Source organism: Convolutriloba macropyga, chromosome 4, assembly GCF_964194025.1.
Source record: "Convolutriloba macropyga chromosome 4, txConMacr16.3, whole genome shotgun sequence".
In the NCBI taxonomy this organism is placed as follows: Eukaryota; Metazoa; Xenacoelomorpha; order Acoela; family Convolutidae; genus Convolutriloba; species Convolutriloba macropyga.
In genome coordinates, this window is record NC_134471.1 from 41,397,863 (window position 1) to 41,519,537 (window position 121,675).

The window sequence follows — 121,675 nt, forward strand, 5'->3', positions numbered from 1 at the left end:
CAAAAGCTTTTGAGAGATCTAAAGAAGCTACCCTAATGTTTTCTGCTGCTTCTTTCCAAATAACTTTGTAAAATTACTGTAAAATATGGCATCAATAGTTGAACGTTTTTTTGTTTCCGAAATCTTATTGATAGTTACTGAGCAGACTATTTTATTCAATTTGTCGTTCATTTGGTTCCTCAAACAAACTCATTTTTTTGATAAACAAAGTGTTTTTGATTTAGGACGACAGCTCTTACACTCCTCAGGATCACCATTTTAAAAACTGTAATGGCACGAACTTTTCTCAGTTCTTTAAAAAAAATAATATAGTGCCGTTATTTAAAAAATACTGAATAAGTGCTGCAGGAACTTAACAGGAATTCTTTATAGCCCAGGATGTTGAGGAGGGACCAAATAGTTATTTCTGCCCAACAATTTAATTGCATCATGACATGCCTTGGCACTAATGAAGCGGAAACAAAAATTTTTCTGAGTAAAATATATGGTTATTTCCTAGTACCAGTATAATTTCCTTGAAGAGAAAACCGATAGTTGAGTACGTTTTTTTGTTCAAAATGAAGTCATTAAAAATAGTTATTAGGCACAGTGTCATATTACAAATAAGGAGGTAACAAATTAATTTTTCAGCTATCTGATTTACGATAATATTTGAAGATCTATGCTTTTTCTAAGATATTGAAAGTTTTTCTGCGTTTACGCAGGAAACACCCATTTTCATACAAAAATAGAAATTCGGAACAAACCAGAAAAGGGTTTCAATAATAGAAACGTTTCTGAACTTTTAAATCGGCCAAAAATTTAAAGCGAACTTAAATCTCAATATACGAACCAAGCACTGTTTTGGGACCTTCGCTCTCCGACGCGTAACTTGTCCTCGCAACTGGCAAGACCACAAGAAGCAATGATACGACGCAGCATTTGATCCACATAGCAACTTTTTTAGCTGGAATACGTTAGAATAATCAGAGCTCACAGAATTAATAAATCAATATTACATCAAGATCAGTGATAACTGGAGTAAATATTCGTTTAGTCTTTTGCTGTAGCGCACAGCAGTGTCGCAACTTGAACCGCCATCAAAATTGATTGTGCATTTTGCTGTGATTGATAAGTGCTCAGAGCTATCAGCAGTTCAATCACAGAGAGAAGAAAGATCAGTTATTCGGGAGAAGAGAGGAATTTAGGGCATCAGGTGCGTGATTGGTAATTAACACTTGATTGCTCACTCCTCACCGCAAGTGATTAAGACCCAGATAGTAACCCACTTTAAGGCAGAATCCACATTTGGGCAGCACCTTTTGACTCCCTTTTAATCACACCCAATCTTCCTGGTTTGAAAAGACGCGCAATCAGTAAAAAAGAACAAAAAATAAACAGCCTTATGCTAACACACAAATCAAGACACAAACAATATTTCCCGTTGATGACGAGCACTTTAGCATATTGTCAGGATAACCCTCACACACAATTTATTCACGTTGCTTTACCACAAAAAGACCAATTGGTGATCTAAGAGGAAAGGTTTGGTCATACTAATTTCATGATTGACACAGACGTGAACACTTAATGCATCCTCTCCTACAAATTCTTCATCGTTGTGAAGCAGTTGATTGACTCACTGATTCCCAAATTTCACAGTGCTTCCCAGATTTCACAGTCATCAAGCAAATGGGAACATCAGGAAATTATTGCGAAAAATTCGAAGAGACTAAACAATACTGTAAATTGTTCTCTAAAACAGCGTTGTCTGACCAATACAATTAGCAGGATTATAAGCATACCATATACATTTATCCACATATTTGCATATTCATGTTACTACAATGATCAACTGCTCTCTACGTTGAGATATAGAATGTTTTTCTCTCGAAAGTTTCAAGTTCCATAACTTCAAGTTTTTATATTAATTAGGTTGCTAGTTTCTAGTCGCTAGTCGATATCGAATATCTTCAGCATAGCCATCTGATTTTTGTGAAGCATAGTGTGACTGTGGACAACCATAAGGACATGTCAGGAATATGAATTAGTGGAGAGGTTGTTACTCGTAGCTGTTCTTGTGTGTGAACAGATACGGGCTCTCCTCAGTTGGGCAAAATAGCCTCTCTCCCAGGGACCATTTTGTGTCTTTGTGCCCACACTTCTAAACAAACAAAACCACTATAAATTCAATTAGGAGATTCATCTGACGTTACTAGAGGTTTTTATAGATCACTATTAAATTTACAGTAAAAAAGATAAAAAGCAATTTGAATTTTAGTAGGAAACTGTCGCCAATCAAGTGCAACCGCTGTATTACAAAACTCAAAGACAACGAAAAACCTCAAAACGTGAAGTACGTAAAGCCAAAAACTGTCACGCACAGATTTTGCATTAGAGGCGACACTTAATACAACAATTATTGCTTCCAACTTTGTTCGGGGCAATTAATTAGTATCAGGAGCAATAAAGGTAAAATGACCGAAATAAACAACAACAGGTGAAAACGATAAACTCCGCTCGTTGAGTTTGGCTGTTTCGGCTTTGTCATTACAGAAATTGCTATTGACAGCAATAAATAAGCGTCCAAATTTTTATTTCACAAGTTGAAATCAATTTTGATACTTTAGCAAAAGCTATTAAAACGGTTTGTCCCTAAGTATTCATCAAAAACGCTGCTTGGAATTGACCAAAAAATTTTGTGTTGTTCAATTGTTAATTGAGAGAGAGAGAGAGGAATCAGATTGTTAATGCTGATAGTGTTTTTTGGATAGGCTGCATTTAAACAGTGGATTGCCACGCGGCAGTACACCTAGACCTCTGGTATTCTTTCTTTAGATAAATCACACACTGCTTTCTAAATATGATTACATGTTGGAGTGGCGTTGCGTCAACAACGAATTGTTACATTGTAAAGAAAGGGGTGCTTACTCAATTTTGACGTTCAGTGTGTTTTTTTAGAAAACTAATTTCTGACAATTGAACTTTCCCGTGATTTCAGGTCTTTGACCTTTGACATTCAGCGAAGTTTAACTGTGACAATAAGCCAAGACAACAAATATATGATGTTTACGAGTTTGCGAAAGACACATTGGGTAAGAAAGTCTTAACATCGACTAATAATTTACTAAAATGTGACATTCTAACTTAACCTTGACCCTTGTGTTAAATATTATTCACATGATTCACCAAACATAACCGACTATCGTCGGAAGAATTGCGCTCGAACGGCTAGTGGGAGCTCTACTCAATTGCGGCCTGACTCAGGCACCAATTTCGGCGCACTTATCATTTGACTTTTAGTATATTGCCGCCCATTGAGTTCAGCTGCTTGAAATTGTGAACGAGCCAAAAACTTTAGATAACGCAAAACGCAGAAAGTCAAGGGCGTAGAAGACACTCGAAAAATCAAAAAACGGTCAAGAAAAAATTTTGCATCAAAGAACATAGCCGGTAGAATACCGGAAACGACTGGAAGAATTGTGGCATGAAAATGCTAATCCAACCTTACCTATTTCAGAAAAAATGAAAAAAGAAGTTTAAAAAAGCAATACAAAGTGGGGCAGAAATGTAGGTAGATAAGTTGAGGGGGTTAGGTGCGGGGGGGTAGGTGTTTGGGGGTAGGTGTGGGGTGGGGGACGGTCGGGGGGGGGCAAGGTGTGTGAAGGGAGGGGGATTAGTTGGGGGGATAGTTTAGATAGGTTGGAGGGACTTAAATGAGATCTGGTATTCTCTAAATGACTTTTTAACGTTGAATATTACCATCAGTTCTTTAATACTATACATTACAAACTAAGCTACTTTCAAAGTCCAATGTTCGAAAACAGATGTCACAGTTCTAAAACAGAAGTCAATGTTCAAAAACAAAAGTCAAATTTCGAGTCATGACTTCAGCTAAAAAATCATAGCCGGTAGAATGCCGAAAACGACTCGAAGAGTCGAGCATTAAAATTTCTTATCTAGCACTACCTATTTCAGAAAGATGATAAACGAAATAAGAAAGCAATATAGTGTGAAAAAATCAATTTTTAGTGAGAAATGCGGGTAGGTAGGTGGGGGGTAGTTGTATGTGTGTGAGAGGGGGGGGGGGGGTAGGTGCGGGGTCCTAGTTGGGGGAGGGTAGTTTATATAGGTTGGAAGCAATTATGGGGTCAAACATTCTCGAAATGATTCTTTAACCTTAAATATAACCAACAGCTCTTAATTACTATACATTAAAAACTATGCAAATTTTTAAAATCAATTGTTCGAAAACAGCACTCAACGTCCGAAAACAAGTCAATGTTCGAAAACAAAAGTCAAATTTCAAGTCATGACTTCGGCTAAAAAAACCTGCAGAATACACTTCTTCGAGTAGTAAAACCTGTAGAATCTCAATACTCCTCTTCGAGTCGTAAAAACCTGTAGAATCTCAATACTCCTCTTCGAGTCGTACAAAGACGTAAACGTTTAGCAGAATTGCTTCTCTTCGAAAGCAATTAAAAACTAACTTCATTGAAGTAAAAGATGACTCCACGAGGAAATTTCAATTGAAAAGATTGTCAAACGGAAACTAAATTTTAGCGATACAACAACGTACGGAAACTAGTGACATACTCAAAGAGAATATATTTGCTTGCTGGTTCTTTCTATTTATTGATAAGGTGGTCTGTCAAAACCTTGACATCAACAGCTAATAAAAACCAAAGATGATACGAAAACCCTAAATAATAGCAATCAGAAAACACCTCTAAACAGCAGGTTACATCCTCACTAGCAGCAAAATTTACGCTGTCTTCAGGCTCAAAACATGAAACAAAACCACAGCTGATATAAATGGTGAACGAAAAAATATAATGCATTGTTATAACGGTTACAGTCAAGAGAGTGCATATCGCAGCGAAAAAATATTTCATTTTTGAAGACATCGATTGGTTGCGACCACTGTCCATGACTCTACCTCTCATCCACTGATGTAAACCCAGAAACCGCGGGCTAAGCGCACCCATCAGCCCACCAAAGACATTTTCTGTCACCACTATGCTTGACCGCAATTGTAATAATTACCCGATCAGCATATAAATTGCTTGCGGTAACCACAAAAACTAAATTGAAAATTGTTTTTTTAAACCATTTTGATAGCTTACTACGGTAGATTGCTCAAAAAAACTCCCACGAAATGTCATTGCAACAATTGTTATTTTAGCACATTATACCCGTTTAGCACGTGGTAAGATCCAAGGAATCAGTGCCGAGCGCAGAAAGTTTTAAAAAATTCTCGAATTTTTAATGCTGCACGGATTGTAATAACTCTAAGCATTTGGCTAACGTCTAATTAAGCTATACAAAACAATAAAAAAATGCAAAAGCATGTACCGGTTCGTTCACGATTGGTAATAAAACAAATATGTTCAGGAGAGCGAGGGGAATGTGAGCAAAAAATTTCTTCATTGGTTGATGGAATCTTCTGTGTCGCACAGAATCTTGCACGATCCGGCGTTTTAACCAGGTTTAACCACATTTTGTCCAATGAAACGTAAATTACAAATTGATTTCATTCCTACCTGGAACATGTTGTTCCAGAGGCCATTTCCGGCGTAGTTGTGTCCCTTTTGGCTGAAGTGGAAACAGTCTGGCGCGAAGTAGGAGAGGTCTGGGGTGGTGTTGTCGTCTTTGTAGGGAGGAGTCGTGTTCTCCAAGAATGGCTGGATCACTACTGTGAAGTCATCACGCACTTCGTACCTGATAAAAGTCATCAATGAATTACTGTGGATTATCCTACTGCTAGCCGGCTATTGCCATTTTTCCGGCAATTGCGAATTAACGGACAGGGGATTGTGGTTATAACTTAAGTTAATGGTAATGTGTTAGGGGTCATTGCAGGTGCAACTACTGTGAAAATGGACCAGTACTGGATTCGAACCAGCATCTCTTACTTGCAAGCCTAGTGTGCTACCCATTTACACCAACTGGTCTTAAGCTCCCGAACTTGGGCATCTCTTATAACCCGCTCTCACGTTCTTTCTTGTTCCTCAAGGCTTCATTTCTGTAGCCAAGTAGACGTTGAACAAGTAGAGCTTCTTGTCAAGCTATGTCAAGCTTATGTTATGCACAATTTAGATTATGTTGTTCTCTCTCAAACTTCTAACATAATGTTTAAGTTTTGTTAGTACCTGTTGGATTGGACAAGACTCCAGAGATTGGTCCTGTAGAGTCCATTGTAAGACTGGAGAGTGATCTTGCTGTATGAGTCATCCAACAAAGCGCAGTAGCAGAAACACTCGTGCGCTTTTTGACACACGTAGTTCTCTTGACCAAGTGCACTAACTTGATCAATATTGAACAATGTCAGCAAATTCACAAATGTACGAGGCATCGTCTCTAGCAAGTAGTCCAGAACTGCCTGGACATCCGCAGTGAATATTTCTGGATCACTCCTTTCATCAACACAGTACTGGCACAAGTTATTTCCACCAATCAGAATTGTCACCAATTTCCAGTCATTTTCAAAATCATAGTCGGGGTCAGCTTTCAAGTCCTCCACCAGCTGTTTGGCCTGGGCAGTGAGATTGACAGCTTTGGATCCGGCGACTGCTTCGTCCAGGTGAGAGTTGAGGTCTCCTGGATTGGCAATTCCAACTGCCCAGCCTTTGACGTCGGGGTTATAGAACTTGAGGGCGTTTGGAATTGAGAAATGCTCCGAAACCTGAACATGAGTTTTTGCATATTTCAAAAACCAATTGCGCATAACCATGCGAAGCTCTGTGGTAATATAAGAAATTAAATACGACCATCCTAAATCCAAATTTTTACACCTATATTTAAAAAATTAATTTGGGATTTGTAGTAACACCTCTTATCGGACTCCATTAACCATGATCGATGCCAAAACTGTAATCAATTTGACCCCTTTGACACAATTACCAAAACTGAATTTGATTTATTGGAGGGAGAGCTGATAACCTTGACAAGATGAATAGAAGTTTGATCGGAACTGTATATAAATTGGAATACCTTATTATGCTAGCATATCTGACTCCGGTAATTAAAGTGTGCTTCTTTTTTAACCTTATTATTGTGGTTCAATACTTCGTCATATTCTCCACCGACACTGAATGAAAGGCCCCTGTAGTTGTTCTTCACACCATAGATAGTCAAGGCAGCTGCCCCATTCCCAGCAGTCAACGAGTCACCCAATGCAGCCACCAGTTTGATATCTCCAGGTCGCAATTTATGAACAGACGTTGGGGGTTCCGCTGATGGGGGTATGTAGTCACACGTGAAATCATTACTATATTTTACCTTTTGACTATCATCAAGTTTTGGAGGTCTTATGTGAGCAGGGTTCTCTTGCAGAAGAGTTCTAAAAAACGTGTTGTTTGGATCTATGCATTTGAATGCTAAAACTCCATCAAACAAGACGGCAAAAACAAAAGACGCCAAAAATACAATTCGGAAGATCGACATTTCAGAAAGATTGATGACAGGTCAGATCGTCAGTAAGTTGAGAAAAATTATGAGCTGCTTGGTTGGATGATAATTAGTTACAAAATGGCATCGTGTCACAAGACATTTGCGACAAATACAACTTTGTTAAGGTCAAAACTTAAACATTTTAGCACTTGTTTACAAAACATTAGTGAAATAGCATTTAAGGCAGAGCAAATTCTAATATTCACCTGAATTATTCGACTTCTACTAATTCCTCTAGATTATCCAAACAGTTGAACTACTGGCTAAATAGTTGCCCTAATATTTGGCATTACTTATTTCAGAAATTACGAAGTTAATGTCAACATCCAACAATTAAAGAAAGTAGCGAATGTTTCTCAGATTAAGTTCTCAAACAAAAAAGAGTTTTCGAAATCTCATACAAGCTTTGCTGTCAAATTGAGAAATACCTGCGTGTGATGACGTCTAAGGTCTACAAATTGCATCACTCCATATTTAAATGAAATGCGTCTCGGTCAAATTTAAGTTCAATTCGGTCGGCCATGAAACTGTACAAGCAGCTCTGACTGGTAGGTCGTTTTTGGAACAGGTAACACTTAAATGTGGAAGTCTAGGCTCAACTGTTATAGGTCAAAAAATTATATTTGCCCAAAGGAGAACTTTATATTGTTCCGACCACAAAGTGGGGGAGGGACTATATGCTCAACTGGGATTTTTTTGTTCAGTCAATTTTGGCCGATAGATGTATTGATTGCAGAAAGTTGAGAGTGGTATCAATAAAAAGATACACAGGCCCAGAATATTTTAATGGGAGGGTTTTTCGAAATTGGCGTTTTTGAGCAGTTTCAGCAAGTTTGGTCAACATTGACACATTTTTGCTAAATTTTAGGCATTTTTCCCCAAATTATGCAACGAATTCGATTTGTAACGCCGCGTATTTTTCACTATCTTTATTCGTTGCTAAATTGTCTACTGCATGTCTATTTTTATCATATGGATCTAATTTTGAATTAAATAAATTGTCGCTAAAAAGTAAAAATAGAATTTTTTCAATTTTTGTACCAAGAACTATTTCCAAAACGCTCCCAAGGTTATCTTTAAAAAAAGTGAAGATATTTGAGTTTTTAAGTCTCCACTTTTCCGGTAGGAAGTATTTTTCAGGATTCACTCTTGCTTGTATAAGTTCAGCTAAATTTTAAGGGTCCTCTTTCGCGGTACTTTTCTGTTTGGATATTCGAATCATCTGTATAGCGGGTTATTCGCAATTTTTGATAGACAAGATTTATATTCTGGAAACACGCAGTATTTTCATCCTCCATTATTTTACGTAGAAACGAAAAATTAATATTCAATTGGAAACAAAAACAGAAAATGAGAAAGGCAAATTCTGTGAACATTCAAAAACATTCAAAAGCTGAAACTCCAAACCATCCATTCTTTCAGAACGTAAACTCCGGCTAGCTAGATTTTTTCAGAAAAAAATGCTTGCTAAAAGAAGAGAAAAAACCAGTAATTGCTATTAATCGACCAAGCGCAAGCGCGATTGGTATACAAATTAATGGAACTAATTGTAGTTGTTGTTGGTAGTGGCGTTTTGCTGGGCGGAAAAATCATGCTGCTAAAATTTAATCAATTGAGTGGTAGTATTAGGCGTGTAATATTATCTAAAGTAAGGACTAAAAAATCTTCGTCATATATGGATATACTTTCGACTGGTTGATGAGGGTTTCGGGAAATATCGTCAACCAGTCCCAATTTTGCTCCTAGTAAATGCTCGATTTTTAATTGTATTACGAGGTCGAATGAAAGCTTCTGCCATAAAACGCCAAAGTTCAACTGTAGTCAGAATGTCCACCATAAGGTGCTGTTTACGCCTATTGATAATAATTCTTCCTCAGTCCGATTCCTAATGTAGATTAAAGAAATAATTTTCTGATCGGCCTGATATCAATGTTTATCACCACACATGATACCAAGTTCCAGCTGCCTTTGAGATCTATTCTCCCTATTCAATTTGATTTCGGCATTCCTCGAACTTCTCTCTGGTTTTGATTGGGCAGAGGCTCCAATAATTGTTTCTCCATATATGGATTCGAGGGGCAAGCGAACACGTTCTGGTTGAGGACCAGGAAGAGTGTCGAGTACAATGTTCTCCTCTATGAGGATGATCAACTTCGGTTGAATCCACCATTTTTCCACGCTTGATTGGCGGGTCAGATGTCGGTATTTCCGAGAGACAAAAAAAAGCAAGACTCAGTGCAAGACAAAAAGAATCAGCCGCTAATTTTTGCGAACAGATAGCAGTTCAGAAACCCGAACAATTATCAAGACATGAAATTGAACACGCTAGTCATAACAAATGAATAAATAACGATACCTCAAAATTACCTCCATTTATAGTAAGTACAATAGCAGAAATGTGATGACTTCTAGGAATTTGTATCAGGTAATCAAAAGTTTCAACTAATTGATAACGGTTTTAGTAATGCAACATTTACCATAAATTGTTTTTAAAAACAAGGTATTATTTGCGCTTTGTCGTTCTGTGTTTTGTAATACATTCACGTTGACTACAGATTACAACTATATAGTGAATTAAAACGATTCAGTGATAACACCTTAAACAAAATTTGTTTCCACAAACAATTGATTATTGAGTTTAGACTATTTTTTATTGTTTTCTTCTTTGTGAACTGATTACTTTGTCTCAGTAATGACAGATCCCATCGCATTTCTCAACAGGCAAAATTAAATTTATTCAGTGACTGCAATTTATAGCTTATTCAATGAATTCAATTTTCTTTATATCACGAATGAATACTAAAACTAACGGAACGACAGAGATTAAATCAAATCTGAAGCAATTTCACAACATATAACGCATTAGTTTCATTGAGTAAGCAATTTTTTTTTACCAAACGTCGAAAAAGAAAGGTTGAAGAAAATGTTTATCAAATTTTCAAAATAAAAGATAAACTGTGAAATCTCAAATAACAACTTCAATTATTTTCAGCTTCATTGCCTCCAATTATTTCGATGCATCAATCACTAAATTCGACGTTTTAATTCGACGCAGAAGTGAAAAAAATGACGAAGTGTGCACTCTCTTATCCAAATTGAGAATTCAAATTCAAATAGAAGCCAAAGCTATATAATCACAAGCTAAATTATGAGTGAGGTATGTGTGCATTTCCTATAGAAGCTAACAAGAGTTTGTTCTAAGAGTTAGACTGTCAAATCATTTATGTATATCAAATCATAAATAACAAAAAAATAATAAATCAAATTAACCCACATATGCAAAAATTTAAGAAAAAAAAACAAAGAAACACCCTATCAAACTCCCATTTCAAAAAACTTTGTTTTAAAAAAATGAAAAAGCCAACACAAATTCACCAACTTGGAGCTAAAATAAAACACCGAAAATTATTATGTAAGAGACAGCTAGAACCCCTAGTAAAGCAGAATAAAATACAAGTCAAAACAATATTGAATCTCAATTTTTTCCGTATAAAGTCAATATTCCTGAAACAAAGTTCGTGAGAATTTGTTGTCAAAGTCAGAAGATTCAATTAAATTTCCCTAGAAAATCCGATGGTCCCCAAGCGATCAGAAAGATCGATTAGTCCAACTATAAACAATCAAATTTAATCAAAAACCAAATGAGTTCAAAACCAAATATAGAAAAAACTCAAAAATTGCCATTCTCCAAGTCCTTAAGCAATAATTGATGTCAGTTTCATATATTGGCATCAATTACACACTGAGGCAATTAAGCGAAACTTAAAATATTAGTTTTTTTAAGTTGACGCATCAGGCGTTTATCTGGAGGATCATCTGGCAAACACGGAGTGCAAGAGCCTGATCTTGCATTTCGTCGCTTTACTCCTTCCCGGAGATATATTCTGTTTAAAAGTGAAGTCCATTAGCCGAACGAAATCGGACGAATTGCAAAAATTTTGTACGGATGTTTTTAAACTACCTGAGTAGTATAAAAAAATGACTAGAACCTCACCGGGGGGGACGGACATTTTTGGAAGGCTGATTTTCTCGGCCCAACAACACCGGGGGGACGTCTAATTTTTTTTGAAATTGGAATAAAATGTCCCCCCTTATTTTTAAGTTCTAGTCAGTTTTTTTAAGATTTTACGGTGCTATATTATTATTTCATTCGTCTAAAATTTTCTTAGGCTATTTGAAACCAGTTCTAATTCTTTGCAACTTTCCCGCCAAAAACTAAGCAGAGCTAGACAAAGGCGCGTTAATATGTCCCACTTTTATACCGCTTATCTCGCCAGTTCTACGCACTATTGTTCGCCGCTGCTAACTTTTGCAAATTTTAAGCGTGCATATATCCGATTTTAACAAAACCTAACCCGATTTTTAGCCAAAAATGTTCAAAATTTTCGGTTTTTTGTCCCCCCACTAGGTTTTTGGCGGCAAGATCTTAGAAAAATTCGCCGACAGATCAAAAATTCAAGATTATGGGAACCTAATAAAGGGTTTGGGGGACTCAGGGAAACGAGCTTGAAAACATTTTTGGCTTAAAAAAACACATAAAGGGGGTTAAAAAAACATTGTCTAGATCAAAATTGTGTGATACATCGTGCTGCAGAATTAAACGTTATCATTTTCCTTTAAGCAGCTCTGGATCAGTTGATCAATTTGTTAGTATAAAGCCAGACCTTAAATGCTCAGAGAAAGAAACAGTTTATCTTTTGATCGACTCACTCACTTTATCTTCAGTCTCCAGGAAACCAGTCAATAATCGAAAGCGAATTTCTCAATACTTTTCTTTTTCCAAACAGAATAATTTTCATTAAGTAGTGGGGGGAGGTGGAGGTGGAGGTGGGGGAGGAAGTGGAGATGGAGGTGGGGGAGGAAGTGGAGGTGGAGGTGGGGGAGGAGGTGGAGGTGGGGGAGGAGGTGGAGGTGGAGGTGGGGGAGGAGGAGGAGGATGTGGAGGTGGGGGAGGAGGTGGAGGTGGGGGAGGAGGTGGAGGTGGGGGAGGTGGAGGTGGGGGAGGTGAAGGTGGAGGTGGGGGAGGAGGTGGAGGTGGAGTTGGGGGAGGTGGAGGTGGAGGTGGGGGAGGAGGTGGAGGCGGAGGTGGGGGAAGAGGAAAGTAAATTCACAATGTCCTGTAAATAAGAGGGTAGAGGGAAATTTTACCAAACAGTTCTTGAGTTAGGGGATTTCAACAGTTTTCAAACAAATGGTAGTGTAGTTCTAGATAAAATTTCTGAAACAAATTGAGAAATTCGCGAGTTTTCGAGCAGCACAAGCCCCCTTTTACAATTTTCAACGGAAGAAAACGTTTGCCATGGAATATATAAAGGTGAGAACTGATAGTAGAAACTGGAAAAAACACTAGAAAGAGGTATAATCATTTTTTCAAACTCTTTTTAATCCTTGGACATCGTGTAATTTTAATCGACTAATAGATGTTAATCATAGGACAATTCTGACATTTTTTAAGGTTGAATACATTTGGGTTTGTTCTATTGGGCTTCAATGACCTTAAATTTCTTATATCTGTTTGCGGGAGTGGGGGTCAATTAACACAAAAATCTTGTTCAACTAAATGAACGAACCTGTTTTTTCAGTCAGGATCAGACACCTGTCATTAATAGATATCTGCTACCACATTCAAGATGGTTCCGCCAAATGTGAAGACTCCACTAAGACGTGAGTTTCCTGAATTTGCTATTTGTTTAATGAAATTTTGTCAAATGACAGCATTGACAAACGTTTCAACAGAGTTGGTCTCTTAACTTTGAAATGACTCTGGTTATAGATTGAAAAAGTCTATGAAGCAGGAAAACCTGTTTTAATTTTCTTTTGTTTAAGCTATTAAATTGTGTCTCAACCGTGGGTTCATTGACCTCCATATTTGCCACTGTGGAAAGTGCAGGAATCCGAGGATCTTTGATATTCAAGATCGAGTTATTCAAGAGGGTGCAAACGGACAACTTCATATCACTCTACGCAACCATTGAGTGAGAAAAACTTGTTATTGCATGGGTTAAGGGTGGGAACTATATGCTCTATCCGGTTTTTTTTCTGTTTAAATCATTCCTTTATTTATATGAACCGGATAAAGGGTAGCAACTTTGGCTTTTAGAAGAATCTGGCTGGGATACTTGAATATATTGCAAGCTTTTAAAAAACTACCTCTCTCAATGTGTGTCAGTGTGTTTTGTGCTCAACACTTGCTTTTAGAGCGTTTAGCAACAGCGTCAATTACCATAACTCCACTGAGCTATTATATATATAAACAGTATAAATTAGACATCACAAGGCCTAAAGTACACCAGGGACTGAAGGGGGAAGAACCACGTTTGATCAACCTAGGCACTCGGGGTTGTGATGACCGATTTAGTACCCCGGAAACCAACTTGATTCACAAGCACCACCATCACAAAAATTTACGAGTGCCACAGTTTATATAAAAAAAAATTAAAGGTATTAGATAAGCGAGGAGGGAAAAAGGTTTTGTTTAGCTTCACCGGGGGTGAAGTGAACTACCTTTTTCTTTGTTCCATAGCCAAGATGAAGAGAATCAACAAAGTCTACTACATCACTGAGGTACGTATTAGTTTATTCATCTTCGCTACTTGAGTCCATTATCACGGCTCGACGTTTTTTCGCCTTCGAAATTCTAGCTTTTCTCATGTTTTGTCTTTTATTTTTGTTTTGCTTGTAATCTGGTAGAGCCATTTGCTCCACTTGTTGACTCTCTGTGTCTGATTCTACCGCTTGACTTAGTATAAAACAATCACAAGCTGGGTCTGTAGAGGATCCACTGTCCGATAACTCTGACAAATTGTCAAAATCTACCAAATTTTGATTCAATTCGTCCTCGCTATAATTTCGCTGGTGAAAACCTGGGTCGGGAATTGAGTTTAAACTTGTGTTGAGAATACTGCTTGAATGTGGAATGTTTGTTGTTTGTTGTGTTTGCTGCTTGTTTTTGTACTGTTGTTGCTGGTGCTGCCTGCTTTCCAGCACCTGCTGCTGGCTTTCCTGCGGCTGCTGCTCGCTTTCCAGCGCCTGCTGCCCAGCTACCAAAGCCTGCTGCCTGCTGCCCAGCTACGGAAGCCTGCTGCCTGTTTTCCTGCTCGCTTTCGCCCGAGTCATCCGCGCCCCAATCGGGCTCATTCATTATTGACTTGAAGAACATATCCTCTCGTATCGAACGATGACCATAGGGCAGCATGGAAACTTGGTCACTCATAATAAACCGCTTGTCATCGTAGCCTGACAAAGACTTCTTGTTTACAGCAATTGTGTGGAGCCTGTGGTTGCTTGAAGCTATTCGAGTGTTCAGCAAACGCACCACCTCGCCGCCCAAAAGAGTTCGTTTGTACAGCTCGTGGGTCATACTGCGGCGGGCATCTTTTGTCACTCCTTTTGCTGACTGCTTAGCAGGACCTGAAAAAAAACTTGAGTACAGCTTCGGCTTCAGACCACAAAACTCGGCAATTGGCTTCCTTCCCATTTCGTCTTTGAACTTTAACGTGACTCGGGCATTGTCCCTGCTGTACAAGGGGTGTTCTGGTGGAAAGTTTGAGAAATTGAACTGCTCAGCGACCGACTTTTTCCGCTGTAGTTCTGCAAAAAAGTCTCGTGAACGCACCTCATATACGAAAGAATCTGTGTCTGAATAAAGCAAATTGCAGTCAAAGTTTTTCTTCATGACTTTGTAGTGAAACTCGAACATGAACTTCTTTGCCAAGTCCAATATACAGGCACCCACTATGGTTGGCTTGTCCCAAAGTATTTCTGATTGCTGAAGGCATACAGTGACAAGATCTTCACTAATAATTTTTGACGATTGGTACTCGGGCTTGTCTGTCCACTTTAGCGTTTCCTCTTCAGTGCGGGTTAATTTGACTTTCATTCGGTTTCGCTTTCCTTCACAAGTTTTTCCAAAGGTCGAATTAACCATCAATTTAAAAAAATCTTCCTCAAATTTATTCTTTGCTTGCTTTCGCTTTTCCGTATTCAGTTTCACGTATGGGGAGAGCCACTTTTGCTGTTTGAATGAAAGCACTCTATGGAGCTTGGTCACTACCAATCCTAGTTCGACATAGAGTTTGAGAGTTTGGTAGTGCAGTGTGTAATTTTGTTTATCAAACAGCGTCTGAATGAGCTTTCTCACCTGCGGGGGTTTTTTAATTTGCATATCGACCAACAAGCTGCTTTGGTACTCGCTGAGCCAGCATTCATCAATCGCTTCTTTTGTGGGTGCCAAAGGAAAATCAGAATGTAGATCGTGCAGGCTGTCGGGGTAACTTAAATCGACCACAACTATCTATCCAACTTCATCGTCATCAGGCGTATTCAATATTCGGCGCAAAATTTCCTGGGCCTGCTCCTTGGTCCATTCACTTTTGTCAAACATTTCGAATTCATGAAGGGGTAGGGAGAATTTTTCCATGATTCCTCCGTACAGATTATTGGCGTCGATCATTATTATAAACGAAGAAATGTTCTTTGGTTTGTAGTCCGAAAGAAACTTGTTGTTTGCGCGACAAAGCCGCTTGCTGTAAACCGAGCTCACGCCTCCTCTTATGAGACTTTCAACCATGTCAAGGTGTTCTCTCTCTCTGTTAGAAGATGTAGTTTGGGATTGCATATTTTGAGCATTGCATCCCCTGACAAGTTGGAAGCGGTGTAGTACTGACAGCAGTCGAGTCCATATGTGTCATAACAAAATTTTCGAAAACACAGTAATACTGCAGCGAGGAGAAACTCATCTGTTGTCAAATACAAATTGTAGTAATCACCAATGTTCCGGCACTCGAATAAATTGAACACTTCGATGGCTCGCTTGCATTCATCTTCACTCACTGTTACCTCGTACTGCTGCAAACTGTTTGTCCATTTATTGAGAGGGGGAAGCTGAGCCTCTTGTAATTTTTCAAAGCTATCGACGAAGCAATAAGGGAATGAGCCTTTTTGTTTTAACAAATTTACCGACTTCGTTGGCCAAGATAAGAAATGCTGTTCCAATAAGGTGAACTGATCAGCTGGCAGGTTCTGCACCAACTTGTCGAGAGACGCATTCATGAATTTGAATGAGTCCAATAGTCTGATATACTCATACTGACTGGTCCAAACACCTTTCTTGTTTTGTGTTGTTTTCATATGCACTCCAATTTGCAATGAGATGAATTTCTCACTTGTGCTTGGCACCACCGAAATTGTATTTTTCTCATTCAGGTTTTGCAGTGCCAATACTACGTGATGAAGGTCATAGTTTGCCAAGTTGTGATCGAATAGTGGTGTGAAGTTTAAAGTTTTGCGTTTCAAGTTGCACTGCGCATGGGCCCATCCCAGAAATTTTCCTGTGAAGTGACAGTGGTCTAGAACAGTGGGATCTTTTGAAGATGTATTTAGTTCGGTTTTACAAATCCAGCACATCGTAGCCTCATCTTTAGTGATTGTTGGTTCGCCGGAAAAATTTTTGTGTTGTTGTTTCACATCGTATATATCCCTAGCAATCTGCTCCAGTGACTTAACAAATTCAACCATGACATTCGGACCACATTTGAGGTTGAAGTAAAATGGCTTTGTTTCATTCAAAGCAACGAAGAGAAGAGCATAGCTGCATGGTTTATGTTCCTCCAATGCCCTAGTAACTGAGTTTTGTTGTGTGTTGTAATTGTGGACAACTGGTTCAATTATTGACTCCAGATCGAAAAATCCAACTATCGGCGCAAACCATCGGGCTTGAACATTTTTGAATTCAAAGTTTTGCTGTTCCACTTTGGGCATTTTTATTATTGCTTGCGTGTTTTGATGACAAATTTCTTCATGTCTCCCATGTCTATCCAATGAAGTGCTGATATGGAAACAGTTACGACACAAATGATTGTCAATGCGCTGGTTTTTTCCAAGATACTTATGGATAAGCCCCCTGATGTTGGTGATCAGGACAAAGTGATGTATTGAACCATCACTTAGCAAGAGCAGATCCAGGTTGAAACTAAAGTTTCGATTATTTGATATGCGGAAAGGAATCAGTTTCTTATTCGAGTGTCGGAAAACATTAACGCGTACCTGGTTCAGCTCTTCAAATTTTTTCATTTGGTGAAAAGCCATAGGCATCATGAATTCACCAACCAGTTGTTTTGCTCTTGGATTTTCCGAACTGTACATGATTGGATTTGTCTTTTGTTTCCATGGAGCATTGAGCGGTATCAATTGTGGCCCGAATGTCTTTTGAAATTGAGCTGTATAGCAGTAGAGAAATCATTTCTCGTCTTGTCGGTTGCGAATATTCAGCAGGTACTGGCTTTTTGCTAGGTCAGTATGCAAGGCCAAATACGACGATGCTGCGATCGTCTTTGCTCTGGCGAGTCTCAGTTTAATGTTTTCAATTCTATCTACTGTCCAACCGCTACCATGGGATGCAAAGTTGTTCAGTGCGAGCAGCATTTGTTCAACCATTCCAGCGAAACAGGATTTGCTCAAGCCTGTGAAGTCGACCCGCTGCATTTTTGAGTTGATGTATATTTTGATGCAATCTGGCTGACTGCTAACGTTTTCATCATTCGATGGTTTTGTGAGTTGTACCAGTGCGCTAAACTGAAGTTTTTGTGCTTGATTTTGGGTGTTGAGTTGAACAACGTTTTCAATCTCATCGCGTTTGCTACGCATGAAACTTAGCAAGTCTATTTCATGCTCTCCCACAGGTATGTCATATGTTTTCAACACACCGCCGAATGCTTGCTCGGAATGAAGAATTCCCAAGTTTTGATTGTTTTCAGCATCAACATCCCATACTGGCAGTCCATGATTTTTATTCATGTGCTCCATGTACTTAAGGTTGTCTGTGAAAAACTTGTTGCAGTATAGGCAATAGCGTGGGTGGGTTGAGTTGTGTTGTTGTCTCATATGCGTCTCGAGCTCGACAACTTTTTCATTAGCAAATGCGCACTCATCGCACACGAATACGTTTGTTTGTGCATAATGTTTATGCACATCTTTCATGTGCCGACGTAAGCTTCGTTTGTCCGAAAGTGTCTTTTTGCAAACTCTACACTTCTCTGAATTCATTACAGGTGTAAGAACTTGAGACAAATAAGGAACTGGGGTGAAAGTTTTCAAGAGGAAAGAATGAAAGTTTTTTGCTGTTTCTGATTAGTTTTGATAAGACTGTTGAAAATTATTTCAGTAACTTGAGTTGAAAGTTAAGGCAAAAAGCAAATGAGAAAAATTTATAGTTGGAGTGGACACATTTTTACAACACTCTCAACCAATCAGAGTGCGCGTCTTTTTTGTTTACTTTTGGGACTGAAAGCTACTGCTCCACAAATAGTTGTTGGGGGCAGCAGGTCTACCAGACTGTTGTGTCAATATCACAGATGCACTTGTTTACCTGCTTTGCTAGTTTTTGTTGGTTCATCACAGGTGATTCTGAGCTCACAGTTTTACTTATTTACATAGCCTAGTTTTGTTTCACTTTCTCTACTGAATAATAGCAATTGGTGAAATATGTTTATTGACTGTTTGTCATGATATGAAAAATCCAAGCTTTAACTGGTTTATTTCAACCCGGTCTGTTTTTGCTCATTTGTTTACGGCAATGTCTCACATACTTGTCTGTTCAATGTCTGAATTTCGCCGCGTCGCCTAAATCCTTCTCTCAAAAAATCATGCAAAGTCTAGCGCTAAGATTGATTGTTAGAGAAAATTAAATTAAGAACTAGTTTAAAGAAGGAAACACAAAGTTCATACGTTGGAACACAATGAACAGCAACAAATGAAATGTTCAATATGCACAATGAATTTGAGGTGGGTTTGTTTTGTTTAGAGTCGAGATAACTTGATGGCCTTCTTCACGGGGGCATAACATTGGCTAAATGGAGGTGTTTCATCGATGTTGACATCATCAGAAAAATTGATGACAAGCAACGGGAGGCTTTCCGGGGTTTTTGTTTCTTCACTTGGCGACTGATCAAAATTCCAAAAACCAGATATTTGCTCAACTTCTTCTAGCTGCCCCAATTGAGTCTCCCAAATTTCAATGCACTCATGATCGTAGTCTGCAAGAAGTTTTCTTGTTCGCTTCGCCAATTTTTTCACATCCTGCTTTTTTGTTTGAATGGGAGTAATACATCCATAATATCGATGAGCATATGGAGACTCTTCTTGTCTTGGTGATTTTTCTGGCGTTTCTGTAAGATGAAATAAATCGTTTTGTTTTGTGTATTCAAGTATTGGTTCAATGTAATTAACTGGAACAATAAAGCTTTTTTTTGTATGCCATAATTCTGTCTGATCATCAAAGATTTCCTTTACAAGGACAAAATTTTTGAAGTTGTGACACATTTGCACAAGGGTTCGAGTGCCTCGCTCACTTGTTTTTGGAATTTCTAAATATTCAGCAGCCATATTGCAGGTAATGGATATACAATTGAGAGGTTTTTGTTCCGATTTTATGGATTCAAACGGTAACAAATCACACAGTTTTCTTTGTAAGGAAAGTTTTATAAAGACTTAACAGCACCGAGTCTAGAATCAATTCTGAGAACAAGAGAATTGAAATCTTGTTTTTATATGATATGGAACTGAATGGAAAAGCAGGATGAAAGCAAATTCTAGAAGAAGGTTAAGTAAAAAAACACTTGCAGTAATGTAATAAGGTGCCAAAGAACTAAAGAATTTTCACAAAACTTATATTGAACAACAAGAAAGAACAATGGCGGAAAGATTGAAAAATTGTTGCAGACCGATTTGTTTATATGACTTAACCATTTCATCATTATTCCGTCATGTCTATAAATAGAATTGCGTCATATCGAACTAAGTTGAATTGGAGTGCTCTCGGGAAGTATAAATAGACTCGAGGAGGCGAGCTAATTTATCCATTGCTAATGAAAACTTGTCAGTTTTTCGATTTAAAGGTCGGGACTTGTAAAACTGTTTTCTGCTATGGCCTTTATAATGCTTGGCCCGGCGATGTTGCATTAGTGAATGGAAATTTTTAAATTGCCTTGGACAATTGTGACATTGAATGGGCCTTGATTCAGCAGGGTAGATTTTTTCCGATCTTTTGAAATTCATATTTCGTATAAACGTCATAGCTGATAGAGGAGTATAAATTTGTTTACACGCTAGGGTGGGTGGGTTTGTTTGCTCAGCTGTTATATTGTCTAGACATGTTGGCGTGGGTTTTTAAATTGTTTACATTCCAACAAACAGTAATGTATTAGTCATTCATCGTTTCAGATTACTTTGATACAGTTTGCCTCGATATATACAACATTATGGGTAATGTTTTATCTAAGGATGCTGAGTACAGCGACTTTCATTTGGATCTCTCGCTCAATGAAAAACGGCTTGTTAGGGCTGCTGTTAAGACTTATCATACCACTGGCACCTACTTATCCTTGAAATTGTTCAAACGTGATAGTAAACACGTCGATTGGGATTTCAATCAAAAAATTACACTTTCGGCGGCAGAGTTTCGGTTGATATGTCAGAACATTGAAAAACTAGAACAAATGCTTGATCAACCAGTTGGCTTGATCGATTCACTTCTAAAACCAGATTCAACTGATGACTCAAAACGTCCAGCAAAACGAGCCGGCAAAACACCAAATCAGCGCCAAAAGAAAATACCAAAAACGTCTGTAAAAGTCGATGAGGATTCGGAATAATTTCTATTATACCTTTTGCTTCCTGTCATTGTTTATGCTTTCATAGTTTGTTCATTAGCTTTTTCGTTTTTGTTCGTTATGGTTGAGGCAATGTATGAGAACAGTCCCGAATATTTCAAGAAATTTCAAAAACGTTTCAAGTACAATATTTGTGAGACGGAACCAAAACTTGAAAACACAACAATTGAAAATTATGCATATGGTTATCATTCATCTGCAACAGTTATCGAAGGTTGTACATTTGGCTCCAATCATTATCATGTTATGTATGAATTTGGTTCGCAGGATGATATATTCGATTCTCTTTATGTACCTGCGGTGATACCGTGTCTCGTTAACTGTTTCAAATTACTTATTCAGCCTACGCAAAAAGACTTTGTTAAACGTGGTGCAATAATTTCACGACTACATTGTGCCGTTGAGTACCTTTCAAAATCAACTTCTTCTTCAGTTACCAAGAACCAGAAACAACTTCCAGCACCCTTGAGTGAGGCAGCAGCGAAATCTATTAGTACTTTTATGGCCAACAAACGTTCTTCTACAGTCCCTGATGTAAATTTGAAACGATTTTGCCAGCTTATGCAAGGTGAACACTCCTCAACTCTGTATCAGATAATGGATATTCTGCTTAGTGGCCACGGGAAATTTGTGCGAGAAACCTCAAACTCATTCATAACCTTTCAATTTTGTAAAAATTGATATGCAAAAAATGTTGTTGTTTCAAAATCAAATTAACTTTTACTTCATATGTTTTACAAAAGCTAGCAACTCTAATTCATTTACATCAGGTATGAATGGAAATTTCTCACTATAAAAATAATGAACAATATATATGCAAAATAAACCACAAAGCTGGGAGTCTGAGGATTGCAATGGAGACTGAATGTCTCTTCTATGTTCCATGATATCCATCATTATCTCCAAGTCTTTACACTGTTGTAAACGGTTGAAAATATCCTTGTAGGTAGTCAAGGGTAGAGCCAATGGATCTGCAAAGTATATTATTGGGTATGCATATCGTTTAGCTAGCACTACCCAGTGGGTTCCAATAGAGTTGGATCGTGATGCATTAACAATAATAAATGTGTTGGTTTGCAAGTTCAGCGGAAAATTATCAGCGGCATAAACACCTCTGAATTTGAATTTGAGATGTTTACACTTTTTCACTTGATGATGAATTTGGTCTTCGTCCATTAGTATGTGTTCATGGGAAGAGCGTTTTTAGATGCGTTTCTTGCGGAGTCAATATAGATAGTAGATGCTTTTTCTCCAAGAAAAAATATTTCAACGTTATGAGCTAACGCTGCATCGAACTTGAGTTCAACAGACAATGATGAATTTGTTAGATCTGGATGAATAAAGTCATGAGTTGCCTCTTGAGTGCTGGTCAGATCAAATACCATTATATAATGGTTTGCGAACTCACTCAGAGGTATTCCATGGCCATTTTCTACATAAGCTAATGCACTCATTGAATTGTAGTACAATCTCTTGTTGTCAGTTGTTGACATTGGAGTTCCAGCCGTTGCAAAACCGTTTCGATAAATGGTTATCTCTCTTAAACCAAACTTTTGATAATGGAATGGATTAGCGGTGTTGGTACCGATGAATGCCGTACAAACGCATAATGCAACAATGACTCTTCTGATTGGCTCTTTAGTGAAAATATCCTCATGTTTCCACCTTTGTTGGCCTGTTGTAGCCAAGAATGTTTTAGTAATTACTTCATTGTATCGGTAAATTGCCGGAGTTTTCAATAATGTTTTCTCAATTGCACCTACAACATTATCTGACACCGTCATTTTCCTGATAAATAAATTAGCCTCATCTATTTTAACCTTGGAGTGTTTCGCTGCGTCTTCGCTGATAACGGCAAAGTCATCTTGAGATCATCTCATTGAAATGCGTAAGGTAACTCCACTAACCAAATGTTTCTCACACGAAAAGAAATCAACCGCCAACTTTCCATATAACGTTATACGTGCGGATTGTCGCACTGTTCTTTTTCTTATTTCTGATTTTGCTGCTGGAATAGTGCCCGGGTTTTCCTCATACTCGTAACCCTGACATTTTAGCCAGGTTTTTTTTGCGTCTGTACCGTGAGAGAATTCAGTTTCTACGAAACTTTTGTTAGCATAGTGACCATTAGCTGTTGAAATTTTGATACCATTTGCAGAAACAGTACAGTCGGCGAAAAGTGAATGAAGGATATTATTAGCAAAATATGGAAGATCACTGGCATTAGCGTCACCAGTTGTGTAGCGCAAATCCGTTCCATCTGTTTGAAGTATTCGACACTTGATCTCCAGGTAAATTTTTTGCAAGTCAATAAAATTGTTGCGATCACCAACAACTTCAAATTCCAATGATGATCCTGAAGGCGAATAAAGCGGTCCTGTTTTTTGCTCGAATGATTGATCAAATGTTACCAGCAAACGTGGTTTTTCAAATAAGTCTAAAGAACTGTGAGTAGCTTCAGATGGTATTACAATATTAGTTCGCATTTTTCACTCGCGAGAAAAAATCCAGACGACTCCTTTTTGGACGCTGTTTTCGAGAAATGATTCTTCTGGTTGAGATTTTTCGTTTTTGGTTTGAGCGAGGTCTCGTGTATTGTCGTCTTTTTCGTCTAATTATTTTACGACCTGCTGCAATACGTGATTGAAGAGACCCACCTATTTGTTTGCGAGCTGTTTTGGCTACTGTACTTTTCAGTGCTTGTTTTGCTGACTTTCTTTTGGTTGCAACTTCTACTAACTCTGGTGCTCCCTGAACCAATAAATCACGACCAATCTTTTTCGCTGCGGGCCAGAGAAATTTGCGTGCGAATGGCAGAGCAACTCTTCCAATACCTGCAGCAAGCGCTCCAAAACCGCTGCCTCTTTGTCTGTAGTGTCCGGAAAAATTCGGCATTGATTGAGATGCTTGATTGCTGTAGTATGCCTCCATATCAAATAATTTTTTGAAATTTTAAACTGACTATAACTTTTCCGGTTCCAGTAAAAGGAATTAGTTTTCTAGTTTCGTTTCTCAACTCTACCTGGATGTTCTGAATGTTGTTTGATAATATTGGCTTGTAATCCAAATTTCTGTATGACTTGTGGTGTATGGGTGTCACTGTGTTTATGCTACCGTTTCTCAAACGTCTTTCAGACTCAATGATTTTTATTACCGGAGCTCTCACATCACCAACGTTCTGATGTTCAATTATATCAATGTATACAAATATTAGCTGTGATCCACAAGTAATATCAATTGGAAAATCTCCAACATGTCGGTTCAAAGAGTTGCCTGCATTTTCTGACTTGTAACCAATATGAATAAAACCATGATTAGAAATATCTCTTATTCTTTTAAAACCAAGAATACTGGGTACTTCTTCATCTTCGAATGACAAACCTTCGTTAGGTCCAAATTTCAAAACTAACTTTTGCGTTACAGTGTCAAAATCATAGTCAAACTGTTTCAATTGAGCGATTCGAAAAATTTCTTCCAGAAGCTCTTCTGAACTGTTGTATATACCTTTGCGAATTCTTCGAAGTTGTCCGGTGCGGTTATGTGAAGCATCAAGTTCAGCGCCAGAACTGACATACGCAACTATTTCGGCTGAGTTTACATTATTGATGTTTGATGGAAATGATATTGAAGCAAGGGCAACTTGCCAATCTCCATCTAACTGTAATGGTTGGGCAAGTTGATTTCGTAACTTGGCCATAGTATTATTGGTAAAAATTCCCATTGATGCATTCGATATCAAATCAATAGTAAATTCTTTATTAATACTCATGTTTAGTCTTTGACAGGAATGACCCTCACTTGGACTAATTCTGGTTCATAAAATTTACCTTTAATTATAACGTTGTTTGCGTCTATAAGGTTGTATGTTGGTGGACTGAGGGTGGCAACCTTGAATACTGTGAAGACTTCGTCTGTGTAATTTTGTTTATAACCTTTCCTAAAAATTTCGTCTGGCTTTGCAATCCGAACCAGGTCTCCTTCTTCGTATTTCGGCTTGTACTTTTTTGTGCTAATTGCTAGGGATATTAGAAACGGTTCGTGTTTTTTAAAAGTTTTATTAGGTGCAAGTTGGGTAACACGATTAACACGACTGTTTATAGTATTTACAAACTGGGGCAATTCTTTAATATAAGTCCAAGTCCAATTTTCCTCCAGGTATTTGTGAATAATGTTTTTGAGCGATCGAATATTCCTCTCAGCAAATGCCGACTTGGTTTCGTTTTCTGTTGTATATAAATGAATCTCCTTCTTTTCACAAAATTTTTTGAATTCACCTTTAACCTCGGATCCCTTGTCTGTCCAAACCCTTTCTGGTTTTTTCTGTTTGATCATTTTTTTGAACGCTTCAACAGCATCTTTTGCATATGAAGCATTCATTGGTTGCACCCGTAGGTATCGCGATAAAAAATCAACAGCCACCAGTAAATTTTGACTCCATTGTTGTGTTGGGCAATTTTATCCATATACGCCACATCGACAGACCACATTTCGTTTATTCTGTATGCAACAGCTTTTAGTCCCGGGAAAGTTTTTCTGAATTGTTTGTATTTTGTGTATGGGGCTTTCGACTGAAGGTATTGAACCACTTTGGATCTTGGTAAACCACTGGCTTTCTTCAAATTAGCAATGCTACCAAAAGCTGCACTACCTTTTGTGTATAATTTGTTCAATTGTTTAACGTGAGAGGAAGTAATTTGTCCACCAGCTAGACGGTTGGATTTCGTCTTTTGCATCTTCAAAGCTTCCTTCATCGTCGCCAGAAGCTTTTGATTCTTCTGTTCTCGAGACTCCTGATTCTTCGTTTTCTGGTTCATCCTCAAACAACTGTAACTTTTCGTTTAGTCATAAGGCAAGAATTTTTTTTGCGTATGTATTACAAGTTAATTGTGAACTGATATCTAGAAAGGTCAGGACTTTGTAATGTTCAAGTGAAAGCTTAGATGTTGTTTGTTGTAGATCGTAAAGAAAATCTGCGACAAGAATTCCCGTGCTTGACTTATTAACCATTAGTCTTGATGTCTGATCCAGCGATAGAGATTCTGACTCTTCTATTTTTTCCAAAATTATGCTCGCTTTTTCAAACTTTTTTCTATCAGGGTGTTTAATATCTCTCAAAACTCGCTCCCTGATTTCAGTTGAAATTTTTGTATCAATTTTGTCATCTCTAGTCTCATTCAACTCATCTTTGATATTCTCCAAAATATTATCGGTCTGCTGTTGCGTGTCTTGTTGCGTGGTAGAAGGTGCTGGTGGAGACTTGCTTCTTTGCAACAGTGATATTTGTTTTGCTTTCTCTCGGACATTTTTATTGTTGAGAAGTTGAGCAATTTGAGGTTGTTCATTCGCATACATTTGACGAGGAATTAGCACAAACTATTCAGTGTGCATTTTGCTCCAGAAAAGCAATACAAGGTAACGCAATCAGTTTAATTAGACGGATTCCAGAACCTGATCGAAAAATTTTGATTCTCTCACTTTTTTCAACTCGCCTGTCTGCAAGTTTACGTAGTGGTTTCTCGAATTTTTTTAATTCAACTTTATTGATTTCTACAACTCCAGAGAGCAGGTTCATCACACAGTCACTCAAGAACCAAATGAAATCGCCCTGATGCAATATTTCTATTTGAGCTGTGTTCTCATTCCTTTTATTTGCCCATTGCTTGAGCATAAGCAAATGTTTCTTTTTCATTTGTAATTGTTGTAATGACTGCTTCAGGGGACGAAATGTAAAAAATAGAAGGATCCGGTCCAATTAGTTGCGATGAAAAACGTAAACCCTGACTGGTTTTTGGGTCGAGATCAATCATCAAATGTCCAAAGGGCTCCGCAGTTGCTAGTTTGTATGCTTCTTTTATCAGTTGGAGACAATTCAACTGTTTTCCAAGATATTCAATTTGTTGAATGTCACGAAGCGACTTGAATAATATTATGTGTGTTGTATTCAGATCAATGGTTCTGGACCATTTGCTTTGATGGAGCAAATTATGCTTGACGTATATAACATGTAATTTGCGATGACGTCCTGAGGTAGCTATTTTTACAAATTCTTTATCGTTGAAGATTTCTTCACATGAATCGTCATAGATAAGCAGACAATGTGATAGATTTTTTGTTATATCAAAGCCTGAGTATTTTAGAAACTCAATCCCTGGTATAACTCGTTGCATATCTTTGAAAAGTGGTTGGAACTCTTTGTAAAAATAATAAATTTTTTCAAAGCGTGGATAAAAGGTCGAACCTTTTAGCATTCGAAATAAGAGTTCTGTTTTACCACAACCACTTGGTCCTACAATTGACATGAATATCCTGTCATGTGTAAGAATAACTTTGTTCATAGTTTGGGATTAGGTAAAATGTAACCAACTAAACTCGATAAGAGAGCAATCCAAATTGATTTCTCTTCACAGTTTTCTGATAATAGAAAGAGCATAGAGAAGCAAAGAATGATCATTAAGACAATGATACTAACTTGAACAAAAATATTACTTCGGACCTTGGCACTGTTGAATTTGAACGACAACGCCATGGGGGCCTCTCCTTGTTGTTCACATCAAAGACTAAATTACTGATACCGGCGTCAGCCTCGTCTCTTTGATTCATTGGAGAAAAATAATTAATTGAAAAGTGAATTGAAACAAGGATGATACAAAATGTTAAATTTTTGAATTATTTACTGGGCAACTGTTTCATGTGCCAGAACTCAAACAAATTGAAACCTTTAATATGACTTTTTATCTCTAGTTTATAACAGACGGTTGATGAGTCATTTTCCTCGAACGATGGTTGATTGAAGACTTTTTCAACTTCGGGGTGCTCCAAGACATATAACCGCAACTCATTTGGCATCTCATTAAGTGATAGCTCACGTTCTGGTGGTGTTTTTTTCAATCTAAATTGAGGAACTTTTTTGTCCGCCCATTGCTTCCAACGTGGGATTCGCTGCTCTTTGGGGTACTGCATAGGCTTCTAATTTGTTTTGTTCATAGCCATAATTGAACTGATTCCGATGTTCTCGAGCTCTCTGTTTATTTTTTACATACAGTTGGAAGTGATAGAAATTATCTATCACGGGCAGGAAAGCCCTAAAGCTGTCCAGCTCGTCGGGAGAAAGAGTAATGGTTGCAAAATAACGTTTTGCTGGTGTACTATAAAGCGAGTTGTAACGCGGTTGTTGTGCTGTGTTTGGCTTGTTGTTGAGATGAGATAGTTCGCTCGGTTCTGTTGATCACTTGAAAAATTATTTTGTATTGGTGGAGAGGTATCCTGAACTCTGTTGAATATTACAATCGGCTGATCGTCAACTGGAGTCAAGCAAGTGAATATCTTCAAGTTGTCTGACAGATAAGTTGTTAAAGTTGCTGTGTCTTCTCTGTGCATCACTTTGTGTCCACTGTGAAAATATTCTTGCTTTACATTCCGCGCAGTGATTTGATAATTGATCGTTTGTTGAACGAAAGTTTGAATGATGATAACAGGAGGGAACTTGTTCTTCTGATATTATCTCTGAGATTCGGGGACAATTTAGATCCTCCAGATTAAAAACAGTTTTTTGTAAAAGCTTACTGAGGAGCTCACAATTTTCAATGCCTTTGGCAAAAAAATTTTTTCGTGTGAATCGGAAACTGAAACTCAGACAGATTGTTTTCAAATCACAGTAAGGTATATCACCTTCGTCCCAATCAAGACCGTGTAGGTTATTGGTCAGCCAAATAACAGTTTGTCTATCGTGTGCGGGTAAATCAGCGAATTTAAGCGGCGGTTTGAAAAATATTGTATCGTTGTAACTGGAACACAAACTGAGTTCTTTTATAATAAATCCAAGTGACTTGAGTTTGAAACCTTCGAGATCGAGGACAATAATATTTGTGGTTTTGCTGCCAAAATTTTCTAGCATTCCAATTCACGAAACAATTGTGAATGAAAAATTTTCACTGATAGAATGAATAATATTCCTGTCAGGTGTCCAAAAAGACAATTGTTTACTGGTGAGTAACGGAAAGCGTAAACATATCCAGGGCCTTTGTTTCGGCAATCTTTTATAAATCCAGCGGCGTCATGCAATGCAGCATGAAGTCGTAGCACTTTGGTCCGTTTCAATAAAGGATCTAGTCTTGAATTATCAATTCCAATGAAACCACCATAGGGTCTAAATTTAAGTGCTATTTCTCCGTCAACTTCTGGATCTAACAAAGAACAGGCAGCTACGAAATATAATTGTCGATAAGATATGTGTGTATAATTTATGTTACCTCTCAGTGATAAAACTTTCATGAATGAGCTTGATGTCTTTTGTTCCTATTGTGTTCATTATTTACTGTTTACTGAACGTGAGCGTTTAGAGTTTCTGTTTATAAATCTTTCAATTCTGATTGGTTGTCAGTTTGAATAATAAATCAAGCACTCCGATTGGTCAATTTATTTTGGAAAGTTTTGTGACCCTGAACATGTTTGGGCATGATCTGATGACTCTCCAATTAATATATCATTAATGATTTTATACATCTACTAACAGGTTAGTTGTTTTACTGTTGTTTTCACCAATTTATGTATGCATTTATGGACATAGGTGATTATGACCATAATTGTGCACATACTTAGGTAAAAACTTGTTTTTCTTGTACAAATCTGTATGTATGTATGTATATATGTATGTATGTATGTATGTATGTATGAATGTGTGTATGTATACATACATCCATACATACATATATAGATACTCACATACACATACATGCATACATTTACATACACAAATACATTCATACATGCATACAACAATACACACAAACATATACATACATGAATACATACACATATATACATATACACGTTACATATATACATGTATATACATATATACATTTACATAATACATACATAATTGCATACATACATACATATACATATACATATATACATATACACAATACATATATACATGCATATACATATACATAATACATACATATACATACACATATATACATATACACAATACATATATACATGCATATACATATATGTATGTAAATATGTAAAATAGGGGGGACATTTTATTCAGATTTTCAAAATTTTCAAGTGTCCCACCCCGGTGTTGTTGGGCCGAGAAAATCAGGCTTCCAAAAATGTCCGTCCCCCCCCCCCCCCCCGGTGAGGTTCTAGTCATTTTTTTATACTACTTACCTGCCATTTTCTTCAAATTGCTCGTCTTTTCACTTGGAGACAGAGAGTGAAATTGTTTGAAGTATTTGGAACACAACGAGCGCGATTTTGTCTGGTATATTTCTCACTGCATTGCTCATAACACTTTTAAGTTACTAATTGACCTATTAAATGAAATTTTTCAATATACCTAAATATCCCCACATCAAGTTCCACTAGTTTATGAAATTTATCGGCAATATTTAAAATTTCAAAGATATCCATCCAGCTCCATTAAACCATGAAGTTAATTGAGATATTTTAAGTTTCATAAACATCACCAACACGCCCCATTAAGCTATCAAGTTCAACTGAGATTTAATTAGATCACTTTGGACTTGTTAATTTGGATGTTTTCGTTTAATTTGACATTTTTTATTAAAATCAATGCTCTTACTAAGTTCCCTTGCTCTTTACTGATATGCTGTATTATTTTCAGATATATCCCTCCAGCGGCATTCAGCTAGCAATTTTAATTGAGATAAACTTTAGTTCCATAAAATATCATGTGAAATAAGATATAAAATACCAAATGCCAGGTCAACAAAAATTTTAAAGGCTTCCACTGAATTTATTCAAGTTAAACAATGAAAAATTGGGGGTTTTCTAAACTAATAAAATTTCAATCATTTGAAAAATTATGGTTAGTTTTTATTAATTTTATGAATTGCTTTTGTTTACTAAACGCACTTGCTTTAATTAATTGTGTTTCTTAAATTCAGAAAACTTCCCAGCTCACTTAAACTATCAAGCTCCATTCAATTGATACTAAATAAATACTAAAACTGTTAAAATCCTTGTTCGAATTGTCCCTATTTGATCTCAGTTAAAAATTAAAATCAATATCCCAAATCACTTCGTTTATAATTTAGTTTTGAGGAGTTGGCTCCTGTGCTTGTGCGTTTGATTGAGCGTTGCCAGTCAATGAATCGGACGATATGGGATAAAGATAAAATATTTAATAGTCAGAATTTAATGTCAAAGTAAATATATATCAAAGTATTTCTTCGTAATTTGTAGCGAAAATTAATGAATTTATTAGCAGTGGAAAATTTTGGGACAATTTTGATTCCATGCAAAAATTTCCCATTATATATTAACGTTATTATTACACTTTCCTGATAAACGGCATAAAAACACAATAAAGTTTTCGCATATACTTGAATATTTTATAACATTTCCCATCAAAATCATCAAAAAAATCTATTCACGCTTAATGGATTAAGGCATACATTACAGTAGCTAAATGATTCATGCATTAGCGGTTTTAGTTGTTTTCAATGCCGAAATACCAGTGATCAAAAATGCAGATTTGTAGCGCCACTTGGATATTTTTCTACGATTTGTCTTGCTGACTGCGCTTGTTATGAGCGCAATCTTGTACGGGATATTTCTCGCCGAATTACTCATAACACTTTTAAGTTATTAATTGATCCGTTAAATGAGATATCCCCCCCCCCCCCCCCCCCCCCCTCCTCCATTAAGCTGAATTCGAATTGAGACATTTTGAATTTCATAAATATCCCCCAGCTCCAATAAGCTTTGATATTCATTGAGATATTTTAAAATTTTAAACCTGATAGATATTCCTCAGCTTCATTAAGCTATGAATTTTAACTGAAATACTTTTAATTACAAAATCCTCACAGCTCATTTGAGCGATGTTTTGGGTTGAATAGTACATGCTCAAAATTGTGGAAACGGTTTACTTTTATCCCGTGAATTTTCGTGATCAATCCTAATCCCCTTGCACGAACCTTGCAATAACTTATTCCCCACGCTTTCCGTATCTAACTTGCATGTCTGAACGATATATGAATGTGAAAAGTGGGGACACGTTTTGGTCGCTTAAAACCACAAAATGCAAAACTTATTAAAATTAGTCTATTTGCAAAATGGCCGCATGTTGAACCGTACTGAAAAAAATAACGCCCATGTATCTCTTACTGAATGCTGCAATAAATATTTAACCAAGATGTCAATGAGCACCAAAACACGTCCAAGTTTAAAGACATTTCACTCTTCAATAAACTTTTATTCCATATTACGGGTTGAGTTGTTCGAAAATAAAAAGTCCAAGCCTTCAAGAGGCTTCTGGACCCTTCCATTTCAGTCTTTCACAAGTTTTCATAAATCTTTCCCGATTTTCCAGTTAGACCATTTATAAATGTCCGGTCGGAGCATCGACACACAACATTTTAAGTTGTTTCGATTCACCGAAGAAATTATGTTCCATTCTTGTTAATCTATATTCTATGCTGTTTGACTTTTTCCGGTCTGCTGTCTACATTTGCAGATCTTAGTTGAATCCAAATTAACTGAAATATCGTATTTCTTATCATTTAACACAAACGGTCCTGAGGCATCTGTAAATCAGGACCTGCTGGTAAGAGTTATAGATCAATGAATCGACCTTTTTTGATCTGCAAATGTAGACAGCAGACCGGAAAAAATCAAACAGCATACAATATAGATTACCAAGAATGGAATATAATTTCTTCGGTGAATGGAAACAACTTACAATGTTGTGTGTCGATGCTTAAATGAAAATTATATACATACATTCAAAAGCTTTTTCTGAACAAAAAACTTTCTTAATAGATTGAGCAGCTGCTCGAGCAATCTGACTTTCCAAATCAAAACTACAGTGGAAAAATTTTTAAAATTGCCAAATTAAAGATTGCTCTGACAAAAAAATTTTAGTAGTCAAAAACTTGTAATTTTGGATGGAATACATCGTTTATTGTAATTCAACTATAATTACCTACATCCATTTAAAGCGAGAGCCATCTATACTGACCGAAAAACAAATCATCAAAAAAGGATAAAAAGCTGTCGCGGTCTACCAAATAGACTTGTGACAAAAAGATGAGTGCCTTAAAATACAGACTAAAAATCTGGAAAGAATCGATATTTTCAAATTAGGAAAAAAGTTCTTGGGAGTCAAATTGATTGCTTCTTCGTTTTTTTTAGGTTCTTCTCATATGGATCTTTCTAACAGGTCGTTTTTTGACAGTAAACTAAACATAGATTTTTGAAGTGAAAAGATCGTTTGTTGAGAGAGCCACGTAATGTTAAAATATGACCTAGAAAAGCTTGATAAAGTTTGAGAGGAATGGAAGTAAATAAAAAATATATTTCAGCATTTCGATGTGAAAAGTAGAACCAGTAATAAGCTTGAGACGACGAAACAATCAAAAACATAGAATGAGAAATCCTGTAAAGCGATTAACAGAAAATAGGACTTCCAAAAGCGATAACAGAAAAACTGAAAAAGATGGGGAAATATAACCGAATAACGTCGCACGAATTGGTCTCAGTCGACTTACGAGAGGTTGGATTTCGTGAGAAGTTCCCTTTCCTTACGGGCTGCAACAAAAACAGTGGTCACCATTAGTTGTGAGGGAGTATTCAAAACAATAGAAATTGCCCTTTACATCTTTATTTTTTTGCCTACAAAGAGGGGGTATGAAGTCTGAGTGAGGCTTAAAAATGTTGTACAGAAATTTGCACAATATACCAACAGAACTAAAAACATAACCGACAGAGTGCCTGAAAATAGCTGCCATTGGTTCTCATAACCCTAATTTGGATTGAAAAAGCGGAAAGAAATGAAAAATTGATTTTTGTATCGAAAGAATTCAAAACTGCTAAATATTTTGATGTCATTTTGTATCGGACATACTACTTTTTCCTAATGAAAAGATACAGGGGCTAGTATTAAAACAAATGAGCGTTATTGATGGTAACTACAACTAGAGAAGACTAATTAGAAGAAAATACAAATAACGGGCATTTAAGTTTGGCCTTATGGGTCTCTGTCCCATTTCTTTCCTTGATTTCGTTTTTTGACTACTTTTAATTTAGATTGCTTTAATAAGCAGCTGCTGTCTAAACAATTTTGAAAATGAAAAGAATGAAGTTAAACCAGAAAAGTCAAAAAGATTTTACGAACAAACTGTCAGCAACGGTAAAACGAAACAAAATTTTTGCTCGACGAAGTTACCAAAAAACAGACCAATGAGTTCGGCAAATGACTCGAAGAGTAGTCTCTGACAAAACAAACAAGCCCTTCAAAACACTAATGAATACTAAAACCACTTTAAAAATTTACAGAAGAAACTTCAAGATCATTGATGAAATATTTATGGCCAAATACGGACAAAGTTCCATAAAACAAAAAACATTTCTGTAATCAAATTGTTATCCCAAAAATGCTCACGTTACAATAAGGAAGCAATAAAAGGCCAAACACTTCCAAATAAGCAAAAACAAACTCTGATTAGTAACCAAAAAACATAAAACCACTCTCAATACAACCGTTTAAATCCCACAGCGCTTTCAAGCCTTATAATTGAAAAACAAAATGTTAAAATCGTAAAAAAAACTTAAAAAACCGCATATGAACAAAAAATTTTCACTCAAAGAAAAGTTTTAGAGATCAATTTCTCGCTCTCTCGAAAACAGCCTTGTAAATAAAACACACAGGTTAACCTCGGATGATAGGTGAGGCTATTTAATTTTTAAGGGGCGTAGCTCAGAAAAGTTGTATAGCTGGAAGAAAAGCGAACAACGAATGTTCGAACCACGGATTCACAGGATATCAGTCCGCCATCTCCACCAAAAAGCTACAATGGCTGTGATTCTTTGACAATCGATGAGGGCACACTTCATTATACGAAAACAACCAAATCGTGAAACAGTTCTGAACAGAACAAAGGATGTTCTAGAACAAAAGCGCAAAAATCATTAAGTGAAAATTTTGAACAAAGAAGTCAAAAATGGCTTCAAACTTCATTCCAGAGCAGTCGAGAACCACCTTTTTTTTTACTTTACTCCCTAATTTTGTTCAACACTCAAACCACGACAAGTTTTTTTTCATTTCCCGCTTCAAACTTACTCCGCTAGAATTGATTACAAAAAGACACTTCTCCAACACTATATAGGGCCACTATAAAAGCCCCCAGAGATAATGAGAGCGGCTTCTTTTAATAGCTACAAACTTCGTTGGAGTTATAATGCACCCTGTGAACAAACGAAATCTCTCTCTCTCTCTCTCTCGAATACAAATATTTGCTCAAACACATTTTTTTCTCTGTTTGAAAACTTCTGAAAAATTTTATGCAGCAAAATTACTGGCTTTTTCGTGTAATCCTTGTTTTGGCGGCACCAAGAAGACAACTCGAAAACGCCTTAATCCTCGAATCTGTTCACAAACCTCTTTTAAAAGTGGACTTATTTGCTCTCCATCAAAAAAGACAGCTCAAGAGCAGTTCAAATTCTTTTGGACTGTAAAAACCAAGAGTACTAAAAGACAACCGACTAACGTCGGAAAAACTGTTCTCGATACTATCGGAGCTCGAATCTATAACAGCCTGCGTCAGTTGTGTGGGACGTAACAAAAATTCTCTAAGGGGAATTCAAATCACTTTTATGACGCTATTATATAACACTATATACATACACGGTAAGTTGGCTAAATTTAATCAATCATGATTTTGAAATGTTGGAATGTTTTGCTTTTTCAACTTATGGCAACATATGCGCTTTCGAAAAACAAAAGTAATCGATATGCAACAAGACCATCAAGCGAAACTAATTGAATAATATGCTGCATACATCTCTCGTCTCAATAAAAGCGTGTTGAACTATAGTTTTGAGCATACCCGCAAATTGCCGGAAAATAGCCTCTGTTGATCCCCTTTACGCATATTGGGATTGACACAGAAGAAAAAATTAAGAGGTAGAAATTAACAGATTTTTTAAGTGTCAAAGTGTTCTTATTTGGTGTGTAAATTCTGCATATTCCGTCAGATTCGAAAATTGCACTTAATTCAGCTTCTAAACTGAATGCATTTAATCATAATAAAAACGAAAAATCGCTTTAACGAACTTTGATAGCATAATGCATTATGACTTACTGACCTCGCTTTATATGTTTATCCCGTTTCTTTTGATTTCGCTCTTTTGACTTTGACCGTTTTCACAACAAAGCCTAATTCAACAAGTGAAGGAATTTAAAATCCGTTCAATTGAAACAGTGGGTGAATGAAGTCAAGCGTAAAAATAGTGACTTACGTATAACAAAAAATGTGATGAAAAATAAAGCGAATTAAACAAAGGAGAGCGCCTAAATAATAATCGCTGAGAGGCTGATGGCGGCTATTAAACATACACAGCAGATTGCCAGAAAATAGCCACCATTGATTTCCATAATGCCCATTGGGATTGAAAGAACAGTAAAGTGGAAAAAATATTGTTTTACTTATTTCTGTCTCATATTGAGAGGATACAGGGGCTAGTATCAATACCAAAAAGCATTAGAGATGGCGGCTAAGCCTTATAAAAAAACGAAGTTGACGTAGCGCTCAAATAAAATTGGACTTTATGGGTTTAAATGCATTTTGAGCAGAATGAGACAAGAGTGAAACTAGCCTAGTGAAGTCAAAATTTTTTTTTGCAATGTCGACAACCTGTGAACTAAGGTAAAGCGAAACAAATTTTATTCGACGAGGTTAAAAAAACAACAGGACAAACCTTGACCCACAATTCAAAGAATATTCATTGACTACACAAAAGCTAGACCTAGAATGGACAATGATTGGATTGGGAAAATCATTTAGAAAATCCAATGAAAAAGTTGAAAAAACAGTGAATATCAATGCGGGTGTGAATACGCAAAACTACTAGCGAGAAAGTGAATTTTCGTTCAAATACCGTTTTCTCACAACTTTAAAAATAGAATTTCACTAATTTTAATAATTAGCAACTAATTACACAGCAAAGCCACTTGCTTCCTCGGTGCACTTCCTGTTTCGGCTAGACCAAAATCATCACTTGAATTTGACTTCGAAATTCATAAAACGTGTGAGCAGATCCTAAAACATAACCTACTAAACGTCGGAAGAATTGCTACCGAACGACTAGTGGGAGCTCTAATCAATTGCAGCCTGCTTCAGTCGGGGGGGGGGGCTAAGAAGTTCAATAATGGGCTTAAAATAACCACATTAGAGGTTAACATATACCACTATTAAGATTTAAAGTAAAAATGGCACCAGTTTCGGCGCACTTTTCATTTGACTTTTAGTATTAAATTGCCGCCAATTGAGTTCAGCTGCTTGAAATCGTGATTGAGAAAGAATTTTACATCACGCGAAACGCAAAAAGTCAAGGGCGTATAAGTCACTCGAAAAGTCATAACAATCGACTAAGTGAACCGCAGGGGGCACGGGTGGAACGATGTGCACGGAAGGTGACTGGGGGGGGGGGGGGGGGGGGTCGAAGAATCGCCCTTCACACATTAAAATATGTCTCCAAAACAGTTTCAGTTAATCGGATACTTTACATCTCCTCAGCAGAAAGGCTCTAAGAGAACTTAATGCCCTCAGTGCGCTTCATGTTTATCCCGTTTTTGAGGACGAAAAGTCAAATGGGTCCGACAAAAAATCGGTCAAACTAAAAATCGCATAAAAAACCACGGGACTAAAATAATTGCCGCAAACTATGTTTGAGAGCAAATAATAACAGCAGAATTGACAATTGAGTCAAAACAGTCAAGCAAAAATTTTGCATAAAAAAGACGCAACACATTTTCAATAATTGCTTTAAACTTTGTTTGAGGAAATTAAATAGCTACGCTCGTCTTAAAGCTATAAAAATGGTGGTGAAGGGTCTCCAAAAAACAGCCAAATGTATTGCACATACTAAACATACCCGGCAGATTGCCGGAAAATAGCCGCCGTTGATTCCAATAAGCATGATTGGGATTGAAGGAATAGAAGATATTGAAAAACAAAAGATTTTTGTAAAAAAAACATTTTTTAAGTCCGATTTATTTTGATGGCATTTCGTAGTTGAACATAACGTACTTCTGTTTCTAAGAGAGAGGCTACAGGGGCTACTATCAAAAGCAATAAGCATTAGAGATGGTAACTAAGACTTATAGGAACGACGTTCAAATAGCGGGCATCTAAAATTGGGCTTTATGGGTTTATCCCGTTTCTATTTCTGACTTCAATTTTTTATACCGACTCTGTTCATTTTGAATTGCTTTGCTTAGCAACTGATGTTCAAATTCACTTTTAGCAGAATGAGAGAAGAGAGAAACTAGCCTAGAGAAGTCAAAAAGATTTCACGCAAAATGTCGAAAAAAGCGGCAAAATGGTAAAGCGAAAAAAAGTTTGACGAAGTAAAAAAAAATACGAGCGCAATAATAGCCGGCTGAGAAGATGAGGGCGGCTATTAATAACAATCCGAATAAGTGAGATTCATCAGTAAATTGGCCAAAATGTGTCATTTGAAAAGTTTGAATTGAACTTATTGAGGTCTAAATCTCAAATAGGAGCATTCCACTTGAGGATTTCTCAATTGCATGCGATTTCTATATCTAAAGACAATTTGACTGATTTCGTCAGCGAGGTATTGTTTCACCTTCATCTTTAAATTTCCTCCACCTGAACTGCACATCTGAAAAGAGAACAATCCTTGAGCAAATTTCAAATTGAACATTGAATTGAATGGCATTTATAAAGCTATGAAAACAAATACCAAGTCATAGTAATCCACAAACAGCACTTTCAATTTGTTCCTATTTAATAGTAAATTGACAAAGATCAAGGTCTAAAAAAGATGGGTTTGATTTTATGGACAGCTGTAGTAGATTACTAAGACTAAGCACCATATACAAGAATTTACATAAATCTATTCATAACACTACGTGGTAAAATAATAATTTCCAAATTTGACCAACAGCAACATACAATATCTACTGCGCATTTCCCGGACAAACTGCGTATTTTTATTGAGTTCTAAGTAATTGAAGTGGTCCCATAACAGCATTTCTAAGTTGTGTCTTAATCTCTCCATTTTCAACAAATGCCATATATAACAGACGCCTCTTTATAAGTTTATCATTGCAGCCTTCATTTTTTAAAAGACCAGTCACATTTTCGGGGTAAGACTTTAACAGAAAAGGATTGATAACTGAGGATCGAATTTATTTGTACACTTAAGTGTTTCAAAGCAATCGCGACAGTTGAACATAAAAGGGATCTGATGTTGTCTACTTTGGAATCAAACATCTAAGTCGCTTTCATTCACATCACCACACAACAACCTTTGCTCACTTTCATTAGAGGCAATATATTGAATCATACTGCTCTTCGAAGCGTATCTGAAGACTCCGCTCGTTGGATTTCCTCCGTTGGCACCCACGAATTTTTCATCAGCTCCAGAAGCAGCCAACGCAGCTCCAGAAAAGTCTGGTTTACGATACAATTTGAGCAATAAAGATGAACATACTACACAGACGGATGACATGGCCATGGCTCCCGATGCCATCCAAGGTTGCAGCACGATTCCCCAGTGGACCAGAGCACCGGCAGCAATTGGGATTCCGAGCATGTTGTACAACATTGCCAGGACAAAGTTCAGATAAATTCTGTTCACCGTTGTCCGGCTGAGGTCAATTGCAGTGGCAACGTCTGTTAAGTCACTCTTGATCAAAATGACGGAAGCACTTTCTAGAGCAACATCGGTTCCACTTCCAATTGCAATTCCAATGTCAGCTTTTGCGAGAGCAGGGGAATCGTTGATTCCGTCACCGACCATGCCCACATACACTCGACCTTTGTTTCCATCAACGATTCCTGAGCCTTTTTGCAACTGCTCAATTTTCTTCAGCTTATGAGAGGGCAGAACTTCGCTGAAACAGTTTTTACCAATTCCAACGGCCTCAGCAACTGATTCGACTGTCCGTCTGTTATCGCCTAAAAAAATGGGTTAGGTGAGATTTTAACCAATGACAAAAACCCAATGTGCCAAAATGCCCTATACCAAAACACCCAATGCTTAATTATCTTACTTAGGTATAACTATGCTTATTGGTCGTTCTGATAGTTTTAACTAGAAGGTTAAAATGTTGGGCGTCACGGTATTGTCATGTCACCAACAATTTTTCTCACTGTATTAAAATTATTAATGAAAAATGGGAGCTTACCGCATAAATTTAACGCAGTGCCATTTTGATGGATGTATAAATTCTCGCACTCTTCAAATTAATTGACTTTTCGATCTTAAATGAATTTCTACTCACCTGATAAGAGGTACACATCGACTCCCATTCTCTTGAGGGCATGGACTGCACTTCTGGCTTCGGGTTTAATCGGGTCGGATATTGCAATAACAGCCACAATCTGTTCATCTACTGCCACTAACACAGCTGTCTCTTGTCTCACTTCGTACTTCTCAACAATGTGTATCAGTTGGTCACTCACAAACAGCCCATTTTCTCTCATCCATTTCTGGTTGCCCACCAACACACAGTAGTCCCTGTTTGGTCGCAGTCCTGCGAGAAAAAAGCACCCATGATAAAACCAATGTATTCACCAACAAACGGCTGGCCTCGAGACAATTTACCGTACACAATATCAACTTTCCCATCATACCCCCAAGATTAGTGAGCATGAGTGAAACTCTCATATTTCATCCCATTAGTGAAATCAGTGGGGAGAGCGACGGTGGGGGGGGGGGGGGGCAGGACTTACATAATTGCTACAAACTTTGTTTGAGAGTAATTAACTAATTCAGTCAGAGTGTGTTCCACTAATCTGAAAAAGTTTAGGGGACTCTTCAAAGTTTAACTAAAAGAAAAAAGTTGATCAGACAGCATTTGTTATCGAATTGTTTATCTAAAAGAAATCTACTGTTAGCATTTTGATTCAACTAAAATGGAAGGATAGTTTGAAGAACTTTGATAAATATCTTATTTCGAGTTGAGGTTGAGTAAATTTAATTGAAAAAACCATATTCAAACCATTATAACTTTCCATTCATCCGTCATAAATTTTTGGAATGTTTTTTTTTAAATTTTTTTTGCCAACACGAGCTTCGGGAAAATAAAGTATCTATTCTGTTTCACCCCCTCCCAGTGTTTTTTATGACCCCCAGTTACAAATTATATGTTGTTATATAGCACGTTACTTTAAAAGAAAATAGCACGTGCGCCTGGTGGTCATAAAAAATTAATACTTACTAAGCTGGGGGGGGGGGGGGGGGGACAGAATAGATCCAAAATAAAAGTAGTCAGACAATCAGCAAAACCCTCCAGGGATTTCTAATTGTATAATATGCAGAATACCTCTCTTGTCTCAGTAAAAACACATCGAACTATAACTTCAAAAAGATTCTTCTTGATTAAAATTATTTGTTGAAAAACTGGACTGTATGACTAATCAGTTTTCAAACCACCGACGCTGAGAAACTTAACTTTGATACTAGCCTGTTCATTGAAAATAAACAAATGGCTCTAGTCATTGAAAATAAACAAATAGCTCTAGCCATTGAAAATAAACAAACTTTTTGCCAAAAAATTCAACGGCATTTTCTTTGAAGAAAATTATTCCTGATCCTTTTCAGATGATTTGTGGCTATCGACAGGTTCGAGCTATAAATTAAGCACGAGTAACTGGATTTTTGAATGATACCTAACAAAAAAGCTTGAATATTGCAAGAAAATAACTGCTCGACTCAAAATACCAATGAAAATATAAGACAGAAAACAAAAAGAAAGACAGAAAACGAAAAAAACAAAAGATTTTTCATTAAGCATTGATTTTACAAGCATTGCCTTCAAATAACATTCAATTTGATTGAGGCTTCATCACCTGGCCTTAAATCCTCAAAACTAAAAACCTAACATAAATTTACCATTTCTATAAAACTGTATTTACAACGGAGAAACAGTTGAACTGCGATATGGAAATTTGTTTGAAAACCACTTGAAATTTTAAGAACATAGCCACAGATTGCCGTAATAGCTGAAAAATACTTACGTGCCGTATAATAAAAATAGAATATACAAATATAAATTGAAAAAGTTATTGACTCCGCTCAAAAAACTATGTAAAAAGGGTTCACCGATAAATTAAAAAGGCGTGTTAAAAATCCCTCCGCAAAGGCCCATTTATTAGAAACCTTTATTACACTTATGCTGTTACTTTGACCTTAAACTAATTCAAAAGAAGCCCAAGTTTTGAAGTCCAAAAATCATTAATTTCATTGAGGTAAGTCATGTATGATCAAAAAGTAATCACGCAAATGACCTAAAAATTTTTAGGTCATTTGCGTGATTACTTGCCGTCACGCGTGCAAATGCCGTTTGTGAGAGGAATCAGTTATTCAGAAAATTAGACTTTCATCTTTGCTGTGAGAAAAAAATGTAAAACAAAAAAGACCGAGAGACGACGAAACAAAAACATAGCCATTAGAATACCGGAAATGTTTCGTAGAAGCGTGCAATAATGTGTAAATTAACCCTACCTATATCAGAAATATTAAAATGTGAATTAATTGCCTGATAAAACTGGTGAAAAAAGTTTTCCGGTATACAGGTGGTGGTGAAGGTAGGCAGGTACGGAGGTTTGGTGACACCTGTGGTTCGAATAAGACTGTTAAGGGAAGAAAACTTCTCAAAAAGAGATTGCTTTCGACCTCGAACATTGCTTAATTACTATATATTAGAATCTAATTGGAGTCCAACATTCGAAAATAGAGGTCGACGTTCTAAATCAGAAGTCAGTATTCGAAAATGAAGAAGTCAAAGTTTAAATCGAAAACATACTTGCTTCAGATAAAACAGTGTTACTAATACTCCTCTTCACGTCGTTAAAAATAGATATTGGCTAAGCTATTGGCTAATTAAAAAACAACCGACCAACACCGGACTAATTGCTCTCAAAAGAATGGCGCGGCTTGGCTTTCGTTGTAGGTTGCTTAGCCTGTATGCACTGCTTGAAGGGACATGAAAAGGGGTTGGGGGGGGGGGGGGCATTGGGCATGAAATTGGCGTTGAGGGCGGGGTTGGATCTTGTGTTTGTTCTATTGCCCAAGACAAACTAACACAAAACTTTCTTCATGTTAAAACTTCCTAGATATCCTCAAATTTCTATGAAAAAAAAAACAAAACATAGCCGGCAGATTGCCGGCAAATAGCCGCCGTTGACGCGCTTGATGCACAACTGGATTGAAACAGAAAAGATAACTCGACCGATTTTTTTTCTGTTTTTCCTCAGTGTCAACAAATGCTCTAATTTGCCGTGCAGTTTCAGTTGGATTCTAAAACTATACTTAATTCAGCTTCTAAACTGAAAGCTAATAAGCTTAAACATAACCGACTAACGTCGGGGGGATTGCTCTCAAACGACCGGCGAGCAGTTGGCTTCGTCATTAGCTTGCCACGGTTTAGTGAGGCTAGCTTTAGCTTGATACGACTCTGCAACTTTGAGTTTTCAAGCCTTGTTAGTAAATATATCAAAAAACTGATTTTTTTAAAAAAATTTGCAATAATCAAATATTGCAAAACTCAAAAGAAAAGCTTCCAGATTTCGCAGTGAAAATATTCAAAACCATTTTTTGTCCCTGGAGTTATGTCAAGTAAACCATCTGCAAGACTTAAAAACCTTCATTGGCCAGTAGTGATCGTTTAACTCAGAAAATGACAAAAAAAATTCAAAAATTTTGAAAACAATCGCAAATTTAACAAAATCTTGCTAAAAATCAAGATATTAAAATCTTCAAAACCATTACATTGTCTTAAGAGACTATCCAGTATCCTTATTTCAAGCTTTAAATAGTTTCACTGACTCAAAGATCCATAAACTTGGAACAGAATAATTTGCCGAAAATTTAAAAAAAAATAAATTTTATCAAAAAATTGCTAAACCTGAAGTCATAAAAATAATGATAACCATTTCTAGAAACCAACTCTAGAAACTCACTTTATTATCAAACCTAGGAGGAGGTTCCTAGGACCCTGTTGCCGAAAAAAAATGGTGAAAAATTCGATTTTTTTTTAAATTGCTACTAAAATCTTGAAAACACTCTTACATCTAGAAGCTACTCAGTAACCTATAATCAAACTCTAGAGGAGGCTCTTGGGGCTGGAGAAACCTAAAAACTGACAAAAAAATTTCAAAGAACTTGAAAAAAATTGCAAGGTGCATAAAAAGCTGCTAAACTTTGTGCTAAAAAATGTTGAACACTACTCCATGGCCAAAAAGCATTTTCCGGTAACTTATTATCAAACCCAAACAGATTTTCTGATAATGACAAAAAATTTCAAAGATGAAAAAAAATGTTTCGTAAAAAAATGCTAAAATTCGTGGTGTTGAATTCTTGAAAAATATTCCATTAAATTTAGAAATTATACAGCAACCTATTTCCAAACTCCAGAGGAGATTCCTCGGCTCTTGAGGCTGGAAAAACCTAAAAATTGACAAAAATTTTGAAAAAACAACAAGTTTTATCGAAAAATTGCTAAAAATTGCGATATTAAAAGTTGGAAATTATTCCATAGAATATAAAAATTTTCCAGTAACTTATTATCAAACCCTTAAAGAGGTTTCCTGGCCCCTGCGTCTGGAAAGACGGGAAAAATGAAAAATGTCAAAAGAATTGAAAAAATTTGCATGTTTTGTATAAAAATGCTAAAATTCGTGATAATAAAATGTTCAAAACCATTTCACTGCCACTATAAACTATGCAGTAACCTATTATAAAACCCTAGAGGAGGTGCCTTGACTCCTAGGGCTGAAAGAACCCAAAAAATGACAAAAATTATCAAAAAGCTCGAAAAAAATTGTGAAAATTAGTATAAAAATGTTCGTTCCTAGCGATCGGTTGTTCGTCAGTAGCTACGGGGGGAGGGGGGTGTTTAGGCAGTGGGCAACAGTGGAGTGGCGGGGCAACAACGCGGTGGGGGCAATAGTGGGGTCGTCAACAGTGGGGGTGTATTCAACCTCTAAGAACCGACCTTCACACCATAAGTATAAGTCTCCAAAAAAGTTTGAGCTAAAACAGAGCTGAGAGGCTCTAAGAACACTTACTGCCCATTGGTCGCTTCCTGTTCATCGCGTTTTTGAGGATGAAAAGTCCAAACCGTCAGACAAAAAATTGGTCAAGCGAAAAATCCGATTGCCCTAATATAATTGCTACAAACTTTGTTTGAGAGCAATTAATAACAATGACAGCTAGCATACACAAATGAACTTTGACAACGTAAATCTCAATGTACTTAATGACGGAGCTTTATCGGTTTATCCCGTTTCTTTTGATTTTGTGCTTTAAACTCTGACCGTATTCATTATATTGCGTAATTCAATGCATGAACGAATTTAAAATTCATTCAGTTGAAACAGTGAATTAAGTCAGAAGTCAAACGCCAAGATTGTGATCAAAAGGTAACACAAATTAAAAAAAACATAGCAGGACAAGTCCTGACGTACAATTCAAAGAATTTTCATTGACTAAATAAAACATTAGACCTAGAACGTACTATAAATGAGTTGCGAAAACCATTTAAAAAAATCAGAAAAAAAACAGAAAATCAATGTCAAAAAACCGCATGTGAACCAAAAACCACTAGCGAGAAAAAGAAATTTGTTTCAAACAAAAGAACTAGACCTAGAATGAACTATGAATGGATTGGGAAAACCATTGAGAAAACATCCCGATCCAAAAAAATCGAAGTGAAATTGCCGCATGTGAAAAAACCACTAGCGAGAAAGCGATTTTTTGTCCAAACACCGTTTTTTCACTTTACTTGAAAATTAGAGCGAAAAAATTTCACGCCGCAAAACCACTCGCTTTTTCGCTCCATTTCCTGTTTCGGCGTGACCAAAATCTCTACTCCAATTTGACTTCAAAAATCATGAAAATGTCAGATCTTATAAAAAAGACAGCACCCCAATACAATTCAAATTCTTTGAATTGTTAAAAAGGAGAGCGCCTAAATAATAGCCGTTGAAAAGCTGATGGCGGCTATTAAATATTTATAGTCAAAATGTTCAGGCAGATAGAGGGATGGTTGAAGGGGCTCTAGAGAAGACCCCTCTATTCTTCACGCCATATATTAATACCTCCTCAGCAGTTACGGTGATTTGCTTACTTAGAGACTAGTAAGTCACTCAAAGAACTTCTGAGCAACCTTGAAGCGTTTATTACGTTTCGCAAGATAAGAGGTACGCACATCTACTGGTCCGATGAAAAGCGGTAGTCCCAAAAAAATTTAAGACCAACAGGACTAACATAGTTGCTCCAACTTTTTGCTGGAAGTCAGTTAATAAAAACATAACCCACTAACTTCAGGCGAATTGCTTTCAAACGACAGTGGAGCGTTTGGCTTCGGTAGTACCCAGCTGGGGCTCAGAGATGCAAGCATTGGGAGAGAGCTCAACTGATTGGCGGGGGGTGGGGGGATTGGGAGGACGATAAGCGTGGTCCGAACCACCAGTGGAGGCAGGTGGACTGGTGATGAGTGAGAGAAGGTGCCAGAGGGGGCCAAGGGTGAATGAGTGGGGGATGAAGCTCTCGCGAGTAAGAACCGCTCTTCACTCCACAAAATTGCCGCCTCAAAAGTTTTGGCGAACCGCATTCTAAGAGACTGGTTAGGCTTAAGGCTCCTAAGAGAATCTCCGAGCGTTACCTGTTTAGCCGGCTTTTGAGGACGAAAAATCAAATGGGTCGGACGAAACTCGGTCAAGCAAAAAATCGCATAAAAAAGACCACAGGACTAATATAATTGCTACAAACTTCGTTTCAGAGCAATAAAACACACTACAGATTGCCGGATTGGTTATTTAATAATCCCTCTTATTTAATATGAGGGGATACAGGGGCTAGTATCAAAACCGATAGGCAGTAGAGATCGATGGTAAATACAACTTAAAAGAACAAATTTCAAATAGCGGGCATCTAAAATGGGGATTTATGGGTTCATCAATTTTCTAATCCTCCTTTCGTTTTTATGACTCCGTTCATTTAAGATTACTTTGCAGGGCAACAGCTGTTTGAAACTAAAAGCTGTTAGAACTTTAAGCAGCATGAGCGGAGACAAAACTAGCCCAGAGAAGTCAACAGATTTAACGCGAAATGTTGAACAGGCTGTCACTTACGATAAAAATTTTTTATTCCACGTTGTTCAAAATTTAAAACATAGCCGGAAGACTCCGGAACCCACTAGAAGGAAAACTCAATTTATGTCCTAGCTAACCACTAACTAAATTAGTGAAACAATTCACTTCATTATATCATTCAAGTTTAAAAAAACACCAAGGAAACAAATCAGAAGGGAAAAACAAAGTGATAACAGTTTCATTATTTCAACAGTTGCGATTCCAAAAGCACTTTTTATAACAGATTGTTTTATTTACTTAGTTTATCTTCGATAAACGAATGCATATGATTTTAAAAAACGTAGTAAGCTATTCATCACAAAAGACCGAGCAGAATGAAAATTAAAGAGCCGTATATAAAAGTCTGTTAACTTTCTATGACAATCTCACAAACTTCGTGTCAAAAAGTGTAATCAACACACACTAAAAAGTTTGCTCATTGGGCAACACACAACACCCAAGAGCCGTGGAAAACATTTAAGAAATGGCCAAAAAATCTGAAAACAAAAACGGCAGAGAAACGATAGAATTAGGCAAAAATCCTTAAAAATATTCAAACCATTGGTTAAACGTAGCCCACTTACGATTAAAGCAAAATCAAGGTAATATCAATCGAATAAGGTCACTAACACCAGAATAAACACCCAATTCAACCACAAAAATACCAGACAGTAAAAAAACTTGGGAATACAAAAAAAAACGCGTTAAAAAAGCGTCTTAAGCCGCGAAATCACAACAATAGCTCAAACACATCTAGAAGTCTCATATATGACTGATATGGACAAAAATAGACTGATTTCGTATCTTCAATTTGTTCAGCCATCTGACAAACGCTTAGGGTTCACGTGCGGCAGTAACATTTACATCGGGTTTTAAAAATACTATCCAAAAAAACTATTCGTCAAAAAACACACAGCCAGAAAAATTCCGGAGACGATTCGAAGGAGAAATTACGAACATCCTACTATTCACTTTGAAAACTAATCACTTTAGAATAATAGCGAAAATGAACGATGAAAAATTATTTGACCGGAAAAGCCGATAAAGCATCTGATAAAAACTAATTTCTTTATAAGCTAGCTGCGAATCCAAAACAACAATTGGCAAAAAAAGCGACACGTTTAGTTTTCATTCACTAAACGACTTAAAATTGACGAAAAAACCAACAAAACTAGCAGACAAAATGCAAGTAAAGGAAAGGAAATGAAGGACAAATTCAAAAAATATTCTTTGCAAAACTTCAACAAAAATTAGCTACAAATTATGAATAAATTGCCAGTATGCTAATTCCGAACCATTAATTTAAAAAACTGTTATCACTGCCTCTGATCAAGCATTCGCCCACCCAACACTTTGCAGATTTATATAATAGAAAAAGCAATGATAAGAGAACAAAAATAGAAATTTTTATTCATTTCATGGGAAAGTCCACTGTCTAGCTTCCAGTGTCTTCCAGCAACACGTCTAACAAAGGTCAAAATAAAAAATTCAAAGGGCCAAAATAGCAGAAAACACATAGGCCGAAGAAATTAGCAAACTCAAGCAAAAAAAAACAGACAAAAATTGGTAAAATTTGCTTAAATTTAATGCATTATCGTTACCAAAAACAATTCTAAATTATAATCGATTCAATCCAAAGGCAGCCAAAACAACTAGAATAACTGATTTGCAGCCTAGATCTCCCCAAATGCTATAAAATTTTGAAGAACACCAAAAGCATTTAAAACAACGTCAGCTAAAAAATCTTAAATTATCGATTTTTTAATATTAAGAGAGTATTGAAATACTCAGAAAACGACAAGCAAAAACCATAAAACCCATAAAAAAAACCATAAACAGTCAAACAACTATCAAAACCAGCCTAAAATTAACACAATATCATACTGAAACCTCTTAACCAGAAGACTTCTCAAAAAAACTGCTTTTTGAAAAGCGGCACGTGGAAAAGTTTTGGTGGCTTACAAAATATTTCACACCTCAATTTCTCGCTCTATCGGCATCAAAAGTATAATTTAAAACACTTTTTGCCTACCTCCTCAATTTTGTTAAGCACCCAAACCAATGCAAATTTTTTACGCATTTAATTTCCTGCTTCAAAATTTAATAAAAACTGATTAACAAATAGCCGGAAGAGTTGGGAAAGACTTAAAGTAAGAAAATTGAACACCCATAATGACACAATGAAGCTCCTAAATAAATATACTGCTGATTATGAAACAATAACAGGCATATTAACAATGGAAAAATATCTGAAAATATCAAAAAAACTGATAAGGCATCTGATTTTCTTTTACAAATTGCGACTCCAAAACAACTATCGGCTAAAAACCTGGTTGAACAATTAGTTTTCATTCAATAAACGACAACCAATTGAAAAATTAAAAAAAAGTTCCTATGGGGAAAACTAAAGCAGGAAAAATAAATGAGAGACAAAAAATGTCTACAAAATTCTCGGGCAAAATTATCCACAAAATGTATTTCCGATGTAATTTTGATTAAAAAAACGTTTTATCACGGCTCCTGCTCACGCTTCCACCTACCCAACACCCTGGCAAATAGACACTACACAACAAAAAATGAAAAAAAAACGAAAAAACGAGAATAAGAAAACTTATTGTTTCAGTGAAAATTTCCCTGTATAGCCTTCAATGGCATAATTAAATACTGAACAGCAAAAACCACAAAAACAGCACCACGCTCAAAGCAGACGAAATATGCAGACGAACTAAAAAGCAGACCAAAATTGGCAAAAAATTGCTAAAATCACTTATCTTTATCGAAGGCAACTCAAAATTCACAATCAATTATATCGAAAGGCAGCCAAAATAGAAAACCTTTCAAAATTCTTGTATCTCCTGGCAGAACACCTCGGGTCAGAGAAAATGAAGTTTCAAACAAACGATAAATTAGTCATAATTAACCTGAGAAAATTAGGAAGCCAACCACTTTCAAATAATACAAGCCCACATACAAAAGAAGAACAATGTTTCGTGCAAGCTATTAATCTGACCAGAAAATATTGGGCAAGATACAATAAACATAGAAACATCTATTTTTGAAAATAAAATAGAAAACTCAAAGAAATTGCAAACATAGCCGGCAGATTGCCGGAATAGCTGCGAAATACAGACTTGCGTGCCGTAAAATACAGATGGAAAAAGATACAGAAGTGAGCTGATAATAGTTATCGCCGCCGCCTATAAAACTTACAAGTTTATTTCAAAGGAGGTTGTTTTTGGGTGCAAAAAAGTTTCCCTGTCGCGTCTCGAACCGGCGATCTCCGGATTAACAGCCAGTCGCCTTAACCACTCGGCTGTCGGACCATACAATCTGTTTTCTTACAATCAACTTTGTTTTAGGAACAGATTCTGTTTATGAATAACCGCAATTTAGGTCACGCAGAAAGCGTGAAATCAAGCGCGAAAAAGCCATTTAAGCAGTGACGAGACAGAATGTTCTAGAACAAATGTAAAACGAAAATGAAGCGTCAGACGACGAAACAAAAAAAACCAAGAGCACCGCAATATAGCTACGCTCAGCTTACAGCTTCGCAGCTATAAAAAAATTTCTGTTTTCTCAATTTTGTGAAACTTCAAAGAAAAAAAGGGGGTTTTGTACAACTCAAATTGTTATAAAACAGTACCTAACAGCATTAGGCTTTCGGATACGAATAAAACCCAAAAAGCATTACAATGGGCCAAAAAGGCAAAAATACTCAAAAACAGCGAAATAGTTGAACAGCCTATAAATTAGTGCCAAACCTTTATTACCAAAAAGGTTCAAAAAGCAATCAAATCAACGTGAATTTTAATATTATAGTCGAAAACAACATAAACATCTTAAAACCAAAAAAATACTCTTTTCTCCTTACTTCGATTTTGACCATCAAATCTTTTTCAAACTTCATTCATTCCCTGATTTTCCGGGTTTTATCACTCGATCAGCCGTAAAAAAACAGAAAGAATTGAGGAAACTTTTCCAAGAGTTGTCTTTATAATTTTTTTCCGAAAACTATTACCTGTTGAAACTACTCACGAGAAATTAAAGAAAAAGCAATTTATAGAAATTTAGCATTTAGCCCTAGAAAGCAACCGAACTACAAAACGAATAGAAACCAATGATATCCTTATAAAATAGAAGTACACATAAAACCATTTCTTTAAAATTTGGAGACAACTGAAGTGCTCAGGCAACAATAGGAAAGCCATAACAGGTTCACAAACCTGTCTAATTCTGAGGACAACTTGAAAAACTGCAAGAAAATATAACAAAATAGTTACACGTTAACTTATTTATGGTCGAACTTAGCAACAAGATTTCTGAAGTGCTCAGACAATAAAAATAAAGCCATAATAGGTTAACAAACCTGTCTAATTTTGAGGAAAACATGAAAAACTGCAAGAACTTATAACGAAATAGCTACAAGTTACCTTATTGTCAAACTTCGCACCAAAAATACAGTTTTATGCCAGTAAAACTGTAATGAAATGGTTACTAAAAACGTCTTTGGGCAATAGGCGTCTTTCAAATCTCAATGAAAGCGATAAAGTCGATAAGTCGCAAAAATGGCCTAAAAATCAGTAAAATATCTGCAAAACCTCAAGATTAACATTTGTATTAGTTAACAAAAACATTCATACCACTCTCAAAACCAACTTAAAACCATTACTATAGTCGGCTGAAACCGATTAACCGAAAAAATAGTCAAAATTGAAAAAACCACTGCAGGAAAATGCCGCACGTAACCAAAAAATTTCGCTGCCTTAGAGAAATTTTTATCATGCCTCAATTTCTCGCTATCTCGAAAACAACAGTATGAACAAAAAATTAAACCCCGCTTCACTATTAGTTTTGTTCAGCACCCAAATCACTCCAATTTTTTTTCACGATTTTCATTTCCTGCTGCGAAATTCACTCCAATAAAATTGATTTAAAACCTTCACAAAAACTCTTCGAGTCGAAATAAAAAGACGATCTACCACTACTCCTCTTAGAGTTATAAAAATAGGACCGCTACAATAGCTGGCTGAGAAGATGAGGGAGGCTGTTAAAAAACTTGAACATTATCAATTTCGAAGTATTTCACAAATCTCGTCCTTTTGTCTTAAAAACGCATTGAAGTCATTCTAATAGTATGAGCACTTTTTAAAGTACTCTAGCGCTATTGAAATTCTAGTTACTTTACCGCTCAAATTTTATAAGTTGGTTTCAGTGCAAAGGCTAGTCCGACCTTGCATTGGGTATACGCGCCACATATGAGTGTAAAATTACGAATCACACCTTGGAGCCCTTGAGCAGAATCGTGGCCAACACCCTCCGAGTTTGAGATCCCACTGCCATAGTCGGATGACTCGTACAGTTGATTGTCAAAGTTGAGGGCAACGCCGTCAGCAGGCTGGTCTTCTTCCACTTCTTCATCTTCCTTACCATTGGCTGTTCTCACACTCTCGCTCATCTTGTTGGCTATACTCTGCTTCAAGAGAGCGTAAGGGTTGCATACGACTCCTAGGATACCGTAGCCTGGCACCGCCTGGCAAAAGGGAGAGTTGGTTCCTTTTTATCGCAAAATATAACTCACTTCATAAATATAGCGCGCAGGATGCGACCTGCAGTCAGGAATTTACATAGAAGAGCCACAAATTTTTGCACTGCGCAATTGCAATTTTAAAATAAAGTTTTCAAACATATTCGGAGCAGGCACAGTATGTTGTTAAACTTGCGGTTTTTTAAATTAAAAAAAATTGAGACAAGGTCAATAATACCGCCCAACAATAGCAGCCATTAATTCAAACTTGAGGCCACGATTTCCGCTGACTTCTGAATACGAAGAGGAACAATTAAAAGGTTGCAAAGGAACATTGCAACAAATGCAGAAACAAGTCAATAAATTGACCGAAGCAGTTTGAATAACATTGTAGAAAACTAAATTCCAGAATCTTTCAAATTTCTTAAATGAAGCCGCTCAAAATATTGAGAGGTTGTAAAAAAGCACAAACTTTCCTGGACCTTTTCAACAATCCCATTCTTCAATATAGATTAAGGAGACATTTTATAAAACAATCAGAAAAAACTATGGCGAAAATGAGGTTGACATAGATATAAACCAAACAATATAAATGGATTTTGCCAAGATACGAAACAAAGTAAATTTTATTTTCAAGATGTGGCTACTGGATGGAGTCTGAAAATCTCCACAAACAAACTGACTAACGTCGGATAAATTGCTCTCAAACGGGGTAATTTAATTCAGGGACCTCGGTCTAGATAAAAAGTTTTATGGGTGCAGAAGCATTCTGGCTAGGGAGGGATTCGAGCCACTGACCTCTAAGAGTTATCGAGATCAGCATTAACCACTCGACTTTCCCGCCCTTGAGCTCTCGTATCGCTTTTATTGCAGCAACAAAACATTAATGGTCAAGCAAAATCGTTTGCCTAAAAAAGCAACACGTTTACAAAAATTACTTTAAAAATTTCTTTCGAGAAATAACAAGCGCACGATTTAAAGATTACCTAGGACCGTGCAATAAAGACATGGTCGCGAACAGTGATCGCTTACGGGCTCCTAAGGATAATTTAAGATGTCATAGAGTTCTGGTCTCTACTGATCAAGAAATCAACTTCCAAGTCATCAACTGATTTTCTAAGAATTTATTCACCCAGTCACACAAAAGTTTTCAAAACTTTTGGGATCATAAATTTCAAAAGCGGTCATAAAAAAAATCTGAGATAAATTAGGCAGCCATTTTTTAAAATCAATTTTGCTGCATGCGTTGAATAGTGATTCCCCTAGAGTCAGAAACGTCATAAGAGAACATTCTAAACATCTAAAGAGATTCGCAAATTTATTCTTCCTGTTGCCGGAAAATAGCTGCCATAGATTTCCATATGCCCAAATGGGATTAAAATAAGCAATAGATCTGGTAACTAAGACTAATTAGAACTAAGTTAAACACCGGGAGTCGAAAACGGGTCGTCATGAGTTTAATGCAATTCCTTTTTGAGCATTTTCCGATATCGAACCTATTCATTTTAGATTAATTTCGCGACTCATTACTGTTATTGCCCCCACGCCGATTTGCAACCCCCACTTATGAAAGTAATAGCATATTATTTACATTGAATACATTCACATATGCAATTAAACACAAACGGCATTTACAATATAACGATGCAGCCAAGTTCTGAAATTAACGCGTACGAAAGAAATTACAGTTTCTATATAACGTAAGTGGCAACTGAATAGTGCGTGTTATTATCAATTCGATATCTAGCTTGTCCAAAAATAGTTTTTACCAAACTTTGAAATAAAAGAGCAAAAATGCCTTTGATTCACCTCTGATTTTGTGTTAACTATTTGTCTCTCTTGCAATATTTCAAGCTGCTGAACTTTCAATAGCGGTGGTCTGCTACTTAGATTCAGATTTAAAAATGCGTCGGAATTGGCCTCATTTTTACAAATTAAATTACTGTAATTAAAACTAGTATAGCATATTATTTCACTGTATTTCACTAATTAAAACTAGTATGGATAAAAATGGAATTTTTCGGGAGAGCAAACAGATTGGCTATATAAGACTGGGGGAGGAGAGGGACAGAAAAGAGCCAATTTGGCGAGCAACTGTTGTTTAAGCGCACTTTGAGCAGAATGCGGGAATAACGAAACTATCCTGCCTCGAGACGTCAAAGATTTTACGCAAAATGTCAGAAAAGCGCCAGAATTCGGTACAGCGAAACAAAGTACACTCTGAAAAAGTTCAGAAGACATAGGCCCATAATATGGGCCCCCTACGAAGATGGGCGCGGTTATCAATGATTTAAAAAACGTTTGACATAACTTTTCACCATTTATTTCTCATGTACAAAACGATTGTAAGCTGATGTTTTTGTGATAGGCTTTTCTGATTCTGTCGACCTTATTGACAAATTTTGCACAACTACATTGACATTGAATGTAGCCTAATACAAGAGGTCGGTTGTGTCTTGCTTAATAGGGAGAGGAAGAGAAACAAAATTAACTTAGCATCCCCGAAACTTATTATTAGGTTTAATTATAGACAACTACAGTATTTTAATTTGTAAAAATGAGACCAATTCCGACGCATTTTTAATCTGAATTCAAGTAGCAAACCACCGCTAGTGAAAGTTCAACAGCTTGAACTACTGCAAAAGAGACAAATAGCTAACACAAAATAGTCCATCCAAAAACCAAACCGGTCGCATTAAAAACGATTAGATACGTAATTGAACTAAAAGACCAACAACAGGACCGAAATAGCTTCCAAAGAATTAAATTGATTGCAACTGACATTGGCTGCAGTCGCTCAAATTCAGTTTTACTTTGACGACCAAATTTCATTTTGCCTCACCAAGGGATACGGGAGCTCAATAAAAGAGTTAAGAGTACAAAAACATAAACCGACAAATGTCGGAAGAATTGCTCTTGAACGACAGGCGAGGCAATTTAATTCAGCGTCTGTAGTCTAGATCAATTGACCTCCCGATCCATAACCAACCGCACTAACCACTGCGCTATGAATCACTTATTTTTTCTATGCTGCAACCGATTTTATATTAGCAACAAGCTTTACTTCGGAGTGAGAGTAATAGAGATCACTCAAAAATGATTAACGAAAGTGTGATTAACAAAAGTCACTTGAGAAGTCAACGAATGTTCTAGAAAAAAGCGCAAAATCGTCAAGCGAAAAATTTGCATAAAAAAGACACACGTTTACAATAATTGCTATGAACTTCGTTCAAGAGCAATTAATCACATTTTCCAGGACACTATTGCGTGGGTCAACGATTTTGTACTTGTCAAACTTGTCAAGAGATGTGATAGTCTATACACAGGCGAGGGTTCATAATTGCTTATTCATAATCAATTTCAAACTTTTTATCGAATAAAAACCAGTGACCAAGAATATCGTTAATACTAGTTTTCGTATAAAAACTTCATGAGAGCGTAATTCAATGGTAGCACAGTTGATAATAGCCCTTAAATATTTGGTTGGAGTCTTTTTTTGCATGTCCTCTATCTTTTAGACTCTTTAGTAACAACAGCACTCAAATACTACTGTTGGCTTTTATATTCCAAAGTTTACCCTATTCATTATTACCCTTACTCGATCAGTTTGATCGGCATCGCACTCAACGAGTAGTACTTCACCAACTGTCAACAATCGACACCGTGCTTATCAGCTCAAGCAAATTTACTTGAAGCTAGTATAGCTACATAAGTCATGTTCACATAGGAAGTCACCGTCTCCACTGACCTCAAAATATCCAAAACTGTCCGTTCAGTGTACTATATTGCAACACCAGATGAATTCGAATAACAATTTGTTCTTCTGAAGATTTCTATGTGCACCAAATTATCCGCCGATTATATACTAATATAGCCATAGGATGCCGGAAAATAGCCGCCGATGACCCCACTTGAAATAGAAAGAGAAAAATTGACGAAAGTCTAATATTCTCTCAAAGTGTCAAAAAGTTCAAAAAGTGTTCTAATTTTTTCTGCAGTTTCATTAGATTTGATATATACGGTCAATTCAACCTATAAACTTATACACTGAGGTTAGCATTATACTCTGAGATTTGATAACTTCACCCACTAACACTTTACATCAAGTCTTAGTTCCCGGTCTATATTGGTTTATCCCGTTTTATTTGATTGCGCTTGTTGAACTGGAAAGTATTCGATTAAATTCAGTTGAAACAGTGAGTGATGTAAGTAAGAAGTCAAACATGAAATTCGTGACTTGTAAAACGAGAAACATTATCGAAACGTAAAACCAGTTAAAAACCATAGCAGGACAAGTATTGAATTACAACTCAGAGAATTGAATTTAATAAGGATCTGACAATCAACATCTTTCCAAAACATCAAATTATGACAGACAACAAAGCACATGATCCTATATGCGTGAAAAAAGTCTTTACGACTATAAAAAATTTTTGAATTTTATCCATACCAATAAACATACCCGGCAGATTGCCGGAAAATAGCCGCCGTTGATTCCAATAAGCATGATTGGGATTGAAAGAATAGATATTGAAAAAAAAAGATTTTTGTACAAAAACATTTTTAAAGACCGATTTATTTTGATGGCATTTCGTACTTGAACATAACGTACTTCTGTTTCTTAGAGAGAGCCTACAGGGGCTACTATCAATACCAATAAGCATTAGAGATGGTAACTAAGTTTTATAGGAAAAACGTTCAAATAGCGGGCATCTAAAATTGGGCTTTATGGGTTTATTCCGTTTCTACTTCTGACTTCAATTTTTTATACTGACTCTGTTCATTTTGAATTGCTTTGCTGAGCAACTGATGTTCAAAATCACTTTTAGCAGAATGAGAGAAGAGAGAAACCAGCCTAGAGAAGTCAAAAAGATATCACGCAAAATGTTGAAAAAGCGGCAAAATGAGGTAAAGCGAAACATTTTTTTATTCGACGAAGTAAAAAAAAATAGGAGCGCTATAATAGCCGGCTGAGAAGATGAGGGCGGCTATTAATCATTATAGATAGTAATTAAAATTTATGAGAACAAAGTTCAAGTACCGGGCATCTAAAAATGGGCTTTATGGGTTTATCCCATTTCTATTTCTGACTTTGATTTTTTTATACTGACTCTCTTCATTTTGAATCGCTTTGCTGAGCAGCTGCTGTTTAAAAGGACTTTGAGCAGAATGACAAAAGAGTGAAACTAGCCTAGAGAAGTCAAAAAGATTTCACGCAAAATGTCGAAAAAGCGGCAAAATGGTAAAGCGAAAAAAAGTTCGACGAAGTAAAAAAAATAGGAGCGCTATAATAGCCGACTGAGAAGATGAGGGCGGCTATTAAAAAACTGATTGACTAAGAAAATTTGGATCTTTTCCAGCTCAGTGGGTTCATTTTATTTGCAACCCCCTAGACGCCCGTGCCATATTTTTACATAATGCATTACTATGCAATGACACGTGCTCTGTAACTGGGGGTGCATAACTTACTGAGGGGCACAAAAGAAAAAGATCCAAACACTTTTTTGAAGTGCAAACTATTTTGATTTTATTTTGTTGTTAGAAACACTCCTGTCACCCAATATGAGGATACAGGGAGTAGTAATACCAATAAGCATTAGGGATGGTAACTGTAACTTCCAAGAACGAACTTCAAGTGACGGGCATCCGCAATTGGGCTTTATGGGTTTATCCCGTTTCTATTTTGATTTCATTTTATGATCGTATCCGTTCAATTAAGATTGCTTTGCTGATAAACTGCTGTTTAAAAGCACTTTGAGCAGAATGAGCCAAGAATGAAACAAGCCTAAAGAAGTCAAAAAGATTTTACAAAATGCCGAAAAAGCGGCAAAATGAGGTAAATCGAAAAATTTTTCATCAACGAAGTACAGAAATTAGAGCTCAATAATGGCCTGCTGAGAAGACGAAGGCTTCGGCAATAAATGGTGCCGAAGCCAATGAAACGATAGCTAAAAATTGACGCCGATAAATTGACGGGGGTTATTTTGCACTAAAAGGCCAATGAGAAGAGTTTTTTTTTGAGACAAAGTGACAAGACCATAAGAAAAACAAAAAAACGGGCAAGACTCAAAATTCCACTATATTTTTTTGAAACGGAATAGTTGAACGACAAAAGCCACTGCTAAGAATTGAAACCAATAATTAGCTCCATTGAGGCCTCATTGGCAACCGATGATGACTGACAATAACGAAACTAAACTATAAGAAAAAATGAACAATAAAGAGGGCAAAAACTCGACAATTCGGTAAGACTTTTTGAAAATGAATTGCTTCAAAATCTAAAACACTAATTATGAACTCAAATCATTAGTTACTGTCACATTAGCAAACGAATAAACCTGTCAATAGGGCTAAGTAAAGTGACAACAAAAATTACTTCACAACTGGGCAAGACTAAAGAAAATCAGATATTTTTGAAAGCAATTAGTTCTGAGAAAGTAGTTAAAACCTTTAGATATCAATTGAAAGAATTGTTTAGCTACTATTAGGTCTCATAAAAGAGCCAGACATTAATTAGATTAAAAAACAATACAAAGAAAACTTAAAAACGGGCAAGAAAACTGACATTTTAAAGAATAGTGTCTAAATCGGATCTATTCTGTTTTGCCCCCACCCATCCTAGCTGGCTCAAATCATTTATGACCCCCAGGCGCACGTGCTATTTTCTTACATAGTAAGGTGCTATATAACAACATATAATTTGTAACTAGGGGTCATAAAAAGCACTGGGGGGGCTAAACAGAATACATCCTCTAAATCATATAAACCATTAACTTCTCTTTGTCGAATTCAAAAACTAAAACTATACATTAATAGAACACGAATATGAATTTTTGGAACCATAGATAAAAAAGATCAGAAAAAACAGCCTAAATAGAAGTCAAATTGCTAAACGTGATAAAGAAGTATAACCTTTTGAAAGCAAAGGTTAAAAAATTCAGAAAACCAAAAATAGAAGTCAAATTGCCACACAATTGATTAAAAAATGACTTTTCAAAGACCAAAAATTTGTTCAAATACAATTTCTCACTCCACTTTAAAGGTAATTTGAGCTTTTTTGCTCCCTTTACTATTCCAGCGTGATCAGATCTTTAAGACAGCGAACCAATACAATCCAATCTTTTGGATGATAAAAGAAGAACTCTTATATAACACCCGTTGAGAGGCTGACGGCGGCTAAAAACAATAGCGTCCGAGAGACTGACGACGGCTATTAATAATGAAAATCATGGAAAAGGTCATGAATGTAGTTTTGTAATATACGAGATAACAACGTTCTTGATATCAGAATAAACTTATTCATGGAAGGAAAAAATTTTCAGAAACAATTCATAGAGGTTCCTAGCCTTCCATCAATTGTTTCATTCTCTGAATATCTCTTGCCTTTTTTTCACAAAGAAATTACATTTTTGTCAAATTTAAATACCTTAAAGTCCTTGACAGATGCGAGAGCGGTGACCCTGAGCATCTTCTTGCCATAGTCGACTATGCTCTTAGCCAGAATGTGTTCACTGTTTGACTCCACACTGGCTACTAGGGCCATCAGACTGCGTGCTGTGAAGTTGACCTTATTCTCCTTAGAGGAGTGCACTATCTTTACTGATGTCACCTACAAAGTGTTGGGTTATGGACTTTCGCAAGCGGAATAAAAAGCGTTTTTAACTAAGTAAAAGAATTAATTTCTCAAAAAATGAGAGAATAACAAAATAATATTTTACAGTAGAATTTAGAGATTTACAGGAGAGATCTGATTATTAGATCAAGATGGTGATTTGAATTTGGGGATGAAAAAGGAATCAAAAATCAGCTGTATATATACCCATTATCAGTGTGAAAAAGTCAAGATACAAAACTAATCTTAGCACCTTGATTTATAGTGGGGGTCGCAAAGGTTACCCAATATGGTTTGCTTCTGCAAATCAGTCGCAAAGGGAACCATAAATGGAATGCATTTGCACTTTTCTAAGAATTCATTCACACTTCCGGAGATATCACCATCATTTAATACATGCTGGGAAGATTTTACATCACTTAATCTAACTCTAATAATAGTTATCTAGATTCACCAATTTGAACCGAATATTGATTCTCAGCACCATTTCTTGACGATTCATTTATATAATTTCTTTGATCGAAGTCATATTGCTTGTCTTTCTAATCTGGTAAGTCAAACTTTCTTTCTAATTCTCACTAAGTTTAAGACTTGAGCTGATTGCGTAGAGTCTGTTCCCATCAAAACAGATCTGAATGTTTCCACTTTGGAAACGGGTAAGGACTTTGTGAAGATGTCCGCTGCCATTTTGTCTGTAGGAACGTAATGAATTGAAATAGTCCCATCCTCCGTCTTGTCACGAATGAAGTGGAACTTTGTCTCGATGTGCTTGCTCCTCTTGTGCATGACTGGGTTTTGGCAAAGTCTGATACAACTTTGGTTGTCCTCTCCAATTGCTATTGGACGTTTCTGTTGGATGCCAAAATCCTCTAGAAGTTGTTTCAGGTAGAGTGCTTCCTAAACTGCTGCTGCCATGCCCTGATATTCTGCTTCTGATGAAGAAAGAGCAACTGTGGCCTGCTTCTTGACACCCCAGCTGAGTGCTGCGCCACGTCCGTTGAGCTTGAAGTAATAGCTCGTTATTGATTTTCTGTCGTTCACGTCTCCAGACCAGTCTGCATCACTTTCCCCCACTAAATCATAACTAGCCTCTTTTGTGTAAGTAAGTTTTAAACCTTGAAGATATCGCAGAAGTCGTTTTCCGCACATCCAGTGTTGATTGGTAGGTGCATTCATGTGTCTGGACAGAATGTTGACTGTGAACATGATGTCTGGCCTCGTCTGTTTGGCCAGATACAGAAGTGATCCAACCAAGCTTCTGTAGATCCTCTGGTCCACTTCTTCGTCTCTGTTCTGTGCTGTCTGAAGTTTCAAATTCAAATCAGCTGGAGTTCTTGAGGGTTTGCATTGATCCATTTGAAACCGCTCAAGCATTGTTTCTATGTAGCGTTCTTGGTCGACTGTGACTTTGCCCTCTTCTCGTCTGATTCTTAGACCCAGAAACCAGTGCAGTCTCCCTCTGTCTTCCATGTGAAAGCTTGCTTCTAGTGCCTTCTTGACATCAGAGACCACTGTCATACTTCTTGATGCTACTATGATTTCGTCAACCCAGACCAAGATGAAGGTGTGATCCTCTGCCTCTGATCTTGCAAACAAGCAGTGATCGTTCCTGCTTCTGGTGAACCCATGTCTCAGTAGGAAGTTTGCCAGCTCTTTGTACCAGTTGTTAGCAGCCTGTTTCAAACCATAAATTGATTTATTTAGTCGACATACTAACTTCTCCCCATCTGATCCGCGTTTTACAAACTCCTGTGGCTGCTCCAGATACATTTCTTCCTCGATTGGTGAGTGCAGGAAAGCAGTCTTGACATCAAATTGGTGCATCACATGGCCCTGCTTCGCTGATAGCTGAAGTAGAATCCTGAATGTCTCCGGCTTACAGGTAGGCGCAAAAGTCTCAAAGTAGTCCAGTCCTTCCACTTGTTTGAAACCTTTCGCCACATAGCGCGCTTTGTATTTGTCCACTTGACCACTGGGTCCCAATTTCACTTTGTAGACCCATTTGCCCGGTATGACGTCCCTGTCTGTGGGTGGTCTCACTAGGTTCCAAGTCTCGTTGTCTTGGAGTGCCTTGACCTCGTCCTTCATTTCCCGGTGCCACTGGTCCCAATCGTCACCTTGCTTGGCTTCGGAGACTGTTTTGGGTTCCACATAGTCGCCCTCAGTCACAGCAAGATGGGTCCTGACTTCTCCAAAAAATTGCGGAACATTCCTTGCTCGTGTCCCTCGTCTGGGCTCTGCTCTGTCCGCGTGTTCCAGTGCACCTTCATTGAAGCCAACTGTCTCTAACTGTGAGAAGTCTTCTGTGTCACTGTCTTCCAGTGAATCTGAGTCTCTGTGACTCCCTCTTGTTGCAGTAGATTCTTCATCTAGTGCTGTTTCTCCAACATCCGAGGCCTCTTGTCTCAGTGTTGTTTCTTGAGTATTCACGCTCCCTGCGTCATGCCACTCCTCCTTTATTGCAGTAGATGTCTCCTGTCGTTCTCTGTTGCCATCGTCTTGATGACCATCATCTGGGTGCCAGATTCCCAGTTCCGACCCATCATCTAGTAGGTCAGCCGTTTCTTTGTTGTCAGGGATTGAGCCCACTTCAGACTCCTTGATGATCACATCTCGAACTGCCATCACTTTGCGTGTGTTGGGTATGTACACCAGGTATCCGTTTTCTTCTTCAGTGTAACCCACAAACTTTCCTTCCAGTGCCTTGGGTTCAAGTTTGCTGACTTCTCTGTCCCTCTTCCTCATGAAGACTGTGCAACCAAAAATAGATAATTTACTAATTGGAAGCTTAGGTTTTACACCTCTCATCAGCTCTGCTGAGCATTTTTCTTCTCGTCTCACAACCAAGTTTCTGATCCTTGCTGCTTGAAGAATTGCTGCTCCCCACATCATCTTGGGAAGTCCAGAGTCAATGAGCAAACATCTTGCCATCTCCAGCAGTGTCCTGTTGCACCTCTCAGCTAACCCATTCTGTTGTGGCGTCTCTGGTATGGTCTTTTCCTGTAGAATGCCTGCATCTAAGCAGTACGTCTTGAACTGCTCTGAGAGAAACTCTTCGCATTGTCTTGCCTCAGCTTCTTGGGCGTCCCCACACTGAGAACAAATTTCTTCAGGCTGGCCAGTGCTTCACTCTTTGCCTTAAGCAAGTCCACAAACACAAACTTAGTGTACTGGTCTGCAAACACAATGCAGAACCGGAACCCTGACAGTGACTCTACTCTGAAAGGTCCCATCACGTCTGTGAACACCCTCTCCAGCTTCTCTTCTGCTTGGGTCTCTGCCACTCTTGGTACTGGAGTCTTTGTGATCTTGGCCAATGCACACACATTGCATACATCATCGAGTTCCCCCACTGTCTCTGGTGCATTCCTGACCACATCCGCTTGATTCAAATGACCCAATCGTCTGTGCCACTTCCTTGCACTGTCAAGTTTCACGCTGTTGGAACTCATCTTGAATTCTAGAACGCTGCAGGGTAAGTAAAACAAATTATTTTCTTGTGTTAGTTTTACCCGAGTTCCCTTCTGGAGTTTCATGCAGCTGTTTCCTCTCTCGAAAGTGAAGCTATGTCCCCACTCCGTGCATCTTGAGACTGATAGGAGGTTTGAAGAATAGTCCGGCACACACAGAACATTTTTGAGTTCGCATTGGAATTCCCCTTTGTTTGAGGGTATGCTGATCCTCACACAGCCTCTGCCCACCACTCTGGAAGCCTCTCCGTTGGGATTTCTGACCACTGATTGAATGGGCACAAAGTCCAGAAACGCATCGATGTTCGTCACTATGTGATCTGTACAACCACTGTCCACTAGCATGCCTGCTGTCTTCCACTGGGTAAGAGCTGCCCAGCATTCCTCGTCCGGTGTAGCCAATGTTGGTCCCATTGCCACTGACTCATGTTTGCCTCCATCTCTTTGTCTCTTGCATGCCCTGTCTAGGTGACCCTTCTCAACACACTTGCTGCATTGTGCTGTCTCCTTCTTCCTGCAGTCCTTGGCAAAGTGTCCAGGGATCCCACACACAAAGCAGTTTCCTTTCTTGGGTCCCTTCTTGAAGTCACGCTTCACTGCCAGTGCCACTGAACCACTTTGTCCCTTCTGTCTCTGCACCGTGCTCTCATGAAAGTTCTGCAGCCTTTTCCTCAACTCTGTGAAGTTCGTTGCCGGGTTGAAGCTTTCCTGTATAACAAAACTTTCATACCTCATTGGCAGACCATTGAGGACCAAGGCGTTGAAGAGGGTCTCTGAGACTGCTTCCCCTGCTTCTTGTAGCCTTGTGAGCAACTCCTGTCCTCTGATGAAGAAGCTGTCCAAATCCTCAGAATCCTCGAGCTGCAGTCGAGCAAGCTGTGACACTAAAGTCACCACTGTCGGCGTCTCCACTCTGAAATCTCTCTTGCAAAAGCTTCCAAGCCTTTGCTCCATCTCCAATGCCATCATCTCCCACACAGTCATGTCTCATCAGCATGAGGGTTGTTGCATCTAGAGTCAGTGCCAGATGGCACCACACATTGTTCCGTTTCTCCTTGATGTCTGCAACTTCCTTCTCATATGCATCCTTCAGCACCTTGTGGTTCTTCTTCTCATCATTGGTTGCCCCATTGGCCAGTGGCGCAGGCTCATTGGGTTGCTCCTCTGTCCCCAGTAGTGATTTGTAAAGTCCCTTCGTCTGCATCATCGCCACAAATCTTGTGCTCCAGATTGGAAAGTCCTGTGCCTTTCCTGTGTAGGTCAGCAGCTTCACTGTCTGTTGATCCATTGAAGTTTGAGCAGGCAAAACAATTGAGCAGGCAAAACAAGAAAAGATACTAAGCAGAAAAGGATTATGACTGTCAACAACAAATTGGTTTTGTTTTGGAAATCAATTTTATGACTTAGAAAATTGCTGGGTCCATAACCTGTTGGGTTATGGACTTTCGCAAGCGGAATAAAAAGCGTTTATAACTAAGTAAAAGAATTAATTTCTCAAAAATGAGAGAATAACAAAATGATATTTTACAGTAGAATTTAGAGATTTACAGGAGAGATCTGATTATTAGATCAAGATGGTGATTTGAATTTGGGGATGAAAAAGGACTCAAAAATCAGCTGTATATATACCCATTATCAGTGTGAAAAAGTCAAGATACAAAACTAATCTTAGCACCTTGATTTATAGTGGGGGTCGCAAAGGTTACCCAATATGGTTTGCTTCTGCAAATCAGTCGCAAAGGGAACCATAAATGGAATGCATTTGCACTTTTCTAAGAATTCATTCACACTTCCGGAGATATCACCATCATTTAATACATGCTGGGAAGATTTTACATCACTTAATCTAACTCTAATAATAGTTATCTAGATTCACCAATTTGAACCGAATATTGATTCTCAGCACCATTTCTTGACGATTCATTTATATAATTTCTTTGATCGAAGTCATATTGCTTGTCTTTCTAATCTGGTAAGTCAAACTTTCTTTCTAATTCTCACTAAGTTTAAGACTATAGTTTGATCGATATTCTAACACAAAGCAGTTCATGTTACGGATCGGCAGAAGATAAAATTATTAGCGTATATACAAAGTCAATTGAAATGTTTTTTGGTGATTCGATTGACGCTCAATTTCACTATAAAAAACTAGTGTTGTAGACTTTCTGAAGAAAATTTAGGTCAACATTTGTTTCGATAAATTATGAGCGCGAATGCTTGTAATGTCACTCTTTTTCTATCAATGGTTTCACACCATCAAAGTTGCCAGGAAAGATTTTTATTTGCATGTATTGGTCTATATTGAAAACAGAGCAGAAACCTTCCACACAATTTTATGAACGTCCTTGAAAAGCAATACTGCTGTTAACATCTTTCGGAGCTTTTCCGTTTGTAAACCCCCCCCCCCCCCCAGCTTAGTGTGTGCATATTATTTGCAATCCCCCAGACGCACGTGCCATATTTTTACATAGTGATTTACTATGTAATGTCAGGTGCTCCAACTGGGGGGTTCATAACGTACTGGGGCACAAAAGGAAAAGATCCCATTTTTCTCTCATGGTAGTGCTATTGTCATGTAGTACGAACCTTTGGTGTTCCGAGGGTGAGGGTACCAGTCTTGTCGAAACATATTCTTTTCAGATTCTTCATTGTCTCCAGTGGTTCTCCTCCCTTGATCAGGATCCCATTCAGGGCACCCACTCCCGTCCCAACCTATACATACAACACATTCTTCAATTGATTTTCACAACCTCTTTCTCTTGGTGGTGAGTGTTAAGGGGGAGTGTGTAAATTAATATCTCTTAAACAGTTTCGGTGAATCGCATACATAGAGACTAGTGAGCCGCAAAGCTCTAGGAGAACTTAATGCTTTACCTGTTTATCCCCTTTCTGAGGACAAAAAGTCAAATGGTCAGACGAAAAAACGCTCGGACAAAAAATGGTACGAAACCGCATTAAAAACATAGCTGGTAGAATACCGGAATGACTTGCAATATATCCTTTAAACTAGCCTTAACTAAAAGAAAAATATCGGAGAGGGATAACAGAATATATTAGTGCATATTACATCAATCGAAAATATAGAACGTGGTTTACAAAAATGCAGACATAATTTAAGTGTGGTTGGCGGCGAATAGGTAGGTGCGTAGTTCGCCGGAGGCCGGTAGGTGGGAAGGAGGCTACGTAGATGGAAGGGGTGTTGTGTGTGTGTGAGTGAGGGGGGGGGGGTGGTGAGCGGAGTGCGCGGGAGTCAAGCAATGGGGGTAATGTTGGAAGGTCTGGACGAGAAGGGAGGTTCAAATCCGAACCACCGGTTGAAGGAGGGTGGACGGGGGATTGTTGAGAGAGGGTTAGGGTTAGGGTGGGGGGGGGGGGGGGGTTGGTCAAAACTTTAAGAACCTCCTCAAAACAGTTTTGGTGAATCGCATACTTAGAAACTAGTAAGGTTTCAGGCTTTAAGAGAGCTGCTCAGCCACTTAATGCCCTCCGGGCTTTACCTAATTATCCTTCTTTTTGAGGAAGAAATTTAAAAGGGTGAGGTGAAAAATCGGTCCGGCGAGTACCCTAGTTAATTCAACCACTGGGAGAAAAAATCAAGACACGTGCTACGGAAAAAATGTGATTTTCCATTTATCCGTACTTTCAAACCAATATTAAAATTATCAGGCCTTTCAAGAGTCCTGCTTGCAAAATGATAGTCTATGTCAAACCTTCACCGAATTTCAATTGTTTTCATTACTCAAATTTAGTATTTCAAGTGACTAAATCAAGTGGAAAACGTTATCAAACTACTCATATTAGGAGTAACAAATGATGTCACGTACATTAATTCAGCTGCTGATTGATAGCATTCACAAACGATTGCCATTAGATTTCTTAGCACTAGACCAAATAAAGACAAAAAGAAATATTAATTTTAAAAAACACAAGGCTAGTTTTGAACTGAAAGTCCGATCATCAAATTAGAAACAGAACTAGAAAAACTAAAAAAAAAACAGATTGCCAGAAAGAAGCTGCTGTTGATTCCAATGATCCCGATTGGGATTGAAAAGAGAACAGAAATTTGTTTCAAGTCTGAAAATTTAAACGTGCGCTCTATTTCGATTGGACTCAACATTTAGGCACACTCCTGTTTCATAATGAGGTTAAATGTATTAGTATCTCCATCAATAAGAATTAGACCTGGTAACTAAGACTAACTGAAAATAAAAAGATTCACATATCGGGCATCTAAAACTTGGCTTAATGGATTTATCTGTTTCTTCACTATCCACCTTATATTTTGGCCTTCCCAGCAACTTCAGCATTCTTTTAGCCTTTTATATTCATATAAACGACTACAAATACAAGCTTGGAGATTATAATGATAAAAATATGTGATCCCAACTTATTAAAAACATAGCTGGATGACTTCTGAACCCAAGCGCTTAAAACTTGAACCAGAATCCAAGGAACCACTCGCTAAATCGAGTATACCCTTGATTTTCTTACACTATTCAATTTGAAATGAAACACGAGACAACATTTCGATCAAAAAAACACATCAAATTTTATAGCATTATCTTAAAAAAATGTTAACAAGTTGCAAATACACATTTTTTATACGAAAAACCAAGTGATACAGTCTATTTTCGTTCAACAATACACTGGCGAATTGGTACAAAAAAAATGATACATATCGAGCAGACGAGAAAGCAAGAAAGCAACAAGTATTAAAAATAAGCTGACTAACACCGAATAAACTGCTATAGAACGACAGCGGTGCAATTGAGATCGCACAAACATTGAGATGTAAAGCGTTAAAAAGTCAATGAAAAGCAGCCAATTTTCTACAACAAAATTTCAAAAGCCTTCAAACAAGAAAATTTCGCATAAAAATAAACACGTTTACAATAATTGCTTCAAACCATCGAGAGCAAAATTTTTTAAAATTTTTATTAACAGTTTTCTCTACAAATGCTCAAAACTTGATTTCTAAATTTTTTTTCTTGTACTGTTTTTGTTCAACTTCTTGAATGCTCGCCACTTAACATTAAACATTCAACAAATATAAAAACACAAACCTGTGCAAAATTGATTAATTCCTTAGGCCTTTTGAGATTGGCCTATCAAACTTCTAAGCTTCCGCTCTTTAAAATGATATTAAAATATCAAAAAACTAATTGAACGCAAAAGACTATTCTGAATGCAAAAAATAGACAAAAATAGATCAAAATTGATTAAATTTAATAATTTTTTTCAAAACAGCTTAAAAAAAATAGCAAGCTATTCAACAGGCCACCAAAACTTCCAAAAATTTCAATTGAATCCGAAAAACTGCCTGTAGACAGTATAAACTCAAGAAAACAACTACAACAATTGCTAAAATGTCAAAATAGCCAAAATAGCATCTGCGAGTCTAATATGCTTGGAATGGTTAGAACTGTTCCTAAAACACAAATACTAGTCAAAAAAGACGACGCCACAGGGGTTTGAAACACCTCCAAGCTAGCAGTCTGACATCTTAACCACTCAGCTACAATTGCTTCAATTTGCATTCGCTCATGATCGCTTTTAGCAACTAAGTTGATTTCAGAACGAGAGCAACTTAGATAACTCAAGAAGGAAGAACTGATGAGTGAAAAAGTCACTCAAGAGGTCAAAGAATGTTCCACAACAAAAGCATAAAAAACGGTCAGGCAAAAATTTTGAATTAAAAAACAACACATTTATAGTAATTGCTTCAAATTTCTTTCGAGAGCAATTAAAAACTACTTTGAAAATGTCGCACGAAATCAAAAATGTTCGCTAGCCCAGAGTAAATTTTTCACATTTACTTTTCTCGCTATGTTTTAAAAAGCAGCATGAACAATATCGCCATTCTGTTTTGTCTCTGTACTTCGATTTTGTTTAAACGACAAAAGATAATCGAAGTTTTGTCAGCTGTGACAGACTTCTAAATCCTGTTTCACAAATTGACCGATTAACTGCCGCAAGTAATCAAAAATTTCTCCAAAACTTCCGCTCAATTTTTGATGGCTCAGTCTGACAGAAATAACCACACACAAGAATTCCGATCGGCTTCAAAAACATATCATTAGTACTTAGTACAAACCTGGGACAAGAGAATCGACTTGATTCAAAATCAACGAAAAAGTAAAACAAAGAAACGATAAATCAATACCTGTTCTCTTATAAATGCGAAATGAACTGCGAAATGTAATAAAATCTTCTGTCTTCTCATACTGAACTTGTCACAAAAACAAAAACTGGAATCCGCTAGTACCAAAACCATGAACACAGATATGTGAGCAAATCAGTCCCATATGGAATCAGACAGACTAAGATAAAACGGATACAGAAAAGGAAATCAACAAAATAAATTATTATTGCCCCTATTGTCGAAAAAATACCCGAGATTGACCCAATTGATTTCAATTGGGATTGAAAAGGTGCGAAGACAAGAAGACCTCAGAGCAAAGTCTAGTAAAAAAAATAAAACTTGCTCTGTCTGCAGAAATGCTCTCCAACGACCAGTGGGAGCTCCTATCAATATCAGCCTGATTCAGTCGGGGGCGTAGCCTGATGAGCGCAAAGTTCGCTAGGGGGCTTCAAATGACGTTATTAGAGGTTACTATATACCACCATTAAGACTAAATTGAATAAATGGCACCAATTTTGGCGCACTTTTTATTCGACTTTTAGTAATATTATAATTTCCGACAATTAAGCTCAGCTGCATGAAAATGTGAACGAGGAAAAGAAATTTAGATAGGGGTAAAAATCACCCGAAAAGTCAAAACGGCGGAGCAAAAATTTTGCATAAAGCAGCCAACAGACTACTGGAAACAACTCAAAGAGTCGTCAAATGAAAACTTACCTAACCCTACCTATCGAAAAAGAAATGAACATAGCCGGCTGATTGCCGGAAAATAGCCGCGATAGACGCTCGTGGCCTACCACGAATTGAAACAACTAAAGAATAAGATTGACAGATCAACCACCAGCTTTCCAATAGACCACTAGACTTTTTGGGTTAGATTCGGACCGTCATTTTTAGAGACAAATTGCTCTGCAAGGAAAAAGCCCTAATGGAGCTTTTTCAGAACTAATATTCGATATTAAAACTCAAGACTCTATTACTCAGGAATTAGGGCATATAAGTTTGGCACTACTCAGATGTACACTATTGACCTTTAATTAGTAAATGTTCATAAAATTTTAAGTTCCGTAAGTGAGTTCAGAAAACTTTTTTGCGTGAGGTAAGTCACGAAATTGACCTAAAAGCAGAAATGACGTCACGAACACAAATTTTAACTGCAAAGCAGAAGTCACTGAAGTCATTGAAAAAGTCAATTCCCAGAAGTCAGGGTAAGACGAAACAGAAATCTGTTAGACGAAGTTTAAAAAAATCAGGAGCGCAGAAATAGCCGCCTGGAAATGCTGACGCGGCTATTAAGAAAATAAACATAGCCCGAAAATTTCCTGAAAATGACCACCATTAACGTTATCGGGATTAAAATAGAAAAAGATGGAAACTAGCAGAATTTTACCCCCTAAATTTCAAAAAGTGATCTAATTCGGCGAGCAGCTTGTTAGACGCTAAAATTATCGACTGAAAACTATTTTAACTGACAGCTATTGAGCTTAATATTAAAGTCAGCTAGCAATCGTTCTAAGGAACGTTGACAACCTAAAGCACTATGACTTAATGACCGGGCTTTATCGGTTTATCCCGTTTCTTTTGATTTTCCTCTTTTGATATTGATCGTACTCACTAAATTACGTAATTGTAGCCTAGATAAATTTTTATTTATGGATGCAAAAAAGAACACACGAAATTCGGTTTCAAACCCCGACCTCCCGAGTCCGATTCCGTAGCCTCGACAGAGGCATTAGGCACTCGGCTCTTAGTGCCTTGTCCTCGTCTTTCAAACAATCGGTTTTCTTTGAACAACAAACATCATTGCAGGAGTGAGAGCAAATGAAATCACTCAAATATCAAGAAGTTAGTGAAAAATTCACTTGAGAAGTCAAAGATTATTCTAGAAGCGCAAAATCTTTCAAGCAAATAAAAATTGCATACGTTTACAAACGATTAAAATACGACACACATATTTACAAAAACTGTTTCTCATTGGAGAGCAATTAAAAAGCATTATATAGATAGAAACTACCAAATTATAGTCGCGAATGTGTGCGTACGGGCATGCGTGCGTGTGGGGAGGGGTTGGTTGGGGGTTAGATAGTTCTAGAGGGTAGGTGAAGCGGGAAGGGGTAGGTTGCTGGGGGTTGTAGGTAGGGTGTAGGTAAACTGAAGGCTATTAAGCATAACAAAAATGCCAGCTGGCAATCGCTTTAATGAACTTTGACAACCTAATGCATTATGACTTTAAATGTTTATCCCGTTTCTTTTGATTTCGCTCTTTTGACTTTGCGCAAATTCACCACATTACGTATTTCAATACGTGAAGGAATTTAAAATCCATTCAGTTGAAACAGTGAGTGAAATAAGTCAGAAGTCAAACGACTTATGTAAAACGAAAAACGTGATCAAACGGTTAAAGCGATTTTTTAAAAAAGGAGAGCGCCTAAATAATAGACGTTGAGAAGCTGACGGCGGCTAGAAATCATGAACCAACTTGCTTCAGCTAAAAAAAATGTGTTAGACCAATACTCCGCTTACATTCATAAACACAGCCGGCAGATTTTCGGAAAATAATCGCCGTTGACATGCTTGATGCACATCATTATTGAAACAGAAAAAAAAGAAGAGACAAACTGACTGATTTTTTTTCAGTGTCAAAAAGTGTTCTAATTTGGCGTACAGTTTCGGTTCGATTCCAGAACTATACTTAATTCAGCTTCTAAACTGAAAACTAATAAGCTTAATACCGATAACCGCTAGCAAACACTCTATTGAACTTTGATAACCTAAATCACAATGACTTATTGACTTAATGAGCTGTGAATGGATTGGGAAAACCATTTAGAAAAAAATCCGGTCCAAAAAATCGAAAAACAGTAAAAATCAGAGTGAAATTGCCGCATGTGAACAAATAACAACTACCGAGAAACCGAATTTTTTTTCAAACACCGTTTTCTCACTCTACTTTAAAATTAGAGCGAAAAAGATTCACGTCGAAAACCACTCGCTTTTTCGCTCCACTTCCTGTTTCGGCGTGACCAAATCACTACTCCAATTTGACTTCAAAAATCATGAAAATGTGTGAACAGATCTTAAAAAAAGACAGCGCCCCGCCTAAAAAACAGCCGCTTGAGAGGCTGACGGCGGCTATCAAAAAAACAAACGTTTACAATAATCGCTTCCAAATTCGTTCGAGAGCAATTAATTATCCTGAAGGCTATTTCTAAACTGAAGTCTATAAGTATAAGTTCAATACAACACGGAATTGAAAATTGTCCGATGAAGCTTGATGACCTATTGCGCATTGACTTTAAAAAACTTAATGAATAAAAATTCCTCTCACGCTATGCAAACGTTTTTTAGACCTACTTTTCTCGTATTAACCAAAAATTACTCTGCTCTTCAATTTCGTTCAGAGGATTGACCTATACACTTTTCACGTGCGTGTGGCAAGACGTCTAACCTAAGATGGCTAGATGCAAAACCAACAGATAGAGAATGACTTTATCAAGTAGTGGATTGGTGAAAATTGTTTTACCATGACAGCAGTGGGTGTGGCCAATCCGAGTGCACATGGACATGCAATGGAGAGGACTGAGATGGCACAGCGGAATGCAAACTCAATCACGTGCTCACTCTCCCCAAACACCTTCTGCTCCTTACTGTTACTGCCACTGTCCAGGCCCATTCCACCCTCCATACTCATACCTGAACAGTAAAGGATAACTTTGTACACTATGGTAATCGAGAAAATCTGATCAAACGAACTCTAATAGTGATCGCTATTTTTGAGGGCATAGTGTGGGTCATAATCAAATTTTAAGCCCTGCCTTATTTTTAGGGTCACTTAAATGAAGTGTAAAAATTTAACTATTGCGAATAATGTGGCTAAATTTGTAAACATAGCCGGCAGATTGCCGGAATAGCTGCGAAATAGACTTGCGTGCCGTAAAATACAGATGGAAAAAGATACAGAAGTGAGTTGATAATAGTTATCGCCGTCGCCTATAAAACTTACAAGTTTATTTCAAAGGAGGTTGTTTTTGGGTGCAAAAAAATTTTTCCTGTCGCGTCTCGAACCGGCGATCTCCGGATTATCAGCCAGTCGCCTTAACCACTCGGCTGTCGGACCATTAAATCTGTTTTCCTACAATCAACTTTGTTTTAGGAACAGATTCTGTTTCTGAATAACCGCAATTTAGGTCACGCAGAAAGCGTGAAATCAAGCGCGAAAAAGCCATTTAAGCAGTGACGAGACAGAATGTTCTAGAACAAATGTAAAACGAAAATGAAGCGTCAGACGACGAAACAAAAAACATAGCCGGAAGAATTTCGGAAGCGACTCGAAGCCTCAGAACTTCACAAACAAAACCGTAATTGCAACGGAAGCCACTACCTTTTGTATTAAACCGTTAACTCACTACCTCTCCAGGTCTGCTCTAAAAATTGGTGAAACCTAAACCACTGTCAACAAGAGAAACAAAATGCAGCAAAATTTTATATTATTGAAAACGTTTGGTAACGTTAAAAAATCAAAGATAATTAAGATGGTCAAAAACCTGATATTCTGAAACAGCTGACAAGGTTATCAATAGCCCTCAAATAATTCATGATTCTAACCTGAAAAAAATTGCGAAAGCAAACGGCAGATAATAATCTTAGAAACTAAGTTGATTCTTTAGAAAATGGAAAGCTCAAATTTAAGAATCAGAAAACACCTATAATTACACTTCTAATCACTGCGATTAAGACAAAAAACAACACACATCTGTTTTCTTGTACATAAGCTAGACAACATGATTTCATACTAAATCAAAAATAAAATTGATCTTAGAAAAGACATAAGCAGCAGAATATTCTAAGGCAAAAAATCGTTTTCAATATTACCGAGGCCGGAGGAAAACTGTAGTACTTAGTCATAAGTGGAGGTTTTGGATAAAGCTTGCTATCAAACTCTCAGTACTGCCTTATGTTGAATGAAACTAATTGCAAACCAAAGAAATGACGAAAATCTAAAAAAAAGCTGAAATCATTCATTTTTTACAAATCAAAAAATCAATATACCAAAAAAAAAATGCAGGTGCCAGGACATAACTAGAACAATACTAACTAGAATGTAAATATGGGCACAATGTAAGGAACACCGTAACATAAAGACATTCTTGATTTTTGATTGAAAGTTAAAAATCAATTTAAAAAATTCAAGAAAAACGAATACATTTCATTGTTCAGCATTCGAGACATAGAAAAGATAACTAGTCATCCGATACAAAGATCTATCCCCCTGAAGAGAACAAAAATAGGAAAAAGCAGAATTCATAAACACGACACATTGAAACATTTTGCAAAAAAATGGTCAAAGAACTTTTAAGTTAAGACTGCATTTATGAAAAAGTTTTAACCGTTTCTTCAAAACTTAACGACGAAAAAGGATTGATTTTTTATTGAAACGAAATTAAAGTCCCTCACGTTGCACAAAAAAACTATTTCTAGCAATTACAACTAAAAGACCAACGAAAAACTGACGAAAATCGGAAAAAAACTACCAAAATCGGATTAGCATATGTACAATTTTATGAAACAAAATTATATCGAGGTAGCAAGAGGCGTTGAGTATAGGAATTATCAAAGAACAGTTGCCATATTAACTGATTTTTGACAAAAAGACGGTTAAAAGATCTAAAAAAGAATAAATTAATATAAAAAAAGCCAAAAATTAACTAAAAAATCAAGAATTATGTGCCAATTTTCAACTTGAAACGCATTTTCAGGCTCTGCAAAACACAGTGGTATCCATTTCCGAGGTTGACATTTCAATATAGTATCGAATAAAATTTATTTCCACAAGAAACCAAATTAAAAGCAAAAAAAATTGGGCCACTTAGACGAAAAAACGGCTAAAAACGGTCATCTATATGTGCAATTCAGTCAAAAACTACTTTTCAAAGTCAAAAAGTCATTCACTAAACGCAGCGCATGATCAAAAAACTTCTCTCGCTTAGCGAAAATCTGTTCAACAAGACAGCTTTTCTCACTTTCGCTTTTAGGTCAAAATGCCGCGTGAACAAATCTACTTCCTGTAAAAAAAAAACCGAGAGAAAACCAATACTCCTCTTCGAGTCGTAAAAAAACCAAGAGCACCGCAATATAGCTACGCTCAGCTTACAGCTTCGCAGCTATAATAAAAATCTTATTAAATCTATGGTCTTTAGTAGTTGACTCCGAAATTAAAGATTTTAAAAGCAAGGAGGGGTGTTGTAGTGGATAGTGACCATTCTTTCCACTCACCATCGTGCCCATCAGTTGGGATTACATGTTTCATGGAGGAGTGGAAGTCACTGTAGAAACCATAGATGAGCCAGAATGCCAAAGTTGAACACGACATTATTACAACTGCAGGCACAAAGAACCTGAAAATCGGAAATCACAATTATTGACCACCCAAACTCATTGTTTGCAATTATACAGAATTGTTTTTATTCATTTATCTGCAACTAAATTTCAGTTGCAGACATTTGAAAACTGAACCAGGCAAAAATATGTCATGAACAGGAAAATTAGATTCTAAGAGTTGTAAGCTGTTACCCTGCTAAGACATCAGCTCTTCTCTGAATGGGTGCCTTCGAGGTCTGTGCATCTTCCATCAACTTCACAATCTGGTTGAGGGTGGTCTCTGATCCCACGTGCGTGGCCCTCATGAAGAAACAGCCGTGCTGGTTCACAGTGGATCCAATCACCCGACTGTTTACCTTCTTAGTAACTGGCATCGCTTCTCCAGTGACCATTGACTCGTCCACTGCTGAGGTGCCCTCAATCACCACTCCATCCACCGGTACTTTAGCACCTAAACGTTAAAAACAGTTGTGTGACGTCATAGATAGGTTTCCATTTGTTCAAATGTTGTTTGTCAATTCTTCCTTTTGAAGCAGATTACTTTCGAATGATATTATAGATTGGTATACATATTCAAAACCTCTAAGTGGCTAACGTCAATTAACAAAGGTCACAAGAAAAAGAATGCAAAACTTGAATTGTTTGTTCAGAATAGAGAACTTGATGGCCAATTATACAAAGGTAAACATAAAGATCCATTGAAATAAATCCATGTTAACGCAACAAATTCGAAGCGGGTAGAATTCTGTCTCTATCAAGATACGCCAAATCCACAGCATAAACGTTTCTGAGAATAAGGAAATATAAATTTATTACAAGCTTTCTTATAAGTTTCCCAGCTGTAGATCCACTTACGCAGCTCAATGGGAACCCTTCTGTTATTCCATTTAGCACTGCAACGACTAATGACAACTATCAGAGCTAAATTAAAATTAACTTCTATGCAATGAAACACATGTGCAAGCTTTAAAATGCCAGATATTCTCATACATATTCACATGTTAGAACTTGCCCAGTTCGTATTTCAAGCAAGGCTAAGTGACTCAAGTCACTTGGAAAAAGGTTTTCGACGAATGCAAGATTTTCTCAGGGTCACAAACTAACCTGGCACAACCTTGAGTATGTCATTTTTCTCCACCAGTTCTACATCCATGGCCACTTCAGCTCCAGTAGAGTTGCTAATCATATTACTTCCTCCAATACCACTACCTGACCCCTTCTGCATGATCACAATTGCTTCCACTGGCTGCAGGGATATCAACTTGGAGAGGGCATCTGAGGTCTTCCCTGGTAATAAGCATTTCATTCGTATGCTAATGAGTCACGAATGTAAAAGAAAGGCCTTATAGAGCAGCTTGCAAGAACAATTAGCTGATAATTTAAGATTCGGTTAAGTGGTTTTCGCAGCACGTGAACTCAAGATTTAGTACTCATGTTAATAACGAATAAAAAAATAGACACCTCTTTGCAAAAAAATAGCCTTCCGATTACAAAAAAAAATTTACTGCCATTGCTTCTTATGAACTCTAAATAGAAACGGAAAAAAATGTTTCTTAAAAGAATTATTAGATTTTGATTTAGCAGTATATAATGAAATTTATACTGCTAAATAGCTCTTAAGGTGGAATGTATTAGCACTAACACCATATATCATTAGATATATAATAAATAAATTAGCCTAAATTCCGTTGTTTTGTTCGCATGTTTCGTAAATTTTGCTGAAATTTTGATGAATTTCGCTTAAAAATTTTTTGAACATAGCCGGCAGATTGCCGGAAAATAGCCGCCGTTGACGCGCTAGACGCACATGGGAATTAAAACAGAAAAAGAAAAAAGAACAGAGGGAAATTGACAAAATCCTAAGTTTCCAAAATTACACAAAAGCACAACAACCGATCGACAACAAACAACCACCACAACACATTGGTAACAGCGAAGCCACGCAACAACAAAACATCGACAAACATACAACGCAGCCAACTGGTTTAAGCATAAGCATCAACACTACATCAACGCTACAAAAAGACAAAATAAACCCACCAGTCCAACCAAACAAAGGACTAGTAGACCCACCAGAGGAACGCCAAGATACGAACACTGAACGAGAAAACATCCATACGGAGGAAGAAGAGGACGAGTATTCAGGAACAAACTCAATATCGTCGCTCAACACAGCGGACATAGAAGCCCTAAACAAGATTTTTGATTAAAATCAAAAATCAAACCATCGAGGGGAAGTGTGGTGGCGGATCCACCCACAGAGCTGATAACCAAGTATCGCAACTAATAATATAAACACTGATAAACTATATTACATATATTTATATTCCTGATGGAATGAACTCATATTCCTTTTGTTGCTATATTAATGTTGAGTTTCACCAATAGGTGACAACCATATTGTAAACTTGAGTGACAGCTTTGTTACACATTGTTATCACAAGTGCCAACTGGTACTTAGTCTAATTCACGTAGAGCGTGAAAGCTGAACTGCAGTTCTGCCTAAGCGAAACAAGAAAGAGTTGATAATTCAAGCTTCGAACTTGCTCTTTTGCTATTTTGAGTTATTCTATACGACAGTTCCAATTCAGTGTACAGTTTCAGTTAGATTCTAAACCTATACTTACCTAAGCTTCTAAAGTGAAGAGAATTAGGCTTAATGATAATATCGGCTGCAATAGCTTTAATGAACTTTGATAAACTAATGCACTATGACTTAATGACCAGGCTATATCGGTTTATCCCGTCTCTTTTGATTTTGATTTTGCTCTGTGGACAATGACCGTATTCACTACATTGCGTAATTCGATGCGTGAAAGAATTTAGAATCCATTCAGTTGAAACAGTGAGTGAGCTAAAACAGAAGTCAAACGTGAAAATCGTGACTTATGTAAAACTTGTGATCAAAAGGTAATGCGAATTTTAAAAAAAGGAAAGCGCCTAAATAATAGCCGTTTGAGAGGCTGATGGCGGCTATTAATTAAATTAATAACTATATTATCAGTGGTTTTACGTTTAAAGATAAAATAGAGTTGCTGATTTGTTTGAACTAACTCTTTTGGCTAAAAACTCAGCATTTTTTATTTCTAAAAATGGCACCAAATATGATTATTTAGCCTCTTTGTCCAAATTGACCGGTAGTATAGACCTAAAAACTGCTGACATTATATATGTTTACTCACCTGAAGGCTATTTTATCTTGGGTTACTAAGAAAGTACTCTGGAACTAACACTTTAGCGGAATTTGGCCAATTTAAATCAACATTTAATAAAAAATGAATCAATCATTTTTGATATACCGATTTTCGTTTGTCAAAAACTCTAATAAAACCCTGACTAATATAAAAACCCTTTTTCAAATAGCCGAGCATCAATAGCATGGCCAAATTTGGTCTAAGCGTTGATTTTTGCACTGAAAAAGGATTCGGATTCTAAATTGAGTCGGTGTGCAACTTTTAAAAAATGCATTTTCATCGCTATAACAGACGAGTCTGTTTTCAAAAAGAGATTCGATTATTGAGAAGCCCATTTATGTTCAAATGAACAAATATTGTTTTCTGAGTAAAGATCATTGATTTTACGTCTCCGACAAAAAGTTTTGGTAAATATGTAATCAATTACCAGCATTTGTAGTCTTCTGACCATCTTATTAATCCAAGGTCTAATTCGCCATCCAAAGTGCAATTAAAGAAACTATCTATTGCTTTCAGTTCATACCCCACCGGTTTTCACTAATATAACTCGATAAGTATCCGAAAATCATCATTTATTTTTCGTATATTGACTTTCTCAAATTAGTTATTTCGGTATCATCTGGAACAAGTTTCTGTTTGAATGGACAAGCAAGACAAAATTTTGCAACATATTGAGCTCTGCCCGTATTTGTTGTAAACTTATTACAATTTTTAGTTGAAAGCTCATAGCTATTATGACTTTTTGTTTCAAAATTATCGTTTTTTGAGATTTGCCAAATCTCTTTCAAATGAATTAGAAGGTAGTCTTCACTGTTGTTTCATCAATTAAGAAATGTTTTTTGTTTTTCATACTACGAGATTGTATCTTTTTCACGGTTTTATATTTCTGATGTTCATTTGTGCTGTCTTGACCGATTATCACATTAATCACCTATTAATCACTAGACTCTTAATAACTGTCGAGCAACCAAAACAAAGGCTGCAAATTGTCAGAAAATAGCCGCAATTGAACCGCTTGACGCACATTGGGATTGAAATAGAAAAAGATAAGATAAAAATTTTTCTAAGTGTCATTTTTTATTGGGTATGCAAATTCTGCATATTAGGTAAGAATAAAAAATTGCATTTCATTCAGCTTCTAAACTGAAAGCTATTTGGCATAATAAAAATGTCAGCTAGTAATCGCTTTAATGAACTTTGATAACCTAATCCACCATTTCTTAATGACCGGGCTTTATATTCTTATGCTGTTTCTTTTGATCTTTTAATTTTGCTCTTTTGGCCTTGAACGTATTCACTACATTGCGTAAATCAATGCGTGAAGGTACTTTTAATCCATTCAGCTGAAAGAGTGAGTGATTTAAAACAGAAGTCGAACGTGAAAATCGCGACTTATATAAAACGAAAAACGTGATCAAAAGGTAAAGCAAATTAAAAAAAGGAAAGCGCCTAAATAATAGCCGTTTGAGAGGCTGGCGGCGGTTATCAAGTCTAACGTTACAAGCAACCAAAACTGTCAAGCAATCAAATTTTGATTTTATCTGTTGATGTAACTCCTCGCTACAACAACAAAAATAACGCAAGCAAAAGAATAGAAAAAGCAAGAATTGACAACTGAAAACAGTTTTTTTTCTGCGACAAAATATTTGGCAAACATTCTTTATTTTCCATGAAACAAACAAACCGACTAACGTCGGAAGATTCGCTCTCGAACGAAAGAGGAGAGCAATTTAATTTAGAGGGCGTGTAGCTTCTTAATGTTTCATGGCTGCAAAAAACGACCCCTCTGGAGGTTCCAATCCTAGCCTCCAACTTAGCAGTCTAGCACCGTAACAACTTAGTTATAATTTTATTTTCCTTACGCTCATTGTCGTTTTCAAAAGTAATCTTGATTTCAGACCGAGAGCAACTTAGATGACTCAAAAAGGAAGAACTAAAGTGAAAAATTCACTTTAGAAGTCAAAGATTGTTTCAAAACAAAAGCGCAAAAACGGTCAAGCTACAAATTTGCAAAAAAGACCAAAAGGTTTACAATAATGTCTTAAAAATTAGTTCTAAATCAATTAAAAATAGCTGCAAATTGTCAGAAAGTAGCCGCAATAGCTTTGTAGATATGGAGTCTCAAAAAGATTTAAGACAGATCAAAAAAATTCTATTCATTAAGAAATGAGATGTTAAATTTTGATTAAGAATCTGTATAACTTACTGCTTCTTCTATTAGCTGCTCTTAAATAACGTTCAATTAGAGTCATATACACTTCTTGACCTTATCTCTTTAAATTAAAGTAAAGAAAGGTTAATTTAAGAAAGGACATTTTTGAGAGTGAGGTAAGTCACGTGTGACCAAAAATTTAATCACGCGGAAAAATGACGTCACGCATGCAATTCAGTTGAAATTGCATGAAGGAATGAAAAAAAAGCAGATTGGAAGTGATTGTGACGGCATATGGTCGTAACTAAAATCTTGACGAAATAAAAAACCAAGAGAAGGCCAATAATTGCCTCAGCCATCGATTCGCGGCTAATAAAAATACAACTCTTAAGCGATAATTTTGTTAGTGTTAGTTGAACTCCCTTGACTTTCACTTACAGATGTGAAGTTAAATTAATTCAAATTCGAGCGGTTAGAAGCCAATTTTTTGTCTGAGATCAAAAAACTAATCGGGCTATGGACCTAAAAACTAATAAAGAACAGAGTGAGATATGATGTCACGCTCACAAATTTATCAAGACGTCAAGACTCTGATACTCAAGTATTAGGGAGTAAACGTTTGGCACTACTTAGATGCACACTATTGAACTTTAACAAGTAAATATTCATAAAATTTGAAGTTCATTAAATGAGTTCAGAAGTCAATTTCTTAGTGAGGTAGGTCACGCAATTAACCTGAAAGCACAACAAAAGCCGTCACACACACACACACATACAAAGTAACCGCAAAGCAGTAGACGTCACTGAAATTGAAAAAGTAAATGCTGGCAAGAATCATCGATGGAGACGACGAATTAAAAACATAGCCGGTAGAATACCGGAAACGACTCGAATCGTCGTGCAAAATAATCTCTACCCTAACTTGGACAAAATCAGAATATCGAAAAAACACTAGAAATAACAAAAATAGAAGAGCAATATAACATAAAACGCGTAAAATTTTTTTTCAGTTCAGGTGCTGGTGGGGGGGGGGGGTAGGTGGTGTCCGGGGGTGTATAGGTAGGTGGGGTGGGGGTAGGTACGTTGCGGGGGGGTAGGTAGGTACGTGGGGGGGGGGGGTGGGGTGGGGGTAGGTAGGTACGAGGGGGTGGGGGTAGGTACGTAGGGGGGGGGGGTAGTTTTTTTTTTTGGGGGGGGGGGGGGTAGGTATTTAAATGGGATCAAATTTTCTCAAATTGACCTCTTCACCTTGAATTACAGACTGTTACCAATTGCTATACATTACAAACTAAGCTACTGTTAAAATCCAAAACAAATCCAATGTTCGAAAACAGAAGTCAACAATCAAAAACGGAGGTAAATGCTCGAAAAGAAAGAAGTCAAAAATTCAAGTCATGAACAAACTTGCTTTCTGCTAAAAAAACCTGTAGAATCCCAATACTCCTCGAGTCGTAAAAAAACACGGTCCCCAATAATAGCCGCTATCGCTTCGCGGCTATTAAAAAATAAGATGATAGCCTCACTATCTCTTCGCGGCCATTAAACATAAAACGACTAACGTCGGAGAAAATTGCTCTCGCATAACACGCGGGTCGTAAATTTTTCTTTGGGTGCAAAAATATCAGACGAAGATAGGGTTCGAGCCCCAACCTCCTGAGTCCGATTCCTTCACCTCCACAGAGGCATTAACCACCCGGATATTATGGCCTTGTCATCGTATCTCTAACATCTTTGAATAACAAACTTTATTTCAAGTGAGTGCAATTGAAATCAAAAAGTTTGAACAACAAACTTCATTTCGAGTGAGTGCATTAAAAAATCAAAAAAGCGGTGCGTGAAAAAGTCACTTGAGAAGTCAAAGATTATTCTAGAAGAAAAGCGCAAAAACGGTCAAGCAAAAATTTTGCGTAAAATAGACACGTTTACAATAATTGCTTCTCATTCGAGAGCAACTAATAAAGCATGGTCCTAAATTGAGCTCTTCTTAACTGTTTGGTCACATGGCCACATGCAAGCATCAGAAGGATTTTCAAAAATGGATTTCAAATGTTCAAAAAATCGAAACCGATGCCAGAAATTGGGGTTTTGTGGGACTCTATTGCATGGAACAGCAGTCAAAAGGCGTGGTAACCTATGAAAACCCAATTATGTGGAGTTGTAGCTATTTAAAATTGGTTTAAAACCTCACTGACTAAGAATCCTTCTTAACTTACTCGTTATCGTATTTTACAAAAGCGTTTGACAGTTCAATAAACTTGCATACCTCTCGCAATAGACTCCAGCCATCTCCCAAGGGATACAAACGTCATCAACATTGGCGAGGATTCGAAGAAGGTCATTGGACTACCAGTGAGTTGCAGCGCCATTGCCAGTAGCACAATAATGCAAGAGTATATGAATGATACCCAGGTTGCCAGAGTTATCAGGACATCCATGTTAGTTGTGCGGTGTTTGATGGCTGTCCAGGCTGTTTGGTAAATTGGCATTCCAGCATAAAACTGCACCGGTACTGCAAATGCAAACATCAACAAGTTCATCAGTGACAGTCCAGGCATAACGAGGTAGTCGAGCATGACAAAGTTCATTGCAAACATAATTGCCATTGTTGGAATTGCGAAGAAAAGCGAGAGTAAGAAAGACCTTAAGAACTGTTTCATTTTACCTTTGATGGAATGCGATGATCTACAACTTTTTAAAATAAAAATTAGATTAATCGATTAAAAAATTGTAAGATGTTTTAATTTTGCCTGTCAGTTAATTTGATTACCCGATCATTCATTAGATAATCCCCGGTTAGAGAAAATTCGATGAGCGCCGTCGATAATTAATAATTTAAACCTCTGTCTATATTCATACATTTCAATTGTAATAGCAAATTTTACCTCTAATTAGGACGGCTGTAAATTGCAATGCTGAAAGCAAAAAGGTGATTTTTGGTATATTCAATATCATGAACACAAATATTGTTCAGTGGGAAAATGAAACAGATCCAGACCTCCGCCATTTATATATAGTCTCGGAATGATCAACAGTATCTTGACGTCTTTTCAACTGCGCAGAGTAACCCATTGAATTGATTCCTTCTAGAAGTTTCCTAGCACCAGTCGTCTCACTCTGATATGTAACATTCACTGTTGATAAGACATTATCCACTAGACACGATTCAACACCTTCCAATCTCGAAATGCATGACTGAATTTCAATTCCAGAGCTTTCATTTAGCATCCCATTGACTATAAACTGAACAGAGCTCGTTGTCTTTTTGCCACACTTGGTTTCAAGTACTTGACAGTCATACCCCATGCTTTTGATGATTTTGGTTATGGAATCGGTCGAAATCAGAGCCGGGTCCAAAATAATCACTCCTTTTTCTCCAATCAAAGACACGGATATCCCTTTCACACCCTGCAACTTGTGGACATCGCCCTCAATCTTGGCAACACAACTCGAACATGACATCCCTTTTATAGCGACTGTAATACTGACATCATTCGAAGACGGCGAGATCTCTACAGCATTTTCATAGTTCTCTTTCACAATCGGATTGCTTACTGTGACATTCTTTTCGTTTTTCACGGAATTTGTGCCTGCTTTTAAAGAGTCGGAAGGTTTCTCTGAAACCTCGAAGCCCAGCTCTTTTATACAACTTACTATATCTTTCAATTTTGTCACGTTCGAATTGTAAACGAAGCATCCTTTTTCATCGACCAGGAACACTTTAGCTCTGTATATACCTGGGAGGGATTTGACCTTGCTTTCAATTGCAGTTACACATGAATGACAAGTCATGCCAGAAATATACAGAGTCCGTTCGAATCTTGCCGACGTTGCGCAATCACCACCTTCCAAGCCAGATCCTTGAAACTGCCTCGAATAGTTTGTAACCGCCAGAACGTTAAAATTATTGTGGTTCGAGTCACCGCCAGCGGAAAGTACATCGCCAAGACCTCCTGAACTTAAACCCACATCACTGCGATTTTGATTAGAGCCCAGGGCAACCTTTGAATCCTTATCAATGACGTAAGCTGCAACTTTGATCTCGGCCGAATAGCCCGCGTCTGTTATCGCTTTACAAATGCATCTGGCACATTTTATTAGATTCCCATCAAACACGACTTCAACGCTGGTTGCTTCAGAGGCAAAAGCGATATTCAAGACTCCATTCTTCTTTCTCAAAGCAACTTCAACGCCATTCTGAATCTCCTCTCGATTTTCTGCAATTAGTGCAAGTTGTTCAACTGACACGACGCATCGTTTCAAAAGAGAACTCTGTTGTTCCTGATTTGAGGCAGCATCTCCATTCATGGCAGCACTGGTATTGGTCGGAGCTTGCAGAGAGAGACCGTTCTCTTCTGCGGGTGCAGACAAACTCTGAACATACAACGACATCTTCACTCTGTCTGTATTGTTAAATTCGTAACAGCTGTTGTTTTATATATCAAATATGTTCAAAATTGATAGCTGTTTTAAGATAGCTGCATTTAACACACAAAAACAACAAAAAAAATATTGTAGGAGTTTATATGAACTTAGAAACAATTTAGATTTATTCTACGCAAGTGAGCTATTTTAAAGTATTCTAAAACAATAATTCTAAGAAGTTAACTAAGTGTCCAGTACACATGGTGAACAAGATTGACGGACACTTGTTTAATGAATCTTCTTAATTAAACTTCTATCTTGAATATTTCTTCAAAAACAAATACGACAAATAAATTTGAAGCCGAGAGAACTTGAGATATAAAAGCTTTCTCCAAATCGGGTCAATGATGCATTGGCTCTCATAATCTTTGCGATCTTTGAAATATTCAATTCAGACTAATATTGAGATACTTAATTCAAGAAAAAAGATTCCCAAATTAAATTATCAATTAATAGAACAAATCCCATCACAATTTAGTTGGATAGAGTAAAACGCTTCTAGAAAAACGGACATAAAAGCCTCTATAAACCTTCTATGAAAAAAGACCATGATGATACTGATCAGTGGAAAATTATTGCTGCGCAGATAATTGGAAATAATACAAGACAGGAACGACTGTTTTAGAACACCTTTCTTCCAGAACTGCACAAATATTTAAGCATCAACTTGTCAATAATTAAAACTATGAGCAAAAAATAAGGTCAAAATAGAAAAATTAATGTTATTGTTCCTTATTTTTCAAGATGAAGTTCCATGTTCCCTCAGGTTAAAAAAAATCAGCCTGATGGAACATTAAATAACGTAGCCTGTGTTGACTGAAAAAAATGGGCATGTTATTCAAAGGAGGATTCTTCAATTCATCGATTTTTTCCATCTACTTACGCAACTTGACAGCCTGTTGGAATTACATTGGACAAGCATGGTTTCTGAACAATGATTCTGAGAACCTTACTTCCAATGATAATTGAACTAAATAAACCATAGACCGTCTTTTTCTGCAGCCAAAGACGGAAAATCTGCTCCGCATTCTAGATAAGTGCGGTACCATGTGAGAGCTGTCACGCACGCACGCATACACACACAAACACACACACCACACATGCAGGCACACCCAGACAACACACACGCACACATCCCTACCACAAAAATCAATGACCTCTCTTTAAATTTTTTGGTAATGCGTCTTTACTTAAGAACCGCCATAGTTCAATTAGATCATTTTCCCATAGAGAACGAAGTACTGACTTTTTGAGGCATGTGTATTGGTTCTCGTAATATTAACACTACTCTTTATAATAATTTTAAACTTAGTCATTTTTAGCGTTTTCCGAGCATTATGGGCAAATTAAAACTCTTGAAATCTCAAAATCTCTCTAACTGGTTTACTAATTCGATTAGGTAACAAAACTCTGGTTTTGCACACTGATTACCAGCGCTTGCAGCATAGTTTAAGCAATTTTGCTACTTTTTTGAAAAATTTAGACAAATTTGTGTCTAAAATGCACAGCAACGTTTCTGTTGACCCAATATGCGGTTATTTTGTAGCATTGAGGAATATTGATATTCTGATAAAATTACGTTTTGAAGTGTTCATTCGGAAATATTGTTTTGAACAATCAGAAAAGTCAATTAAACCATATGAGCTAAAAAAAACACGAATTCTATTTTTTCACTTTTTAAACAAAATCCCAGTTTTCATAATTGTGAGATCTCGGGATCAATCAAATAATTAGTTTTTCATTTGAAAGAAACGCTAAGAGATTAGAACAGATCAGTTCGATGAACAAAATTTTTAAAAACAAACATTTTCTGCTTTTCAATAATAGAACATCTTCTCTTTCAAAAAAATATGAACCTTTACATTAAATATTTTAAACTGGTTACCCGTGAACTCTCCGCGTCTTTCAAATTCCAAAATAATAGAGAACATTCGTTTGAACGATTTTCTTTGACAATAGAGCTGAAGGGCGTTCAAACCATTCTCCTCTATTATAATAGAGGCGAAGAAATTTTCCATCATTCTTTTTTAATAACAGTACCGTTGATTTTTTTTAGTTTATATCATGAAACCAGCTTTTTGCGTTTCTCAGGTTTTGAAATAAGTTCTATTGTTATTTCTGATGAAACCGGAGAACTGTTTTCAAAAATCAAATCTAGAAAAAAGTATAAAAGCATTCTTTTAATTTTGCCTTTAATTTTACGAGTTGCCGTCTTTCGCTATTTTGAGAACCCTAGATTCGCTGAAGCCTTCGATTATCCAGGAAAATTTGAAATACCGAAGAACATTGATTCGAATACTTCCTTCTAATCAAGAGAAAGCAGAAAAGATTGATCTAAAAGCCTTCTCTTTAAAAATATTGTTTCCTAAAAAAACCCTATTTTGTCCTGTTTCTTATCTGAAAAATTTTGACTAATTTTAGGGTAATTACAGCTACATCAGACTCTGTATACCTTTATAAAATTATATCAAACTTAAACTGAACAAAATAAAAACAGTAACAGATAACGGCGGTTCAATTTTTCTTGTTCGTTTTTAAAAAACAAAATATCTGATTTTTTCCGGTCAGTGTATATCATTGGTTTTTGAAAATGAAAAAATTAGACACAACTGAAGAAGATAATAGAAATGCTTCCACTTGTGACCCCCAAGCTTACCGTTTGCATAGCATAGTGTTTTAATATTTAACAACACGTGTTCCATAAACGAGGGTACATAGCCTACTGGGAGAACACAAGGGGACAAACGGAGAACATTCATCTACTTAAATTAAAAGCTTTATTTTGCACCCGATCTGTCACAACACCACACCCACGTACAAAAATTCATGTGTTCCACCTTTTTGGAAATTCTTGAAAAAGCAATTTTTTTATATAAATCAAAACTAGATTCTGAAAGCTACAAAATTATGTCATTCTTTTTCTCTAAAAAGCGTATAGAAAAAGTGAAAATTTGATTGAAAGAACCTCGCATATATAGCCCCTCATTTTTTAAAAAAAAATTTAAAAATCCCTTTTATTGAAAAGAGCCGGTAAATAGGAAACGAAAAATACAATTTCATTCCTCGCCAATTCAGAAACAGAAGCTATTGCCAACTGAAAAAAAAAACCGATTACTGTTGAACGAATTGCTCTCGAACGAGGTGAGGGGTTGGCTTTGATTTTAGCTAGCTTGAGCACAGGGATGCTAGCCTCACAGGGCGAAGACGATAAACGCGGGGGATAAAGCTTGGGGTACTAGGGGCGGTCCATGATCGCCTTTTAAACCACAAAAATCTGACTCCTCAAGCGTTCTTCGGCAGCTTTAATGAACCGTTTACTTAAAGATTATTAAAGCCCAATGAGAGCTGTTCAGAGATATAATTTCCTAAGGCGTTACCAATTTATCATGTCTTTGAAGACGGAAAGTCAAGTTAAATTGCTCAAGTGAGCAAAAAAATGTTCTAGCTAAGAAGTCAAAACGATCAAGGACAAATTTTGCACATATAAAAAAGACCCTTACAATAACTGCTTCGGACTTCGTTAGAGAGCAATTAAACAATTTTTTTCCGAATAGAACGACCTTGAATTTTGGAAACTTATTAAAGCCCGTGAAATTCATGCACAGCACACACGTAAATTCACACAAATTGTGACAAAATTCAAACGAAAGGTAATGGGAACGCTATGCGGTCGCGTTAGTTAATATTCAAATAGAAAACCCAAATGCAATATCACACTAGACGTGCTTTTCTGTCGTCAAACGAATTTGCACGAAAAAGCTAACCTCGATTGGTTTCAGTATCTCTACACTATAACCCAAATGAGAAATGACGTCTATAATCTCTGCGCTTCCAACTGTCGTGGCGTCAAAAGTTACTGTAGCGCTAGAATTTGGCTGCGATACCTCCACTCGAGTCAAGCCAGGTAGTGACGTCAAAGCAACAGCTACTTTTCTCTCGCATTTACCGCATCGCATTCCGACCACAGCCAGATTGATTGTCGATAATCGAAAGTTTCCCACTTTTTCCATAGACTCGACTTCAAACCCCAATATTGTCATTGCATTCACGATTTCACTCTCCGCTAATTCTTTAACAACAAAGAAAGTTCCGCATTTCTCATCCAGATTGATTTTTACCGATTCCACTCCTTTTAAATTTTGGGTAGAAGTTACAATTTTGTTGACACATTTTTTGCATTTCATGCCAGTTATCGAGAAGCAGAGTCGTTTGACATTTTTGGGAGTGGCTGTGAGAGTCGCACATACACCGTTTGCATCCGCGGCGTCTTCTATTAAAGGGGAACAGTCCATTTCGATCTGTACTACGCGTTGTGTTCGCTTTTGTTTTTCTACTTCAATTTCTGATTGCTCACTTTTGATAATGGACTCTCTGTAAATAATGACAAAGTGAATTGTACAAACAAAAGCCTTCAAGGAATCCAATTTTATTTTCCCTCGTGTTGTATCTCCTATCTGCAAAGCGGAAGCGCCGCTAAGATTAAACCATTGCTTTTCCTGGCCAACAGAATATATAGGAGCATTTAAGTTGATAAAATTCACGCTTTCTACACAATCTAAAGCAGCGAGTGATTCCGTAAGATTGAGCAGAAACTGATGCACGGCAGCTTTCGGGTCAAAATCTTGTTGCAAATAATCAATTTGGGGTTTCAGCTCAACTTTGAGCACATAAAAATCCTCCAATTGGGCGTTGGTTGGACTATTAAGTGGACCACCTGCGTTTGTTCTGTCACACGAGTTCAACTTTGACCGGGCTGTACAATTCGAATTAAAGAGCAAACTTTCGTTGAGAATTTGCTTTTGTTCCATTTCTTTATCAGCACAAACAGCTCTCTCAATCTCAAAGCCACCATCTAATAGAGGCATCGCCTATATAACCACAATTAAGATATAACAAAAAGTGATAAATTTAGCATTGGCAGTAATTCATTAAGTTCAAGGCATGTTGGCACAGCTTAACATTTGTTGACCAGATCTGAAAAGTGAAGGCTTATTATCTTGGTGCACAAATATCTAATTATTCTCAACTTATCAGGCTGGTTTCTGCTGGTGTTCTGGTTATGGACTTCGCAAAAAATTCCGGTCATTGGTTTAATTATTTGTTTCAAGCTAAAGAGTTTGTATTGTATAAATTGATGAAAGATAAAAGTCTGTAAAACTATGAGACAAAACAGCAGATCCTTTCGGCTGCTGCCTCTGTGAGTTGTGTGTACCCCTACATGATTCATCAGAACAGAAAATCTATGGGAAAGACGCGAAAATCTTTACTTGCTCCAACTGTCGGTAGTGGCGTTTGCGTACCACGCACCCACTAGGGGAGCTAGGAATTAGCTGAAGTGGCGCAGAGCCGAATTAGAAATGAAGAATCAGCCTAATCAACTTTAGCTTGTTGAACTATTTGAATGTTTTAGATTAGTTCTCTGAAACAAACAAAAATGATGAATTAAGTTATATATCCTAAACATAACCGACTAAACGTCGGAAGAATTGCTCTCGAGCGACTAGTGGGAGCTCTAGTCAATTGCAGCCTGATTCAGTCGGTGGGGTGAGGGAGGGGAGCCTAAATGGGACTAAGAAGTTCAATAGTGGGCTTCAAATAACCACATTAGAGGTTAACATATACCAATATAAAGATTTAAAGTGAAAAATGGCACCAGTTTAGGCGCTTTTCATTTGACTTTTAGTCTTAAATTGTCGCTAATTGAATTCAGCTGCTTGAAACTGTGATTGAGAGAATTTTAGGTCAAGCGAAACGCAAAAAGTCAAGGGCGTAAAGTCACTCGAAAAGTAAAACGTTCAAGCAAAAATTTTGCTTAAAAAAAGACACACACGTTTACAATAATTGCTACGAACTTCGTTCAAGAGCAATTAAAAAGATGTCAAGTTATTCCGACCAACTATTATAGTTGCGAAGCTGCAATGTGACTAAATCACAAAAATGCGGGTTTTTTTACATTTCTGTATTGCTTTCAAGATCAACTGTCAAATTTTGTTTCACGTGTTTCAATATGACATATCTTCACAAAAGTCTTTTAATACAAAACGCACGATTTTTACTGCTGCATGACTGTAACTTTTGAATTCCTCAAATTCAGTGAATGTTTCATCTTATCCACAAATAATTCGCATTCGTAAAAATTTGATGAAAAATGCATGTACGTTTTTATAGCTCTCTCGACAGTTTGTCTGAACATGCCTATTCTGATTATGATCAAAGCCTAAACTCTTCACATTGTATCTCTGATGAGACATAATTAACATTATACAACTGATCTACATCATAAAAATATTTAGCACTTTCAGAAATCTAGTTTTGATTACAATTTATTTCATTATTGTTGTTTTGATCATGTTTGTAGCCCTTTTATTAATTGTATTACTCAGTTCTTCCAACGACAGGTCTTATTCGATCACATTCAGCCAACATTATACTTTGTCCTATTTAATTGTCGCATCTGTACTGTAAAACAATTTATCTTTTCTCTTTATTTTTCTGTTGTTTTACGGCTACGCCAGTGTTATATCCTTTTCTTTGTTCTTTCATTTGCAGTTGTTTAATTGTATCCTTGACAAATTTGGATTACGCTCCCAAATATTTTCATTTTTTGTCAGTGCTTCATGGAAAGCTTAACAATTGTTAATACCAAGGAACAGGCGGTATTGTTCCTTGTATTATGCTTTTCTAATGTTGAAGAGGTGCACAGCTACGATAGTTCAGAATTGTTCCAGTATCTGACAAAATCAGAAAATTGCAGAAAATTCTACTCTCCTGTTGTACGTTAACTGACATATCCAGAAAGGGCAAACTGTTTTAGTCAATTGTTGTTATTAATGTAAATTGAAGATTTGTATGGAGGCTATTGACCGCATCTAACAGCTGTTTGGTGTCACCTCTAACTGTTCTCACAATATCGTCGACATATCTAAGATAACTTTTGTTTCGGACAAATGGTTAATGTCAGTCATATCATTTTCACGACAGAATGAGCACAACCCCAACTGATTTTTCGTGCTATCATAATCAGTGTGACTGATTCGCTGACATTTTGCTTGCAACCATCTCTGCAGCTTTAGCCAATGTGAACTCGATGTTTCCTTCTCTGCAGCTTTAGCCAATGTCAATACGATCTTTAACGGGCCCTAAGAAAGGGAGAAACAAAGCAAAAGTTTAACATTTTAAAATTAAAAAACAAATGTTACAGACAGAATGGTTTATATTTAAGCAGCCATAAACGCGGTAAAATGAGCTCAATATAGTGAAAATGAAAAAATAGAGGAATATAATTCACAATATAGTGTTCAATATAGTAAAATACAGGAGCTTCTGACAAACATAACAACAATCCCTGGACTTTATTTTAACCCCAATGCCTAAAGTCGGCTGGAACAAGCACAGAATAGTGTGGTCAAGGGCAGCTTGACGGCAAGGAAACACAAATTTATGTGACATGATCTAATTAAAAACAGTATCTCGAGCAACAAATCGATTAACTACAGTGCAAGTAGTCTACAAGTGGTGACAAACTACTTGTCCACGAATAAGAACAATTTAACACGCTTGTATAACTCTACCGCACTGGAACCCCTGATAATTTCAAAGAGTTTTTGAGCAGTGGGATACTGAATCTGATGAATCTGAGTATGACAAAGCACCTGATATTGAAGCGGAGGCAGAGAGCACAGCAGGAAGACTACAGTGTAATCCACCAGGAACCGCCACTTGAGATCAAGTCACTGGACATTGCACTGCTCCACCCGGGCAACCTGAAGGCTCAATTGAGATAAAAAAAGCAAATGGGAAGAACCCTAGGAAACAAAAAAATGAAGCTATAGAAAAAGCAAGACTGGTCGAAAGAGCACAGAACGAGAGTGTAGCTCCTGAACAATAGGGTTTTTTCCCCTGTTCGTGAGCGAGCTTAAGTGATGTGCAGAATTCTGCCTCATCCATGGCCTAGTTACATTTTCAGGCGTAACTACTTCTTTAACGTCAAATCTTCAAATAAACAAATAAACTATAAATATAAAATAGATTTTTCGATAAACTGCAGTATTAGTGACATCTTTCCGGACTTTTGAAATTTCAAATTCCCAAAGATGTCTTTTAGAACAAGCGATACACAGTTTACAGCTTAAAATATTCAGGAACGAAATAGGTTGTGCGGAACAGGGCCGTAGATTGTTCGATGAAAAAATTTTAGCAGCATGGGGACATTCTCAGAAAAGATTTGAAAAAAAATTTTGACATCAATTGTGTACAACATTAGAAAGTTAACGAGATATTTTTCCGAATTGGTTAGTAAGAGAAAGAACAACAAGTTGGCGAAGCTGTCTGAGAGAACAAAACAGACCTTTGTGAAATGGATCTCACAATAGCGTTGTTACACTGGACGGCATTGAACTGCCGACCTTTGTCCTGGGCGTCTTATCATTGGAGACAAAGCATACAAACAGACAAATTTGTTGAAGTGCACTTCCTGGCAGACGTGAGAAAAAAAATCGTTGAAAAGTTATGTGAAATTGAGTTGTTGTCAAGATTGTACGCCACAAATGTACTTGAGACAGAAATGGATAGTGTGGTTAAAAAGTGCATAAATTTTTGAAGGATCAAAAACTACCAGCTGTACAATTTGATAAAAAGGGTCTGATTTTTGTGTGAAGAAAGGGACAACATACTCAGATAAACTGCATGAAATCGTTAGTGCCAGTCTGTGTGCGGCTCGTAATGGAAGAAATGACAATCTGGCTCTGACAATCTAACAGATAAATAGCAGTATGCATCAACAAAAGAAACAGGGAAAGATAAGTTGAAAGGTTTATGACAGACTCAACACAACTAGTTCGCATCAGGCCAGCGTTTTTGGACTTGATAAAGTAAACAAAAAATGTACTCCGCTTCGACCTGTTCTGTCATTACTCAGTAGCTATTACGAGTAAATTTCTGTCGCCCTTTTTCCATAGGTTACAAGGCCCAAAAATTGAGACTAACTCGAATGATGACATAGATGATTTGGTGGCAACCAGTTTGGAGGAAGATGAGCTAATAGTATGTCTCGAGGTTAAAACTTTGTGCACCATTGAACCAGTTGAGGAGGCAATTTAATTTATGCTTAAAGAACTGCACTCCAAAGACAAGGCTCCGGGGCTTCCGCGGTCAGCTGTGAAGCGCTTTTTGAGAACAACCGCCGTAGCGAATGTTCACTTTAAGTGTATTAAAGTGTTGTACATTCAATCGGGTTTAGCCATAAATGCTTAATTGGTTATTTTTGGCAAAATTTTCAATGCAATCCTTTGAAAAATCTCTGCAGAAACCAAATGAAGGAAACGAGAACAAAACACCTCATATAAAAAGAATGAGTCTCAATTGTAACCAGTCGCATTACTTTTCGAAAAAAAGCAGTCGAGTTCGAATCATGTATAAAACAGCTTCATGAGAGATATTAGTATAACAACGGGCAGAAAATTGTGTGGATCTATTTCTCTTGTGCAGTAAAACTGGCAACGGAGGACACGCAGTTACTAAAATCATTCATGGATGATATAGTGTGCATTGTTAAGGGGAGCACTACGTTGCCTTGAATGTGCAATTGCTCCTCACAGAACTTACAATTCGCTCTCAAGAAACGCTAAAGCAAACCTGGCGTCCCTAGATCTAAACATAATCGTAATCAATGAAAAACCAGCTGCAATTGATATTAGAAATCTACTGATACCGGCGTAATCTTAAATTTTCGCAGCAGTGCACCGCTACAACATCAGAAAAATTTGATTCAATGGACTGTACATAAAATTTTCATTGCAACCAGTAGCAGTTTTTTGATGCTGCTCAAGAAAAGGAAAGAGATTTGGACTGAAAATCAGTATCCCATTGAGTGATCTTCAGTATTATTAATACGACGTTGGTTAAAATGAGACGTTGAAAAAAAACAAAAGGAAAACACACCAAAAAATGAACAACTTCTCAAAACAACTCAAATTCTCAAGAAAAATGAACTGAAACCGATGTTTTTTGTTCAATACAAAAGAAATATGACTAAAATTTTTGAGATTAATTTGAAAGAATTGTGTGATTTTCAAACCTTTTTCCCAACGAGAAAACTAAGAGCTTGCTTGCCCGCCCTGAAATCACCTTTTGATAAAAACTTGAAATTGCATGTGCTATACAAAGTTCCATGTAATGGATGCAATTCCATCTATCTTGGCCAAGCCAGCCAACATATTATCACAATTACTCCGAAACAACAAAAAAAAGATTCACTTGTGTGACAACACCTGGTTGAATGTTGTGATACAGCGCATAATATTGAATGGGAAAGTCTTAATGCATGTCGGGGGAATAAAAAACTAATATTAAAGAAGCGATATACATGAAAAAGTTGGAACTGCAATTGCATGCGCTCAGCGAGTACCGGAGCGGGAATTGACATTGAAGTATTAGTTCAAATGCAAACAAAATAAAATAACTTCGGGGTTTCGAAATAATTCTTGTACATGTTATTTGAAAGTTTTTCAACTACAACAAGTAGAAGAAAAATTCAGATAGGAATTAAAGTATAAACTCTTTTTACAATTTTAAAGAAAATAGCCGGGAGTTTCAAAAACTCCGGAACAAACATTGAAAATAATTTGGTGTATCAAATGTAAGCAAAATGTAGTAAATTTGATTTTAAGTGTAAGTAGTTTCAATATTTAGTTGCGATTTAAACTCATTTCTTAAAATTCAATGGATAGAGTCAATGAGAAGTATAAATACTTTGTAAATAACTCCATTCATTTTAGAAGTCGGTTTTAAGTAAACCTGACGATGGACGCTATGTTCAAAAAAACGTTCGTTTTTTATATGAACCTAATTTTTAGTTGGCAATTCCTTCTTCTATGCGGCTATTTCATCCTACTATAAAAACAAATGATTTCAGAAGGTTGCTAAAAGGTCCGGATAATTGTGGATTCGCAAGCCAAAAATTTTGGAAAAGATGTTGTTAAGCAGTTTGATTGTTTTGATCAGTCTTCATTAAACAATTTTTCGCTATTTTGAAAACCCCTAGTGCGCCTTGTCTAGTCACGTCAAAGATTTGGCATTCAAATTTTAATTTGCGAAAGCATTTATTATCAAGTAATGGTACTAAATACAGTAAATCGTGAATTTTGACATATTGGCTTTCTTTGAATTAAAAAAATTCAGGAAAATAATTTTTTGATCATTCGAAGTATTTCTAGTAGTTGTTCTACTAGTTCAGGCTTTACGGTCTGCCCGTGGGTTCTTCGAGAAACCCTTGTTTTCGTGTCCACTTCTATTGCGGAACACAGAATAGTTTAGATTCCACTGGAACTTGTGTCCGAAGGAACAAGATGATGGAACTAGCGAATGACAAAGGTGCAAAAGTATTTTTAAAAGAAGATGATCTCAAGCAGCTGGATGGGAAAAAAGCTTCAAAAAAATGAGAGATTAAATGACCTAAGAGTTCACATAAACTATCATGGGGAAATCACACTGAACTGAGGCTAAAGAAAGCAAACAAAGTGTTGAACTTGCTCAGGAGAAACGTTGAGTACAAATTAAGAACAGTCACTAAACTAGACCACTCACTAGTAACCTCTAAATCAACCTGTTTTCTTACGGTTTCTCACTTATTACAACTACACGATCAGATATCCAAACGCTAGATCACTTTTAAAAGAAGATTGATAGACGTTTAATCGGTAACAAAGCGACATCTTATATTATTCAATTAAGATTGTATTAAAAAATCCTACACGTTCTTACGATTCTACAGCTTTAAAATATTCTCTTTGTTGTAAATCAAATGAACTAATAACAAGATCTCGCGCCTTTAGCATAACAAAATCAAGGGGTTAAAAAACCAATAGCTTTTTTTGGAATTTTTTAGTCAAAGATTCAATGAAAACAACCTCTGCACACTGTTCTGCGGCTGTGATCTGTACACAAACATGAGCATAAACTTATAAATAAAACAACTGGGACTTACTCTTACCTGAAGATTGGTTATACATCATCATTTTATTTTGCCAGTTTTCGTTAAACGACTTTCTGGTATTTTGAACTTCCCTACTTTTCTTTCTTTAACACTGTCCAAAACTCAATATTCGGTTTCTAGTTAGACGTCAAATTTATTCCCAAGTAATTTTAATAAAAGCAATAGATCGTTAATTTCAACATATGCATTTAGAAGCAACAGTTTTAGAGCTATTTTTTGGGGGTGCAGTTAATTGCAATTAGTATCAATGAAGTAGCTCTCTTATGTAGTTTTTCATGTAAATTTTTCTTTATGGGAGTCATGCCTGAAAACAGTATGGTAGTATAGGTACAACATGGCCAGTGTAAGCATTCAATTTTTTTTTTATAAATGAGGCGCTGTCGCTCATGCGTAGTTTAAAATTGTAAAAAGCTTTGGTTGCTTTCAAAAGAAGGTGATTGTAGTTACTGTACCAGTTTGCGGTTCCTTCCACGCTCTTAAGCGGTCTTCCTGACTGCCTGATTTATACTGTTCAGTTCAATGTCGTCTGCGAAGCTAAAGTTTTCAGTGAGGAGTTTCTGAAGGATGGTCATATAGCTTGATAAGAAAGAGCAGAGAACCTAAGATCGACCATTGTAGAACGCCGCGAGTTATTTCTAGCGTTTCGGACAAAGCTCTGTTAATCTTGACGGAGTGCTTCTTCTGATTTAGTGCTATCTCAAGCGAGCCATAGTTAAAGATGTACTAGAATTGTGAAGACCGTTTTATCAGAAAACGTTAGATTTTTAACACTCCCGAAATTCAATTTTGGAATTATCAATTTTGAGAAAAAAAAAGAAAGAATTGATACGAAAATAGCTGCTCCATGAGGTGCTATTTATCGCTTTTGACGATAGAAACTTTGTAAAAAAATCCTAGATTTGATCATTGTAAAGTTTGTAATCTTTAAAACAAGAATTTTTGAGGTCAGATTTGTATGAACAATTTTCCAGAGTACATAAATACTGAAAACCTTACCCTCTATCAGGAATTATCGAGTTGAATTTTGGCGCTGACAAAGGGAGTCAGATTTCTCGCTGACGAGATGCAAGTCACTTGAATGGAATGCTGTAAACAATAATTAGGTTTGATACAAGTGACAATTAAGACTTATTTACTGCTCGAACAATTCATTGTTTTCTCAGGAGACCAAAGTATATAACGTATCCCTAACATCAAAAAGAAATTAAAATAGCCCACTGTTTTGTGAAAGAAAAAAAGCATTGTTGTTGTCTCCATCATTCACATTTTAAAACGCTTTAACTATTTTGCTTTCAACGCTTTAACTATTTTGCCTGATGAAACAAGCAGCAGCAAACACGATCATTTCTTTTATGCAACTGTTTTTAAAATGTTTCTTTGATACATCAAATCTGAATTTTTGATGAAAGCACATTTGCGTTATTGTGGAGTAAGTGGTTTTGTGTTGGTAAGTACTTAGGTAACCTAAAACTCTCAAATAGCACTCTTAGGTACTCAGGTACTCTTAAACACACTCTCGAACAAACGCACACATGCAGGAGGCCGTGTACACACAAAACACACAACCTTGTTTTTCAGATTCAGACTGACAACGCTAACTGGTTTGTTAATTACTAACAGAAAAGATGATAAAAATATTCCTATCGCGCCCGCAAAATTAATCAAGTCAAAGGATTGCTAATGGAACGAAAAAACTTTTTTAAAAAAATAATTTTCAAGTAATGTTACGAAGTAAATAAGTAAGCGAGATATTATTAACCAATCAGATTCGAGTATTTTAAAAGCGTATAGAATAAGATTTAAATGCGTATAAAACGTTCTAATATACATAGAAAGTTCCGAAAAAGTTCATTTAACCTAATTTTAAGTAAATATAACCACTATATGTATCGATTAAGCTGGTTTTCGGCTTAATATTTTTAGGTTTTCTAGACTATTGCCGATCGAATACGAACTGATTTTGACGTCAATGACATCAGACGAAAAAACCTGTTAAATGAGCATCAAAAAATCTTGCCGTCTAAGTTTTCACTTGTTACTTTGATCGCTTATATAACACGCTATACGTTGCTTTATGCTAATACGTTACTTGATATGACTTACTGTAAAACGTTGCTTTATACACGGAAATGAATTGAAATCCGAAAGAGTTGTTTCAAAACACCTTTTATATGGTACCGCGACCTGCTACTGGTTGGGACACATTCTCTGTGAAGTCTACTAGCCCTGCAGGGGTTGCACTAACTGGACAAACATCAGTGCCCTTTGAAATAAGCAGTCTGTCTAATGGGACTGAGTATGCGTTCACAGTTGCAGTTCAGAAGACAAGTGGATGTGACGTTGGAACAACTTCCGATTCGACTTACAACACACACGGATGCACACTTCCATCTGCACCCGCGTTTACCGACAGTTCTATTGAGTACAGTGCTAACAAGTCGTCTATAACTATCAACGTCGGTGGATCCGGAACAATTTCACCATTAATCTCTGGAAGCAGTCTGGATTCTTACATCTTCAACAGTACTATACCGGCAGTTGCGATCGCAGTTGCCACGCCTTCTGGTGCGGTTGACAAGAATGCGTCCATGGTCATCAGTGGTCTGCTACCTGGGCGAAAATACGAGGTTGAATTCCTGAGTCAGTACACTTCCTCTAACTGTGGAGGAGAAATTATTGGAATCGCTACTGGAAGTGTAACCGATCTATTCACTGTTGTTTGGTGCAGTGGTTGCAAAACGACTTCAGAGCTCGGAAGCAACAACAGGTTCCGAAGGCTACAATACAAGCAAGTGACGTCGATCTCAGACTCCAAAAAACTGTAAGAAAAAATTTTCGAAAGTCCATTTTTATTGCAGTAATTTGATAAATATGTTAGACGGCAAGAAACCCAACCCCTGATTTTACATATAATTTCAAGGGGTAGTAAAATTGAACTGTTTTTTGTAGAAAATTGGTAGGCCCCCCACATAATTTTTGAGACTAAAAAACATCAATTTTGAAAATTTTTGGTAGATTTACCAAAAAGTCGAGAAAATTGATACAGTTGGTTCGTATATAAAAATAACTTCTGATATAGAGGAAATTGATAGAAAATAATGCTAAATTGTTCAATTTTGAAAATTTTTGGTCAATTTTGAGGCAATTCTAAAAAACTTTCGAAAATCAATACCGAATATTGATAAACCGTATTTTTGAGTTTAAAACCGTCCAGTTTACTGGATTACCGTTCCGTAAACAAGAATTTGCGAAAAAATTGACCAAAAAAATAGAAAAAATTGGACAGATGCATAAAATTTTGACAAATTTGTCAAAAAAATCAATTTTCCAGCAAGAAGGTTCGTAAATTGAGTGAAACACAAAAGGTTGTGAAAAATTTAACAACCTCTGGCCTGCAAAAAAAAATATATCGAATTCCCATAGTTTTTCCCGTTGATCGTTCATGAACCGTTTGCCCGCGTCCTTTCCGTACTTTCGCTCTTTAGTTTTCCGTGTTGCGATTTTTTTTCTCAGTAACGTCGCTCTCCCAAAACTTCGCTTTTCGTTTTCTTCCGCTACTTTTCCGGATTTAAGTATAGTATGTCATATGTGATGAAGTATGTTGTTGTTTTTCTTGTAGTATGTTGTGTATGCTAGTATGCTGGTTTGTTGTTTAGGTCTTGGAGTTTTCTAGGGTGTGACTTAAGTTTATTCTCGAGTTACGGCTGGATTGTCCTTTGGCTTTTCAACTTTACTAATCCACTAGCCTTGCTGTTGTAGTATATTGATTTTGCTGCTGTATGTTTTTGTGTACCTGTATGATCGCTAGTTGGTTTGGTCTTGTTGCCTTCTAGGGTGTGACTTAAGTTAATTCTCGAGTTACGGCTGGATTGTTTCTTGACTTTCACAACTGTCATATTTTACAAATACACTTCTGTAGTTTATTTAATTTTGCTGTAGTTTGTTTAATACCGTTAGTATGCTGATTGTTTGTTGGGGTTTGGGTTTTGCTAGGATGTGACTTAAGTTTATTCTGGAGTTACGGCTAGTAAATTTCTCGACCTTTGCATGCTTTTAGTGTACTACTGCATTGCTGTAAATTAGTTTCTCGTTAAATTTGTCGTTATAGCCCCATAATGAACTATATTAGATTGTCTTGCAGTAGCTTCTCTCCTTCTTCTTAGGGTGTGACTTAAGTTTGTTCTGGAGTTACGGCTAGGTTGTTTGGTTGAGTTTTCGCTGTGGTCTGCTAACATAGTTCTTTCCAACCTCGTTTCCCGCCCGCTCTTTCTCACCGTCCCGTTTCGTTGCGTTGCGCGTTTTTCACCCGCTTTCCCGCAAGTCCCGTTTCCGTTCCGTCGCGCACTGCTCGCTCGACTTCTCGTCTGTCCAGTTTCCGTCACGTCGCGCGTTGCTCGCTCGACTTCCCGTCCGTAACGTCTCCGTTTCGTCGCGCGTTGCTCGCTCGACTTCCCGTGTGTCTTTTGTGTCCCACTGCGTTGAGCGCATAGCGTTCAGCGCTCTACTTCTGTTTTTGTCGGGCACTGTGTGCTCGACGACCTTTTCTACTCTTTGGGCGGTTTGTTTTACAGACTGTCTACAGTGTGCTGTGTTTGGTGTCTTTTGCGTTGGGTTTGTTTTGCGTGGGTTTGGTTTGTTTGGAGTGTGCATATAAAAAGTAACCGTGTGCAGTAGTAGTTTTGCTGGTCTTTGGAAATACTAACATCGTGATGTCTAATAGTCTTGATCAAAAAGTCAAAAAGTTGTACGCTGCCAGGTCAAAGCGTGAGGCTGAATTGCATGCTATACATGAAGATATTCTTCATTGTATAAATAGTCAAAGTAGGCGAGTGAAAGTTGAACGCCTAGTAACAAAGTGCAACGAAGCATTTATGACTGTTGTAGACAAAAATGAGGACCTGATTGCATTTGCTGGAAAAACGGAGGATCCAAGTGCACTTGTTCCTTCATTAGAGTCTTACTTGGAGGCAATGACAACTAAGAATGACAAGATACTCACTTCAGCACGAAACTACATCAACTCTGCTGATGATAAAGTGAGTGATTTCCAGGAACCAAGGGCTCCCATTCTTTCTAGACTCCCCTCAATTATGACCTCGTCAAGAACATCTAGTCAGCGTAAACATGATTACGTAATTGCTAAAATGAAGCGTGAAGAAATTGAAAAACAGAATGAGGCAGCCATTCGCCTTGCTAAACAGAAAAAGCAGATGGAATTAGACGAACTGGAGGAAAACAACAGGAAACGTTTGGCAGAGGCAACTCTGCAAGAATTTGAATTGCTGGACGCCGTTTCTAAAGGTAGCCAATCCGAAACAACTGCAAGTGCTAGGAGTTCGATGAGAAGTGAAAAGGCTGTCCAGGATTGGATCAACACCTCACTTGCTTTAGGTTTTAATAACAACGAGACAACTGGTGAACCAGAGGTTACGAAAGACCCTCCAGAATGCCCTAGCCACAATAACGAAGAAGCAGTGGAAGATCACAACACTGACATTTCAAGACATTCGATTCCAAAAAATTGTCGAGGCAATTACTTTTTAAGCTTCGAGACCTTGCAGCAACTCGACCCCTATTACACTCCACCTGAAAATTTTTTGGCTGCTGCCAACACACAGGCGTTGTACCAGGCGCATTTAAGAGCGCAAATAGATCAAACAGGCCAGCAAGGCATGGCGCTTCCAAGCCTCACTAACCAAGGAACCGCGGATAGTCAGCCGCCTTCTGTACACGCCCCAGGGGCTTCTTCGCCACCCATTCAACAGCCCATTCCACCACAGACGTTCGCGCCGCAAGAAAATCAGAATAATGCAACCGAGTTATTTCCAAACGCACAACTTCAAATTTCAGAACCCAGGGGACCTGAAACATCAAGTCTGCCCAAGAATAATTCGGCGCAGCATATAGGCTCCCGACAACAAATCAATTTTGTCCCCCGAGCCCCAAACGCCACTATTCCTCCTTTTCCGACAACAAATCATCCAGCGCCCGCAATAAACGTTCCCTTGCACCCAAGCGCCCCACCAAGTCCAAACACTCAACAGCACAACTCCGAACCCGCTCAGCCTAATGACCTTCCCATCCCGAACCCAGTCTTTGTACCTAACCTCACGGCTCCCATCCAACACGCCCCTTTGATTAATCAGCCTCTCGTCAACAACACTTTTAAGAATAATAAAAACCGAGTTCACAAAGTTGTACGTTCCGTTGCCCCTCCTATCCCAAATATGCCGAATATCCCTCTTGGCCAAAACTTTGTGCCAAATATGAGTCAATGGCGGTTTCCACAGCACAGACCGTCAATAGTCAACCAAAACACAACCACCGTGAATAGTCTGCCTCCAAATACACACACTCATATCGCACCCTCAAGCACTTATGTTCCACCACGATTATATCAGAATTCGCCCCCTTTGATTGATATGCAATCACCATCAGGTGCACAGGAAAACCTGATCGCGAATACTAGTAATGTTGTACCTAATCTAGCCACTCAGGGTTTTCAGCCAACATATCCCTATGTTGGGCCCACTCCGTTGAGTTGGAGTGGCCCGCATGTGTCTGCACCTGCCCCTCCGATACCGGACAACGCGTCATTGATTAGGGAATTAGTTGATGCAATAACAAGCAAGAGAAACGACCCTTTGCCCGAGTGGAAACTTGCAGAGTTTAATGGCGACCCATTAAAGTGGCATGAATGGTATGGTCAATTCAAAAGCGCGATTGACTCGCAGTCGCTCACTGATGACGTTAAATTGACATACCTTAAAACACTCGTCAGCGGTAAAGCAAAGACTGCAATCGCCGAGTTTGCTTACTGTGGTTTAATGTACAAGGATGCACTAAGGACTTTGGAACGTAAATTTGGCCAGCCACAGGCAGTCGTCAGTGCACACTTGGATAAACTAAGCAACTTTCCGCCTCTTAAAATGCACAATAGTGATAACATCATTAACTATTCTGCAACCGTATCCAGCCTCGTTGGGGTTTTCAAGTCACTATCATATGATGCTGACTTGAAGAGCGCTTCCCTACTTAACCAAGCGGTACAGAAGTTACCACCAAACATGAAAGAGTCATGGTCACTCTTTACGGTTAAGAAGCACTGGGTTAAGCCTACCCTCCTTGACTTTAACGATTGGCTTAAAGAAAAGGCTGAGGCCCATGATCTTATGAAACAAAGTGCAACCAAGGCCAAACCTGAAGAGAACAGCACTTCAGTAACCAAGACCAAAACAGCCTCAAAAGTGTTTGCATCAATGTCACAACAAAGGGAAACAAAGAAGCAAATGCCATCTTCTTCCACAAACACTTACTCTCGGTGCATTGTATGCAAAGGTAACCACCGGCTATGGGAGTGTCGAGTCTTCAAGGAAAAGACTCCAACCCAGAGAGCTAAGTTGGTGGCGGATAACAAACTTTGCTTTTCGTGCTTACGGGACAAGCACACATTCCGCCAGTGCCCTCAACCAAGAAAGTGCCGAGCAGAAGGGTGCAATAGTTCGCATAACACACTATTGCATGGAGCAGATAGGGTTTTCCCAACTAAACAGTTAACAAATTCCGGTACTATCCAGTCATCTGGCAACACAGGTCAAAGTAAAGCAACACCTAGTCAACTCCAGCCTAATAAGACCACAACAATGTCATCTGTTACTGATGTTAAGGGGCTCCTTCAGGTGACTGAATTGCAGTTGGTCAATTCGTCCGGTTTAGATACCAAGGCTTTAGTTTTGTGTGATACCGCCTGCAGTAACTCTTGGGTGGCCGGTAGTCTCGCAGATAGACTCGGTTTGCACGGTAAAGCACTAAAGCTAACTGTCAAGGGTATTAATACCGAAGAAATAGTTGATACTAGGGTTGTTGAAGTTACTGTGAAACCAAGAGAACATCAAGATTTCGAACCATTTACCATCAATCCTTTCGTTAAAGAGAGTCTGAACGTCGGCTCAGATATAATTAATGTAGAGGCCCTGCAAGAGACTTACCCACACTTAGCAGTCCTTGATCCTGTGACATATTCCTATAAAGACATTGAGATGATACTCGGACAAGATGTCTATCATGCCATCCGCCCGTTAGAATACTTCTCTGCCGATGAGAAGCGTTCACCCGTTGCCGTACGCTTACCCATAGGTTGGGTCTTAAGCGGTCCGTTACCATCAAGTTTGTGTTTAACCTCAACGTGCTTTAAAGTGAATATCGAACAAGACAATGAGTTAGCAAGTCAAGTAAAGTCATGGTACGACATTGAATCATTCGGAGCGAATAAGCAGGTTGACCCACGATCTGCAGCAGACGCAAGGGCGCACGAAATCCTTGAGAATACCACCGTACACAATGGCCTGAGATACGATGTCGGAATGCTGTGGGCAGCGGACAACACCAAGCTCCCAAATAATTACTTCTCCTCCCTTGTGCAACTAAAATCTCTCGAAAAACGATTGGCCAAGGATGAAGACCTTAGAGAGAAGTATACTAGTACCATCAAGGAAGACCTAAATAAGGGGTATGTAATTGAGGTTCCGGACGCTCACAAGGTTGAGAGCCGGTCCGATAAAGAGTGGTACCTACCCCACCATCCGGTTTTAAACCCGAACAAACCGGGTAAGGTGCGTAGGGTGCTCAATGGAGCAGCAAAGTTTCATGGCGCCTCACTGAATAAATCTTTGCTCACTGGCCCTGATCTGCTCCAAAACCTTATTTATGTACTTCTTCGCTTCCGACAACATCCATATGCCGTCTCTGCCGACATCGAGGGAATGTTTCTACAGGTTGGTGTATTACCATCAGATCAACCATCACTTCGCTTTCTGTGGCGGGAGGACCCCACAACTAACGTTGTAGTGTATCAATATACGCGCCATATATTTGGGGCTAAAGACTCGCCCACATGCGCCAACTATGCATTACAACGCACTGCGAGAGACAATGCCAAGTTTTACCCCGAAGCTGCAAAAGCCGTCCTTGAAAACTTCTACATGGACGATTACCTCGACTCAGTGGAGTCTCCAGAGAAAGCCATCAATAGATCGAAGGAATTGGTACATCTTCTCCATCTCGGTGGGTTCAAGCTTACAAAGTTTGTAAGCAATGTGCAAAATCTGGCTGACCGAATTGATGGTTCGCCTCAATCTACTGAGCCCAAAGTTATTGTTTCATGTCAGGAGGATTCATCGCATGTGCTAGGGTTAAAGTGGGATCACACTAATGACACTTTAGTTGTGAGTAGGGGTACAAGCTGCGCTACCACCAAGTCCCTCACGCAACGCTTGGTCCTAAGTCTTGTCTCGAAAGTCTTTGACCCCATTGGTCTTGTCGCACCGTTTACCGTCGGTGCGCGATTGCTCTTAAAAGACATCTGGCGTGTCACAGGACAACAATGGGATGAGGAGCTCCCACAGGACATGGTTCAAAGATTTTTGGTCTGGAGTGCGGACTTACCAAAGCTTGAAAACATCAAAATTCCTCGAAGTTACTTTAGTGGACCCTTTGATAATACAGAATTGCATATGTTCGGTGACAGTTCCCAGGATATTTTTAGTGCCGTCGCATTTCTTCGAGCCCGAGTAACAACTCCTACGGGCAAGATAAAAACAGAGCTTGCGTTTGTTTTGGGGAAAGCGCGCGTGGCGCCAATGAAAGTAATGACTGTCCCTAAACTGGAATTGCAAGCAGCTCTACTTGCCGCTCGGCTGAAGAACGAAATTATTCAGGCACTTACCGTAACTGTTAACCAAGTATTCATGTGGACAGACAGCACGACCGTTCTTCAGTGGATAAACTCTAATGAAAAGCAACCAATCTTTGTTGCAAACCGCGTTTGTGAAATTTTGGAGTATACCAGCGTTGACCAATGGAACCACGTCGCAACTAAGGATAATCCAGCTGACGCTGGCACGCGTGGAATGTCCGCTGAAGTTTTGCAACTAAGCAGTTGGGTCAATGGTCCACATTTCTTAACTAACTCATGTTTCCCTTTCGTACCGAACAAAGACGTCATTAATAACATCAAACTCGGCGTCAACCAAGCAGTCATCATAGAAGACACTGTCTCTCTCGCTACATCTGTTAAAAAACAGACAATTCCCGTTCCGTCGTTATTCCCATTTGATAAGTTTAGTTCTTATCAAAAGTACTTGCGCATTGCCGCATACGTTCTCCGGCTTTTGCCGAAACATGCCTGCTACCGTAACCCCGATGGTAGCATTACTGACCCTACTGAGCTTGACGAAGCCGAGCGTCATCTACAGTATTTGGCGCAAGGAGAGTCTTTTGAAGCCGAAAGAAAAGATCTTCTTGACAATAAATTCGTTAAACGGAGTAGCCGAATTGCTCCACATTCACCGTTTATTAGTCCAAATGGGCTAATCCGTTCCTCGGGCCGCATCAAGCGGTTAGTTGAAGTTGGGTTTAACGTAAAATATCCAATCATCTTAGACGCACGTCATCCGTTTGTAAAACTGTTTCTTGAACACACGCACGTAAAGCATTATCATCAAGGCGTTGAATACCTAAGATCAATTGTGCAGGAACACTATGCAGTACTGAAACTAAGATCATCCTTGCGTTCCATCAAAGCACACTGCCTGAGATGCCGAGAATTCCAAGCTGTAACTATGCAACCAATCATGTCTGACTTACCTAAGGAGAGACTTGCTTACCAGTCTCCTCCCTTCACGAACACTGGCGTTGACTACTTTGGGCCATTCTATGTTACTGTCCGCCGTACTACTGAGAAAAGGTGGGGCTTCCTCTTCACCTGTCTCACTACTCGCGCTGTCCATGTCGAGATAGTTACATCCATGGACACCAGTTCTTGTGTTATGGGAGTTGAGCGGTTTGTGTCACGTAGGGGAACACCTGCCATGATTTGGTCGGACAATGGCACTAACTTTATTGGAGCTGAGAAAGAACTCCGATAAAGTATTGAAAAGTGGAACGTTGTCAACATTGCAGCTGAGCTCGCTCACAAAGGTATAAAGTGGAGGTTCAATCCACCCAGCGCACCACATCAAGGTGGTATCTGGGAGAGGCTGGTACGCAGCTTCAAACGCGTGTTGTATACTATTCTTGGCACGCGTCGCCTCACGGATGAGGTACTGCATACTACCTTTTGTCTCGTGGAGAATGCTCTCAATTCGCGTCCTTTAACACCCGTAAGCGCCGATCCGTGCGATTTGAACGCTTTAACGCCCAACCACTTTCTTTTAGGAGAACACTCTACCGGTATTCCGCCTGTTGTCGGCAATAATGAGTTCGACCATCGTAAACGTTACGCCCGTGCGCAGTCATACGCTAATGCGATCTGGTCCCGTTGGATCAAAGAGTACGTACCGACGCTGAACCGACGCTCTAAGTGGCAGACGCCTGCCGAGCAACACCTTAAGACCGGTGACTTGGTTTGGATAGTTGAAGAAACCAACCCTAGGGGTTACTACCCAACCGCTCGGATTGTGGAACTCCGTTACGGCTCCGATAGCGTCGCGCGCTCTGCCGTCTTACGTACGTCGACCGGTTCGCTCGTCCGCCCGCTTGTAAAACTTGTACCAGTTTTCCCAACATCTTCTTCCGGGCCGGAGGATGTTACGAAGTAAATAAGTAAGCGAGATATTATTAACCAATCAGATTCGAGTATTTTAAAAGCGTATAGAATAAGATTTAAATGCGTATAAAACGTTCTAATATACATAGAAAGTTCCGAAAAAGTTCATTTAACCTAATTTTAAGTAAATATAACCACTATATGTATCGATTAAGCTGGTTTTCGGCTTAATATTTTTAGGTTTTCTAGACTATTGCCGATCGAATACGAACTGATTTTGACGTCAATGACATCAGACGAAAAAACCTGTTAAATGAGCATCAAAAAATCTTGCCGTCTAAGTTTTCACTTGTTACTTTGATCGCTTATATAACACGCTATACGTTGCTTTATGCTAATACGTTACTTGATATGACTTACTGTAAAACGTTGCTTTATACACGGAAATGAATTGAAATCCGAAAGAGTTGTTTCAAAATTAATCAAGTCAAAGGATTGCTAATGGAACGAAAAAACTTTTTTAAAAAAATAATTTTCAAGTAAAGTTTTTGAAAGCAAATACTATTAAAGCCAGCAATAACAGTGGCCAACAATTAGGAACGGGACTTCCGCATGGGAAAGCAAAGACTTGATTTAGTTTGGAAACGCCTGTTTGAAACCTGCTCCTAATTAAGTGAAATAAACCGTTCTGATCTGAGCAATTTAGGTTGATATGTATTCGTTAATGTGAAAAATTGTGAGCCACTTTCTCCAACTTTTACATAACTTTTAAGCAAACTTCGTAACAATAGAGTACATGATCGTTCTTACAAAAAGACAACAAATTAGTCAAACAAACTATTGAATGTGCTTCTTGGCCGAAACTTGATCAGTAGGCCAAAGATCGCATGCTCGCATCCTTTATTCTTTCCATAACAAGAAAGACATTTTTTTATAATATAGGTTACAAACTTTTTTAAAGACTTTGTGCGGAGTGCATTACTTAAAAGAGACCGTTGCCTGTTAAAAATAATAAAGAACAGTAACACCGAATCGTTGCAAAAGACACCGCAAAATACGCTGAAGAACCTACTTCACAACAATGAAATTTTTTAATTTTGCAATCTTATAAGCAGACAGAAGATTTTCGACGTTATTAATAATTCAGCTATTTTTAATATTTAAAAGGAGAATAATGAAATACCTGAAAATTTGACAAAAAATATTCAATAAATTTTACAACAACTGAATACAACAAGTAATAAGTAGACACAATTCAAGAAAAGGCTCATTATAGTTTAAAAAATATGTCTGACAAGAGTCAATTTTTTCTTCCCACCCACTTTAGTGCGGGAGGAACTATATATCCAAACAGGTTTTTCCTGTTCAGACAATTTTGGCCGATCGATATATTGATCGTAGAAGATTGTGAGTGGTATCACTAGGAAGCCAGTCCAGCGTAGAGTGTGTAATCAAAAGGATTTTTTGATTTTATTTTTTTAAAGAGGGTTATTATAGTTAAAAATGATGTGAATAGTAGACGGAAATCCGATGTATTAATCACATTTTTGACAAAATTTTTCGAAAATTTTATTAAAATTCGTTAAAATTGTTTAAAATTGTAAAATTGTTTAAACAATGCTACTGGGATTACTTAAAGAGTACCTAAAATTTTTTTTGAATTTCGTTTTTTCCACACAGTTATCGAGTCTAAAAATTTTGAGATTATTTTCATTGTTTCGGTTCACATTTGCACGTAATTTTCTAACATTTTCTGCCAATTTGGCTGAAAATATGTTGTTTTAATTTGTAACAGTAGTGTTGTTGGTTTTACAACTTACAACAATAGTGTTTTTGAACCATTTGATTCGGTTTTTGGGCTAAACTTTTTTCTAAAATTGTCAAATTTCAGTCTTTTTTCCATCAAAAATAGCTCGAAATAGGCCTTTTTAGCCCACTTTCAATAAATTTACCGCTTTAAAACAACTAAAAACTGCTGACACAGTCTTCATTGACTCCAAAAAAAACTAGTTCTAATTGTGGAGCCTTTGCGAGTGTACTTGAACTAAACGTTTGAGGTTATTTGCTAATTTAACATTTTAATTATGCAAAATGCATCATTTATGTTTTATTGTTCTTTTTTGTAAAATAATCCATCTCCATAATGGTCGGAACTGTATATTTTTCGCAATATACTAATGACAGTTGCTAGGTGAGTTTAGGTCTAATCGTTGTTTTGGTCTAATCGTTGCTTCTAAAGTCAAAAAAATCTGATTTCAGTCATTCGACGTTTTTCTTAAATCCTTTTTGCATTTCCCGATCAAGTAAAAAAACAGGTCCAACTGGTTTCCTTGAAAGCTTCAAGGAACCTATTTCGTTTTTTAGTCGAAAGCTTATGCTAGCTTTGACTTTCAAAAGTCCATACTTTTAAAGTGAACAATGGGATGAGCTTTGCGACTTTGTTTTTTTTGGTGAAATTATATTTATATGTCAACAAAGATAAGTCACATTGGAATACTAGCAGATTAAATTTAAATAATCACTGCGTTTTTACGTTTTAACTGATAGTTTTACGCTTTGATACGACGAGTTTTCGTACAAAATTTTCAACTTCTGAACATTTTCCCATCCTTCAGGAGGTTCTTTATAAAGTCTTGTCACTTTATTAACAGTTTGTATGCCAGATTCTTGAGATTTATAGGGAAAGCAAAACTGAACAAACCTGCTTTTTGGTGATTTTATTATGGTTTCAGTTGTTTCGACCCTGTCTTCTAGAAGAATTTATTTGAATATAATTGATATTTTTTTGTTGTTAATTTTTGTTCTTTTTGAAGTCGTTTGACAAAATCTTGATAATTGAAAGTCTTAGCGTCTTCCTCTGAATCAAAAAGTGAACCTATCTGCTTAATGCTTAACCGATTGCTAAATTTTTTAATGACTTTGGAATCAAATATTTTAAAAAAGCATACAGATGTGTTCTTAAATTCACGTTTCGCTGTTTACTGCCAACTTGATACCTACTCTCAATGAAAACAGGCTTAATCTCAAACAATTGGTGATGAAGAAAGGCACAATTGAAAATATTGCATTTTTTTTGTTGCATCGCTTTTTGTTTTAACGAACTCGATACCGGGTTTTTGCTAAGGAAAAAACTGTCTTTTGATTTTTGTCTTTGTAGTTCTTTTTTGTCGCTCTCTTTGTAGTCGAACAAGAAATACTGCATAATTACAGGGCATAGCGGCTTGGTATGGAAGAACTGTTTGCTGATTTAATTCGATAACATAAGGTTTTTGCGATTTTGGAATCACATGTTTTACAATTTATATAGAGATGTTTTTTGAAAATTGACCCCTGCTGTTATTTGTCTACATGCTACCAAGTCTTCTTAACTACAAGTTATACCTAACGATTTATTGATTTTGACAAAAAGTACAGTGGAACACATCTAAGGTTTTTAGTGCAACGCTTTCTGTTTTTACGCCTTCAATACCAGACTTTTTCGCAAATTAAATTGTTTTTGATTTTTGTCTATTTAAAGTTCTTGTTGTAGACGTATGACAAATTCTGGTTGATTTCAGATCTCAATTTTTTTATTGAGAAATAAAACCCTATACAAGGATTTCATTTGCTATCTAATTTTTTGATGCCTTATAAATAAAATTTTTAAATGTATTTCTGGACTTCTATCTTTTTGTTCTTTTCTTAAAACTTGTTAAACAGTCTCATTATTCAGCTTCACACTATTGGTTTTCAGAAAATACGCAGTTGATTGTACTATTTTCTAATTCTTACGAAATAGATTATGGTTTTAATGGCTTCGATGCCGTTTTCTTGCAAAATAAACGGAATTTTGTTTTTCGTCTGAATCTGTAGTTTATGTTTGTAGACGTAGGACGCATTCTGGAAACTGTAAGGTATCAATTTTTTTACATTAAGCTATGATTGAAAATATACTTATTTAGAGATTTTATTTGTCTAGTGGATTTGATTGAATTATTTGTTTTCGAGAAGACAAACTTTTTATTTAACTCTGTCATTTTTGTTCTTTTTGTCTGCTTGTTACCCAGTCTCATCAAAGACTGCTCCCATATTTTTCTAGCAAAAAACAAGATAGTTTGTCAAGTTTGGGTTTTATTTGAAGCTATTTTGTCATTGTTATTATTTAGTTTTCTTTTTCAAAAAAATACATTGAGCTTCGGATGTAAATGCTTTTTTTTGTTGTTATTTGATTTTTGGTTTGTCTTGTCTCGTAGTCTTAATAATGACAAGTATCATCGGGCCACTAATGTGACTTTATTCACTTTAATACCTGATTTGAGTTAGAGGCAATATTTTTATTCATACATCAATTATTTTTGATCAACATGTGAGAATTTTTGAAAGTTTTCTATCTTTTCGTCATTTGGTCGACAATTAAGCCAAAGTTGTGGATATGTGGGGTCGGAACCTTACGTGCAAACGCACATTACTGAGCCTCCTTGTTGTGGTTAATGATGCAAGATCACGTCTTATTTTCCATGAATTTTAGCTTTTTTGGAAATTTTCATTATGCAGCTTCCATCTGCAAACCGAACAACCATTGCTCGTTTAATTATAGCGTAAAGCTTAGCAACGGCTCATTAATTGCTTCTGTGAAGATGTCCTTAGATTCTGTGGTTTCTTCTCAAAAGCGTCCAAAGCGTTCTATAGTTGATGTCATTGGCGCCTTTTTTCATCTGCAAAGGTGCAAAGTAGTGTACGACCATTTTCATCGTGAATACTGTATCTTGCCTTTTTTTGTATTAAATTGGTTCCTGCTTTTTCCGGAGACGTCCAGACACTTGAACACGATGAAATTTTTTTTGCTCTTGAAAAAAGTGGTTGGGTTGACAAAGAAATCGTTTTCGAGCAAAACCTTGTGTAAGCGCAGTAAGTGTTTTTAAGTCAGACATTCAGTTATTAGATAGCTGCTCGGGAGTTAATTAGGCTTCAAAAGATGTTGAATTATTCGGAAGACCTTTTTCCGGCTTTTTTCTGGGCAAACCTGCAACATAACTGACAAATATTTTCGCACATTTTCGCAAAATATAAGCGTTTTATTTGTCTTAGCATAGCGTTAACGTAATTCAATTGTGGGAGCGTTAGGAATTTTTATGGTCATGTTTTTGGTTAATGGAGAACAAAAAAATTGGGCACCTTCTCGGACTGAAACGTAACTGTAAACTGCTACGAGTGTTTTGTGAGTACATGTGGTCTATTAAGTGTCTGCGTGCTATTTTGAAAATATGTCTGTTTGTGAGTGTGTGAGCTCTTTCATAAAAATTTGTATATACGAGCATGTTACTTAAGTATTATATCAAAGTGCTGATCCTAAGTATTCAGGGGGCGTAAAATAGTAACTCCTGACAACAAAACTGTAGTATCATTATAAAGTCGTATGACATATTGAAGCAATATTTTTAAGCAGTTGCATAAGGTAAAGGCCCGCGTGCGCTGTTAATTTATCTATCTCTAATTTTCATCTTTAAAGTTTAAGACCGTTATAAAAGTAACCTCACCGGTATCTAAATTGAGTATCGTTCACAGCGTTCCTTTAATCACAAGTAGAAACAATCATAGATTTTTAATTGCTAACAGGTACATACTTTCTTTTACTCATACATTTCTACAAACATACATGCATGCATAGACACATAAAAATAAATACAACCATAGGCTCCGCCAATCATTTTTTAAATCAATTTTTAGCCTTTCATTCATTCAATCAAAAATAATTTTCTGTATACAAACATTCGAACATATATGCTTAAAGCATGAGAAATTTCTTTATCTCATACTGCAAAGTTAAAAAACGTTAGTTAAACCCAAAAACCTTTTTTGAGTGTTCTTCATAGTGATGCGCAGATTCATTTTTAAAACATTTCACTACATGACTTTTTCTTCACTATATACTCGAAAATCATAGAAACTTTTTCAATTACTCCTCTTATTGTCTCTATGATGGGAAATTTTAGAGTTACTACAACAAAGCTCTAATCGGTTAGAATCTAGGACTCGCGAATACATTTTCTCTCCTCTGCACTAAACATTTTCAATCTACCATTTGACTGAGGACGGGGGTCCAAATCCCCCTACAAAGAAGTCTACAACCGAAAAACTTAATTTCAGCAAGAGAGAAATCAATTTTGCTTTGATAGAAATTTTTATACGCCGGGAAGGTGACCAACACTTATTTAGCGGATTGCCTTACTATTCAAACCGAACAACCATTGCTCGTTTAATTATAGCGTAAAGCTTAGCAACGTCTCATTAATTGCTTCAGTGAAGATGTCCTTAGATTCTGTGGTTTCTTCTCAAAAGCGTCCAAAACGTTCTATAGTTGATGTCATTGGCGCCTTTTTTCATCTCCAAAGGTGCAAAGTAGTGTACGACCATTTTCATCGTGAATACTGTATCTTGCCTTTTTTGTATTAAATTGGTTCCTGCTTTTTCCGGAGACGTCCAGACACTTGAACACGATGAAATTTTCTTTGCTCTTGAAAAAAGTGGTTGGGTTGACAAAGAAATCGTTTTCGAGCAAAACCTTGTGTAAGCGCAGTAAGTGTTTTTAAGTCAGACATTCAGTTATTAGATAGCTGCTCGGGAGTTAATTAGGCTTCAAAAGATGTTGAATTATTCGGAAGACCTTTTTCCGGCTTTTTTCTGGGCAAACCTGCAACATAACTGACAAATATTTTCGCACATTTTCGCAAAATATAAGCGTTTTATTTGTCTTAGCATAGCGTTAACGTAATTCAATTGTGGGAGCGTTAGGAATTTTTATGGTCATGTTTTTGGTTAATGGAGAACAAAAAAATTGGGCACGTTCTCTGACTGAAACGTAACTGTAAACTGCTACGAGTGTTTTGTGAGTACATGTGGTCTATTAAGTGTCTGCGTGCTATTTTGAAAATATGTCTGTTTGTGAGTGTGTGAGCTCTTCATAAAAATTTGTATATACGAGCATGTTACTTAAGTATTATATCAAAGTGCTGATCCTAAGTATTCAGGGGGTGTAAAATAGTAACTCCTGACAACAAAACTGTAGTATCATTATAAAGTCGTATGACATATTGAAACAATATTTTTAAGCAGTTGCATAAGGTAAAGGCCCGCGTGCGCTGTTAATTTATCTATCTCTAATTTTCATCTTTAAAGTTTAAGACCGTTATAAAAGTAATCTCACCGGTATCTAAATTGAGTATCGTTCACAGCGTTCCTTTAATCACAAGTAGAAACAATCATAGATTTTTAATTGCTAACAGGTACATACTTTCTTTTACTCATACATTTCTACAAACATACATGCATGCATAGACACATAAAAATAAATACAACCATAGGCTCCGCCAATCATTTTTTAAATCAATTTTTAGCCTTTCATTCATTCAATCAAAAATAATTTTCTGTATACAAACATTCGAACATATATGCTTAAAGCATGAGAAATTTCTTTATCTCATACTGCAAAGTTAAAAAACGTTAGTTAAACCCAAAAACCTTTTTTGAGTGTTCTTCATAGTGATGCGCAGATTCATTTTTAAAACATTTCACTACATGACTTTTTCTTCACTATATACTCGAAAATCATAGAAACTTTTTCAATTACTCCTCTTATTGTCTCTATGATGGGAAATTTTAGAGTTACTACAACAAAGCTCTAATCGGTTAGAATCTAGGACTCGCGAATACATTTTCTCTCCTCTGCACTAAACATTTTCAATCTACCATTTGACTGAGGACGGGGGTCCAAATCCCCCTACAAAGAAGTCTACAACCGAAAAACTTAATTTCAGCAAGAGAGAAATCAATTTTGCTTTGATAGAAATTTTTATACGCCGGGAAGGTGACCAACACTTATTTAGCGGATTGCCTTACTATTCACGGGTAAGTCTGTTCCGTCTGAGCAATACCCACACTTCAGTCCTTTTGTCGGGGCAATTGTCTGGCGTAAGACTTGTTTGGTTTGTTTGTCTATTCTACAATTATAGAAATCTACAATTAAACGTCGCGAGTGTTGAACTCCTAAAGTTTCCCTACAATAAAATGTCTTCTTCATTCTAGAGAACATATGCATTTATGGCTCGCTTGAAACAACCCAGTTTATGAATAAACTATTTTCTCTGCATTCTAGGATCATTAGCAAATGAACGACTGAAGGCTTAATTTGAGCTCAAAAGGATATATTACTATTTTTAAACAGGGCTTACAAAACTAAGCAGACAGGATAATGCTGGAAAACAAAGATTTTGCCAAAAATTATTGTAACGGCTGCTCTCCCACAATTGACAACGAAAACTTTACACTGCCAAGTTCGTTTTAGCGGTTCAAAATCAGTCAAGATATTTTGTTTTTTGCAGTTCACTTTGGTAACTGTATATCCGCTATGTTCTTACCGTTGCATTACAATTTCAGTTCGTAACTATTCGCTATTCCTATTTTTTTCAACTATCAATTTGAACTGGATTGCTACAGATCATACAATACGGGATCTCTTTATGTATACCAGTTCAATCCGATAGAAAAAACATATCGAAGACAAAAAAATATGTCTAAGACCATTTTTGCAAAAATATTTAAATTTAAACTTAAGTTGTATTTTGCTGTTTGTACTCACAAGTTGAGAATACAAGAAGTTGGGGTTGTAACAGTTGAATTTCAGCTCCAATAATTCGTAGATACAAGACACAGTAACAGAATCTACTGCTCAAGAATAATATTTTGAACAAAAGAGACAGTAACACTTTACTGCTCAGGAATATTTCTAGTTCAAGACACAGTAACACGTTATTAACTGCTCAAGTCAATTTGATTTGCAATATTTTGCTGAGTTATACTTTCAACAGTTTTCTGCGGCTACTACGTTGCGCTCTGTGTGTTGCCTTTTGTTATTTCTCCCTTTTTCTCTTTTCTATCACGTGACAAACTGTAACTAGAACTAGAACTATAACTATAACTATTAAATGACTAGGACAACAGAAAGCGTTTTGTTTCTATTTTCCTGCCTACGCAATCTTAGTGAGCTCAGCTCCAATATCGCCGGCCCTGTTTTCCTTCGTGAAAACATCTTCGTCCATTGATAGTACTGGAGCGAGCTTCACCACAGGCCTCTTGTTCACTCCGTCCTTTGATTGAATTGTTGCTGATCGAATTGTTTGGTCAGAACCCTCCATAGTTTCTGTTACTCGACCAAGTTTGTAATATCCTCGTTTGTCACTGTGTTCGACCAACCAAACGAGGGCAACTTTGTTCAGAATTCTGTTTGATTCACAATTCCAATTTTGTCGATTGTTCAATGTTGGCAGATACTTTTTTCTGAATCGGTCCCAGATGAGATCGGAGTACGCTTGTGTTTGTCGGATGAGCTTTCTATGATTAACACCTTCTTCCGCGCATGATAGGTATGGTAAAAAAACGTTTTTGTTGCCAAGCAGGAAATGGTTTGGAATAATAGATTCCAAATCATTTACATCCGAACTGACTGGTGTCAAGGGTCTTGCGTTCAACGTCTGCTCAACAAGACACATTGTTGTTGAAAGAACATCTTCCGTTACTGATCGGTTCCTCAACACTGCGAACATTGCTTTCTTGCAACTTCTGACCAGTCTTTCCCATACTCCTCCAAAGTGAGGTGCGGCAAGCGGGTTGAACTCCCATCTGTTGAACCAAATGTTCTTCAATTCTTTCTTTGTTCCATGCTGCGACATACTCTTTGAGCTCCCGGTCTGCTCCAACGAAGTTTGTCCCGTTGTCACTGATCATTTTTTTGGGTTTGCCTCTTCAAGCTATGAACCGCATAATTGCATTTAGACAACTGTCAGTGTTCAACTTTGGAATAATCTCTATATGTACGGCTCGTACTGTTACACATGTGAACAAACAACACCATCGTTTTTCCTTTCTGAGCCCATTTTTAACTGTTAAGGGGCCAAAGTAGTCTACTCCAACATTTGCAAAAACGGTTGAAGCATCAAGCCTTTCTGTCGGTAGCTCGGCCATCACTGGAGTCATTCCTGTGCTCTGCCTCTTTGGCAGGTGATGATTCGTTCTTTTTTGAACGCAAGGCAATCCTTACGCCAAGATTTCGGAATCGTTGCTGAGCTATGTTTTTGACATGCTCAGTCCCTTAATGGGAACTGTTCTTGTGCGCGTTACGCAAGAACAATTCGACGCCATGATGTTTCCAATGTAACAATATTGGATTCTTTGCGTTGAAGTCCAATTGACTTTTGCCTATTCTGCCTTTGGCGCAAATAAGTCCCCTTCGGTTAATGAAAAGTGAAAACTGTAAAATTTTGCTACCTTTTTGGAATTTGTTCAGCTTTTAGAGATTTCATCTCTTCAGCGAATTGTTCTTGCTGTAATAATCTGAAGATAGTTGCCTTGGCATCTTCAATACCAATCCTCTTTGTTGCTGGTTTCTTTTTCCTCAATGCTCGCTGCACGTATGCCATTGTGTTTACAAGTCTATTGAAATTGCTGAATCGTCCCCGCTGAACAATTGGTTTCTTTTCTTCGGCCTGCGTTGTGAAAGTTGACGTGGACATGTTCTCTTCATCTGCAGCAAAGACCATGTTGACTTGCTCAGGCCACTCGCTTTCTGGTTGCTTCAACCAGTCTGGCGCAGTAAGCAACTCGCTTCTCCTGAGTTCAGCAACATTAATGGCTCTGCTGCCAATGTCTGCGGGGTTGTGAATTCCGATCACATGTTTCCTCTGTTAAAAATCAGTTGTATCCAGTATCTCAGGCACGCGGTTGGCCACAAACACTTGTTGTTTGCGGCGAGAGCTGTGTATCCATTGCAGTACTGTAGTTGAGTCCGACCAGAAACTGTAACTGTTTATCTTCATCTCGTGTTCTTTGACAATTTGTTCTTTCAATCTCACTGCCATCACCGCTGCTTGCAATTCCAAGTGTGGTATTGAAAAATGTCTCATCGGCGCGACTCTGCATTTTCCAATTATAAATGCTACGCCGGAGAAATATACTTTCGGTTGCGAACGCAGATAGGCCACTGCACACATCGTGTCCTCAGATGCAGCATCAGCCAACACAGAAGTTCAATTTTGTTCTCCAATGTATTGAAGTATCCTCTGTCAATGCTTGTTTCGGCTACAATAGGAAGCTGTTCCTTCCATTTCAGGAATTCTATTGTCCAGGAATTCTAATGTTTCCCATTCTTCGTCCAGGTGTTCTTCACAAATTGTCTCATGCGAACACTGAATGGAGCAAATAATCCAATTGGGCCAAATACTGAAGATACCAGAGAGAAGATCTCCCTTTGGGTTATAGGAGCCTCAAATTCTTTGTTGGTACCTCTGAAGACCTGAAGACTATCGTCAGTAACATTCCATTGCACTCCAAGTACAAATGATCCCTGTGCATTTTTTCAACATCAACTTGCTTGGTATTGCTGATTGATTTCGAGCCTTCAGCTATCACTGCGTTCACTTCATCATTGTTGCTAATCCACTTCTTCAACTCAAATCCATGTTTCGAGAGAAGTGGTTGTAGCTGATTGAACACCTCGATACCTTCTTCGGCTGTTTCTAATGATTTGATTAAATTGTCCATGTAGAAGTTGTTGTGGATTGCTTTTGCCCGTGTAGGGAACTCATCTTCATTATCAATGCCGACTCGTTTGAGAGCGTAGTTCGCGCACGTTGGTAAACTCTTTGCTCCAAAAACGTGGCGCTGGTTTTCGTATATTTGCACCGCCTCATTAAGTTTCGGTCTCCATAAAAATTTCAGGGAGCTCTTGTCTTGTTCAGGAACCTGCACTTGCAGAAACATTGATTCGATATCAGCTGTTAGGGCTATTGGTTCTTAACGAAATCTAAAAATTGCTCCAACTAACTCATGTTAAATCGGGTCCGGCTAGTAGCTTATCGTTCAGGCGTACTTCTTTATACTTTGATGCAGCTTTGCAAACACGGTGGACTTTACCGGGTTTTTTCGCGTTTAGCACTGGATGGTGTGGCAAATACCATTCTTTCCCA

At 37.3% G+C, this 121,675-nt stretch overlaps 3 protein-coding genes across 3 annotated transcripts in view; all 3 read right to left on the bottom strand.

Annotated features, from left to right (window-relative positions):
- The window catches only part of LOC142338435 (glutamate receptor 2-like), a 91,507-nt gene extending 90,187 nt beyond the window's left edge, over positions 1 to 1,320 (bottom strand). Inside the window, exon 1 of the mRNA XM_075388195.1 lies at positions 833 to 1,320. Coding sequence (XP_075244310.1) covers positions 833 to 932 — 100 coding nt within the window. The 5' untranslated portion in view covers positions 933 to 1,320. The remainder of the gene's footprint in view (positions 1 to 832) is intronic.
- A 387-nt stretch (positions 1,321 to 1,707) lies between these two features.
- LOC142337676 (phospholipase B1, membrane-associated-like) lies at positions 1,708 to 7,513 on the bottom strand. The gene is made up of 4 exons (XM_075387107.1): positions 7,027 to 7,513; positions 6,132 to 6,664; positions 5,523 to 5,700; positions 1,708 to 2,143 (listed from the first exon to the last, which is right to left on the bottom strand). The coding sequence occupies exons 1-4, from the start codon at positions 7,423 to 7,425 to the stop codon at positions 2,042 to 2,044; spliced, it is 1,212 nt and encodes a 403-aa protein (XP_075243222.1). The 5' UTR covers positions 7,426 to 7,513; the 3' UTR covers positions 1,708 to 2,041.
- A 31,267-nt stretch (positions 7,514 to 38,780) lies between these two features.
- On the bottom strand, positions 38,781 to 91,136 carry LOC142337677 (uncharacterized). Its single transcript, XM_075387109.1, has 12 exons — positions 89,907 to 91,136; positions 84,716 to 86,091; positions 83,984 to 84,360; positions 77,479 to 77,661; positions 76,567 to 76,825; positions 76,270 to 76,391; positions 73,520 to 73,689; positions 66,441 to 66,566; positions 60,199 to 60,381; positions 52,529 to 52,778; positions 40,393 to 40,644; positions 38,781 to 40,066 (listed from the first exon to the last, which is right to left on the bottom strand). Exons 1-12 carry the CDS (start codon positions 91,005 to 91,007, stop codon positions 39,372 to 39,374), a joined length of 5,094 nt encoding a protein of 1,697 aa, XP_075243224.1. The 5' UTR covers positions 91,008 to 91,136; the 3' UTR covers positions 38,781 to 39,371.
- Positions 91,137 to 121,675: the final 30,539 nt, after the last annotated feature.

What these genes read in the sequence shown, in the direction of transcription:
- LOC142337676 (XM_075387107.1), bottom strand. Translation starts at nt 7,425, where the DNA reads ATGTCGATCTTCCGAATTGTATTTTTGGCGTCTTTTGTTTTTGCCGTC. An exon ending in TATTGAACCACAATAATAAG is followed by an intron (nt 6,665 to 7,026) that starts GTTAAAAAAGAA and finishes ACTCATGTTCAG; the next exon opens with GTTTCGGAGCATTTCTCAAT. An exon ending in TCTGGAACAACATGTTCCAG is followed by an intron (nt 2,144 to 5,522) that starts GTAGGAATGAAA and finishes TTGTTTGTTTAG; the next exon opens with AAGTGTGGGCACAAAGACAC.
- LOC142337677 (XM_075387109.1), bottom strand. Translation starts at nt 91,007, where the DNA reads ATGCCTCTATTAGATGGTGGCTTTGAGATTGAGAGAGCTGTTTGTGCT. An exon ending in AGAGCTGATGTCTTAGCAGG is followed by an intron (nt 76,392 to 76,566) that starts GTAACAGCTTAC and finishes TCCGATTTTCAG; the next exon opens with GTTCTTTGTGCCTGCAGTTG. An exon ending in TCACCCTCGGAACACCAAAG is followed by an intron (nt 60,382 to 66,440) that starts GTTCGTACTACA and finishes AACACTTTGTAG; the next exon opens with GTGACATCAGTAAAGATAGT.